At 42.3% G+C, this 138,224-nt stretch overlaps 3 protein-coding genes across 12 annotated transcripts; 2 read left to right on the plus strand and 1 right to left on the minus strand.

Annotated features, from left to right (window-relative positions):
- The first annotated feature begins 1,829 nt into the window (after positions 1–1,829).
- Positions 1,830–23,977, plus strand: MMP9 (matrix metallopeptidase 9). Of its 2 annotated transcripts, none has more exons than XM_072632367.1 (13): positions 1,830–1,998; positions 18,202–18,434; positions 18,739–18,887; positions 19,021–19,149; positions 19,293–19,466; positions 19,665–19,838; positions 19,948–20,121; positions 20,300–20,455; positions 20,660–20,945; positions 21,065–21,204; positions 21,869–22,019; positions 22,111–22,214; positions 23,661–23,977. In XM_072632367.1, the coding sequence occupies exons 1-13, from the start codon at positions 1,963–1,965 to the stop codon at positions 23,777–23,779; spliced, it is 2,025 nt and encodes a 674-aa protein (XP_072488468.1). In that variant the 5' UTR covers positions 1,830–1,962; the 3' UTR covers positions 23,780–23,977. The 2 variants fall into 2 exon arrangements, with proteins under 2 accessions (XP_072488468.1, XP_072488467.1); XM_072632366.1 differs by lacking the exon at positions 1,830–1,998 and adding an exon at positions 17,686–17,875.
- Positions 23,978–24,423: 446 nt separating this feature from the next.
- SLC12A5 (solute carrier family 12 member 5) lies at positions 24,424–65,351 on the plus strand. Its single transcript, XM_072632380.1, has 25 exons — positions 24,424–24,566; positions 40,129–40,223; positions 40,738–40,869; positions 41,171–41,317; positions 42,342–42,396; positions 42,890–43,020; positions 44,802–45,043; positions 46,143–46,354; positions 47,661–47,831; positions 47,965–48,063; positions 48,492–48,549; positions 49,341–49,515; positions 50,367–50,485; positions 51,692–51,790; positions 52,714–52,833; positions 53,296–53,400; positions 54,368–54,536; positions 55,239–55,434; positions 56,467–56,636; positions 57,445–57,576; positions 59,940–60,047; positions 60,656–60,778; positions 60,867–61,060; positions 61,807–61,940; positions 62,279–65,351. Exons 1-25 carry the CDS (start codon positions 24,452–24,454, stop codon positions 62,368–62,370), a joined length of 3,393 nt encoding a protein of 1,130 aa, XP_072488481.1. The 5' UTR covers positions 24,424–24,451; the 3' UTR covers positions 62,371–65,351.
- A 923-nt stretch (positions 65,352–66,274) lies between these two features.
- On the minus strand, positions 66,275–95,555 carry NCOA5 (nuclear receptor coactivator 5). Of its 9 annotated transcripts, none has more exons than XM_072632373.1 (10): positions 95,296–95,555; positions 89,536–89,620; positions 87,830–87,941; positions 85,175–85,241; positions 74,696–75,190; positions 73,784–73,839; positions 73,334–73,460; positions 72,274–72,473; positions 69,154–69,483; positions 66,275–68,299 (listed from the first exon to the last, which is right to left on the minus strand). In XM_072632373.1, exons 2-10 carry the CDS (start codon positions 89,605–89,607, stop codon positions 67,680–67,682), a joined length of 2,079 nt encoding a protein of 692 aa, XP_072488474.1. In that variant the 5' UTR covers positions 89,608–89,620; positions 95,296–95,555; the 3' UTR covers positions 66,275–67,679. The 9 variants fall into 9 exon arrangements, with proteins under 9 accessions (XP_072488474.1, XP_072488473.1, XP_072488472.1 ...); XM_072632372.1 differs by having other exon boundaries at positions 73,802–73,920; XM_072632371.1 differs by having other exon boundaries at positions 73,784–73,920; positions 95,296–95,554.
- Between the last annotated feature and the right edge of the window lie 42,669 nt (positions 95,556–138,224).

The raw sequence follows: 138,224 nt of genomic DNA on the forward strand, positions 1-138,224 counted from the left end.
AAATACAGTGCTTTTTCAACTGTATCATAAATGGGTACGAAATATACTATAAATGTATATCTGGTGCTCTTTTCATGGCAATTATTATTGTTAACATCTGTGAGATCCAGGTACAAAAGAGAATCTAAGATTTTGGGGAATTGAAATGTAAAGGGAAAGACAATTTGATAATTTGTGTATTATACTTTAGACCCCTGCACTGGGTCGAAAGTATAATTGTCAGACCATTGAATGCATTGAAATGTATTAAGCCAGTGGCCCTCTCTTTCCTCTTTGTGCTATTTTTTCTTCCCCAAGTTTTTTCCCCCCTATAGGATAGTATTTTCCTCATGGAAACATATCTGGCATGGCACAGAGATAAGCCCTCAGTTTGAGTGGGTGGGTGGGAGTGAGAGAAAGGGCAGAAGGGGAGTTTCCCCCTCTTCTTTGAAACAATAATTAATTTAATAAACTATTAGGTACCTACAACACATCGTGCATTTGTTAAGCATTGGAGATACAAAGGCAAAAATGAATGTGTTCACCCTAAGGGAAAGATATTACATTCTGCTGGGAAGAAGCAACATGACTCCAGATAATTACATATGAAATGCATAGAAGGTAATCAAAAAACATGGATCTATTGTTACTAATTGTGTGACCAGAGGCAATTCATTTCCTCTTTCAGAACCTCAGTTTTTTCATCTGTAAAATGGGGCTAATATTTGTACCGCCTACTTCATAAGAGTTTTGTTAGCAAAATATTTTTAAATCCTCGTTGTTGTTCAGTCTTTTTCTGTCATGTTTGACTCTTTCTGACCCCTTTTGGGGTTTTCATGGCAAAGATATTGAAGTGGTTTGACATTTCCTTCTCCAGCTCATTTTACAGATGAGGAAACTGAGGCAAACAGGATTAAGTGACTTGCCCATGGTCACATAGCTAGTAAGTATCTGAGGTCAAATTTGAACTCAGGGCTTTCTGATTCTAGGTTGGGCACTCCATCCATTGTGCCACCTAGGAGCCATAAGAATATGAATTACTGCTTTTGTTTCTTCACTTCTTTGCAATGTGGTAGATTAGGGGGCTTGAAGTCAAGAGATGGCTTGTCCATGACCTGGCTCTGCCACTGTACCACTGGCTCACTGTGTGGCCATGGACCTCCAAGGACTAAAAAAAGTTAGAGACTTTCCTTGGAAGACTAGGTAGATCCAGGTGAATGGCTACTCGCTCTCCTCCCCCCATCCCTTACTCCCACCCCAGGCTCTCTGCTATTGTGTCTGCTCTTTCTCTCTCTTTGCCACCCCCAGGGAGGCAGAAGTCTACTACTATTCAGGTGCATCAAACCTCCAAGACGTTAATAGGTTTGAACACATCACGGTAGGTTGTGGGAATACATTAGTTTTGTTTTACCTAACACCCTGGGAGTTAGGGACCTTTGGAATTCATTATGCTAATTTATGCAGATCACATCCAAATAACAGTGCCCCAGGATTAATTGGAAGAAAAAAGAAATCAGAGCAGGCTGAGCCCAGGTCCTGCTATAAGTCTTGTTGCTTATTGATTCTGAAAAGTCAATGCTGCTCCCCGGGGAGTATCTTTTCATTTTCCTTCCTGGTATCTCTCATTTTCTGAGGCTGTCTATGGAGAACCACAGGAAGGGGGAGGGATATTTGGGCAGGAGTGGGGGGTGAGGGAGGGGAGAGTAGCCACCCACACCCCAGTTATGTGGATACAATTATTAGGACATAGAATATAGAATATTAGGACATAGAATATAGAATATTACATATAAGAGTGAGCTCAGAATTGAAACTGTGGGGAGCTGGGAGGAACCTTAGAAATAGAATAACTTTAGAATTAAAATGCTAGAGTATAGAACATAAAGTGTTAGAGCTAGATGGGATATTAATCCCAGATTATTGGGGCTGAAAGAGATCTCAGAGATCCTGTACTCCAAGCACTTCCTGTCATAGAGTAGGAAAATGAAGCTCATAGAGGAGAAAGATCATATTAGAAAGGTTATATTGTGTCAATATATTAGAAAGATCATACTATTGTATTGTAGTAATATATTATAAATATTACAGTAATATATCACATTATGTTACTATATTGTAAGACAAATAGTATATTCTATTATAAAGATTCTTATATTGATTTATCTTATAAATTACATGTTATATGTAAATTATATTATATATTACATTATGTATATAAAGATTGTATTGTCCAAGGTTTATATAGTGGAATAGGAGCAGGCCTGGGCCTAGAATCTATTTCTCTTGGTTCAGGGCTCTGCCTCACTCTGTACAATGATGAATAGTTCAGATGAAATAGCATTTGTAGATTTGGATTATGAGGATCATAGTCATATTATACAGATTTTGATGCCCTGCTTGGTCCCTTAACCCTCTTTACTTTAGTGGGATCTTCAGCTCAAGGTCTATCTTTGACCATGAGAGGATCGTGATGCACTCAAGGTCTTTCCTCTATCCTGCAGATAGATACTTTGCAGGGGTGAACCTCAACAAAAGTATGATATGGGCAACTTTTGTCTTTTTTTTTAATTAATTTATTTAACTTTTAACATTCATTTTCACAAAATTTGGGGTTCCACATTTTCTCCCCTTTTGTCCCCTCCCCCACCCCAAAACACCGAGCGTTCTAATTGCCCCTCTCTGCCAGTCTGCCCTCCCTCCGTCCCCACCCCTTCCCTTTGGAAGGCAAGCAATTCAATGTAGGCCAGATCTGTGTAGTTTTGCAAATGACTTCCATAATAGTAGTGTTGTGTAAGAACTAATTATATTTCCCTCCATCCTATCCTGTCCCCCATTACTTCTGTTCTCTCTTTTGATCCTGTCCCTCCCCATGAGTGTTGACCTCAAATTGCTCCCTCCTCCCTGTGCCCTCCCTTCCATCATCCCCCCCACCCTGCTAATCACCTTATCCCCCACTTTCCTGTATTGTAAGATAGGTTTTCATACCAAAATGACTGTGCATTTTATTCCTTCCTTTAGTGGAATGTGATGAGAGTAAACTTCATGTTTTTCTCTCACCTCCCCTCTTTTTCCCTTCACTAAAAAGTCTTTTGCTTGCCTCTTTTATGAGCGATAATTTGCCCCATTCCATTTCTCCCTTTCTCCTCCCAATATATTTCTCTCTCACTGCTTGATTTCATTTTTTTTTTTTAAGATATGATCCCCTCCTCTTCAGTTCACTCTGTGCACTCTGTCTCTATGTGTGTATGCATGTGCATGTGCATGTGTGTGTGTGTTATCCCACCCTGTACCCAGATGCTGAATAGTTTCAAGAGTTACAAATATTGTCTTTCCATGTAGGAATGTAAACAGTTCAACTTTTGTAAAGTCCCTTATGACTTCTCTTTGCTATTTACTTTTTCATGCTTCTCTTCATTCTTGTGTTTGAAAGTCAAATTTTCTTTTCAGCTCTGGTCTTTTCATCAAGAATGCTTGAAAGTCCTCTATTTCATTGAAAGACCAATTTTTCCCCTGAAGTATTATATTCAGTTTTGCTGGGCAGGTGATTCTTGGTTTTAGTCCTAGTTCCTTTGACTTCTGGAATATCATATTCCATGCCCTTTGATCCCTTAATGTGGAAGCTGCTAGATCTTGTGTTATCCTGATTGTATTTCCACAATACTTGAATTGTTTCTTTCTAGATGCTTGCAATATTTTCTCCTTGACCTGGGAACTCTGGAATGTGGCCACAATGTTCCTAGGAGTTTCTCTTTTTGGATCTCTTTCAGGAGGTGATCTGTAGATTCCTTGAATACTTATTTTGCCCTCTGGTTCTAGAATCTCAGGGCAGTTTTCCTTGATAATTTCATGAAAGATGATGTCTAGGCTCTTTTTTTGATCATGGCTTTCAGGTAGGCCCATAATTTTTAAATTGTCTCTCCTGGATCTATTTTCCAGGTCAGTTGTTTTTCCAATGAGATATTTCACATTATCTTCCATTTTTTCATTCTTTTGGTTTTGCTTTGTGATTTCTTGGTTTCTCATAAAGTCATTAGCCTCCATCTGTTCCATTCTAATTTTGAAAGAATTATTTTCTTCAGTGAGCTTTTGAATCTCCTTTTCCATTTGGCTAATTCTGCTTTTGAAAGCATTCTTCTCCTCCTTGGCTTCTTGAACCTCCTTTGCCAATTGAGTTAGCCTATTTTTTAGGGTGTTATTTTCTTCAGCATTTTTTTGGGTCTCCTTTAGCAGGGTGCTGGTTTGTTGTTCATACTTTGCTTGCAAGTCTTTTATTACTCTTCCCAGCTTTTCCTCCACCTCTCTATCATGATTTTGAAAACTGTTTGGGCTCTTTAAGACCTTTTCCCAGAACTGATCCCATTGAGTGGGCTGGGATGTAGAAGCACTGACTTCCGTGTCTTCCCCTGATGGTGAGCACCGCTCTTCCTCATCAGAAGGGAGGGGAGGAGAAACCTGCTCACCAAGAAAGTAACCCTCAATAGTCTTGGTTTTTTTCCCTTTTCTGGGCATTTTCCCAGCCAGTGACTTGAGCTCTGAATATTCTCCTCACACCCACCTCGCCTCCTGATCCTCCCAGCCAGAGCTTGGGGTCTGAGAATCAAATGCTGCTTCCCAGCCTCAGTGCTTTGGGCGGGGGCAGGGCTGCTATTCAGTGTGAGATTAAGTTTAGGTGCTCAGGTGGGGGCAGGGCCGCCTCTCAGGCTCAGTTCCCTCAGGGGGTTTATGCAGAGACCTTCAACAATGGATCTGGGCTCCTGCCTGCTTGGGGAGCCCCGGTCTGCTCCCCCCTCCACTGTTGCCTCCCGAGGGGGCCTGAGTTATGGGGGCACCCCACTCCTCTCTCTACCCGCCAAAGAGACCCTCTCATCGACCCCTGTCACCTGTGGGTGGAGGGACCCGCGTGGCCGCTGGAGATGCTGTCCCTGAAGCCAGCTCAGATCTTTTCCTCTCAGTGCCGCAGCTGGGGCAGGGCTGTACTCAGCTCCCAGTCCTGGCGCCCAGTCCGCGGCGCGAAGGACCTTTTGCGAGAGGTTTGCAGGTCTCTCTGGAACAGAAATCTCCCTTGCTCCAATGTTCTGTGGCGTCTGGGTGCAGAATTCTCCGTGAGTTACTTTTTTGTAGATGTTCTATGGGTTGTGGGTTCGGAGCTATGTGTATGTGCGTCTTTCTACTCTGCCATCTTGGCTCCGCCTCTGGCAACCTTTGTCTTTCACAGAATCACAGAATTTTAGATGCAAGGGAGGTCACAGGACTTCTGGTTCAACCCATTCAGGAAAGGAATCCCCACTATAGGATACCTGATGAGGGACATCCAGCCTCTGCTTAAAAAACTCTAAGAGGAGGGAACCTACAACCTCTCCAAGCAGCCCATTCCACTTCTGAGCAGGTGGAATTACTTGTTAAGAAGTTTTGCTTTTTTTCCCTTCTGGCATCAAACCTAAATTTGCTTCTTTGCAGCTTCCACCTATTTGTTCCTGGTTCTACCCTCTGGGGTCAAACAGAACAAGCCTAATATAATCCCTCTGCCACATGACAGACCTTCCAAACCTGGAAGACAGTTATCCTGTTTCCCCTGAATCTTCTCTTCTCCAAACTAAACATCTCTAGTTCCTTTAACAGACCCTCCTATGCTATGGAATCAGGAATTTCACCATCCTGACTGCTCTCCTTTGGACACTCTCCAGATTATTAATATCTTTCTTAAACTGTAGTTCCGAGAATTGAACAAACTGTTTCAGACAAGACCTTCTGAGGATGGGGCACAAATGAGCTATCATCTCCCTGATTCCTGAAACTAGAATTTTTAATGTAGTCCAAGATCTTGCTGACTTTTTTGGTTGATGCATCACCCTCACGTGACTTCTGTAGAGCTTGTAGTCCTCTAATCCTCCCTCCCCCCCAGATCTTTTTCAGAACAGCTGCTATCTAACCATACCTCCACCATCTTGTACCTGTGAAGCTGATTATTTGTGCTTATAGGCAAAACTTTCCATATTGAATTTCATCTTATAGATTTAGTCCAGTACTCTGGATCCTGAGCCTGTCATCTGAAGTGTTAGCTAAGCCTCCCAACTTTGTGCCATCTACAAACATTTATGAGCTTACCATCTATGTCTTCATCCCAGTCATTGATTAAAAAAAATAAACTGCAAACAGAATCAAACTCAGATCCGTGGGATACTCCTCTGGACACTTGACTTTGACCATTAATAACTACTCTGAGTTCTACCACATGATCAATTCTGAAGCCATCTAATTATATTTTCATCTCATCTACATTTCTCTGTCTTCTCCTTTATTGTCCAAGCCTCTCTTTAAAAATCATAATTATAGCTAACATTTATATAGCATCTACTATATTCCAGGCACTGTGCTAAATGCTTTACATTTACTATCTTATTTGATCCTCACAATAGCTCTGAGAAGTAGATCTATTATTATCATCTCCATTTTACATATGAGGAAGCTGAGGCAAAAAGAGGTTCAGTGACTTGCTCAGGGTCACACAATTAAGTGTCTAGTTAAGTGTCTGAGGCCAGTTTTGGACCCTGCTCTTCTTAAATCAAGTCCTGGCATTCTATCCATTGTTCCCTCTAAGCCTTTCTGAACCTTTTGGAAACTCTTTTCCCAGCTGATAGAATTCTGTATCTTTCATGCTTTTTCTCATTACATCTATCAAACTCTACTAACAGGAAAGGATCTGATATATTTTTTTGTACTCATTCACTCATGAATTTATTCAGCAAATACTTATAGGGTACAGGGTTCTGTGATGGAGATTAAAGAAGATATATAGTTAAGTAAGACAAAGACCATTCCTTCAAGAAGCTCCCAATCTAGTAAGGGGTATAAGACAAGGAAATATATGATTAATCAGAAGGCAGAATTTGGTAAAGCCCTTTTGAGAAATGAAATGTCCTTTTGGGGATGTTAGAAGACTGAGGAGAGATGAAATCCAACTTCGAGATACTAAAGAATGATGTAACAGTGAAGCTGGGTCTTAAATGATGAGAAAGATTTTTGACAGGTGTCATTGTGGGATGGGAAGAGAGGGTTCATTCAAGACACTGAGAATCATATGAAGCCTTAACTGATTCCTCAGTTGAAGGTGGTCTCTCTACTGATCTCATAGTACTTTGTGTTTCTTGTATGCATGTTTCACATTCAGATGTGTCCTATATTTATCTGGGAACCCCCTACTGGACCATAAGATTAAGGAAATGAGCCATGTCTTTTTCTAAAATTCAGCTGTCCCATCACTGCCAGATGGGCTAAACCAGGTTGAGGCTAAACCAGCCCTTTTCAGGGCTGCTCATCTACCTTTGGTGTCTAATGGTCACCTGTGGCTCCAAGAAACACATGGAGTGGCCATACCCTGGTAAACCATCTTGGCAGACAAGCTAAACCAGGTTGAGGGGAATTGACAGGCCTCAAACCCATTGGTAAGTTAGGGAGATGTCTACCCCAAACATCTGAAGACTTCCCCTGGCAAAATGGGCTGATGAGAACAATTTGATCCAGTGGCCATGAAAGTGGCTGAAGGAGGCACTGAGTAGCTCTTGCAGCTTGTTCAGGCATTGAAGATAGCAAGGTCATCTACTGCATGCCGGACCATGGCCAGTGGTCTTGACTTTTGTCTTGTTAGTAGGCTTCAGTGACTCTGGTTGATGATTTTGTGCAACTCTGCTTCACTTAAATCCAATTCAACTACAATTCAAGATTCACCTACAAGACAAGCAACAATCATGCCTTGCAAAGAGTATCTATTTAATAAATGTTTGTTGGATAGTCATTAAATAACAACTGTCATTTAACTGTATAGATGGATAGGCAGGTAGGATTATTGTCCTTCTTTTACAGATATAGAAAATGAGTCTCCAAAAAGTAGAGTGGTCTTCAGTGAAGTACCTCTGGAATCTACCTGTCCTTGAACTAGTGCCATTCAAGATTTTGATCAATGATGTGGATGAAGCACCTGGCAGCTTATCAAACCTGCAGTTTTCTCAAAGCTGAATGGAATAGTGAATATACTGGACAGCAGAATCCAGATCCAGAAAGATCTCCTCAGAGAATATTAGACCAAAGTGAATAAGATTAAATTTTAAAAGGGAAAATATGGTTCTATCCTTGTCTTCAGAAAATAAACCCCAAAAATACAAGATAGATGACATGAATGTAAAAAACAACCTGGGGGTTTCTGGGCACTGCAGGCTCGACATAAGGAAATTTTAAGCCTGTCTCTTCTCTCTTCTCCTCCTACTGGCACTCTAGCTCTGCCCTTGGGTTCTGAAGCTCTCATAAGTGAACTTTCCCCTTATCTTGTCCAGAAAGAGGTCATGATGCCACTTCCCAGCCATTTCCAAACCAGGTTCCAAGGGTATAAACCCACCCTTCCTAGCTTTCCTTTATTTGTTATATTACTCTATTAGCTTGTAAGCTTCTTGGAGGTAGGGACTGTATTCTTTACTTATACTTGTATCTCCCACAGTTTAGCATAATGTCTGGCACTTATTTCATTTATTCAAACTTTCAGAGCAACACAGCAGCCAAAACAGGTAACAATGCATTAAGAGAGGAATGATGTCCAGAGCAAAGTATTTCTCACCTAAACCTCTCCCCTCTTCCTAACTTCTCTATTTTTGTGGAAGGTATTACTATCCTTCCAGTGACCAGGTTTTCAACTATGTCAATCCCCTACTCAAAACATTGTAGTGGCTTTCTTTTGCTTCAAGGATAAAGTGACAAATTCTTCTATTTGGCATTTGAGGCTCTTCACAATCTGGCTTTGGTCTACTTTTCTAGATGTAAGTTGCTCCCATTCATAGCCTCTGTAGTATACCTAGACTGGTCTACTTGCCATCTCTCCTACAGAGGATAGTCTACCACTCATTTATGCCTTTCCACCAGAAGAAGGGAACTTGAATGGGAAAGGGTCTTATGATCATGATGTATGAGAGTTAGTTGAAAGAACTAGGGATGTTTACCCTAGAGATTACTTGATCACTGTATTCAAATACTTGAAGGACTTTAATATGGAAGATTAATTTTTGCTTGATGTAGGGGTGGAGCAGGGAAGAAATTCAATGGCAGAAGTTACAGGGAGGTAGATTTCATCTCAATGAGAGGGAAAACTTTCTAACAATTGGAGCTATCAAAAATTGGAATAGACTGCCTTTAGAGGTAGTGGATTTCCTCCAATTGAGGTGTTCAGATGAAGACTGGATGAAAACCTGAGGATATTATAGAGAGCACATTCAATCAGTTATGGTTTAGATTAGTGATCTTTATAATTCCTTCAATCTCTGAGATCTTGTGAGAAGTTTGTATAACGTGGCAGGTGAGAGATGAAATGACTGAGGAAACAAAGATTCCAGCTTTTGAGCATATTGATTTATTAAGTGATTCATGCCAATTGCCCAAGAAATCAGGACCAGGCCTCCTCAACTTGGCACTAGACCCTGAATACAGGGGGAGACAGATTTTTATGCATTAAAAACAATTAATCAAATAAGACCAATTAATTAAACAAAAACAATTAACCAGGATACAAAATTAGGTAATCTGATTTCTACTTGGAGGAAAGATAAGGGCTTTCTGAGTTGGGAGGCAGAGAGTGAACAAGAATGACTCCCTGAAATCCGAAAAAGAGATGTTCTCTCCCTCCCCACAAGTGTCTACTCAATCAAAGGAACATGGAAACAATAACTGATTGATCAGTACAGGGCCAGTTTTCAAATATTGTCTTTCCATGTAGGAATGTAAACAGTTCAACTTTAGTAAGTCCTTTATGACTTCTCTTTGCTGTTCACCTTTTCATGCTTCTCTTCATTCTTGTGTTTGAAAGTCAAATTTTCTTTTCAGCTCTGGTCTTTTCATCAAGAATGCTTGAAAGTCCTCTATTTCATTGAAAGACCATTTTTTCCCCTGAAGTACTATACTCAGTTTTGCTGGGTAGGTGATTCTTGGTTTTAGTCCTAGTTCCTTTGACTTCTGGAATATCCTATTCCATGCCCTTCGATCCCTTAATGTAGAAGCTGCTAGATCTTGTGTTATCCTGATTGTATTTCCATAATACTTGAATTGTTTCTTTCCAGCTGCTTGCAATATTTTCTCCTTGACCTGGGAACTCTGGAATGTGGCCACAATGTTCCTAGGAGTTTCTCTTTTTGGATCTCTTTCAGGTGGTGTTCTGTGGATTCCTTGAATATTTATTTTGCCCTCTGGTTCTAGAATCTCAGGGCAGTTTTCCTTGATAATTTCATGAAAGATGATGTCTAGGCTCTTTTTTTGATCATGGCTTTCAGGTAGGCCCATAATTTTTAAATTGTCTCTCCTGGATCTATTTTCCAGGTCAGTTGTTTTTCCAATGAGATATTTCACATTATCTCCCATTTTTTCATTCTTTTGGTTTTGTTTTGTGATTTCTTGGTTTCTCATAAAGTCATTAGCCTCCATTTGTTCCATTCTAATTTTGAAAGAATTATTTTCTTCAGTGAGCTTTTGAATCTCCTTTTCCATTTGGCTAATTCTGCTTTTGAAAGCATTCTTCTCCTCATTGGCTTTTTGAACCTTTTGCCAATTGAGTTAGCCTATTTTTCAAGATGTTATTTTCTTCAGCATTTTTTTGGGTCTCCTTTAGCAGGGTGCTGACCTGCTGTTCATGCTTTGACTGCATATCTCTCATTTCTCTTCCCAGCTTTTCCTCCACTTCTCTAAGTTGATTTTCAAAATCCTTTTTGAGCTCTTCCATGGCCTGAGCCCACAGAATATTTAGTCTGGATGTTTGGGATATAGAGGCCTTGACTTCTATGTCTTTGCCTGATGGTAAGCATTGTTCTTCCTCATCAGAAGGGAAGGGAGGAGATGCCTGTTCACCAAGAAAGTAACCCTCAATAGTCTTGGTTTTTTTCCCTTTTCTGGGCATTTTCCCAGCCAGTGACTTGAGCTCTGAATATCCTCCTCACACCCACCTCGCCTCCTGATCCTCCCAGCCAGAGCTTGGGGTCTGAGATTCAAATGCTGCTTCCCAGCCTCATGGTTTCTGCAGGGGCGGGGCTGCTATTCAGTGTGAGATTAAGTTTAGGTGCTCAGGTGGGGGCAGGGCCGCCTCTCGGGCTCAGTTCCCTCAGGGGGTTTATGCAGAGACCTTCAACAATGGATCCAGGCTCCTGCCTGCTTGGGGAGCCCTGGTCTGCTGCTGCCTCTCAGCTTCTGCCTCCCGAGGGGGCCTGAGTATGGGGGCACCCCACTCCCCTCTCGACCTGCCAAGAAGACCCTCTCACTGACCCCCATCACCTGTGGGTGGAGGGACCCACGCAGCTGCTGGAGATGCCGTCCCTGAAGCCCACTCAGATCTGCTTCTCTCTGTGCCGCGGCCGCGGCAGGGCTAGGCTGGGCTCCGCGTCCATAGCGCGACGGACCTTTTGCGAGAGGTTTGCAGGTCCCTCTGGAACAGAAATCTCCTTTGCTCCACTGTGCTGTGACCTTTACTACTCCAGAATTCACCGTGAGTTCCTTTTTACCAATGTTCTATGGGTTGTGGGTTCGGAGCTATGTGTATATGCGTCTTTCTACTCCGCCATCTTGGCTCTGCCCCCCACAGGGCCAGTTTTCACGTAAGACATATGGATTGTTTGAGAAGTATAATTGTGAAAAAATTCCTTGCATCAATCTTCTGGTCAGTATAACCCATGTCCTGAGTTAAGGGTCTCTAAGCAGCGGGTAGAGGTGGTCAAGCTTCCCAGTCTCGAAGGGCTAGGTTCAAACAATGCAATCAAGTTTTCTCACAATCTCCATAACTGAACAAAGTTTTCTTACAAGACAGAGATTAGATTAGATCCACAATTAAATAGAAAGGGAACTGAGCTAGATCCCAAATGGAGTCATAAGACAGAGTCAGTGTGGTTCGCTTAATTCGCACCATTCCCTCTACAAGGTCACATAGGAAACCAGGGCGTGATGCAGCCTGCTCATCTTAGCTACTAAGAGCTGATTGTTGAATTTTCAGTGTGAGCATTTATACCAGAGATATTGGCAAATGCTACAATTAGGACCTGATTTGTGGTTGTATTGATTGCCTAGGCTTAAGAAAGTGAAAGAAAAATGTTAATAAAGGAGATTAAACTTAAAAGTGCCTGTGTGCATTTTCCCAACTGAAGAGCTGGTTGTTAAACATTTACCAGTACATCCCTGTGATATGGCTAATTAGTTCTGGAGACAGGACTTAAACCTGTATCTTCTCAATCTAAGTTCAGGATTTTTCCTTTTCTATCCATTATTTCATAACGACAGTAGCCTATCTTTTTGATAAAGACTCATAGATTCTTAGAATATTGTAGCTAGAAGGAAGCTTCTTTCATGTTACCTCATATCACTCAGAACAGCCCCAGGTAGATAGTAAATGAGAATTTCCTCTCTGGATCCAACAAAGAGGAACTCTACCTCTGTGTCTTTGTTTACACCATTCTCCCCTTTTCAAATATTCTCTCTCTACCTATTGATAATCAACCAAAAAGAATGTATAAAAATGTGCAAGGCACTTGTGATGTAAAGATAAAAATGAAACAGCTACCGATCCCAAGATGATAAACAGGAGAGAAAATACGTACTCATATAATTGTACACAAAATATATATAACATAAGTCTAAAGCAGGTATAAGGCAGCATGAGAGGGTACCAGCAGTGGGGAGAATCAAGATTAAGGTCTTAGGTAGGAGGCAATGTTTGAGTGGTATTTTGAAGAAAGATCAGAATTCTAAAAGGTAGAGGTGAGGGGGTAGTGCATTCCAGGGATCAGGGTCAGCCTGTGCAAAAGCAAGGTGATAGCCAGAGATGGAATGTCATGTGTAAGAAGCAGCTTAAAGATCAGCTTAGCTGGACCGTAGATTGTAGGAAGAGGAATAAAATCCTTTAAATCCCAAGTCATGTGCTACTTCTTCCAGGATGTCTTTTATGATATCTCGCTTCCCAGTCAGTAATGACCAGAATTCCCTACCTCCAAGGTTGTGCTGGAGCTAATGTTAACAAGTTCACAAGAGATGATTGTTAAATTTCAGTGTGAGCATTTACACTGGAAAAATTGGCAAATACCTCAAATCAGGGCTTGATTTCTTGTTTTGTTAATCGTCCAGACTTAACAAAGGGATGGAGAAAATGTTAACAAGGGAGATCACACTTGAAAGTGTGAACATTTTTCTAGGGAGCTGGTAGTTAAATATTTCCCAGCAGAACACTGCCTACTTGCTACCCTCCTGACCTCACAAAGTACTTTCTCCAAACTTCTTTTGCATGCTCACCATGTATCATTTCTGTTTATCATGACTTTCTGTGTATATCTCCCTTGTACACTAAAAGTTTCATGAAAGTAGAGGTCAAATCTTATCTAAATCTCTTATCTCCCTCAGTACCAAGCATAATGCCTTACACACAGTAGGCATTTAATAAATGTTGAATTGAGATTCATACATTCTTAGAATGTTATAGATGAAAGAGATCTAGCTATGTGATTTTATGCTCTGTAAACAAACCTTAGTTTCCCTGTCTGAAAAGTGAAGAGATTGGATAAGATACCCTCTCCCCAATTTGTCAGATTCTAAACTCCAACTAATACTAAATAATTTGATACTAAGTAATCTGACCTTCTTTTGTGTTACCCCATATAACCTAGAGCCAGACTTAGATTAAGAATAAAACAAATATTTAGAAGTGTGAATGTGTGTGTTGGAGGGGAGAGTGGTGATGAAGGGGAAGGGAGAGAAGGAATGGACAGGGTGTAACCTGTTTTTTCCCTCCTTGGCTGTGTGGTTCATATGTATATACGTATGTGTATATACATACACAATGTGTGTATATACATGCACATGCATACATATTGGCACATTTTATATACATACATATTATCTATACACATATGTATGTATTGTGGTATATGTATATAGCTCATGTATATGAATATATGTATGGTTTTAAGACTTGAAAAGTGTTTTACATACATTGTACTTTGATCCTCATAACGATCCTGTGAGGTAGACACCATAGGTAATATCTTAATTTACAGATAAGAAAATCAAGCTCAAAGAAATTGAATGATTTGCTCATAATCACACAGCATATTAGGCCTGGGACTCAAACCCAAGCCTCTCCTGACTCAAGGTTCAACACTCTTTCTGTTACACCACAGTAAGGATAGACAAATTCCCCTGGTTCCAGAATTTCCAGGAACTCAAGTCACTTCTCTCCCTTCCAAATATAGAAAGGGTTGGTTAGCTCTTAGGTTGGACAAGATGGAGACTGATAACCCTTGCCTTGGGCTTCATTTTCCCCTCTGGGGCATTCTGACTGACTAGGTGCTGAAGGCTAATGGAGACTAAAGTGATTTGGCATGGGTTGATGTTAAATATACATCATACCAATGATATTCAAGGGATATAAAGGCAGAGGAATATTTTTTTGTAATAGGCTAACAGCCCTGTTGATATTCATCCTTTCCAAGGACTCTGCCCAGTTCCCCCTGAAGCCAGAGAAATTTGTAATGTCATTTCCAAAGAAGTCTTTGCTCTGGGGTCATAAGAACGTGGATCTGTGTTCTAACTCTGACATTTACTGGTCCTGTGACCTTGGCCAGGTTACTTCCCCTCTCTTTGTTTCCTCTTCTGTAAAATGAGGATAGTAACACACTCCCTTCCTGATAAGATTGTTGCCCAGGGAAGAGCTTTATAAATCTTAAAGTGTTGTAGAAATGGAATTCTTATTAACATTCTCCCCAGACACAGGTGTCTCCTCCACTTCCTGGCCCAAGCCCCAGGGCATCAAAGAGGCAGCTGCCCTGCCCCTCCCCTGAGCCTGATGCCAGAGTTAGTGATGGAGACTTAGGGCTCATCACTATGCCCTAGGGGGAAGAGATCCCCATGTGGAATCCACCTCGTGAGGCTGATCTTGTCCTAGTGACTGGGGCATTGGTTGTTTGTGGGAGTAGGGGAAGGGTGTTAAAGTTATTAATAACTCTCTGGCAGGCTGTGTCATCCCACCTCTTGGGTGAGGATGCTGACTCAGAATCCCAGGGCTCCAACCAGTTCAGATCCAGGAAGCCCCAAGACAAAGGACTCATAGCATTTCCCTGCCCCCTTTGATGCAGTCCCAGGCCCCCAGGGTGCCTGCTCACTGACCTGGCCTCAGCTGGAGCCTCAAACCAAGACCTTAACCCTGGGTTGAGAGAGGGGGAGTGTAGGACTAATGGGTGTATCCTGTTTCTTGTTTGCCTTGACCCAAGATACCAGATAGACTCTTTGGTGTGGGTTTGGGTAAAGGAAGCAGGGTGGGAGGAAGTGGAGAGGGGGGGGTGGGTGGGATGTGGTAACTAGAACCACTTCCTCTCAGTGTTGAAAGCAGAACTCTCCCCAGGTTCTCCTAAATTCTGCCTCACTTCCCCCACCCCAACCTGGGATGCAGGCCTGGGGAACTAGAAAGTGGCCTTATAGTTATGTATTTCATTCCTGGGAAGGTGGATTGAGAGAAGATGCAGGATGAAAACTTTGATACTTCCATGCAGATAACCAATTCATGCCTTCCCATCCTCCATGATCTTTGTTCAAGTCTTCCCTTACTATTGGGGTCCACCAAACATGCTCAGGACCTTGACAATGGAGCATAAAAGATACTGTTAAAAGACAGTGTTATCACTGTATGACAGACCCATCTCCTTATCCAGTCATCCATCTCTCTAATAATAATTTTTACACTACTTCTCCTTTACATTTCTTTGTTGGTAATATGCTGTAGTCTACTTGCCCCCACATTGCCTTTTGGGTGACCTACAACTTTTATTCTTTGGAGACTGTCATATTCCATGCTTTGCAGTCATGAGGAATATATAGAATATGAATGTTAAAATATGAGACTGATTCAGGGAGAAACTTGGGGTCATTAAAAAGTACTTCAGACTTTCTCCCAAAGCAATCCAGCTTGATCTCCACATGGGTATGCGATAGAGGATGGGCACTGGAGAAATATAGGTCAGTGTATGGTGTGTGTGCTGGGGAGGCTGAACATGAATTTATCCCATTCTGGTTCTAGGTCACTACATATCCTCAGTCTGATGGACCAGTTCTATGTACTACTCATCCAAACACATATCATAATGTAAACAATTATATTCTTAATAACATCTTCCACTTACAAGGAACTTGAGAGTTTATAAAGCCCCTTCATGTCCATGATCTCACCTGTCAGGTAAATAGCACAATTACTATTATCCTTATTTTACAAATGAGGAAACTAAAGCTCAGACGGAAATCTTGGCATAATAGAAAGAGCATAGCACTTTGAGTCAAAAGATGTACAATTGTAACCTAATTCTAACATTTATTAGCTGAATGACTTCAAAGAAATCATTCTCCTCTGAGCCTCCATTTTCTCCATCAAATGGTAATGACAATAAATGTGCTTTCTTGCAGAAAGTCACAAATCTGTAAAATGGGAATAATCCTGATGTTACCACCAGGCAGGTTTATGAGTAGTGATGTCTCACATTTATGTATCTCCTAAAACATTTTCCTGGAACAGGAACATTTGGTGTAGTGAACCCTTCACAACCTCCTCCCTTCTCAGGCCCCACCTAACCCTTAACTGACTCTACTAACCAGGGTAGAAATTCCCCTTTTGTAGGAAGGTAAGAGTAGCTAGCAGACAGTCATTCCTCTATAGGTCTGGGAGGGACTCTCACTTTACTGATAGAGAAAATTGAGGCCCAGAGATGACTTGCCCAAGATGAACCAGCAAGTTTGTGTCATAGCAGTCACTAGAGTCTTGATCTTTTTTTTTTTTTCTGAATCTCAGCCAAGGCCTTTTTCATTGTACCCCATTGCTCCTCCAGAAGAAGGAGGCATATGTTATATCATAAACATGTGAGGAAGACAAAGAAGAGAGTATCAATTCAATTCAATGTAATAAGTATTTATTAAGGACCTACTATTTGCCAAGTACTGCACTCAGTGCTGGGGATACAAAAAGAGGCAAAAGAATGTCCTGGCCCTCATGGAGCTTATAATCTCAAATGGGCATAACATTGTAAAGTGAGACAACACATCTGTTATCTCACTTGATGAAGCATAGGAACTTAGTGAGGTAGGTTGAGCAAGCAGGGGAGTGAAGCCTAATCAGGGGAATTAACTTGTTCATTTTACTCAGTAAATAGCAGAGGATTCTAACCCAAATGTTTTTAACTATAAAATTTAACTCTAAATACAGCATACCAACCTGTTTCTCTCAAATAGAGGACATTCCCAGGAGACCATAAGACATGCTGAGTTTCCTTAGATTGACCCACTGGTTTCATCCTCTCTATCCTGTTCCCACAAACGTTGCAACTTGGAAAACCTCAGCCTATCCTGTTGCACTCAAACTCCTTCAGCTTGGCTTTGGTTTCCTGCATCTGGGGTCCTGACTCGACAAATCAAACTCAGTTGTTAAAAGGGGGTGGTAAGGAGAGGAGGGGCATGGTTATAGGGGCTGGAGTCTGGCGAAGACGGGGTGGGGGTGGGGGAGGAATGTGAGCCTCAATCGAAGAGAAATCCCCCATATAGATACGGACTTATGAATCTCCTGAGTCACTATTGGCAGACCTGAAAAGGAGGGTAAGGGGGGGCGGGGTTCCTGCCCCTCCTTCCTTTCTGCCTGCCCCCTGACTCATCCACTGTTCTATAAAGTCCCTTCTGCATCTTTGGGCCGCAATCTGCCACAGAGCTCATCATGTCACTGCTTTGGTTTTTCCTCGAGCTAATGGTTTTAGTGCTGGGCTGCTGCTCAGCTGCCCCCCGAGGGCGCCCCTCTGCCGGGCCAGTCCTGATCCATTTCCCTGGGGAGAAAATGAACACTCTTACTAACCAGCAATTCGCTGAGGTAGGCAACTGGCCCGACTAAGGGCTTTGAAGGAGAGGAGAGGAGAAAAGGGGATGAAGAGAATGGGCAGGAGATAGGTTACAGGTGTGCCCAGGATATTAAGGAGTGAACTAGGGTCTAAACAGGGAGTGTGGTATGCACTAGAAGATAGATGTTGGGATGTATGAGGGGTGGCTGACATAGGGGAGAATATGCCCAGGGTTGGGCACAGTGACCAGAAAGGGCAAGAGTTGAACCCGACTGGCTGAAGGGGCCAGTGAGGATGGGAGAGGATGAGAGAGGATGGGATAGTTGAGGGTGCTCAACTATCAATTACTTCCCACTAGGAATACCTGAATCGTTACGGCTACACCCCGGCAGGGTTGCTGGACCAAGACCACTCTTCTCTGAAGCATGCGCTAAAGAAACTCCAGCGTCAGCTGGCACTGCCAGTGACAGGAGAGCTGGACAGCGCCACCATTGAAGCAATGCGCGCTCCGCGCTGCGGAGTACCCGACGTGGGCGGATTCCAAACTTTCGAGGGCGAGCTCAAGTGGAAACACCAGAACATCACCTATCGGTTGGCAGGAAGAGGAAGGGTGGGGTGAAGGGTGGGGAACGAGGAAGCATTTCTATTGCAGAAACTCCTGTGGACAGAGAGGCAATCTGGTGTGGTGAAAAGAGCACAAGACTGGAAAATTAGGAGAGTTGGGTTCCAGTCCCGCTCTGGCACTAACTCGTTGTGTAACCTTTAAAATTTCCCTCTTTGGGCTTCAGTTTTCTCATTTGAAAATAGGAAAATAGGAGTCGTAGTGGACGAGATGATCTCTAAGGTTTCTTCCAGGTGTGTGTACATGTGCTCTGATTTCCTCACCTCCCTGCAGGGTCCTGAATTACTCCCCAGACCTGCCTCCTGAGGTGACAGATGATGCTTTCGACCGAGCCTTCGCTCTTTGGAGTAGCGTGACCCCACTTACCTTCACCCGTCTCAGCAGTGGGGACCCAGACATCCTTATCCGGTTTGGAACCAAAGGTGAGGGGATAGCAAACTGAGCGGATAAGAAGTGCTGTAGTGGAGCCGAGTGTGCGAGGAAAAGGCCCCAGTAGCTGCGTTCTTGTAGCCTCAGACTGACTCGGCCCCTTCCTCTTTTCTTTTCCTTTGCCAGAACATGGTGATGGATACCCTTTCGACGGGAAAGATGGCCTCTTGGCTCACGCTTTCCCCCCTGGCCCAGGAATCCAGGGAGATGCCCATTTTGACGACGATGAGTTCTGGACCCTGGGCAAAGGCGCAGGTGAGACTTCGTATCACCATTCCCGCTCGCCTCCTCCCCAATCCATCCCCAGTGAATTTTGCATCTCTTCCTCTCGCAGGCAAGGTTCTCCCTTGAGCAGGCCCAGTCCGACCTAACTCTTTACTCCCCTTCTCCTCTCACAGTGGTCCAAACGCGGTTCGGGAATGCAGAGGGGGCCCCCTGCCACTTTCCCTTCATCTTCGAGGACCGCTCCTACTCTTCCTGCACCGCCGACGGCCGCTCTGACGGGCTGCACTGGTGCAGCACTACAGCTAACTACGACACTGACCGCCTCTACGGTTTCTGCCCCAGCGAACGTGAGCTGCTGGCCAAGATGTGTCGGGGGCGGGAGTGGAAAGAAAGCAAGGGAAGAGTGAGAAAAGCGGCGGCGGGAGGGTGAGGGTGGGGGAGGCAGCGGCCCCTACCTTCGCCTCCTCAGGTCTCAAGAGATAGAATTCTAGCTAGTGAACGAAAGGGAGGGTGAACCTAAACTCAGCACTGCCTCTTGACTCTAGTGCTCTATACCTTGAACGGTAACGCCAATGGAGATCCCTGCGTGTTTCCCTTCACCTTCGAGGGTCGTTCTTACACAGCTTGCACCACTGACGGACGCTCTGACGGCTACCGCTGGTGCTCCACCACAGCCAATTACGATCAGGACAAGCTTTATGGCTTTTGCCCCAACCGAGGTACCGATTCTGCCTTTCAGGGCACCTCTTCCCACCTTCTCTGCCTAGAGGAGAATGCCATCCTTCCCTCCCTTCTCCCCCTCACTGCGGGACTCGGCTTCTTCTACAGATACCGCGGTAACCGGAGGTAACTCCCAAGGGGAACCCTGTGTCTTTCCCTTCACTTTCCTGAATCGAGAATACTCCGCTTGCACCAGTGAAGGCCGCACTGACGGTCACCTCTGGTGTGCGACCACCGATGACTTCGACCGTGACCGCAAGTGGGGGTTCTGTCAGGATCGAGGTAAGATGGGTAGGATAAACGTCTCATGAAAAGAACCTGAGCTGAGACAGCATTGCACGAAGGGTGGTAGATGGGAGAGAGATGTCAAAGACTGGGAAGGGATGCGGTGTGGATAGGAGGGGGAGAGAACAGAGAGTGAGAATCTGGACCCCTTCTTCATTCCCGGTTCCTCGTTCAGGGTACAGCTTATTCCTTGTGGCTGCACACGAGTTTGGACACGCACTGGGCTTGGATCACTCCTCTGTGCGGGAAGCACTGATGTTCCCAATGTACAGTTTTACCGAGGGACCTCCGTTGCATCCGGATGATGTGGAGGGAATCCAACATCTGTATGGTGAGGATGGTGGTACACTATCTGGTTATGCGGTGAGAGGGGCCAGGAAACCAACATCCAAATGGTTAGAGAGGATGCTGATTCCAACATCTATATAGGTGGTGATAGAAGAGGTACCAGCTTACCCATGGAGCTGGGCAATGGGGACTGAGAGGGGGATAAAGAGAAAAAAGTCTTATTCCGTTCTTGTGTTCCCATCTTTAGGTGCTAGGACTGAGCCTGATCCCAAACCTCCGACCTCTGCTCCTTTAGAGCCAGATTCCACCACCCAGTCCAATGCTTGCCCGACTCTGCCCCCCAGAGCCGAACCTACTGGCCCTCCTACAGCCGGCCCACCAGCACCCCCCACTGCTGGCCCTACTGGTCCTCCCACAGCCAGCCCCTCTGTGCTCCCCACTGGGCCCTTAGACCCTGCTGATGACGTTTGTGGCGTCCAGATATTCGATGCCATCGCTGAGATCCAGGGCCAGCTTCACTTCTTTAAAGACGGGTGAGCATCAGGCTCTGGACCACTGAGAAGGGATTTGGACAGGGTTCTGGACAGGGTTCTGGGAGGGGATGGCCTGAGCTGTGACTGAGCGCCCCCTGCTGTCCTCCTTTCTCCTTCAGGCGATACTGGCGAGTTCAGCAGGGCTCTGAGGGGAGGGCTCAAGGTCCCTTCTTCATTGCCAACACCTGGTCTGCATTGCCCCGAAAACTGGACACCGCTTTCGAAGATCCACTGACTAAGAAACTCTTCTTCTTCTCAGGTAAAGGTGTAGGCAGCCCCTCCCCAACAAATCCTCCACGAGCTCTCCCCATCAGATAGGTCCTTAAAGGATATGAGTACCTGTATGATTTATAGAATGCTATCTAGAGAATGGATCAGAATAATGGTTCTGTAACCCAGATAAAACACAGGTTCATAACCTGTGAAGACGGAAGGGACTCCAGAGACCATCTAGTTTAAACCTCTCATTTTACAGATGATGTGATTTTCCCAAGGTTAATAAGAATTGACTCCCGATTCAGTGCTCCTTCCACTATACCTCACTGCCTCTCCTTTTCCCTGTAAGTGGAAAGTACAAAGGTACGGAGTACCTTTAGAACAGAACTCCTTTTACATCCATCAATAATAAATAGTTTACATTTCCATAGCACTTTAAGATTTATAAAGTATTTTCTTCATTATAGTCTTGTGAAGTAGTCAAAATGTGACTCTCCTTCCCTCCACCCCTTCATTTTATAGATAAGGAAACAGAAGCTCAGAGAGGATACATGATTTTCTCATGATCACATAGCTAAAAAAGTGTCAGAGCTGAGATTCAAATCTAGGTCTTGATTCCAAATCCAGCACTCTTTCTATTATATTATCCTACCCTTCCAAAATTTCTCTTGGATGTGGGTCCCTAGTTTCTTTCTTACTTTCTGCAGGTCAACAGGTGTGGGTATATACAGGCCAGTCAGTTCTGGGCCCCCGTCGACTGGAGAAACTGGGTCTGGATCCCAAAGTGCACAGCATAACAGGTGCCATTCAACACAATAGGGGCAAGGTGCTATTGTTCAGCCGGGATCAATTTTGGAGGTGAGAGAGGGTCTGAACAGAGTAAAATGATTAGGGGGTGGGAAGGAAGCTTAGGGTAGGATGGGACAGAAATCCAACACTTTCTTTCAAGGTTGGATGTGAAGAAGCAAACTGTAGACCAAAGTAAACCTTACCCTGTGGAGAGCATGTTCCCTGGAGTACCACAGGACACTCATGATGTTTTCCTATATCAAGGTAAGGAATTTCATCCCTCTTTTATAACTTATTACTTTCTGCCTATCTCTGTATTCCCTGTCCACCTTCCTCATGACCCTTATGAAGTCAAAAAGTATCTGTGAGCCAGAAAGGGAGAAGGTAGAACTGGCCTGAAAGTATTAATAGTTGATGGTGAGAAAATAAAAATAAAGTACAGATCAATCAGTTTGTAAATATTGAAAACCTTCTAGAACAGGGGTTTTTAATGTTTGGGTCCAATAGGCTCCAAATGATCTATTGATAGAATTCAGGGGATCATGAACTTAGATGGGAAAAAATACACCTTTATTCCAGTAGAATTAGTTCCTTTTTAATCTTATGCATTTTATTTTATTAATTTAAAAACACAATTCTGAGAAATGGTGTATAAACTTCACCAGACTGCCAAAGGAGGCCATGACATAAAGAAGGTAAAGAACTCCTTTTCTAGAAGGCATTATAAATATAGTTTGTAAACAATTTAGAACAAGAGAAGCAGTGATCAACAGGAGCCAATCAAGGTTCATTAAGAACAAGCTCTATTAGACTAACTTAATTTCCTTTTTTGACCCATTGATTAGAAGAATGTTTATCAGATTTGAAGATACAAAAATTGGAAAAAGAAGTTAATATGTTGGATATCAGAACAGCAATACAAGAAAAAATCTACAGACTAGGACTACTGGGCTTAATCTAATAAGATTAACTTTAATGAGGATAAATATAAAGTTCTACACTCAGATTCTAAAAATCATTAGTACAATTATATGGAGGAGAATGTGATCAGTCAATAGTCAGTGATAAAAGTAGGGTTTAGTTGGCCACAAGCTCCATATGAGTCATTTCTGTCATGTGGTGGCTAACCAAATTGGCTAACCAAATCTCACTCTCCATGATTCAAAATCTAGCATCCAGTTGACTGTCCCACTGCTTTTTGACCTGTTCAAATGCCATCAAGAATTTTGGAAACCTCATTTTAGGAAGAACATTGAGAAGCTGTGGCCTTTTCAAAGGCTACTCATGTCATAGAAAGATTGGTTGAAGAAATTGGGGGATGTTTATATAGGAGAAGAGATTTAGGGAAAGGATGGTTGTTGAATATCTGAAGAGCTATCATTAAAAAGAGAGTTATAAGAAAAAAGTCTTAGGCTTAGGCAAGGAAGGGGAATTTGCAGGAAGGCAAATTTCAGCTCAATAAAATGGAAGCATTTCCAAAATTTTCAGGCACTTTTTGGAGGGGGGGTAAAGCAGTGAGCTCCTCACCATCGGAGATATTCAAATAGAGGCTAAGTGACCCTTATCAAGAATGCAATTGAGGGCATTCATCCCAGTGGGTGGAAGTTTAAGACATTCCCTCCCCGGATGGGGAGATTATTGGTGACTTCTGAGATCCCTTTCCAGATCTGAGATACTATCTTCACATACCTTCCCCAATTCCACCCCTAGGAAAGGCGTACTTCTGCCAGGACCATTTCTTCTGGCGAGTGAGCCTTCATGACCAGGTGAACAAGGTAGACCAGGTGGGCTACGTGACCTACGACCTCCTGCACTGCCCAGAGGACTAACTTCTCAGTTCCCCTGGGCGCTGCCAGAGCCACGGGTATGGGAACTAAGGAATGAGAGGACGAAGTTTTGCTGTGCAAATGGGGTTAGATCTGAAAGGAGAGGAAGGTGCGGGCCGGCCCGCAACGGGAGGCAGGGCAGGGCAGGGCCCGTTACTTCCTCCTCGTTCGGAATGTTTCTAATAAACTCGGATTTTCGAAGCCTGGCTCAATCGGATTTCCTTTGTCCTCTGGGGCCCAAGATCAGAAGAGGGTTGAGGGGGAGGGGTCTGTGTGTAGTAGAGGTGGAGGAGGTGTTTTAAGATTTAACGGGACTGCAAGGAGACTCTTTTTGACTGGAAAAAGGAGCCAGACCAGAACAGGGAGCGAGTACCCGGCTGGGTTAAATAGCCAATCCCACCTATTCCCCCTCACCCACAGTCAAATACACCCGCACCTCTTCCTATTCTGGGGGCCGTCCTCGCGGAGAGGCCAAGCAAGGGCGTAGAGGGCGCTAGGACCCTGCGAGGCGAGTAGCGGTAGCCGGGCGGGGGGGCGGGGGGGTGTTGGAGAGGGGAGAACAGCTCAGTCTCCCTCTAGGAGACCCGGCTGCCGCTACTTAAGAGATCTCAGCCTAAAGCTGAGCACTCAGTACCTGGACCCCACCCCCTCCCGAACCCCCACCCCGCACGCACCATGAGTCGGAGGTTCACAGTCACCTCTCTGTCCCCTGTGGCACACCAGGGGCCCTCCAGCCCGGGTTCCCACTTGGAACCCGACCCGCATGGTTGCCGGGGAGAAGACGCCAAAGGTAGCCGAGGCTGGGAAGGTAGCAGCCAGGGACCTAAAGGAAAGGAGGCGGGGCTGAGTTGCCCGGGGGAGAAAGGGCGGGGCCAGAGTCAAGGGGTGGGGACTAACCTGATGAATGGCCTGGTAAAGAAGGGGTGGGGCCAACTTTCGATGGGCAGGGCCTTTGGAAAGGGCGGGGTCCTCTGGGAGATAGTTACCTAGTAGTAACCAAGAAGAGATAGATAGCGAGGATCTGGCTGAGGGAAGTTGTAGTCTAAAAGGGAAGGATTTGAGTAGGGAACGGGCGGGAAATAGCTGGGGTTTAGGATGGGATGAGAGTCTGGGCCTAGGATGGGTTGGGGCCTCTAGGAAGAAAATTAGTATTCCAGGTTGGAGGAAGGACTACTGATTTTTGGAGCCACAGAGAGACCTGACCCCATGAAGGCAGGTGGAACGCCTGCCCTTCTCTGATGCCAGCCAGTCAGTTGTCCTCGAGAGTCAGAAGACATCCGGTACTGGACAGGGCCTCAGGATTCCTGTTTTCTCTCCTGGTCTTTCCTCTGCAAATTGTCCTGTGCGTCAGTCTGTATGGGAGAGGAGGAATGATCCTTGGCCTTGGAATCTCTAAATTCTGAGGTTCATCCTGTAGGACAGGACTGGGGAAATTAGAGGAACTGAAAGGGAAGGGAAATGTTTTCAGAGTTCTCAGAAGCTCCAGGGGTCTGAGGAACCAGTGTGGGGAGGACAGGGCAGGTCTGAGGATGGTTGCTAACAAAGAACTGCTTTTCCTACTCAGTTCCTCTGCTTGCATGATACTACTTTCCCCTTATCTGCCTCCCTACTTCTGTTGGACTAACTGGCTTGGGTATGACTCGAGGACAAATCCTTTTCTTCTCTGGACCTCAGTTCACCCACCAGCAAAACAGAAGGATGTGGACTCAATAATGTCTAAGGTCTCTTCCAGTTTTGACCCTCTCTGAGACTGTGACAGACTGGGATAGGGTAGTGAGACCCTAGAACAATTACTGCCCAGTACACTTTGTAGAAAAAGCATCTTCCCCTAACCACTAGGGGCTGCTGCTGAAGTGCTAGGGTTACCTATCCCTGGATGTGATCTTCAGGATGGCTTGGCACACATCTTTCTTTTGTCGCTCTAACTGGGAGTCCGAAAGAGTATTATTCTACCATGCTCCGCCCCCCCCCAATGCCTCACCTGTCTACTCAGCATGTCTCTGTCCAGCTGTCATTTGGGATGGGTCAGTCCCCTTTTCATTCTCTGGTTTTGTGCTAGTTTTCCTCATCTACCACATCTTAATGCTCATCTTCATTTCCTCTTTCTCCTTCCTCCTCACCTGACTGAATTGCCAGTTTTATATACCTGAGGCTAAACCCCTTTCTGTGCTGTAGCAATGTTACAATCAAGCCTTCCCTCCTTTTTCTTGTCCTAGTGCCCCTTCCCTCTGGAAATTTTACTCACTCTGTGAGTGCTATGCAAATGTCTGTATAAACCACAGTGTATATGTGGAATGGTGTGTAAGCTTGTTGTTCATGTATGCTTTTGTGTGTGTATATGGGAGGCTGGGTTCAGACTGCAGGTATACAGGAATGTATTCGTCTCAGACCTATTCTGACTCTTCCTGCTCAAGGGCTGGCCCATTTGTGTATGTGTGTATAGCCTGTATATTTGAGGGGGAGGGAAGTATAAGATGTTTGTGCCCTGGAGCTATATAAATTGTGTATGGAATATTGTGTTTGGGAAGGATGCCCTAAGCACATCCTAGTACATGTAGGAGATATGGCTATGCTATCCTTTTATATGTGGAATAGCTTGTGTGGCCTGTGTGTACAAATTTACCTCTCTCTTGGTCTTTTCTGTACAGTCTGTATATCTAATGATGGTAGATTCCTGGAGGTGGGAATGGTATGGTATGAGTGTCCATACCTGCAGGTTTATATGGATGAAAGGGGTATTTTTGATGTCCCATTAAATCTTAGAACATTACCACCCACTACCAACCACTATATACAGACCTTTCCCCCTAAGCCCATTCCCTGACTGTGGGCCCCAGGAGGGCAAATGCAATCTGATTGAGCAAGGAAGCCCTAACTCTTAGGGATGGTGAGTCAATGCTTGTATGTACTTATGTTTATTTGTGTAGCTATTGCGTCTCTGCCTGTGGCCATGTCTCATATCTAAAGATTAACTCTATGAGGTGAATTAGATAACTGTTTAATCCCCCCCCCCCAAAAAAAAAACTGGAAGCAGATTCAACTATCTAACTTCCCATAGGCTACTTACATGGGAAGTGTAGAGGTGATTGCTTAAAGGGATGTAACATCTGTCTGACTCTGCTCCAGCTCTTTCTGTCCCACTCCTACTTTAAGTGGAGGGAAGCTCTCTCTATTCCTCTCCATTTGGGGAAGAGGAGTGGGTCCCTTGGGGGAGTGAAGTTAAAGGATGCATAGAAAGAAGAGGAAGTAGGTAGTCTTTTGGAGAGGATTGTATGGTAAACCTTAGCATTGACTTTCATGCTGGAATAAAGATTAGTTTTGCAGACTGCAGACTTCTGCTCTAAACATAGCTTGAATTCTAAGGGAAAACTTGTACTATCCACAGAAGAGTTAGGTGGAGAGTGGTATATGAGCCTTGGACTATACCTCAATCCTCAATTCTATTGTTAACAATTTCCTTTGAACCAAGGAAGTTCTTTATGGCTTGTTTTCCTCATATATTTTATTTTGGACTGGAGTTATGCTTTATTAGCATAAGGACCTCCCAGTGTCTGCCAATGCAGATATATACTTGCTTTGCAATCGGCCCTGAAAGGTTAAGTGAGTTGCCCAGGGTCACAGAGTCAGTATGTGTCAAAGGAAATTGAACACAGATCTTCTTGATTCCAAGGAAGGTTATTAGTAAGCCATGCTACCTCTCTTCTCCATCTGTACTATGGCAAGAATGATGGGAATAGGCAATGAATGAGCACATTCTATTCCTGTTTACCTACTCTGCTTCTATTTCTTTGTGGAGAGAATGTCACTGATGTGGCAAAAAGGGAACTAATGAATTACCCCCACCTCAGTTTCCCTATCTGTGCCATGGGGAGAATGTTATTAGTCCAGAAAGTAGGAATACCCTTGAGCAGATGGCCTATTCTCACAACTCCATTCCATACACACCCAACTCCTATCCTAGTACATAGGATCCAAGAATGGTCAGGTCATTCAGTCACACCTCACATACAAGGTGAGCTGCCTGGAAATCTCCATGGCAACAAACTGGTTCCAAAGAAGGCTGCTGTTACCACAGCAACAAACTCCCCCCTCCCCCCCTTTCCTCCCTCTCAATGAATGAGGGATCTGAGTCCTAGGAGTCTGAGGTTGAGGGTGGATGCTCATGCCTCTCTAACACCAGACCTGGGCCTCAGTGTGGGAACTGGGGAGATGGGACAAGACCAAATCTTAGGGACTCTGTGGCTGTTGGGGTTCTGTAGTCAAGGAGATGGAGCTGCAGCCTGTTAATTAAGCCATTGGTTGCCACGGAGATAGTGGTGGTGGTTGACTTGCTCTGCAATGAGGGGGTGGGGGACTCTGCTGGACTCATCCTTTACAACCTTGTGTTGTGTTTGTCTTTCATTGCTGAAGAAGACCATGCCATCAGAGAAATGATGACATGACTTGCACTTGACTTTGTTTTGAGTGAAGGAGCTCTGTGCAGGTCACCAGCTTCACTTCTCCTCCAGAGCCATCTGAATCCAGTGATCTGATATTCCTCAGGATGACTGGAGATGGCCATCCTGGGCCATCTCCAGTCATTTACAACCTAGAGCTTAAGGGGGAAGATTTTGGAGGAGGATATCAGTGAGCCTAAAGGCATCTTTGTTGTGGAAATGGGGTGGGAGTGAAGGTAACAGGATATGGAGGCTGAGAGGTAAGGTAAGATCCAAAGTGAAAGGAATATTTTCCCTTCTGGGACTGGGGTTGGAGGGCCTGGGAGATTCTTCCTCCATCCCAACCTGGCATGTACTAGTAACCAATAGGCTCTGCCTTTCTGAAAGCAGAGATGGTATTAACTTGCCTTGAGCTAAACATTTCTTTAGTAACATCAAGGTGGAAGCACAGGTTTTTTTCACTTGCAAAGTAGTGAAGTTGAACCAGGTTATTGCTAAAGTCCCATCATAATCTGATATTCTATATTCTGAGGTCTTCCAGCTCTGACATTCTGTGTGTGTGTGTGTGTGTGTGTGTGTATTTTGTTCTAAGTTTCCTTCAATTTTTAACATTCTGTGAATTGAGCAGGAGAACCTGATAGGAGTGGGGCAAAGGGTGAATATGTGTTTACTGAGAGCTCCTGAAATCCAGAAATCCATAGATAACTCTTGGGAGATGGAAATTTGATATCCAAGATGGATAAGCCTTCCTAGGTATCCAAGTATTGGAATCAAGTGGGAATGTGGGCAGACAAATTAGAAGTCTTGGGGTCTCTTGGGACAGAAGAAGTTTTTTCCCTCATCCTCAAGCTAAAATTTCCCAGCTCTCGCCACAGAGACCCTGGATCTGATTGAGAACATGACTGCAGATATGGCTTAGAGAATTGTGAAATAACCAAATAATGCTTTTCAATATGCCTCTGAAGGTCCAATTCTGCGCTCTGAAATGGCCTCTTCCTGAGAGAAGTGAGGAGTGTTTATCATGAGGCTAGATTTTCATAATTAGGTTACCTTTATGTTGTGACAGACAGGGGTTCTAAGCAGTACAGAGCTAGGTTCTCTGTTTGGAGGGAAAGGTAGCTCTTCTGGCCAGAAGATGGTGCTCTGGAGGTGGCTGTGTGTCCAGAATCATGGCCTTTCCTACAGTTCTTGAACATTCCCCTTAATGACTTTCCAGTGCTCATCCCAGGTTCTTGACCTCAGCCTCCCTTCTGCTTCCAAAATACAACTCGTGGTTGGACTAAAGTAGGACATTGTTCCCAGAATTAGAAAAGCTAAAAATCATGAGTATCAGAGATGGAAAGGACCTCTGGAATTATCTAGCCCAACCTCTACATTATTCCCAACAAGTGGTCATACAGTTTTTGCTCAAACACCTCCAGCTTGTTCTTCATGGATCATAGAGAAAGACAGTGAGTGGTCCACTTGTGATCCATACCCTACCTTTCAGGGCAGAGATGGATGTAACAGAGGCAAGGGAGTTTCTACAGGGTAGGAGATACCTAGAAATTCTTATGCTAGTATTGAAAATCTTCCATAGTCAATCTATCAACTACTTCTGCAGAATGAGGTACCAAATAAACCTGGGGATCTAGTCCATAGGCAAGCTCATATTTACAATAACTTATTTTTTTTAATTGTATTGATTTTTCACATCACTGTCACTTACCGATACAACTTCCTGCTTCCCTCCACCCTCATGGAATCCTCCCTTATGACAAATAATTAAAGTCCAGCAAAACAAACAAAACATTAGCCATATCTGAAAATAAATGCCTTTCCCTATGGCTATAGTTCACTAACTCTCTGCTGAGAGATAAGAGGCATGATTCACTATCAGTCCTCTGTAGTTACAATTGATCACTCTTCTCATACCCTTCCTGGGGATCTAGTTAGGAGACTGAAAAACACTTCCTCTCATCTCCATCCTCATCCTCAAGGAGAAGTTCCAATCTCTGAAGGGTCCCCTGAAAATCTAAGTCAGTTGGCCACTGTGATCAGTAGTTTATTTCCCTCATGACCAGCCCATACAGGATAGGCCAGCTGCTTAGGGACTCCACATGCTTGACCAAGTGTAAGGTCTATGACAGGTCCAAGAAAAACAATCTGGACACTTGGCCCCTGTCCATGGTACTGAAGAAGTCAGTGGCTCATAACTGTGTGTATTACCAATTACTCCAACGATCATTTATTAAGCTCATATCATGTATAGAATTGAGGGAAGAGAAAAATTTAGATAAGACACACCTCTTGCCCTCATGAAACTCAGAGTTTAGTAGTGATTTTAGCTCAAATTTCTAAAGCAATTTAAGATGTACAGAGTTCTACTCTGTTTCTTTGTCCTTTCCTGGAGTAGTTAGGGATGTAGGAAGGATAATAGGATTTAAAGCTGGAAGAGGTATTAGAGACCATCTAGTGCAATCTCCACATTTTAAAGATGAGTAAACTGAGGTTCAGAGAAGCTAAGTGATTTGCATATGGTCATAAAGCCAAGAAATGTCAGAAATGGTATTTTTAGTTAGATCTCTTCATTCTGGGTCCAGCACATTAACACCAAGTCCTGAGACTGGGTCTTGTCTATCTAGCTTTCCTATGCCTCAGAAGTCTTCCATAGCCATTCCAGAAAAGGATTCTGGAGCTTTGGGGTTTTCATTCCAGAGTCCATGAGTCTAATTTATAGACCAGGAATTGGGTGGTAGTTGTATTATGTAGACATTGGTGACTACTTTGGGAGGACATGTTGTTTAATGGGGGTGGAGAAAGGGGAGGAAAAGAGCTGAGTATATGAGCTAGATTTCAATTATCTGTCAAATCTTAGTGATTTAGGAGGAGCTGGGGGAGGGCAAGGAAGAAGACCTATACTTGGAGCCAGAGAGAATGACTGAAGTTCAGGTCACTGTGACTAGAGCCGTTTTGAATGTGATTTCTTCCTTCACCACCTCCTTTCTTCCCATATTAGGCCATTTTAGAGCCTCATATGTTCCCTTCCCCTTTCATGGCCTCCCTTTCTTTTCCTTTTTTCTTTCCTATCACAAGTTGCTGCCTAGGACTTCACCTCCGCCTACACTTTCCTGCTTGTGACTGGTGGCCCAAGGCTAGATGTCAGAGGCAGAGAGGGGCTCTGGGTAGCAAAATGGTGGAACAGAAAGGAGGAAAAGAGGGAGGGAGGAATATAGGGAGAATGTTGGTACTGGCAGCTCCTGATCAAAATCCTCGGATTAGTGGATTAGTAACTGGAGGACTAGCACACTAAGGCAGAAAAGCCTGTCCCTAACCAGCAGGTGGCCACCTTCCCCCGAAGCCCCCCTCCCCCATTCCCAAGACCATGGCCTTACCTCTCACATTTCTGTCCAGGCTCAAACATCAGTTTTCCACAATCTCAGATACCCAGATCCCGACCAGGCAGGAGCTAGCTCAGAAACCTTAGTGTTCTCTCCTTGTCCCAAACCCCCAACGCTTCCCAGGGAGGAAGATTATGTTGACATCTAATAGCGCTCTTTCTAGCGGGCTGGATTACTGGGGCCTGAATTCAGGTGGTTTTTTACTTGTGAGAATGAGAAAGCTCACCACGTCTCCTCCCCAGAAGGACTGAGCTCCTGGGGGGTATCTGCTCTGCCACTCAACTGGGGCCTCCCTCCCCCTTCTCTTCTTCACTAGGATATGGGGGAGGGGCGGTGGAGAGAAGGGGGAGTCTTTCCCCGGCAAAGAGATGGCATTGGCTTGGAGTTTCTACCGGACTATCTCACCGCCCCCCGACACCCTCACCCCAGTCTGGGTCAAAGCAGACGCTGCCGGGCCGGCTCCCGACGGCCACGACCCAGTTCCCCGTGTTATTTTTAGGGCGCTGGATGGCACCTGTCCACGTGCCACAGCCCCGCCCGCACAGAGAGAGGGGCGCGCTGCGTCTGCTCAGGGGAGCTGCACCCCTCCCCTCCCTTCACCATCCTCACGGCCCGGAGACACGCAAGCCACGGGTCCCCGCTCGCTTCAATCTCCCCCCACCCTGCGCCCTCTATTCCCTAGCTTTTCTTCTCCCCCCTCCCTAAAACCCCGCCAGCGGCTCACGCCTCCTGCATACGAGATGAGCTGAGCAGCTTGGCCGCTGAGAGGGGGCGCGCGCGGGTGTGAGAGCGTGTGTGTATGTGTGTGTGTCTGGGTCTGTGTCCGGGTGTGTGCGCGGGAGAGGGAGTGTGTGTGGGAGCCCGGCGGCTCTGCACTGCAGCCTCCCCCTGCGCCGAGGGGAGATCTGGGCGAAAGGGAGAGCGAAGAGAGTGCTCCACGGTAGTAGGGAGGGGAGTGGGAAGGAAGCTCTCCAGCCCAGGCCGGGCAGACGCCTCGCAGCTGCAAGCTCCAGCCCCCGGGGCGCAGCGCGGCGGCCACCATGCTCAACAACCTGACGGACTGCGAGGATGGCGACGGGGGAGCCAACCCGGGTAAGCCGGGGGCCTACGAGGCAGGGGAGGCAGGAGGATCGAGATAGGGACTGCCACTTTTGGGGGCCAGGGCTATCTGCTCGGTGGCGGTCAAGTGTTGCAGAGTAGAAGGGAGGAGGCACTGAGGAGGCTGTTCCCAGGAGAAATAGACAACCTTGGGGGACCAGAGGAAGGCTCTGAGTTGCCCCCTGGGGCAGCTGCTGTTGCTTGGAGGCGTGGGCGCTGCTCTGGTGGAATGCGCTCTGCGCTGTCCGAGGTTCTGGAATGCACCCGACGCAGCGCTGGGGGGTTGCTTGGGGCAGTGGCTTTGGGGCTCTGGGATGTAAGCACTTGAAGTGGTACAATTTCTGCTATGGTCTAAACAGCCCAAAGGGCCGGTCAGGACTAGTGTATTGGAGAAGGGGTTTCAGGGTTGGGTTTCTAGGACCAGATCTGGGTTCTTTTGCTCCCAGAGAGGGGACCTCGGAGTCGGTGCCCCTTCCCTAGCGCAGTGTTACTGCCTGGCTACACTCTGGGCAAAAACCACTGCAGTTCCTCCCCCGACTCCGCCGCACGGAGCTCACCAGTGAAGAGGGAATACTGGAGGTGGGAATGGAGAGTGGGGGAATAGGGGGTGGGAGTCATGTGACGACCTCCTCTCCTGGCCAGGGCTGCAGAGTCCTCTGTCGGTGCTGACATTGGGAGGTAGGGAAAAGTGGGGAAGGGGACAGGAGAGGGATTGTATGATCTGAGCCCTTTTATCCTAGTCTACCCTGGAGGACGTGATTAGGTTAAACTTCAGACTTAACCCTTCCTTTGGTATTTGATCCTAAATAGGGTACGATCGATCCCCATTTCCCCCTTCAGTCCACTTGACTATGTTTAGAGATGAAGCCAAGTCATCTCCCCCATCACTAGGGAGCATAGTATCTTCCTTCATTCTGGGGTTGGTGGGGAACCTTCCAGTTCTTTGGGCCCCGCAGTTCTCCAATTGCGGGGCTTCTCTGGAACTGATCACTGGGGTCCTCGCAGCAGTGATCATTGCACTGCGGACTGCTCTGCGGCGGTTGAGAAACCTTGCCAATGGCTCGACGTTCAGGCTTAGTCTTCTGTCGGTTGAACACCCGCTCCCTGTATCCCTAACCTAGCCCTCCCTAAGAATCTCCAGGGACAGCCTCCCCCTTCGGCTCCCGGTCGCCCCTAGTCAGTCAGTCCATCAAGCCTGCCAAGCCCCCCTCCCTTTTGCTGCCGCCCCCCGAGACACAGCGCCCCCTGCGCACTGACTCGGCTCCCAGTTGGGCTGTCTGAGCTCAGCGGCTGTAAACGTTCCCCAGGGCCTCGTTGATGGACAGGGCCCAAGCTACTGGCAGCCGCCTCTATGAGATGGCCGGAGGAGCTAAACCTGAGACCATGGCCTATGGAGCTGGGATAGCTGGAGAGAAGGGGCTGCAGAGACTGTGAGAGACTCTGGGACGTTATAACCTAGTGGAGGCTTTTCTGTCCTTCACTGTTTACCTCTGGAAATCTTAGGAAATTGAGGCCAAATTATGAGTTAGGATTCTCTCTCTCTCTCTCTCTCTCTCTCTCTCTCTCTCTCTCTCTGTCTCTCTGTCTCTCTGTCTCTCTCTCTCTGTCTCTCTCCCTCTCTCCCTCTCCCTTCTTCTCCCCCTCTCCCCGTGTAATATGGGCATGGAGATGAGAAGGAAGAAGGTGAGCCTTTGTACGGCCATTTCCAATTCTGTCCAATTCTCTGCCACAGAGAACCAAGCCCTCTCAGTCCCTAACCTCAGGAGGCTAAGGAACGACCCCTCAAGGGCTAGAGCTAAGAGACTCCATCAGAAACACTCCCCACCATGACCCTGGAGTCACCTGGTTCTCAGTTCTCCTCCCTCCCTCCCTCCACTCCAATACCTGGCTCAGGCTGCGGTGTTGGGGGTGGGGGGGAGAAAGGGGACGAGCTTTGGAAGCCTGGCAGAATCTCACTTGCTGCAGCGCCCAGGGCATCCTGATTGGGGGTGGGGGGGGGGAAGGAGGAGTGAAAGAAGGGAAGGTGTGAGGAGAAGGTGGACTTGGACCTTTGCTATAGGGTCTTCTTTCTCTACCTTCCAGTTTTCTCGAGGTGTAGCCTCAATCAAGGGAGAACCTCTCTTAGTTCTGACCAGAAGCCCATGGAGGGAGCTTTCTGACCTAGTACCATTGTTTCCTCCAATTTGCTCCAATACTCCAGGTGTATTCGAGATTTACTGTGGGACACCCCCCAGGTTTGGGAAGGTCTTCTGAAAAGGGCAGATTAGAAGTCCAACCTCTCCCCCAAAGCTTTGAACTCCTAGAGTTTGGTTCCCAGTTTACACAGTTCTCTCTCTCTCTCTCTCTCTCTCTCTCTCTCTCTCTCTCTTCTGTCTCTCTGTCTCTCTCTTCCCCTTCCTCTCTCCCCACCTCCAAGAAAAAGAGAGGCCAGAATCTATGTGGGAAGACCAGACTAAGCTAAAGGAGTCAGAAACAGAATCTGTTGAGATTGAGGGGTGAAAACTGGGAAGGAGTCAGTCAGCACAGGGCCCAGAGAGATTTATGGACATCTGAGATCGAGAGAGCCCCTTGTAGTGGAAAGAATACTAAACTGAAGTCAAAAGATTAGGTTCTGGTCCTGTCACTGACTCATTTGATGACCTTGGGCAAATTGCTTCCCTTCTTTGGGGCTCAGTTTCCCCATTTGTAAAATATGGGGGCTGAATTATATACTCTTGAAGGATGCTTCCATCTTTGACATTCCCGCTCTAGGTTGAGAAATGACGAAGGGCTTTATCTGGGCCTTTGCCCTTACAGGCCTTGGAGAGTAGGGGAACACCGAGGAGCCTCGAACGGGGATTCCAGTCCCCAGGCCCCGGGGGGAGGATCCGCTGTCCGTGCGGAGATGTTGTTTTTGCCCCGGGAGCTCTGGCCGCTGCAGCTAATTGAAAGCCGATTCGAGCTGAGTGCTCCCTGGGGCCTCAGAGAGGCGGAGGGGGAGGGGAGGAGGGTTCCAATCTCGATCCCTCCTCTGCCCCGCCCCCACTCCGGCCACGCCCCTCTCCGTCTTCCCTCTTCCCCCCGCCCCCAGCCTCCTGTGCTCCATTTAACATGTCTCCTCCAAGCCCCCCCTCCCTCTGGGAGCCCGAACTAGAAGGTGGGCGGGATTTGGAACCCCAATGTTGCCTAGACCTTCTGGGGTCCCTAGGGGCCGATTCCCCCTTTCTCCTGACCAGGGAGTTCTCTGGTTCGCTTTATGTGGAGGGGTTATTGACTCCCATCTACAGGGAAGGTCGGGGCTATCAGGTGCAATGAACTTGAGGAAGGATGCGGAGGAGGGAATACAGGTGCCCATTCCCGTCCTCTTCTCCCTCCTTTCTTTTTCTCCCTCTTTTTCCCCTCTCACCCCTCCCACCTTTCTCCGCGCCGCGTGCCGCGTTACATAAGCGACTGCGGGCGCGCGGCCCCTGCGCTTCAGCCCCGCGCGGTTGCCATGGAGACGCAGCTCGGAGGTCTCTGCGGCTGAGACCCCCATAGCGGGGGTTGGGCAGGGAGCTCGGACTGCGTCACTCATACACCCACCCCCCCTGCGCCACTGGACCTGTCCTAAGAAAAGGAGGAGGTGTAAGGGAGACACCTCCCACCTTCTTTTGGCCCACTGGTCCCATCCTTAGAGGACTTGAAGGAGAAAGACCCTACCCCATATGTCACTTGGCCCTGTCCTGAGGGGGAGGGAAGACGAGGGAGTGAGGTTGCATTTCCCCACGTTCCGCTGGCCAGGACCTAAGGAAGTATGAAAGAATGAGACATTTCTCCACTCTCCTCCTGGAATAAAAATTGGGCCACTTGTCCTGTCCTTAGAAAGGGGGGGGGGGGGAGGGGAGAGAGAGAGGGAGAGAGAGAGAGAGAGAGAGAGAGAGAGAGAGAGAGAGAGAGAGAGAGAGAGAGAGAGAGAGAGAGAGAGAGTGTTCGTTCTTCCTCTTTCTACTGCTCTTGGTCTGAGAGGGGGAAAAATGTAGGCTCTGTTCCATGCACTACTGCCTTCCTTGAGGGATCAGAGTACCTGCCTCTCTCTCCTGCTGGAACTTCATTCCGCCTGAGTCAATGGTTGGTCACTGGAAGGAAGGGATACCACATGGGAATGAGGGTGCTCCAGACCCTCTTCAGGGTTGGACTTATGAAAGATAGAGCTATAAGGGCCCAGAATTTGGAAACCCTGGGAAGGGCTAGGAGGAAGTTCCATTTGGGTCAGGATGAGGATGGGGGAAGTGTATGGGGATTTGAAGACATGTTAAGACTGCCAGAAGTTGCTTTCTCTAACTTTCTGTTCCTTCTTCATCTCAGACTCCTTCATTGGGAGATATGTAGGGGAGTTTGCAAAGTGGAAAGAGCATCTGATTGAGAGTCTGGTCATCTACCACTAACCAGTTGTGCACTTAGGCAAATCACATCACACATCAAGACCTCAAGGGATGAATGAATGATCTCTAAGGCTCCATTCATTCCAAACTCCATGGGTGAGGGAAACGGGGAAAAAAATATCTTGCTTCAACCTCACACCCACAGCAACGGACCCTTTCATTACCTCACTTTCCTGTGGTGCAGGATTTGCATATTTAGCTGAGGTTCAAAGAGCATTTAACTTTAGGAGCCAGAAGATCTGTGTTTTAGTCATGGTTCTGCCATTAATTAGCTATTTGACACTGGATAAGTCACTTCCCCTCTCAGGGTTTCAGTTTTCCCACTTGCAAAATACAGGGGATTGGGTTAGATGATTTCTCATTCCAACTCTAAGAGCCTATTTTCTAACTTTTCAAGCCCTTTCAGGCTCTAATGTATGTTAAAGAGTTCTTTCTGGCTCTAATATTCTATGCTCTATGACCTCTCCCCACAAGGAAGGCCCTTGGTATATATGCTAGAATTAAGAGGGGAAAAAAAGTTTTTGTTGACTTGAAAAGTGGCCAGATAAACAAAGAAGATCTTTTAAAAATAGGACTGAGATTCAACCCCAGAGACCCTACATCCTTAAGTCCCATACTGAAAACAAAAAAGAAGTCGAGAAATGGAAGGCAGCCAAAGATTTTTTTTCTAAGAGAGGGGCTCTGTCTTATAGAGGGGAGTCCCAGACTTCAGACTTATTTGTACCAAAGTGGTTGCCTGGGATAGGAGGGGACAAGATAAGATGACCTACCAAAATAAGCTAAATCTCTAAGACTCCAAGTGATAGAGCAGAATGTCCAGGTCACAACTGTTTCCTTACTCTCTCAAATTTAGAAGAGTATATATGACCCTCCCCCAATTCATACCTATGGGTAATTGGAACTCCCAAGCAGGGAGGGGACGAGTCAGAACCAACATCACCTGGAGTTTTCCTTTCTCTGTCTCTTGATACTTCTATAAAGTCGTAGAACAGGGTTTCTTAAACTTTTTCCACTTATTATCCCTTCAGCACTTCTTAAATTGGGGACCCATATGGGGTGTTGACTCACAGTTTAAGAATCAGTGGATAGTGGATAGAGTGCTGGCTGCATTTTGGAGCTAGGAAGTTGTTGTTAAGTCCTTTCAGTCATGCCCAACTCTTCATGACCTCATTTGGGCTTTTCTTGACAAGATACTGGAGTGGTTTGCTATTATCTTCTCCAGTTCATTTTACAAATGAGGAAACTGAGGCAAGCAGTGTTAAATGACTTGCCCAGGGTCACACAGCTAGTAGGTGTCTGAGGCCAGATCTGAACTCAGGTATTCCTGATTCCAGGCTCAGTGTTCTATCCACTGAGCCACCTGGCTACTCTAACGAGGAAGAACTGGGTTCAAATTCCATCTCAGATACTTGCTGCCTGTGTGACTCTAGCAAGGCACTTGACATCTCTGGGTCCCAGCAATCTGATCTGCAAAATGAAGGTATTAGAGTTGATGACATTTAAGGTCCTTTCCAGCTCCAGTTCTTTGATCCCATAATCCTACTGCAATGCCTCATCATGGTGTGGAGGTGACCCTGGGTTCTTGAAGGCTTTGCCAGCACAGTATAAAATCTAGCAAGTTCTACCATGTTGGAAAAAGTTTGATCCCAGCAGCACACTATCTGCTTTCCTAGGACTGACTACAGAGAAGCTATTGCTAGTCTGTTGGCGAACTGTGTTGAATTATTTGGCGATGGTAGTCCATGAAACAAAGAAAAATACAAATAGCCCTCAGTCTTTTATGGTTCTCTTCCACTTCTGTGGTGAACTGAAGGGAAATAATAACAATAATTGGTAGTAGTAATAACAACAATTTACATCTATATAACTCTTTAAAATTTGTAAAGCATCTTACAAATATCATCTCCTTTTATCCCCACAACAACCCTGGGAGGTAAATGCTATTATTATCCTTATTTGTAGATGAGGAAACTGAGGCAGACAGAAATTAAATGACTTTCTTGTTCAGGGTCACAAGCTAGAAAATATCTAGTAAGAAGATAAATGTTCAAGCTGAAGCCTAATGATTATTTGTTAAAGATTCATGTTTGACTAGATAATCTTAGAGGTCTCTTTTAGGTTTGAGGTTTTGGGAGTCCAAGATTCTATGAAGGGGGTAGGCAGGCATAATCTGGCCGCAGTGGGAGAAAGATATAGAAGGAGTAGCATTCCACCAGCTTTGTGGGCTGGCCAGGAAAGTTGGAGAAAGTGGAAGCATGTAATAAAAGGAGAGCTCCAGGTGGAATTAGCTGCATTTAAGTGACATAGAAGCTAGAACACTGGACGTAGAGTCAGAAAACCTACCTTAGCTGTGTGACCTTGGATGAAACACTTAACCTCAATTTTGTCATCTGAAAAATGGGAATAATGACACATACCTCACATCAAATGAGATAGCATGTTAAAAACCTCAAATAACTATAAACTATGAGTTGTTGTAGTTATATCTGCTGGTTTCCTCACATTACCCTACCCTCCTTACTATTATACACTACAGATTACTGGAAAAAAGTTCTTTCCTTTGACCTTGGAAAATTCCTTCCTCCCTCAGTTTCCTCATTTGCAAAGTTGATGTGATAATTCAATAATCTTTGCACTTTCCAGGACTATTTTTATGAGGAAAATTCATTGTAAAATTAGAGATGTAAATATGTCGTGACTATTAGGAAACAAGAACATGATGCTCTACTGCTTTGATCCTTTAGGACTTTTTGTGTATCATGAATCACTTTGGCAGTCTGGTAAAGCCTACTGACTCCTTGGAATGATGGTTTTAAGTGGATAAAATACAGCAAATTACAAGTGGAACCAATTGTATTGAAATGTGGTTACCAAAACACATTTTTTAAAAGTTCATGAAAAATAGGTTAAGAGCTCCTGCTCTAGAACAAGGTTCAGAAGAGCTCTGGAGGGGTCCGGATGGGCCAGGCATAGCAGTGAGTGGAGGTGTGGGTACTGTGCCATGTCAGGGCTATGACTCTTCTATGTCCTTACCTCAGGTGATGGCAACCCCAAGGAAAGCAGTCCCTTCATCAACAGCACTGACTCTGAAAAGGGCAAGGAATATGATGGCAAGAACATGGCTCTGTTTGAGGTAGGTGAGGGACAACTAGGGTAAGGGGGGTATCTCTTACAGGTCCTGGAATAGGCAGGATTGCCTGACCTTGGCACTGGCTAAAGAAAAGCTGCCATTCCATTGTTCACCCACTTTCTCTCTTTCTCTGGAAGGTTGTCCTGTTATCTTTGTCTTTGTCCCTCTCTTCTTGGTCCATTTATGGCCACCTCCCCTTATAACATGCTCTTTGTCCCTTGTCACCTTTATCTCTATGACTTCTTTGACTCTCATCTCTTGCAACTGCCATAGTGATCTCTTCCCCATATCCTATCCCCCTTTCTAGTCCATCTTCCCCATCCTTTCCCATTCCATCCTCATCTCCAGGTTCATCTCCTTCTCTGGTGCCCTCTGCCAGGTTCCTTCTCTGATACCTTCCTCCCATCTCATCTCTGTCTTGTACCCTTTCCCTGGTTCATTTTGCAGGTTTTATTCTCTGTTACCCTCTCTACCTCTCTGAGGTCTATTCCCTCTATAACCCTTATTTCTCCCACAGGAGGAGATGGACACCAGTCCCATGGTGTCATCCCTGCTTAGTGGTCTGGCCAACTATACCAACTTGCCACAAGGCAGCCGGGAACATGAGGAGGCTGAAAACAATGAGGGTGGCAAAAAGAAACCTGTGCAGGTGGGAGCAGGTGTAGTGGACTGGGGTCAGGCTAGGAGAGGGAAGGGACTGGAAATGGAGGAAGGGATGTGAGATGGGAGGAGGGCTGACAGATGGGAGATGGGAGGGAGACTCAAATTCAATTTGGGTCTAATTTGGAGAGAGGAGGAATTACAATGGCATATAATGGGGGTGGTGGTGTCTGTAATGGAGTGCTGAAACATGACTTGGAGAAAAGGGCTAGCTAGGGAAACCAGAGGCTAAAGCTGGGTGGGTTGGAAAGATATGGGAAGAAGTTACGGTGACCAATATCTCTCTGCAGGCCCCTCGGATGGGCACCTTCATGGGTGTGTACCTGCCTTGCCTGCAAAATATCTTTGGTGTCATCCTTTTTCTGAGGCTTACTTGGGTAGTGGGCATTGCAGGCATCATGGAATCTTTCTGCATGGTTTTTATCTGCTGCTCATGTGTAAGTATCCCTTCCCAACCCCTCCACTTCCCTGACCCCTAGTTCTCACTTAGAAGGCAGTGCAGGGACAAAGAGAACTGAAAAGGGGGCCCAAAGAAGGAATTCAGGGCTAGAAACAGAGCCCTACAATTTGCCACCTGCTCCTGTAATGACTGATGCCTGGGAGGTATTAGGTGGGGGAGAAGGAAGCCCTTTTCCAGCTGGTACTAAAAAATATCTGAGTCTCATATATATGCCATCAGCTTGTGAACTCCCCCATAGTTACCAAGGCAAAATGAGTGGGCCTGCTCCTCCCCAATCCCTCCCCCTTCCCTGTCCCCTAACTTAGGCTGCCCTGCTGGAACTTCTCCCTATTCAAGGCTGCCTGGATATTCGCTTAATCTGTTTGCATTGATACACAAGTGGGGCTGAGAGGGAATTGTGGTAGAACATGATGTCAGTTGCATCTAGGCTGTACCCTCTTCCCACCAAGAGATGGGCACTGTGAGGGCATTTGTGGGGTTCTGAAAGGCACCTGGGAGGCCTGAGACAGCTGGCATGTGGTGAAAGATCACTGTATCCTACCTCCTAAGACCAGAGTGCAAACTCCACCTCTGCTGATGATTAACTGTGACTTAGCCAAGTCACTTCTGCTTTCTATGCTTCAGTTTTCTTGTAAGTGAAGTGGAGGTAACAGTACTGGCACTATTTCCATTACAGGTTTGTTATGAAATTCATAATGTATGCAAGATGCTTTTATCCACTGAAGTGCTGCATTGCTAATATTGTTATCATGATTATTATTTGTTGAGGAATGGGGCTTGTTAGCTGGGCAAAGGGGTACTTTTTGGGTGAAAGAGATCTACTGGGGGCGGACAGGGGGCAGTGAGAACAGGGCCAAGGAAGAGTTAGAATCAAGAGCCATTAGGGCAGAAATAAGGGAGAGCTGATAATGGTAATATGAACTATTGTTTTTCTTTCTCTTTCTACCTTCCCCAGCCTTACAATATTTCCCCAAATTCTGATGTTCTTTGTGTCCACACAGACCATGCTGACCGCCATCTCCATGAGTGCCATTGCTACCAATGGTGTTGTGCCAGGTGTGGGAATGGGGACTTCTTATGTGTGTATAGGGGTTTTTTGGGGGAATAAATGGAGAGGGAGTTCCTTGGTTATTTTTGGTTCTTTTTGGGTGGTGAAATAATGGGTACCCTGGGGATCTGAAATGCAGGTACCTTTGGGATAGGTGGGGGCAGTCACAATGCTCTTGGGAAGAGTAGGGAGTTAATCTATATTGGTTGGTATTGTTGATGATGAATGGGCCATAACTGAGTCAGGAATCCTCCTGCAATCTTCCTCTCTCATTCCTGTTTGAGCTATGACCTTATTTTGGGGATAATTAGACATCTGCTGATTAATGCTGCTAATCTAGGCACAGAGTCATTCCTTGGGGTACCTTGGGGTCTTTCTTCTAGGGATCTATAGGGAGTGTAGATGTAATCCCTCCAAATGATCACCCCTGCATGCTGCTCTTAGCCTAATCTCTCCCTATCCAGCCTTTTTCCATCCCGTGATGGCCTTCTCTTTCCACAGCTGGTGGTTCCTACTATATGATCTCCCGGTCACTGGGCCCTGAGTTCGGGGGAGCTGTAGGCCTTTGCTTCTACCTTGGCACCACCTTTGCAGGAGCCATGTACATTCTGGGCACCATTGAGATCCTGCTGGTGAGAGGAGGATTGGAATTCTGGAGGGCTGTGATCAGTCAATCAACAAACCCTTATTGAGAGCATGTAAAAAGGAGACATTGAGGTGTAGTGGGAAGAGAAGTAAAAGACTGAAGACCTGGGAGGTGACCATTATTGACAGAGCACAGAAAACCAACCCATATGAGGAACTGAGGGTGTTTAGGGTACAAAAGAGAAGGTTAAGGTGGGGCCATTGCAATCCATTTGAAAGACTGCCCATGTAGAAGACTGTGTGAAGCAGTGGAAGGAAACTATAGAGAAGGAGATTTTGGGATTTGTTCTAAGTATAAAATGCCCTCCCATTTAGAGCTGTCCCAAAGCAGAATGAGCACCCCCCCCCCCCACTAAAAGTCTTCAAACAAATTCTGGGTGGTCATTTGTCTGGGAGATCAAGAGGATTCCTTTCCAGATAGGGCTTGGACTATTCATTTCAGGTCCTGCCCAACTCTGGGATTTTGAGTTTTTATCCCAGCCTTAGATAAATTTCTTCACCTTGGCTTCAGGTAAATTTCTTTATCTCCTTGACCCTCAGTTTTCTCAGCTGTGAAGTGGAATTAATAATTATATTACCTACTTCATAGGTTCTGAGGAAAGCCTTTTGCTAAGTGTAAAGCACTATTCAAATGTGAGCTATTATTATTAGTAGTGAGAAGTCTATAAAGATAGAAGCAAGGTCCCTACCTGCCCTCAAAGAGCTCACAGTCCAGTTAAGGAGATAAGATATGAAAAGAGAATCAAAACATAACAATACAAACTATTAAGCTATTGTAGGAGAAGGTGACAATCAGTGCTTCAGGTGGTCAGGAGAGGTAAAGAACACTCCCACATAGGGAGTAAGGGAAGAGTTAATTGAGAAGGTATGATTTAATCTGGGCCTTGAAGGTAGGTGAGATCAGGTACAGAGGAACTGGATAGAATATGTCAAGAAGAAGAAAAGTATGGACCAAGTTTTCCAGGGAAATTGAGGACCACTCCAAATGAGCAAAGAGTTCAGATGGGAAAATGGTGGGAGGTAAGCCTACAAAAGAATCTTGGTGCAAGATTGTGGAAGGTGTTAAATGCCAAGCTAAGGAACTTGGATTTTATTGGGGAGTAGTTGAAGGTTTTTGAAGCTGGAGAGGGAGACAGTCAGATTTGTGAATTAGAAAAAGATGATTCTGGGCATGGTGTGAAATATGGATTGGATTAAGAGAAACTGAAGGCTGAGAGACGAGTTAGGAAGCTGTTAGGATGGTTGCTTTGAGAAGTGAAACAAGGTGTTAGCAGTTGGAATAGAGAGAAAGAGTAAGACACAAGAGGGATTGAGGAGGATGAATTAGTGGGACTTGGTGACTGAATCTGGGAAGGAGGGTAAGGGGTTTTCCCAAAGGAACTCAGTTAAAGACTTAGATGACTGAGAAGGTAACACAGAGGAGAAGACTGAAAGCAGAATGGCTCTTTCCCTCAGATAGGCCAGATACATCCCTCATAGGCAAACCACTGCAGCAAAGTTGTAGGGCTTAGGCTTCAGTTGGGAACAAAAAAGAAAAGCACAAAGCATATTTCAGGATGCTGGATAGCGGCTTAACAGCCTTCTGGAAATAGTCCAATCATGACTGAACAGGATGGAGGCTGAAGGAGGTGCCCAGGAATAAGAGTAGCTGAGGTGGTAGTTGGAACCTGAAGGGAGTCATGGGATGGTTTGAGGGTTTAAGATCCCATGAGAGATAGAGGCCAAGGAAGGAAGGGGACCTCCTTTGCTTCTCTCTCTGTCCCTCCAGGCATACATATTCCCAGCCATGGCCATCTTCAAGGCTGAGGATGCGAGTGGAGAGGCTGCTGCTCTGCTGAACAACATGCGTGTGTATGGCACCTGTGTGCTCACATGCATGGCTACAGTCGTCTTTGTGGGTGTCAAATACGTCAACAAGTTTGCACTTGTCTTCTTGGGCTGTGTCATTCTCTCAATCCTTGCCATCTATGCAGGGGTCATCAAGTCTGCCTTTGACCCACCTAACTTCCCGTGAGTTGTTACAGTATGGGCTATGGGTTGTAAGAAAAGGCCAAAGATTGGGTGTTGGGAGGCCAGTGTTCTAGTCCCAATGTGTCACCTGGGACAAATCATTGGGGCTTTTGAGGCCTCAGCTAGGAGCCCTGCCAGTTCTCCAACCCTAATCCTTCATTTCTAAGCTCTAGACACTAGGAAACCACCCCTTTCTGGACTGTATCCCCCAGCCATTTCCCTGCCTCCTACTTTTCCTCTCCTGTAGCCCCTCTGTGGTATTGGTGCAGGATGAATTAACCTCCTCTAAGAAGAGAACAAGCCAATAGGAAGTATGGGTGTCATAGAAGACCACTGGTTTAGGAGCCAGAAGACCTATCCTGGCTCTGTGATTTACCAGTTGTGTGATTGTAGATAAGCCCCTTCCTCTATTTAAGCCACAGTTTTCTTGTCTATAAGATGGGGGTAATAATACGTATGCCACCTGCCTAATGTTGTGAGGAATCAAATGTGATAACTACATAAAATAGATTATGATGATAATGTGTTATGTATTGTGTTGATGCAAATATAGGCTGCACTTTTCTCCCAAATGTGACTATTCTATGTCGTATTACCAGTATTATTTTCAGCATAAATCTAGATTTTTTTTTTTTGCTTTCAAAGAGATAGACTTGTATGAATATGGTCTTTATTTGGGGGCAGACTCTATTAAGACCAATAAGACAAATGTGAGCTATTATGGCAGAGACAGGACGGGATAGTGAAAATATCCCTAGATTTATAGCCAAAAACTTTCATTTTAGAAGATCTAACACTTGCTGTGAGAAAGGTGTGTCTTTTCTCTGGCCCTCAGTTTCATCATCCATAAAAATGGAGACTATAGTACTTGCACCAGCTATCTCATGGAGCTGTTGTGAGAAAAGTGCTTTGAAAATATTCAGTCTATAAAGAAATGTGAGTTATAATTATCATCCTGGGAAGACTGCTCACTAGGCAGAGTACAGGGGATTCAGGCTTTGGCTGTAAAAGGGTCCATAGGGAAGAATCCTTTCTTCCCAGTTTCCAGGTTAGGATCCAACTGTCCCTGCCCTATTAAGTCTCTACCCCCTCTCATTAGAATCTGCCTTTTGGGGAACCGCACCCTCTCACGACACGGCTTTGACATCTGTGCCAAGCTAGCCTGGGAGGGCAATGAGACGGTGACCACCAGGCTTTGGGGGCTATTTTGCTCCTCCCGGTTCCTCAATGCCACCTGTGATGAATACTTCACTCTTAACAATGTCACCGAGATCCAAGGCATCCCTGGTGCAGCCAGCGGCCTGATCAAAGGTATGGAAACAAGGGGGTCAGACTCAAAGGGAAAATTGATGAGCTGGGTCAAGCTTTCCCTGGGGATGATGGACTAGAGAGGATAGGGAATTGTGGAGGCAGGAAGTTTTAAGGCAGCTGTGGTACAGAGAAAAAAGCCCTGGAGGCTTTCTGCCTGAATTCATTCCGGGCTACACTGCTTACTCCCTTGGGTGTTATCAAGCAGGGAAGGAGAGAGAGGAGAAGGCAAGTCATTCGAGCCTCCCTTTCTCACCTGTGAAATGGTCACAACAGTACTTCTACTAATGTTAGAAACATCCAGGTACAGTGGAAAGAGTAGTGGACTCAGGTCAGTAGTGGACCCACAGATGTGGGTTCCAAAGTTTTTGGCAGCTCCTAATCCCTCTCTGAGACTCAGTTTTTTCATTTGTAAAATGAAGAATACTAATCCTCTTTCCTTAGCCATAAAATATGGAGAATATCACTTGTTCCACCTATCTCATAATACTGTTAAGAAATAGTTTTATGAATTGTTGGTGCTTAAGAAATGTGAAGTATTATTATGAGTTTAATATTATAGAATCAGGGTTCAGCCCCTGTTTCATTCTTGTAAAGCTCTGAAACCTTAGGAGAGGCACTCTGGAGACAAAGGGGATTGATTGAGAGATGGATAGAGTGCTGGGCCTGGAGGACCTGAATTCAAATCTGGCCTCTGATATTTACTAGCCATGTGACCCTGGGCAAGTCACTTAACCCCCATCTACCTCAATTTCCTCATCTGTAAAATGGGGGATAGTAAAAGCACCCTCTTCCAAGGGTGGCTGTAAGGACCAAATGGGATAATTTTAAAGTGTTTACTTCAGTGCCCAGCATGTAGTAGGTGCTGTATAAATGGTTGTTTCCCCCCATTCTATCATCAAACATTTATTAAACAAGTATCTACTGTGTGCAAAATGCTGTGCTCCCTGTTGGGAAAGATGTAAAGATAATAAGACATGGTCCCTGACCTCAAAGAATTTATAATGCAGTAGAAAGGATAAAACTTATTTTATACAGATAGCTACAATCTGAATTGGAGTATAAGTAAGCATGTAGAACAAGAATAAAGTGGCTATGAGATAGGTGGAGAGATTGTTTCCTTCTCCTTGATAGGGTTGTGATCAAGAAACATTTTGTTGAGCTGAATGTATAAGAATGAATTTCCTGAAGGAAAAGATTCTATATTAGAAAACTATGAATCCCTGCCCCCCAAAGAGACTCTGACCTTTGATCTTGTATCTTGAATGTCCTGACCATAGTCTCCACCAGAATACCTTTCTCTCCACAGAAAACCTTTGGAGCAGTTATCTGACCAAAGGTGTGATTGTAGAGAAGCAAGGCATGCCTTCCATACCCCTGCCTGAGGCGACTCCTCTCAACATGGATCAGCCCTATGTCTTCAGCGACATGACCTCCTATTTCACCCTCCTGGTCGGCATCTATTTCCCTTCAGTCACAGGTGAAAGGGAAGAGGGAGAGGCAGGAACTTGGGATGAGGGAGATGATGTGCTTGTGCCCATGTCCTACTCTCTGGATTGTCCCTTATGCTCCTGCTCCTGGCCCTGGCTCCAGCTATATTGCTCTGTCCACAGGGATAATGGCTGGTTCCAATCGCTCAGGGGACCTTCGTGATGCCCAGAAGTCCATCCCTACTGGTACCATCTTGGCTATCGCTACCACTTCTGCTGTCTGTATCCTTAGACTCATAAAACGTCAGAGCTGAAAGAGACTTTACACCATAGAATGCTAGATCAAGATCTTAGAGATTGTCTAGTAGTTCAGTCTCTTAATTTTATATAGGAAGAAAATGAGACCCATAAAGGAAAGTAACTTGTTTAGCATCACACAAATTAGTGGTATTTCCAGGACTAAAATGTCTTTCCTGACTACCAGCCCTTGCCTAGTTAGGGGCAGCTCTGATTTGTTGAGTACTCCAAAGTCACAAGCTGAGTTAGGTGAAGTGGTTGAGTTGAGGATGTGTGTGTGTGTGTGTGTGTGTGTGTGTGTGTGTGTGTGTGCACATGTGATCCAGGTCACAGGTAGGGGCTCCCATTTCTATGGATAGAATGGTATCTTTTTGTCATCCTGGATTCATTCTCCTTCACTTTGCAATCCAAAGACATCAGTTCTGTAGTCTTGTTTGGAGCCTGCATTGAGGGAGTCGTCCTGAGGGACAAGTAAGCAGGGTGATGGGGATTTCAGGGAAACCAAACACTCAGAAAGGATGAGGAAGGAAGGACTGAAGGGAGAGGGTGGGGTTGCTATATGTGCATGTGCCACCAGACCAAGACTGAAAATATCACTTTGCTGATCAGAAACCTACAAAGATTATTGTTTTTAGGACAAAATCCAAACTCTTAACCTGGTATTCTAAGCCCTTTCACAATCTGCTCCAAACTCTTTTCCAATGCCTTTTCAACATGAGTCTTCTGTTCCAACCAGGCTCACCTCCTCACAATTTCCTGCCTTAGACGTTGCCACCCATAGCTTTGCTTCTCTGCCAGTACCATCTCCTCAATTATCCAAACTTTACCCACCGTGAAATTCTCTCCTCCTTAAAGAAGTCTCCCTTGACTGCTCACAATGATACCTTGCTCTTCTGAGCCCTTATAATGCACATTCACTCTGTCCTCAGTTCTTACTCATATATGTCATATTGGGTCTCCAGCTGTTTCACAGGTGTGCCTCTTTGCTCCACAAATAGACTATGAACTCCCCAAAGACAGGGACCATGTGTTAGGATTCTCTCTGATTCCCCATAGCATCAAGTCTAGGGCTGGGTACATAGGTTTCCCCCATAGGTTCCTAACATCATAGAACTTAGAGTTATAAGGGACCCGAAAGATCCTTGAAAGATAAGTACCTGTTATCTTGGACTTGAGAGGGTCAAGTAGAGGGTGTGAGCAGAGTTGAGTGGGTTCCACTCATGTCAGTGGAGCCCCTGCCTAAGAGAGATGCCTTTCCCCAGGTTTGGTGAAGCAGTGAATGGGAACCTGGTGGTGGGTACTCTGGCTTGGCCCTCTCCGTGGGTCATCGTCATTGGTTCCTTCTTCTCCACCTGCGGTGCTGGGCTGCAGAGTCTCACAGGAGCCCCTCGCCTCCTTCAGGCCATCTCCCGGGATGGCATTGTGCCCTTCTTGAGGGTCAGTGGCAAGTGATTTAGGGGGGAGGTTAGGGGTGTGTGTGTGTGTGTATAGGAAATAAAGGAGTGGTGTGTCACATGGGTGATGTCATCTTTTGGGGAGCAGGGTCATTTCTAGGGCAAATTGAGGTGATTCTGGGCTCCATGATTTGGAGGCTTCTCTGCTCTGAAGCCTGCCCATATCTGCTAGATGAAACCGTACAGCTAACGAGGGACTGAGGTGGGGGAAAAGGTGGTAGCTCCCCAGCTCATGTTGGTATGTAAACCTAAGGCTTATACACATATAGATCTTGTCTCTACAGACCTTGTTCTCTGTAGGTCTCAATAGACCTTGTTATGGTCCCTAGACAGTGACAGTGTAGTCTACCTCACATCCCCTACTGGCTGCCCCAGGCCACACTCCCCTAAAATCCCCAAGTCCCACCCTCCCTAGGGGCTACCCTATGTTCCATATGCTAGGTCCTTTCCTATTCCTTGGGAATAACTTTGGGGGTTCCCCCCTGCCCATAAGCTGGATATCTCATGCTCCCTGGAGATGGCTTCAGGCCTTCTCAGACCGCAAATCACACATATCCCATAACCTTCTCAGTATGCACTGGGTCAATTATTCTTCCTAGGGATGAGCCAGGCCTATCATATGTACACCTTAGGTACCATCCTGTAGCTGGAAAGGATTTGGTGCCCAGGGGCATATCAGGGAAGGGAAGGATGGGGATAATATCCAAGTTGCCTTCCCAATCCATTTCCATGCCAGAGTCTCTGCTTTCCTGGATTTTAGGGTTAAGGGAGAGGGATGGGAAGACCCTTTTTTTCTCTGTCCTGATTTTAACATGATTGTTGTTCTGCCTTCAGGTCTTTGGCCATGGCAAAGCCAATGGGGAGCCAACATGGGCCCTACTCCTGACTGCCTGCATCTGCGAGATTGGCATCCTCATTGCCTCCCTAGATGAGGTTGCCCCCATTCTCTCTATGTGAGTCTCCTTTCTTCTCCCTCATTGTCTCAATGTGGGTGCCCTGTCACTCTCTTATTTATCTCCATGTAATTCCCTTTCTCCTATTCCTGTTGAAATGGGTTCTCCTTCCATTTTTTCCTGTGAGGCCCTTTACTCTCTCATCCTTTTTTTCTGTTTTTAAATGTTTTTGATGATACTTTTTTCAATATTTTTAATATCAATATCATTCTCAATTACTCCTTTCTTGAATAGACTCTTCTTTTGTAACAAAAAAATATAATCAAGCAAAGGACATTATCCCTTCCTCCATACTTTTTATGTGGGCTCCTCTCTCCTTAATATTTCCACGTTGATCTTTCTTCTGTTCATGTGGAGTCTTTCCTTCATCTTCCTCTGTGAATACTGATGCAACAGTCAGCATGTCCTCATAGCCCTTTCAATATATCTAAAGGTCACTCTCCTTCACAACAAATTCTAAGAGGGCTTCCATATTATTCCATTCTACTGCAATTTTGTTGTATTGCTCAAAAAGAGTCAGAACTTGAGTCCATAATCCCCTCTTGGGCCCTGAACCATGGTTTTCACCCACCTACCCTGGATAATGCCTATCCATTTTCTGAGTTTCAGTTTCCATGTCTTTCTTAGGTCTCTATGTCTCTGTCCCATTTTTGTGTTTTTGTCCTCTTTGTTCATTTCACCATAAAATTACAGAATGTTAAAGCTAGGATGGATTTTAGAATTCACCTAGTCCAACCCCCTTCCTTTTAGAAAGGAGGAAACTGAGGCTGAGAGAGGGAAAATGACATGCCCAAGGTCACACAGAGAGCTGGTGGCATGTCTGGGGCTAAAATCCGTGTCTCTTGATTGCCAGGCAGGACTATCTCCTTTGCACCAAAATGCCTCAAAGGTACAGTCTCTGTTTCTGTCTCTGTCCCTATCACAGAAATTAAGAATTGGAAGGGACATCAGAGACCATTCCTGAACAGTCCAATCCATACTTGAACAAGAATCCATTCCACAAATCCAGTCTTTTATAGACTCCACCAATGAGGGGGAAACCACTATCTTCCATCCCATTTTGGGATGGCTCTAATTGTTAGGAGGTCTTTCCTTAAATGAGTTGAAATCTGCCTGGCTGCAATTTTTTGCCTTGCTGCTGGTTCTGCCCTCTGAGAACAAGGCTGTCTCTGTCTCTACGTCTTTCATGTCCTTTCTCTGCTCCAGGTTCTTTCTGATGTGCTACATGTTTGTGAACTTGGCCTGTGCAGTGCAGACGCTACTGAGGACACCCAACTGGAGGCCCCGTTTCCGCTACTATCACTGGTGTGCACTCAGGGCCTGGACCCTCAAATCCCCATTTCCCACGCAGAGGTCTCCCCATCCTTGCCTGCTAGCTCTAGAACTCTCCAACAAGGGAAAGAAAGGTTCTGATGAAGGACTCTCTGAGCAGGGGAGGGGTGTCTTTCTATTTGTTCTTATCTATTGACTCTTCCCTAGCCTGATTTCTTGTCAATTCTTCTGGTCAGTTTTTAAGAAGCTGCCTCACTGCTTCCTAACACCTGGGGTATATGGGAGACCCCCTTCCTTAATTCCTTAATTCCTCCTGTCTTTGTGCATCCTCCATCCTAGTTGCCTTCTTCATTTGCAGAATTAGAGGGGCTGGATCTTTTAGTTGGCCCCTGCCCTAACTCAAATAAACCTGTCATAGGCTGTGCGTGAGGGCTCTGGGCAAAACTCTTCTTAAGTTACACAAGAGATCCCAGCACCAGCCTTGAAACCAGGCAATAGGTTAGAGGTGGGGAAGAGAAGAATCTGTTTCTTTCCCAGTGATGAAAATGCCAAAATGAAACTAGGTCTTAAAGTGGTAAAGCAGATAGGCTGAGTTCTACCCTTCCACAAAATCCTATCAGATGACTTGAGTTGCCACTATAACATTATTTTACCAAGATATATGTATGGCAAAGGGACATATAGATTTTTCCCAGGAAAAAGTCTTGAGAGACTTCCATAGGGTCCCTCTTATCCACTAGAGAAGGTTCAGGATTCTTGTCCCAGAGCTATCCCTAAGCTCTCCCTTCCTGCCCCATAGCATCCAGGAATGGCCTTGGAACCTTGACTATATTATATCCTCTGGGGACATTTCAGACCCTTCCCAGTCCTTAGGTATAGCCCCTGCTCAGGGAATTAGTAAGTTGGAGGGGGCAAAATTGGTGCTTACTCCCTGGCGTTGTCTTATGTTCTTTCAGGACCCTCTCCTTTCTGGGTATGAGCCTCTGTTTGGCTCTCATGTTCATATGCTCTTGGTACTATGCCCTGGTTGCCATGCTCATTGCTGGTCTCATCTACAAATACATTGAATACCGAGGGTGAGTGACAACTGAAGTTTGGGGGGGATAAGGAGAAGGAATTAGAAGATGTTGGAGGTGATAGAGAGAACTGGGATGGCACTGGAGCAAAGGAAGAAACTGGATGAAATTGGAGATATGGGAAATGAGGAGTGTTGGGGGAGAGGGTATTGGGTGAGGGAAATGGTAGAGAGAATGGATAGTTTGGGTTGGAAAAGTAAAGGAAAAATGAAATGATACCTTCTTACCTCCCTCCCTCCCTCCCTCCTTCCTTCCTTCCTTCCTTCCTTCCTTCCTTCCTTCCTTCCTTCCTTCCTTCCTTCCTTCCTTCCTTCCTTCTTTCCCTCCCTCCCTCAATTCCCTGAGGAGAATGTGAGGTTAAGAATCTCAGCCCCTATAACCTCTCTAAGTCCTGAATTCAGAGAATGATGGCTCTACTAGGTCCCTTTGATTCCTGCCTTTCTGTACCTCCTTTGACCTTAGGGCAGAGAAGGAGTGGGGTGATGGGATTAGAGGACTCTCCCTCAGTGCTGCCCGATATGCCCTGTTGCGACTGGAGGAAGGCCCTCCGCACACCAAAAACTGGAGGTGAGTAGCAGGGGTGTGAGAGGAGGGAGAACGTTCCTGGAAACTGAGCCCTTCAGCTTGCTTTCTTATTCCGACATCTAGGCCACTCCATTCCTATTCAATAAATTCTCCTCAAAGAATTTCCCATGCTTGGAGAACTGACTCTGTACCCGATTTCTACCTTTTCCCCATTCCCCAAACCCCCAACAGAAAATACCATGTACTGGATTATCATTGACTCTTTGAATGTTAGGGATGAAAGGGAGCTTAGAACACAGAATACCTGACATGGGAAGGACCGTAGAAACCATCTTCAGTGCTTTCATTTTACACATGAGAAAAATGAAGCTGAGATGAGAAGTCAGTCACTGAGTTAACTAGCATTAATTAAGGGCCTACTATGAGATAGGCACAGTACTAAGTGCTGAGGATTCAAAGAAAGGTAAAAAACACTTTACTCTTAAGGAGCTCACAGTCTGATGGTGGAGACAACATGTGAACAACTATGTACAAACAAGTTATATACAGAACAAACTGAGGGTTTGTTCTCAGAGAGAAAGCACTAAGGGCTGGGAAAGGCTTCTGGCAGAAGGTGGGACTTTAGATGAGACCTGAAGAAAGCCATGAATGACACAAGCTAGAGATGAGGAGGGAGAGCATTGCAGGCATGGGAGACAGCCAGAGAGAATGCTCATTCAGGAGATGTAACATTGTGTGGAACAGAGTAAGAGACGGGTAAGGTGGTAAGATGGGAAATGACTTCTCCAACGTTATACAGCAAGTTAGGAAGAGAACTTGGAGTAGAACCTAGTTCTCTTAGCTCCCTCCATGCCCATGGTTCTTGAAGATCCATCTCCCCTTGGTCAAGACCCAGCGCTGTGTCTCATGCCTAATACTCTGCAGGTTCTCTCTTGCTGTTTTTTCCCTGATGACCTTGAATCTGTTTCTTATCATATCATTCTCCCCTCAACCCTGCCTCTCAATCCAGGCCCCAGCTGCTTGTACTTGTTCGAGTGGACCAGGACCAGAATGTGGTGCATCCACAGCTACTCTCACTGACCTCCCAACTCAAGGCTGGGAAGGGCCTGACCATTGTGGGTTCTGTGCTGGAGGGCACCTTCTTGGACAACCACCCCCAGGCCCAGAGGGCAGAAGAGGTATCAAAATATCATAGGATTGAGAGTTTGAAGGCCTTGAAAGATTAGCTTTAACTATTCCCACCCAGAGATTATTATCATGTGAAAGCTGGAAGGAATCTTAGAGATCAGAGATAATCTAATCCTCCTAATTTTGCACAGGAGAAAACTGAAGTCTAGACTGAGGGAAGAGACTAGCTCAAAATGGCAAATTGATGATAGAATCAGAAATTGAATCTGGATCCTCTGACTAAAAACCCAGTCCTCTTTCTACTTCCATAGTCCACTTTTTCATAGGGTGTTAAAGTTAGGAGGAACCTTAGAGATAATTCAGTCCAGCTTCTTGATACTAGAACCTAAGGCTCACATGATTTGTTCAAGGTCATAGAGTTAGAGGAGGAGATGGGACTCATATTTAGACCTACTGATTGCTAGTCTGGGGCTTCTCCCATTGTACCAGTGTGTTCACAAGTTTAGACTTCCCCTAGGGCTGAGAGGTCCTACCATTCTTAGGGATAAGGCTAGGATTGGTGAAGATGAATTGTAGAGGGAAGGATGGAGGCCATGTGCAATTGGGTCCCTGGTTCCTTATGTAGCTTAATAGCATCAGCTGTTGCTCCACTAGGCTTTTGGCATTCATCTGCCTGAGAGAGCTAGAGCTAAAGGCTTCAGCTGCTTCTGATTCTATTTTTTGTACATTGTGTCCCCTCTCATCCACCCAAGTCTATTCGACGACTGATGGAGGCTGAAAAGGTGAAGGGTTTCTGCCAGGTGGTGATCTCTTCCAACCTTCGGGATGGGGTATCACACCTCATCCAGTCAGGGGGACTTGGGGGTCTACAGCATAACACTGTGCTAGTTGGTTGGCCCCGGAACTGGCGCCAGAAGGAGGATCATCAGACCTGGAGGAACTTCATTGGTAAGGGGGTCTTTTGGAAGGGGCACTTGGAGTGGGTCCCATGTCAGGGAGGGACACAAAGCATGTTCTTTTTTGGGACCAGCTCTATTTCTGTCTGTCATCATCTCTGTTTCTCTCTCTAAGATTGTCTCTTGATCTTTTGGTTACCATTCAAATCTTCTCTTTCTGCCCATTTCTATCTGTCTCCATCTCTATTCCTAATTTCCCCTGACCCCAGTTTCCTCTGACTACGTTTGTTTGTTTGTCCTCTGTCCCCACGCTGTCTCTGCTTCTGTTTTTCTCTGTTTGCTTCCTTCTGTCTCCCTGCTTCTACTGCTGTGTCTCTTTGAGACAGTGTGGTATAGAAGATAAGGTGCTGAATTTGAGGTGTAGGAGACTTGGGTTCAGATCTAATGCTCACATTAACTTTGTGACAATTGGTGAGCTTCAATTTCTTTGTATCTAAAGTGAGAATAAGGACGCCTGTAGTGCCAATCTCACAGAACAATTGTGAGGTTCTAATGGGATAATGTATGCTTTTCAAACTTCGAAGAGCAACATAAATGTCAGTTATGATTCCTCTTCCTTCTGCCTTTCTATCTTTGTCTCTGTGCCTCAGGGGATGATTTACAAGGCACAGTGGACACAGGATATGCTAGGCTGGAGGCAAATATAGTTTACAGATGCAGAATAATCCTGTTTATCATACTTTGCAAAGAGCTTTCATATGTCTCTCATTTTAGCCTCACAACAAGCCTTTGGGGAAGGACTGTTATTCCCATTTTGTATAAGGAGAAACTGAGCTACAGAGGAGTTAAATGTTCTGTTCAAGGCCATAGAGTAGATAAATCATGGACTTGGAACTGGAACTCCAGGCATCTGACCTCTGGTTTAGTGCTCAGGTTGAGTAGCTGGCTGCAGGCTCCAAGGGAGCAGCCAATCAATATAGTCATATTTGGAGGGGAAGCTAGCCATCCATGGGATTCAGAGGGAGGAAGGTACACAGCCTTCAGAGCCCCAGGCCCAAGGTTCACGTTGATATTGTCATCTCAGAGCTGGTTCGGGAGACCACAGCTGGACACTTGGCATTGCTTGTCACCAAGAACGTATCTATGTTCCCTGGGAATCCTGAGCGCTTTTCTGAGGGCAGCATTGATGTCTGGTGGATTGTACATGATGGTGGCATGCTCATGCTACTGCCTTTCCTGTTGAAGCACCACAAGGTTTGTGTTTATGGTGGAGAGGTGGGGAGTGCTGGGGTATAGAAGAAGGAATGATGTGTGGGGGCTGGAAACTGGGCTAGGTAGTAAAGCAGGGCATTTGGAAACTGGAAAAAAAAACATTTCAAAGGAGGGGAACATGAGATGTATCTCCTTTCAGTCATGTTTCCACTCCTCCTTTCTTCCCTTTTAGTATCTCTTCACTCTTCCAGGTGCCCAGAGATCTGCTAAGGACTCCTTTTAGGAAAGTAGCTGATAAATACATAGATAGCTATAGAAATTTGGATTTGGAAGGGACCTTAGATTATAAAATGCCCAAACTAGAAGGGACTATTGAATGGAATATCAGTGTTAGAAAGGTCCCTTGAAGAATCTCTAGTCTAGACCAAATATCTCTTTTAACAGAAAGCTGAGGTCCAGCAATGGCAATTTACTTGCTCAAATTAAAGCAATTATCAAGATAATTGCAATAGGGTGTGTCTGATTAAAGTGTGTAGCAGAACCAGGACTAGAAGTCTCTTCACCTCTAGTCCTTTACTCTTTTTACTAATACAAAGTGCCTCTTCAAAGGATCCTGGAGAGAATGCTGAAAGTAAAGGAGCTATGAGGGGGGAGCCTTAGGCATTAATCGGAGAGATCTTTTTCATTAGGTGGGATCAAGACAGGGATTCCTTTTGCACTGAATTTTATCCATAACTCCCTTTTCTGCCCAGTGGTGTGGGAGCCTAGGCATCTCTTCCAATGTCTCTCTCTAGGAGCTATCTCACTGTCTTTGAATTATGTCTCCTCACTCCCCATTCCCCACCCTTAGGTCTGGCGCAAGTGCAAGATGCGCATCTTCACTGTGGCACAGATGGATGACAATAGCATCCAGATGAAGAAGGACCTGACAACTTTTCTTTACCACCTTCGAATTACAGCAGAGGTGGAGGTGGTAGAGATGGTGAGGGAGAGTCCTCCTTGTTTGACCCCTTCACTCAGATGACTCATTGGGAAGTCCTTTCTTCCACTAGCCTGTGGCTCTCTGGCCTTTCCCCTATATATCATCCAATCCATGTCTATACACCTTTATTCCTTTCTGTTTCATTCATCCTTTGATCTGTTCCTCCATTCATCTACTTATTTATTTCAGTTCACTCATTTACCCACTCATATTCATTCATTAATTCATTAATTCATCCACTCATCTATCCACCTACTCATTCAATTGTCTATTCATTCATTCATTTTTTCATTCATAGCCATTTCCTCATTCACACATTTGTTTACTTACATTAATTCACCAAGTGCCTACCATGTGCCCAGCATTGTTTCAGGTTCTGGGAATGGTGGGGATTTGCATTTTTGTCTAGACTAGGAATCAGCAACCTTTTAAGGGAGCAAAGACATTTTCATAATATTAGAATATAACTTTTTGAAGAATTTCGGGTATATATGTATGTTCTTTATAATCAATCAACAAGCAGTTAGCAAATGTTTGCTAGGTGATGGGCACTGTGATAAGTCTTTGGGATTATAAAGAACAAGGAAAAACATTCCTTACCCTCAAGGAATTTATATTCTAACGGAGGAGAAAACATATGTTAATACATATAAGATAAATACCAAGTAGATGGAAAGTAGCCTTAGAGAGGAAGGCATTAGCAACTGTACAGTCTTGTGGAAGATGGCTATTGAGCTGAGTCCTAAGAAAATCTGGGTATTATAAAAGTCTGAGGTGAGGAAGGAGATCATTTCAGGCATTGAGGATAGCTGGGACAAAAGTACAGAGACAGGAGATGGAAAGTTGTGTGTGAAGAACAAGTAGGCAAGTACATTTGGATTGTTGAGTGCATGGAGGGAAGTAATGTTTTAAAATATTATAAAGACAGGACAGGAGCTGGTTATGAAAAGCTTTAAATGTCAAACAGAAGAGTTTATATTTGATCTTAGAGGTAACAGTAAACCTTTGGAGTTTATTGAGGAGTGTGTGTGTGTGTGTGTGTGTGTGTGTGTGTGTGTGTGTGTGTAACATGGTGTGACCTTTGCTTTGGTAAAAATTATTTTGGCAGCTATAAGGTCCAATTAAAGGCATGAGTCCAAATTAGAAGGCTGTTGCAATATTCCAGGTGAAAGGTGATAAGAGCTATAAAGCTATCTTAAATAATCAATATATATTGCACATATAATATTGTTGCCAGATTGTGACACTAATCCAATTTGTATTTTGTTCATCTGTTTTTCTTATTTTTATTTAATTTATACAAGTTAATATAATATGATAGAAAGACTAAATAATAATTTCTCCAGAAGTTACCTTTTTAGAATGACATTTTGTGTGGCTTAGGAATTGGAGTGAGGGCCCTGGGGAGTTCCTATAACCTTTCCATTAGCATATTAGTACACTGGGTTTATTAGATTAATGAATTTTCACCTTGCAAGGCTAGGAAAGCCTGGTTTTGAGGAGCTTCGGTTCAGAGCAAGAGAAAATGGGTCATGCATGATGGTGACATGGATGGGAGATGGGGGTGGTGGTGGGAGTTGGAGCCCTATAATGGGTGGGAGCACCTAATTCAGTCAACAACTCAGGAGAGGAGTTCCCAGTGGGAGTTGTCTTTGTGCTTTGGGAAGCAAGTATGTTTGTGGGGGGGGGGGAGGGTAGAGAGGCAGGGTGAATCATGAGAGTTTTGGGGCTTTCCCTCTCTCCTCAAATACTGGTAATGATCTATTGTTGTTGGTGCTGAGGTTCATTAATGAAACCAGTCAGAGTACAGGTATGAGCAGACTCATTCCTTATCTGACTGAAAGGGCCTCTTATGGAACTAACAGGGTTATTTGTTACTCGGGAGCCTCCACTACAGATAACTGTAACTGGGGATTCATGAAAGGGGAATCCTTAATCTAGGAAAGAGGACAACCCAGGAGGGAAGGAAATGCTGAATTCAAAGGAAAGAAATTTTAATGGGATAACTTTAGTCATATGTTGCAGATATATTTTAGGGTAAAGTGGAAGCAGGGCTTCCTTGTGTCCTGAAATCATGCCCTACAGGGGTCTCTTTTGCCTAGGAACAGGTGTTCTACTAAAAGTAGAACAAAGTAGCAAAGACACAATCTCTTCCATCAAGGACTCTCCCATCCTCACCTAAACAAATTAAAAATTCTTCTAGTACACTGTAAGTGTGTGTATGTTGGGGCACATTGACCTGTTAATTTTTTTGTGAGGAGGGGAGCAGCAGGGACCCAAGCCACCCCTCAATATGCTCTACCAAAGAACCTACTTCTCATTTTCATCTCCATCTTCATCCTTCCTTTTGTATTGTCTGGCAGCATGAGAGTGACATCTCTGCCTACACCTATGAGAAGACACTGGTGATGGAACAACGCTCACAGATACTCAAGCAAATGCATCTGACCAAGAATGAGAGAGAGCGAGAGGTGAGGAAGCAGGGCCTGGTTCATAAGTATCATCAGAACCATTCTGAGAGAGGCACTTGGGCCTCTAATGCTCCCTTTTCCTACTGCTGCCCATTGGGTATCATCAACATTTTGTATGGGTTTTCCCAGCCTCTAGACCATAAATTTCTCTAGACTTCTCTACTATTCAAGTATTCCCAATCATTTTGATGCAGCTTTCACCCCTGGGCATGCATAAACAGTATACAAAGTTTGCCTGGACAACTAAAAGGGGTCTAGACTGGCTTGGATTCTAAGTAGCCTTGGAACATAGGATGTTGGATAGCAGGGTTTCCCAAAGTGTGAGATATGAGATATTGGTATTTGGTTCTCTTCTAATGGGATAACTGGATCCTTTTGGAATGCGAGTGTAGGGTCTTACTAGAGTGGCTGATATATGGGCATTGGATCCCTGAGGGCTGCCAGTGATGAGTTTTGTGTAATTTATCTCTAAGGGTATGGATTTAGAGTAATCTAATTGAATGTGAGTAATGGGTTGGATGAGGAATGATAGGGAATTGGAGCTGGGTATCCTTGGACTTTGAGGACTAGACCCTTAGCACATAAAGCATATCCTGGCTAATTACCAGATCCAAAGCATCACAGATGAGTCCCGGGGCTCAATTCGGAGGAAGAACCCAGCTAACACTCGACTTCGACTCAACGTCCCTGAGGAGTCTGCAGGGGACAGTGAAGAGAAGCCAGAAGAGGAGGTAAGGGGGGGAGAAGTGGCAGGAGGCAGGCCTTATAAGTTGTGCTAGAAAGAACTCAGGGGTTATCTATCTCGATATCTTCAACTAGGTGCAGCTGATCCATGACCAAAGTGCACCTAGCTTCCCTAGCAGCTCTCCATCCCCTGGGGAGGAGCCTGAAGGAGAGGCTGCTCCTGAGAAGGTGCATCTCACTTGGACTAAAGACAAGGTGGTGGCTGAGAAAAACAAAGGCCCCAGCCCAGTCTCATCCGAGGGAATCAAGGATTTCTTCAGCATGAAGCCGTATGGACAAGTTTGAAAATCTGGGTTGGGGAAACAAGGTTCAGGGAGTGGGAGGAGGGTGGCCTCACCCTTCTGAAGGTTCAAGCTACGGTACTTATGAAAGATCACTGGTTTCGGAGTCAGGAGACCTGAGTTCAAAGCTTGGTTTACTAGCTGTGTGACCATGGAAAAGTCACAACCTTTCTGAGATTCAATTTCCTCACTTTTAAAAAGGAGTTGTTGTGAGGAAAGGAGTTTGTAAAATTTGAAGTGCTGTAAAGATCTGAGTTCTTAAGGAGTCAGTCAAGCCAAAGTGTTGTTCAACACAGGAAGTCTAGTGTTAGGGGGTACATTTTTTTCATCTAGGAAGCTTAAACCTATATTCTTCTCAGGGCTGGGACTGGTGGATTCATAAACATCTTGTCCTCTCCCTGTCCCTGCTCTGACAACCTTTCCTTTCCTTCTTTCCCTCTTCCTGCTTGTTGTTGTTTCTTTTGTGCTGCCTGAAGTGAGTGGGAGAATTTGTAAGTTCTGAGAGCCCTTTTCTCTTTCTTTTTTGGGTTGGTCAGGGTCCTTGTTCCTCTAACCATTCTAACACCCAAAGTACCCAACTAGGCCTCTCCTGGAGGCCTTCTCTGCCTAGGGTACCCACCATGTGTTACTGGGCCCTAGACCCTCTTACCCTAACTGTGGGAGATCCTGACTGGGGGTTGGGTGGGTTCTTCCTGTTTCTTCTTGTGCTCATATATGTTCCTGGCTGCCCTCAGGAACCAGTCCAACGTGAGACGCATGCACACAGCTGTGAGGCTGAATGAGGCCATCGTCAAGAAGTCGCAGGATGCGAAGCTGGTGCTTCTCAATATGCCTGGACCACCACGTAACCGCAAGGGCGACGAGAACTGTATCCTGGTGGCCAAATAGGGCCAGGGCCCTGGGTTGGGGGCTAGGCTAGGGATTCAGGGATAGACAAGGGATTGGATTTGGGTCTTGGGGGTCTATCCCCAGGGCTGCTCTTTGCAGTTCCCTTCCGTCCACGACAGGGCATTAGGGTTCAGCACCACGGACAGAGATATGGGTGCTCTGGAGCAGCCTTGGCGACCCCTGCTGGGCAGTGACGATCCCTTTTCACCCCATCGTTGTGAGAAAGCTGGTAGAGATCGAAGGGACTGAGGTGGGAGTGGGAACTCCGCTGTCTCAGTGGTTATCGTCGATATTTCTCCATGACAAACTTGCCCACAGACATGGAGTTCCTCGAGGTCCTCACAGAACACCTGGACCGGGTGATGCTAGTGCGTGGTGGTGGCCGTGAGGTTATCACCATCTACTCCTGAGAGCGGGAACGCCCTCCCGGGCTCTTGGGCCCAGCTGCCCTGGATCACTGGATCTCCGTCTGCGCCGTCCCTGCCGCCACCGCCGTTTACATAGACTCCCTTTCCTTGCCCAGGTCCCAAACTCCCTCTCGCTGCCCAGTCCCAGGACGCAGGACTCTGAACCCAGGAGCCTTGGCTCTCCCTGAAGGAGGACTCGACTTGCTTCCAGCTTCCCCTTATCTGGGGCTGGGCCCCGAGAGACAGATTGAGCCGGCCCCGCTCCGCGTTTTTATATCTCTGACCCTGCCCAGACAAGGAGATGCTGAAGCTCTGGGGACAAGAAGAAATCGACTGTGCTGCTTAGACTGGGTGGAGGCTACTTCTTCCTTTGCACTGGGAGCTGGGAGTGTCGGGGCAGGTCTTGGCACACCCTCGACGGCGCAAGCTAGTCCCTGGGCCAGGAATCCCTGTCCCTGAGTCTCAGCTTTACCCCTCCTCCTTCACCCGGAGAAATCTTTGGAGCGAACCAACGGCCAGCCAGAGCTGTGACCTCTCCGATCCCCTCACGGCCTTCTTGAGAACCTCCAGAACCCATAGGACAGAGAGTGCCGGGGGTCTGGAGCGGGGCTGGGGCCGAGTCCGGCCCCTGTACATAGTGTACAGGAGATAGTCCGTGTATTTTTAACGTGACCATATTTATGTGATTAGAAGCGCAATGAACTTAACTCCTCCACGCCAGCACTGAGCTTGCCTACAGGAGAGGCTGCGCTCCAGCTCGGGAGCAAGGCGAGGAGGCAGAGGACGGGAAGTAATCTGGCACCAGGAGGTTGGGTTTATATAGATCTCCACGTGCTTAAACCCAAATGGTCGAGGAAGTAGCTCCGATTTCTTAGCTATTAGGTATTAGTGGATCTCCCAGGCGACCCCGTCCCTTCATCTTCTCTCTTTTCGCTCTTTCCTCTCACTTCCCTGCGCCACTCGGCTTTTAAAATGTAATCAGGGAAGAGAAGTCTCCAGCTTTTCTGGATTCATCTCACTGCGGATTTAAGCTTCCACTACGGCTGCAGTTGCTGAGATGTGCGCTTACTGTCCTCTCCCTCCTCGCCCTGGGGTCGGGGCCTCTTAGGGGTTAGAGTGCTTCCTCCTAGTGGAGGACCCCATGAACTTGGGCAAGAGCTGTAGTTTCCCCTTTCCCGCCCCGGTGCCTTGACCTGGAGAGCCGTAGCCCGGGCAGTCCCGCTGGTTCCTTGCTTGTCCCGTCTCCAGCCTCTACTTTCTGGGCTCCTAGCCAAAGACTTGCCCGCGCCTGGCTAGCACCGCCCCCATGTCCCTCCTCAGCGTTCCTCTTCCTAATCCTCCCATCCTCAGACACTGCTACTCCTCCCCTCACTCTTCAGTTCCTTTCCGGTCAGGTTTTCAGAATAAATGTCGGCGGACCTGCCCCAAGCAGATTCAGGGATGAGGGATTGCTTCCTTCTTGGAAAATTGATGGGGGCAGGGGCATCAGATTCCCGCTGGAGGGAGAGGCCGTGCATCCAGTCCTCTCTAGCTTCCAGATTTGGTCCTTGTACCCGCTTCCATTCCTCAAGTGGTCGTCAGGGGGAATACGAACCTGTTCGAGCGCTGCTATAGCTAGTCTGGGCAGCAGACCTCGGGGCCAAGTGCTTTCTCCTCCTGCATGACTTTCACCGGGAGGAAGAAGGTAGGAGGCCTGAATGTGTTCTTTGCTCTGAAATTTCACTTGTTTCTTGCCCAGACATACAAAATTATTCTCCTCTTGGCGCTTGTGCCTCATCCACATTCCTAATCACTCCTTCACAGCCCTGTCCTCACCTGTTAACAGAGATGGAGCTGTGGTTCTGTGAGACCTGACCCTGCTAGCCACCCTTCCTCATACCTCCACCCGAGAGAGCCCGTTTGAACAGAAGGCACTGCATGTTTGTCTGGTTCTGCTCCTGCACGCTGACTTCTGTGACTGCAGTGCCTCCCCATCCCAGGAGCACCCCCAAGCTAATCCCTCCTCCCTTTATGAGAGTACTTTTCTCCTTTGCTTGTTTGGGAGCCAGCAGGGTCTTGGAACCTAGTAAGATCATCTGAACACTACCTTTGTCTTGTTTGACCTCCCTTTCTCCTCCCTTCCCCCCTTGCCAGCCTGAGGTAACAGAGTTTAGTAGGACACCAAGAGAAATGTATGGAGGGTAGGGGAGATGGTTTGATCAGTAATGGAGATGGATTAGGGCTCCCAGGTCATATTTTACAAAATGACCAGGGCATAGGAGCGCCACACAGCTTGAAAAATATTAAGTCCTGGTCATTCTGGTCAAAAGCAGTCCTACAAACTGTTTGACCTTTGCCCAAGGATGGTTGGAGGAAAAGGCAGCCTCAAACATCAGGGCACTAAGCTGCATTGTCTAGTCCCAGACTCCCCAGCTGGCAAGACCCAAGATCCCAGGTGTAAGCAGCAGCCCCATGGGTTGAGTTTCTGTGGATGACAAAAAACTCTGACCCCTAAAAAAATTCCCCTCCCTTTTATGTGCTCCATGTGCAATATATTTGTTATGAATGTTCCCACAAGTCATTCATTAAATTACCTTTATAATCACTGTAGCTTGATGTTTTATGTCCATTCAAGTGACTTTTACTCTGAGTGCAATATTTCAATAGCCTTGTAGTGATTAGTATGCTTTTGTGTTTAGAGATCTCTGTGCAGGGCAACACAAAGAAGTTTAAAGACCTTGTAAATAGGACAGGTTGCAAACCAAAACCAGAGTATTTATTATTCTTATTCTTGGGCTTGCCTTTAATTTTCTGTGCAAGTGTTTGAGTATTCAGCATTCCTTCTCAGTATTTATCTTTGTGTTTTTTGTGCCAATATTATAAGGGAGGGGTTGGTTCTCTCTTCAATTGTTGAATGCTCCTGTTTAATGCTTTATAGCTTTTACTGTATTAATTTTTTAGACTCTTGTCTGCACAAAATGCAATAAAATGAATTTTATTACACCCTTCATGGCCTGTGGTGTCTCAAGTTGGTATTGGAAAGAAAAGGGAACAAAGCAGAGGTATTCAGGGAAACACTGTTTTCTTTAAGGGTGCACACTTTTCATAGGATCTGAAAGGCCTAGGCCTAATTCCCTTTCCCAGAGTTAGGCTGTCTTTCTTTTCTGGATACTCTACCTTCTTGCCAGTCTATATCCCATTGGACAACGAACAAAAGCAGCAAAGAAATGTGATATAGTGGAAAGAGCACTTGACTGGAAGCTGGGAGATCTGGGTTGGAATTTCCATTCTGAACTAGTTGTGCAGACTTCAGCAAGTCCCTTCTGTCCCCCCATTTGAGCCTCAGTTTCCTCCTTCATAAGATGAAGAGGCTGTACAACATCGTCTCTAAAGCACATTTCAGCTTAAGATTCTATTAATTGCTTTTTGAGTGGTCAGGATGAAATGGTGAAGTTATTCAGGCAGGTGAGGAACTGGGCACTGGAAACTCCTTCCCTTAATCATTACAAAGAACAGAGAATCAAAGTCCAAAATTCTTTCCCTAGCACAAAAGAGCAAGAGTAGAGGCTGTATGGAATTGTGTAGAAAAAACTATAGTTGAAACAAGTGTTTTAAGTACAAAATATAATTATCTAGCAGGCATTTACTACAGGTAGTTATAAAGTGTTCATCACTAGGTGAGCTGCATCAGAAGTTAAAAAAATTTTCTGGTTTATTCCCCTGCCAAGGACAGCAGCTGACCCTGGAAGGATGCGAAGACTGGTTGATTGGGTGGCAGAAAGGTGGCATTTAGGGTTAAGGATACTACGAAATGCAACACTCAAAGTCATTTAATCAGTGATACCATTATTTGATTCCATGGTGGGATGTTCCAGAGAGGTCCACTTCAGATATTCAGACTGAAAACCATCCAATAGGACAGACACAGTTTTCACATTTTTCTTCTTTAATTAAAAAGTAATATTTTTATCTTATTAACAACGCAAGAGTTTCAAAGAGGAAAAAAAAAACACTATGTAACACAAACAGGTTGGAACATAAAAAGCTGCCACCTAAAGGACCTTGAGTTTTCTAAACCATGTTCAAACAGCTGCAAGCCCCGGCACAGCTAGAGGCCCAACCTTCTGGCCCCACCCAAGCCCCAGAGTCTTTGGCTCAGAAGGGTGGAATGAGCATTTTCCCCAAGGAAAGAGCAGTTTCCTTTGGTGCCAACAGAGAGCAGAAGCCAGATGCTCTCCTACCAACAATTTCATTCAGGCTCAAAACTTGGGAATGGAAGGTTAGGTGTACATACCAAGATGTACTGCAGCTGCTAGAACATCTGCCCTCAAATTATCCCTTGCCCCCAACTCCTCTCCTCAAAAAACCAAACAAGTGGGTTGAGATGAACAGTCTGTTTCTCCAAGCTAATTGCTCAAAAAAAAAAAAACCCAAAAAACAAAAAAACCCCAAAACCCCAAAAAACTGAGAAAATGGAATTCTAGGGCCAGGTTCTAGAATTGCATTTGCTTATGTTATAAGGCTCCTTACCATCCTCCACCTGATAACCACCTGTGGGAAAGCTACTAGGCCAGTCACAGGACAGGGACCTGGGGAATGGGCATACAATCAGGGCTAAATTGTTAGTGAGTGTAACTATTTGGTCTGTGGGGATGGCTAAGTTAAATGCAAAAACCCTGAACAGGCTGAAATGGCCATGGAGACACTGTGGCCAATTCCTTCCCCAAACCTTGGGGGAAGATTTTATTAAATCCCAAACTGGCCTCTCCTAGCTTTTGCCTCTTTTTTTGGAAGGAGGGTGACACTGTGTCTACTCAAACCCAGTTTACCAATTGCTTTTTTGATTCCCCCGAGTAGGTTTTGCAGAATATAGATTTATGTTGTGTTAAACTGGCAAGCTTTCTTTTCAATGCTGCCTTGTTCTAAGAAGGCTGGTGGCTCTTTGAATGAGCAGAGGCAATGGCTCTGGACCACGATAAACAAAATGACATTCCAAACTAAGTGGGGCACAAACTTATTTCTGTTGGCCCAAGGAAGGGCCAAACCCAGGCTTCAGTTTCTTCGTCCCATAAGACCAAGGAATGCCTGACTGCCAACTCGGTTCAGACATCTATGCTTCTGCTCCATAAATTTTGGAGCCCATCAAACTCTGCCCATAGAGGGAGGTCAACAAAGCTGGGTGTGGGAAGAAAAGGTGGTGATACAGGTTCATGACACTCAGTAAGGATGTGGTCAGGTGGACGGAGCACCCTTGGAAAAACTATAAAAATGTGGTAAGTGGTTGGAGGAGAGAGGAGTAGGGATTAAGGGAGGGTGAGATTGACAGATTAGCATCAGTAATGCCTCTGGTAGGATCCCAGGGGCGCTTGGGATCGTCCCACCTGTGCTGTGGTTTGACTCACCAGGTGAGAGAGGGCAGGGCCACTCTGGATCAGGGTGTCCAGGGCTTTCTGTACACTTGGATTATCAAAGTTGATATATGTGGAGGACACTGGCCTTTGGCCAGCAACATTGCTTGCAGGTGCCAGGCGACTGGAGGACTGGCCGAAGAGCCCTTGAGATGGAGCCCCGGGCCTGGGGCCTACGTTGCAGGCAGAGCCTCCCTGTCCCAAGATACTTGGAGGCTGGTTGCCTGAGGCCTGTGATCTCTGCTGAGATTGGTTGTTAGCCATGGTGGCAAAATTCTGGTTCTGTGTGCCTGCTGGGGGAGCTGTGGCAGGGGTAGGACTGCTGTTGGCCACAACGGCTGCTGCAGCAGCAGTGGCGGCACCACTATTAAAGAGGCTGAGGATTTTGGCCTGAAGCTCCTGCTGTGGGGTAGGGGCTGATGCTGAAGCTGGTGTAGCCGGAGGGAGTGCCTGACTGCTCTGGAGAGGCTGGGGGCTAGGCAGGCTGGACTGGGATTTCAGTGAAGTGCCCGAAGTTGCCCCAAGGGGTTGGCCGGAAATAGTAGCTGAAAAGACAGAAAACAAAGGGCTCTAGCTCAAGTCCCAGGCAAGGGCAGGGTGTTCAAGAGGCACAGAGAGAAGAAAGTGTGGAGTATACTTAACATTTATATTATTCATATCTACAGAGGTTATGGCTTAGGCTTCCCTGACTGGCCCACTTTGTGGCTTTTAGAAAGCATCCCAGTTCCCACAGAAAATTACTGAAGTGGGCCCAAGAAATTTACAGCCTCAGCCCCATCCTCTATCATAGGATCATAGGATTTAGAGTTGGCAGGGACCTTAGAGATCATCTAAGTTCAACCTGCTCTTTTTACAGATGAAGAAAACTGAGGTCCAGAGAAGTTAAGTGACTTGTATGAGGTCACAAAGGGAGTAAATAGAAAAATGAGATTCCAAATCCAGTATTCTTTCCACTACACCACATTGTCTCTTTCAAAACATTAACTGAAGGATCAGAATTGGTATTTATATACCAAAGCAAACTTCTTTTCAATCAGGAATATATGTAGTAAGGAGGGTAAGGAGAGCAGGGTTGGCAGGAGAACCACTGACACTAAAACCACAGTAATATAAAGGAAAACAACCTTAAAAGACTTTAGATCTCTGATCAATGTGGTGACCAATCATGACATCAGAAAAACAATGGTGAAGTATGTCTCTACTTCTTGGCAAAGACAGTGGATCAGAGGTGTGAAATGAGGCACACATTTTCAGACATAGCCAATGTGTTTTGTTTTGCTTAACTATACAGAATGACCCATTCCCCCCAGAATATGGGTCAGTGCCACCCTTCCCATCTGAGTCTGGAGATTAGCAATGCAGAATCAGAATGTCACCTTGGCCCTGCTGCACAGCTCACCTGGCAGAAGGTCTGTGCTGCTCCTTATAAGCCGTTCCTTCCGCTCACGTAAATAGGTAATGATCTTGTCTGTTTCTTCAGCGGTGAGGTACCTGTTATCAGCCAGTAGATTGAGGAGGCTCTGGATGGCAGGTGGGTGGCCTCCTCGTACCCCTTCCTCCATGGGGGTTGCTGCTGCTCGCTCCCTTTCCTGCATAATTGCCTCATCTGCCATCTTGGCTGCCTGCCTGGCAATTTCCTCTCGTTCCTTCTCCCGAGATTCAGTCTTGTAGCGTTCGTAGTTCCTTGCTACCAGCACCATGGCATCTGCTTGGGGCATATTACGATGCTCTGCGAGAAAGAACGACACACGCACTTGAGCTATTTCCTCCTAATGACAGTTCTGAGTAGTTTCAGGGCTGGTATCCACCTTGTCTTTCCTGACCCTAAACCAACAAGAAAATCATTATAGTGATGGGATAGACAAATAGCAAAGAGAGACCAGGACATGGTGAATGATAACTTTGGTTGAGAATAAGTAACTTTGCAAGGAACTAGGTTTCAGAATCTTTTAGCTCAGGGTTAATGGAAAAAGTCAAAGTTACATAAATGCTTCCTTTTCTATACTCCACTAATTTCAAATAGATACACAGTTGCACTATCAATGAAAGCAAGTAGAAAGCAGGTAGGAGGCCTTTCTAGGGGCCAACGCATCTGTAGGGGAGTAGAAGCAGAATGTTCTGTCCCCATACTCTTTGAAATACCTTTTCTTCCTTCCTGCTCAGACGTCAGCTCCCTCCTGCCACTAGCCCATGAGTTGAGTCAAATGTCTGACTTCTTCCATTAGGACTAACTGCACTCAAGATTAAAATGTCAACCTAACCCACTCATTCCCCGTAATGTGGCTTTGTGGGACCTACACTATTCTTCAGAAGGCAGGCAGAAAGGCTGCACTATTCCAATGCAACAAAAATGAATATAGCTAATTTTTTTCTTTTAGCCTCTAAGGAAAGCTGGGCAGGGATTCACAGCCAAAAAAATTTTTATTAAGCACCTTCTATGTGAGAAGCAATGTACTAAGTACTGCAGATAGACAAATGCAACAAAGACCCTGCTTCCAAAGAGACATACATTTTTGGACATGGTAAATATGGGAATTTGCTTTGCATGATCATGCATATTTGTTAGAAGTTTGTTTTATTTTTTTTCGGGGGGGAGGAAAAAATAGTGCTTGATAATTGGGGAAAAATATCTAACAGAATTTATCTAAAAAAACATTCTGCTCTCAAGAGGCTTCTGATCTACTGGAGGACAAATACAAAACTCATACAAGGTAGAATGAGAAAATTCAGACAATGTCATAAGAGGAAAGACATGTAAATCCTGCCTCCCTTATCATCATGCTCTTACTCATTCTTCTTGAAATATCCTCTTCATTCTTTCCATTTATCAAAATTCCATCTTTCCTTAAGACCCAGCTCTAGCTCCTACTAAGTCTTTTCCTGCTATTCCAATTAACATTTTTTGCTCCTGAACTCTCTTTTTCCTGAACCTACTGCTGAAAGAGCAAACGATATTAAATACTAAAGCACTGTGGGTGGGTAGGAATGGGAGTGAGGGAGCAGAGTTTAAGATGGTCCCTACCCTCATGGAACTTACAGTTTGGTAGAAAATAGCAATACAGATACTAGACAATATTACATAATACAAGCATTAGAGAGTTTTACAACAAAATTCTACGTGTGTTCTGATGGGGAAGGTGTGTGTTCGTCCTTCGTTGCCGAAGAAGACCATGCTATCAGAGAAATAATGACATGACTTGCACTCGACTTTGTTTTGGGAGGGAGGGCTGTGCAGGTCATCAGCCTCACTTCTCCTCCAGAGCCATCTGTTTCCAGTAACCAGATATTCATCAGGATGACTGGAGATGGCCCAGGATGAGGCAATTGGGGTTAAGTGACTTGTCCAAGGTCACACTGCTAGTGAATGTCAAGTGTCTAACTCCTGCACTGGTGCTCTATCCACTGCACCACCTAGCTGCCCTGAGGGGGCAGGTCATTAGCAACCGGTAGAATCAAGGAAGGCTGAGACCAAAGAGTTAAACGTCTGGGTTAGTAATCACACAGCTAATGTTGGAGCTGGGATTCCAATTCAGTGCTCTTCTCACTATACCATGTTGTTGTTCAATTGCTTCAAGTGTGTCCAACTCTTTGTGTCCCCATCTGGGGTTTTTTTGGCAAAGATACTGGAGGGGTTTGCCATTTCCTTCTCCAGTTCATTTTATAGATGAGGAAACTGAGGCAAACAGAGTTAAGTGAGTTGCCCACACACAGTTGGTAAGTTACTGATTCAGTATTTGAACTTGGGTCTTCCTGACTCCAGGCCTGGCAGTCTATCCACTGCACCATCTAGCTGACCACTACACCACGCTGCCTCTTAAATATATTCCTGTATATTATGAGGACTATTCAATCAAGATATAAAATATCTAATCAGCTGGGACAGACTCCTGTGAATTACTGGCATAAATGAAGATGTTCTGTAGGGAAGGAGAAAAGCTTTGAGTAGTGCACCATAAAATGTCTGATTTAAAACAAAGAACATCAACATACATAAAATGTCAAAGGTATATGGGATGATCCAATGAAACTCTTATTACAGATAAGGAAAAAGTAGGCCAGAGAAGGGGGTGATTTTTCCAGAGTTACATAGTTAAGTGGTAGAGCTGGGTCCAGATTGCCTGACTCCTCTTTCAGGCTCTTTGAATTACTCCTCAATACCATGGAGGGTTGATACAATGAGTCCACACTATAGAAGTAAGGTGCAGCTTATCAAGCTGGCTAAGAGTAGTATTGTTTGCTATATCCTTTCCCCCCTTACCTGTATCATCTAAAAGATGGGAGAACTTATGGTTGCTCTCATCCCAAATACATATGTAATCACCTAGAAAACCATTAAAGCCAGGGTCTTGTTGGCCACATTGTGGAACTGGAAACCATTAATTATCATTGTCTCTAAGTTCCTTTCCCATCTACTTCTGATCCTGATTGCCAATGTCTATGGAGGAATACAGGATGAGGAATAGAGGGATAAAAGAAGTCCTTCTAAGACTGACCTATAACTTCTAACTAGTAACCATACCTTGTGGAGTACCAAACATGATATTGACTGTACAGGAGCGATGAACTTGGTGCTGCTGGGTGATGACAATGGCAAAAGGAGATCCCCCCCTGCCAACATCCTCCAGGGCCTGTGACAGTGACATCTCTGTGTTGAGGAAAATTAGGTCTACCACCATGCCTAGGTCTCGAACTTTCCTCCCCACGGACTCAGCATAGTCTCTGGAAATAACCATGGCCTTGGTTAGTATACACTCATGGCCTACAAATCTAAAGACTTTGTTCTTGAATTGTCTTCAATTCCCACTTTACCCTCTATGCAAACCATATGGTTTTGGTTTTTTTTTTGAGTGGAAAAGGGCTTTGAAGGCCCATCTAGTTGAACATTCTTATTTTACAAAAAGGGAAATGAAAACTGTCACAAAAGAACTAGAGGCAGAGTAGGGACTCAAACTCAAGTCTCTCAGTTACTACTCTGCCTTCCACGACTTGTCATGCATAGTTTTATTTGGTCAAAAGAAAGCTGTCTACGCTTTAAAAAGTGAACATCTTTTCAGAGGGCAGCATGGAGTCTGCCTGCTGCTCAGTGTCTCTACTACCTCCTTCTCTTTATCACTGATTTGGAATAGGCTGTTTAATCTCAAACTATAAGGCATTATAAAGAAGCCATTCTCTAGGCACTTCATGAAAAATAACATGGCAATGACCATATCTATATCCCACCATACTCCTTCCTTTCAGCCCCATAGCAGACACTTGGCCTTTTGATGAGCAGAATGTTAAACAGAGGTGAGCACAGCACAGCAGTAAACTTTCTTGCTTTGGTAACACTGAAAGACTGGCAGCTTTGCAAGGTCATGGCCCTTTGCAAAGAAGTCTTTGTTCTCTGCTGAGCTCAGTGATGGATGCTCAGTGAGCACAGGATGTACTGCTTGAGCAGTGTGGCGGAATGTGTAGGGGAGCTCAGGAATGGCACACCATCACCAGCACCTATATAGCCCATGCCCCTTATGGCACAAATGGTTTCCTAACATTCAAATAACTGGTCCATACTTAGGAGAAGGCTCCAAAGGGTCTCTTACTTTGTCTGCTTGTTGACCACAATCACAGAGCAATCTACAGGTCTTTCAGCATCAAAGCGCCTTTGGATTTCCTCAAAATATTGACGATACAGCTCTTCTCTACGTCGCTCTTCACGTTTCAGACGCTCTGTAAGGACAGAGTCAAAGAAAAGCTGAAGAATGACCACTAAAGAGCCAGTTACGTTCAAATTTTTAAAAAGCATTTAAAAAGCATTTCTGCTCTCAACTTCACAAAGGTCTTAAATAATAGACTAAGTTACTTTTGGTCAGACACAGACATCTTTGTACTATGTGTGCCACATACCTAGAAACACACTGATATCCTTCCCCTCTTTCCCCCTGTCCCCAACAAATAGTTATTAAATTTGTCATGCTATCATCTTTTCATCCTACTCCATCTACCTAACATAGGATAGGAATGATTTTTATTAAAGAAAACTGGCACTCAACCTTTAGCACGGGACTGACTTTCTGGGCCTGGTGGAGCTCGTCCATCAAAGTGGTCTCTGTAACGATCAAAATAAGTGTCATCCTTCCTTCTGTAATACTCTTCCATGCGCAGATAACGGTCATATGATTCTTCTCTTCTGCAAAGTAAATAAATATGTACTGAGAATTAAGTAAACAAACATGAGTAGTAGGGACACTGCTGGATTTTTAAAAGCAGTCTCCCCATTTGATCATACATAGGTCAGAATTCTGACAGAGTAAAGAAAGAACAGAACGCCCATGAGAAGGGAAGTAAGACTCCAATAAGAGAGATAGTTAGAAGGTGCAAGAGAGAGCAAAGTGGACCTGGAGTTGGGAAGACCTGACTTCAAATCTAGACTCAGATACGAACTAGCTGTATGACCTTGGGCAAGTCACTTAACCTGTCTCAGTTTCCTCATCCATAAAATGGGGACAATGATACCATCTAAATCCCAGGTTGTTGTGAGGATCAAATGAGCTATCTGTAATGTTTCTGGCAAACCTTAAAGCGCTATTATTATTTGTGCCACAGTCCTCTCCAACAAAAAGCAACACTATAGATGTTACTCCTCTTATTTTCTCCAAACTACCTATGTTCCACAATATAAATCAACACCCTGTGCTTTTTCTATACATAAACATGAATATGCTTCATTTCAGCCACAATGAATGTATCCTCATTAATTTACTAAGAAATTGTTTACTGAGTGCCCACCACAAGGGACAGTTCCTGCTTCCATAGTGGCTACAACAAGCACATTATGTAGGAACAAACATCTTTATCTTCATCTTATTCCTGGTTCCTACAATACAAATAGATGTGCATATTGCCCTTCTTACAATTTATATAGAGAGTGGATCTTACCAGTATCATACAAAATTGCCACATACCTATTATAGACAGGATCTCGTGAATCCCTCACATCTTGGTATCTGTCATACATAGGGTCTCGTGGGGCATCCCGAATATTACGCAGATCTCTCATATCCCTGGGATCTCTCAGCTCTCGAGGATCTCCAAGGTCCCTGAGATCTCTTATATCTCGTGGATCCCGCATGTCTCTGGCATCTCTGGGATCCCTCATATCCCTGGGATCCCGCATGTCTCTGGGATCTCTTGGGTCCCGCATGTCTCTGGGATCTCTTGGGTCCCGCATGTCTCTAGAATCCCTGGGGTCCCACATGTCTCTAGAATCCCTGGGGTCCCGTATGTCTCTAGAATCCCTGGGGTCCCGCATGTCTCTGGCATCCCTGGGGTCCCGCATGTCTCTGGAGTCTCGGGCATCTCGGCCATTCCTGCCATCCCTGGGTTCTCTCCTTGGGCTGCCTCGAACTGGGGACCGATCCCGTCTTGCATCCCGACCATCTCCAAAACCATATGGATCCCTGTGGGGAAGGGAGCAGGAAAGTACTGTGATGAAAAAGACAGCAATGGCCCTTCAACTCTTAAATACCTGGTATAGCCAAACTGACACCACCCAATAAAGTCTACTCTTCAAATCAGAGCAAACAGACAAGAGTAGCTAGGACACTGCTGGATTTTTAAAGACAGTCTCCCCATTTGATCACATATAGTCCAAAGAGTTCTGACAGTACAAAGAAAAAACAAAATGCCCATAAGAAGGACTATATAACTATCCAGTAAAAGCCTCACAAGGGAAAGAGAGATGGGATAAGCTGATAAAAGAAGTCACACATGACCAAATAATGAGTTTTTAAGAAAGAATATTATGCCCTTCAGGCAGATCATGAAAAACAAATTTTGTGAGTGATGGCTGTCTTCAGCTTTTAGAAAATTATGGTTAAAATGTCTGCCTGTATAATCAAACTAAACTTAAAGGAAATGGACAGCAAGGTACAATAGATCAACAAAAACAGATTCTCCAGATTACTGTAAGGTGACAAACAAAAATTATGTACTGACTTAACGTAGATTAATTTGTGCAGCTTTCAGGTAAAAATTTATATGGTGCACTAATCTCTATGCATTGACTAACGACATTTATCATACTACAAAGATCATTTGGTGATTCCAAATGGATTTTCTTCAGAAGATACTTCTCCCTAGATAAGCCACCATCTTAAGTGTAACATGGCTAAAACTGAATTCATTATCTCAAACCGACTCCCTTTTAGCCTTTTCCATTTCACTGCATTTGTCTCTCATTCAACAAGGCTCAAATTTTTCTTGTGTCCTGTTTATTTATCTTTTCCACTCCACACTCAGTTACCCAATCTGACAGATCATTTTTCTATGATTCCTTTCTCATCTATTCTTTCCCTTTATCTTTCCACTGTCATCAACTTAGTTAAGGCTCTTATCTTTTCATGCCTATACTACTGCAACTTCTTAACTACCTGAATCAGTTTTCATTCTCCACTTGACTCCACACATGAGACCAGATTAATCTTCTTGAAATATTCTGCTTCCATATATAACCCTCTATTCTAAAAATCCCAAATTCCTTACCTTGTTAAGGACTTTTGCATTCTGGTCTCTACCTTTCTAATTTTATGAACCACTTGAATTCTTAGATACAGCCAGACAGTTCTATTCATTGTTCAAACATATATGCATATTCCTGCCTCTGCCTTTTTGCTCAGGTCATTTCCCGTCTGGGATAATCTCTACCCCTTTCCCCTCAATGCCAGTCTCTATTTGTCTAATTCCTATTTTTCCTTTCAAGGCCCAGATCAAAGCTCACCTTCCTCTACAATATCTTACCCAACTCAAGTCATTAGTAATTTCACCCTCTTCTGAATTCCTATAGTAAGATGGTGGTACTTAATCTCCACACCAGTTATGGAACAACTTAATATGAGTTCTTGTATTATCTTTTTATATATGAGTTCTATCTTATTTAGTGGTAAGCCTCTCAAAAGGCAAGAATGCCACATTTCTTTCTATCCTTGACACAGAGCTTGCCAGATACTTAAAAATGTTTGCTAATAACAATAGCTTGGCAAGTAATTTGGATTTCATTCCACTGACAGACTACAGGTCAAAACTAATTTAAAATACTAAAGGAGATTCTAAGATAAGCACTGGTCATCCATGAATTTTGAGATTTGTTAGTATTTCTATATTACCTGTTAATGCAAAAAATAAAATGTAATATTAGAGTATTTAAAAGAGGAAAAATAAACAAATTTTTTTTTTTTTGCAGATCTGTCTATCCATCCACCTATCTATTATCTATATATCTGTCTGTCTGTCTGTCTACCTACCTATCTAAAGTTTCTACTCTCTATCAGTCCAGGCAGCTCTCACATTATGTAGTGTTGTACTGATGAAGAACAAAATGTGGGCAAATACTCAGAGCCCAGTGGGAAGAAGCAATTGCAGAGTATTTTGAAGCCATTGTGGATTGGAGGATAAACCCACCCTGGGGAGTGTTTGCAAGCAGTCATTAGAGTTGGCAACAGCTTTTAGTGTTTTCGGCTGGCTCCCAGGACTCAGAGAGATCAGTAACCTGACAGACCACAGACCACAGACACACACACACTCCCAACACATACAGAGCCAGTCAGTCAGCCAAACAACCAGTTTTAAGGCTCAGAAAGGCCTGGGGGAGGGGGAAAGGTAAAAATTTCATATTCTCACAGTACAATTGCAAATAACTAGGAAAAGGAAGAAAACTTCATGTTAAATTTTCTTTATCTTGATTCAAATGAAATACCTTACTTACCTGTTAGGTGTCCTTTTCTGGAGGCTGATTTTTAGCCTAGATTCCCAAATAATGGGTACAGGCTTGCCGTTTATGACAGATAAGACCTCCCCTTAGCACAAGAGTTTTTAAAGTCCATCTGAAACAACCCTCTAAAGCTTCCCTCAATTATATGCTGAGTAAAAAGGTAGAGAAGTTAACAGTCACAGCAGAAAGACAGGAAAGAGGAAAAGGAGTAGTGGGGGGTAATGGAAGGGAAGATATTACTCTAAAATGAAAAGGCAAGTAATTTTCTTTCCTTTGGAAGATGAACAGCATGCAAGATTGCTCTTCGTACAGGGACAAAAAAGCTTTAGGTCTACTTCAAAACCCAAATGGGGGAAAAAAACCCCCAGCCCCAGAACAAAATAGCCCCTGCTGACACCCCCTACATCTTACTCAAAACAAGAACACTGATAACAATAAGAAAACTACAATGTGTAGGATTCAAAGTGTCACTAGAATAAAATCTTCTGTGTGAGAGATTTGACCTTAGATAACAAGTGGTTCAAAAGCAGGTTTCTTAAGCATAATAAGGTTCACAACACCATCCCATGATACTAGAGGTGTTTCAGTAAAAGAAACAAATGTATCACCTCTTCAGGTACCAGGTTATTATGGGCTAAAGAGAGACCAGTGATTATAGACTTTCAGGGTTGAAAACTATAAATCAGATATAGGCAGGTTAAAAAAAAAATCACTTCCAAAATTATGTCCCAAATTCCCTACTACTCAAAAGAAAACAAACACTTTTTACCCAAGGAGGGGCTGTCCATTACAGAGGACTGGGACAGATATGAGAAACCCAGGCCGTCAGTCTAAGCTGTTCCTTTTTGAAGTGGTAGGTATTTTTCATTCAATTTTGCATTGTCCATTCAGGTGCCATAGGCCCAGAATATAAAGAGAAGCACTAATTGATGAATCTCAGGATGCTATTTGCATCTTCTTTCTATTGAGAAATGAACTGATGCCTTAGAAATAGGATACTGCAACATGGCTTTGGGTGTCATATCCAGAATGGTTTCTGGTTCTTCATCCTCTTGGAAGGAGCTGGACCCAATGTCTTCTTTATTGCTTCTTACTGCTTATCATCTTATATCATGTGTTCCTTTGCCTTGGAAAACTAGTTTTTCTTTCCCTGCTTTACTCCCCAAGAGAATTCTCCATCACTCATTCAAACTTCTGCTTTGTCAAATAAATACAACTGTGTGAGAGCTTGGTTATTTGTCGCAAGGTTGCATGATTCCATTGGAAACCAGGAATGTAGAGATGTACGTGATTCGGGGAAAGAGAACATATTAAATCTTTTAAGTTCCCTCATATGTTGCAAATCAAGTCACAAATATGCTGGTTCTCTCTCTGGGGAGAAAGATGGTCTTGCTCCATGCATTAATTTAAAATCTCTTGTTGTCTCAGCTGGATTCATCATTCCAGGTATAGATGGCATTCACTGAGGACTGAATGCTCAGTCAAAGTACTACAGGACAGAGGAAGAGATACCAGAAGTAAAGAACCATGAAGACTACCTATAGATATGGCTGCCTCACATCAAAGAGTTAATAGTAATGAAACACAAGAGTTTCATCAGTCCAAATAAACTGGTGCTCTGTTGAAAGCTCCTTTAAGATCCATGATTCTTGATGGATAGATTTGACATGTTTTCCAAAATTAAAGATGAAGTGGTAGAGAGAAAATAATCCAAACATGATATTAAAGATAATTCTGTTGTTTCTTCTTCAGGTCATATGGAAATGCCTGGGAAATATGGAGTGTACCTGGTATCATTACAGTCCTTGTCTTTGCCTGGCATTTTCAGGGAGTTAATGCTTAATTCCTTTGAGTTTAGCATTACTATTTGACATCTTATCACTCATGATAAGATGTGCTAAATCCCAATTGGGAATCAAATGGCCTAGATCTATAAGAGACCAATGATTCAGTGTTGACTGGGCTCTGATTCGAATTTTTTCCAAAGGAGAAACCCTCATGTAGAGTCATCTGAAGGTGTAGCTTCCCAGTCAAGATGATTAGAACACACTTTAACAGAGGGTAATATGTACCTATGATTCACTTAGGAGATATTACTTAACAGAAAGATGAGCTGGCAGATGCCCAGCCCACCTTAAGACATTTTAAGCGGCGACAATCCTGTGTAAGCTTTTATAATTACTGGAATTTGTTTCACCATTTTCAAGAAAACAAGGTAACTTTACAAAACAAAGATGCTCTGGCACTTAGACACCATTTTCTTATGAAAAATGAGGAAGAATGAAGTCCCAACCTAAACATATGCTCTTATTCAGAAGAGGTAGTAAATGGCACACCATTTTTATTATGGTAGAAAGTAGCAATCAAGGAGAAAGGCACATAAAATTTAGGTAAGCACCAACTACGTGAGCGGCCAACATTTCAGCGTCTTCAGTGATAACTGCGGGCTTTCATCGGAAAAAGGCATGTGAAGCAAGGAGGGTACTTGATACCTCCAAGAGAAGTGACAAAATTCTTTGTGAGACCAACCACACACTAGAAATATTACTATAAAGTTCTATCTGTCCAGAACTCTTATCGTAGAGATAATGAAGAGAAGTGACAACATCCTTTGTGAGACTAACCACACACTAGAAATATTACTACAAAGTTCTATCTGTCCAGAACTTTTATCTTAGAGATAATGACAAAAATACTGACCCATTGATTTAGAAGTTCTGTTTTGAATAAATTCTTTTATTTGCTTAGCTTTACAGTATTAAAGGAGCTTTATTTTTTGATATTAGCATTCACTTTTCTTTTTAGATATTATATTCAGAAAGGATTTTGGTGAATAAACACATTCCTTTTTTTCCCCCCAGCAAATCAGCATGGCTATTTAAAAATGCATCATGTTATGACAGCCTGCTGGGGAACCCAGTGAGCAACATATTACCAAGAGGAAAACTGATTCTTAATGGAATCTGAATTAGCCCAGTTGTCCCCACTGTTTACTGTAATAAAACAGCAAGCCACTTCCTACTGTTACCTCACTCCCCAAATCTCATCTAAAACTCATTTCTTAGGAAGGTGACATTAAGAGAAATACAGTGGTGATCTACATGGGTACACATTCACATTTGGTAAGGGCACTAGAGTTCATTTTAAAAGGTAGCGTCTAAGTAACATTGCTTATATTTTTGGTTATTTAAAAAAAAAACAAACAACCCAACACTATTTTCCCTCTATGGATGGTGGTACATTTAAGGCTAGGAAATGTGTCTTCATTAATATTTTGGTGAATGGATTTTGACCTGTGTAGTTAGTTATTTCCCTGACACAGCCAATGATTGTGGACTATTTACCATCAATGGGAAATGACAGAAGCATTTAGTTAAACATTCATTAATAAATTTAATACCTAGCATCCCACTCAAACCATATTAACAGGAGGCACATTATCTTCTGTCATCTCTCTTATTGCTCTGCCTTGTAGGTGACACACACAGATACCACTACAGTGACTGTAAGTATCTCTTGGAGAGGAAAGGAATGGAATCATACCTCCCTGTGACACAGTGTGAATACTCTCTGCAGTGTAATCAGGAATATTAGAAGGGAGAACAGTGCATTTCCTCCGTGAGCGATTCAGGTCAAGGAACATAAGTGGTACCAATTGGAGTTTCTTCAAAAATGGATACACAACACATCCACTTTCAATTTATTTGGCAACCACAGTCAGTTTCCACTTGAACTGTTTAGTTTTACCATACACAGATAGGATATACTCTATATCCACCTGTATACCAGAAAAAAACAAGAAACACAGGCCTAATTTACATGTTTACTTGAGGGGTTGTGGAGTTCAGCAGGAAGAAAACAGATGTGTCCACTTAACATCTGAGAAGGAGAGCAGACATAAACTGGGTTTACTGAAGTTCAGCTGAGGTTTTGCACGTGTCTCAGAATGCCTAAAAATTTACTTGAGCTCTCTTAAGATACACAGAAAAGATATACAATATACCTTTCATTCATTCATTGACAAGCATTTATTAAGTGCCTACTATGTGGTAGATACTATGTTATGCACTGGAAATATAAAGACAAAAACAAAAGAATTTCTGTTTTCAAAGAGCTTACATTCAGTGGGCAGGGAGAAACTTATAGACACAGAACAATAAAAATACATACAAAGTGATTTCTGGGGGAGGACGCTAGCAACTTGGGGCAGGGGGTAATCAGGACTAACTTCTTAAAGAAGTGGAATCTGAGTTGAGTTTTGAAGGAAGCTAGAAATTCAACAAGGTAAAGTTGAGAAAGGAGTTCATTCTTGACATACAGAACTGTCTTTGCAAAGGCATGGAGACAGGTACAGGCTGTGTATAAAGGACACCAAGTAGGTTAAATTGGCTAGAAGACAGGAATGTATGAAAGAGAGTAATGGGCAATAAGTCTGAGAAGCTGAAGCCATGCTATGAAAGACTTTCAAAGTTAAATAATGGAATTTTTTTTATCTTAGAAGGATGTTGGAGCCATTAAGAGTTTCTTGAACAGGATAATGATATGAACAGACTTGTGCTTTAGGAATATCACTTTGGTAGCAGAGAGTAGATTGGAAAGGGGAGGGACTGAAGGCTGGGAGACCAATTAAAAGATTATTCCAGTAGTTCAAGGGAGAGGGATCTGAACTAGATTGGTAGCTTCATACATGGAGAGAAATGAGAAAGAATAGGATGGTTTATGGATATAGAATCTACAAGAAATGGCAACACTGTGGCTGTGAGGTAAAGTAAATAGGTAACAATAAGTCTCAGGTTTTGAACCTGGGTGATTGAAACACAATAGCATTGTCAATAGACATAGAGAAGCTAGGAAGAGTGAAGGGTGCATGGGAAAAGTTCTGTTTTAGACAGGCAGTTGGAGACGCCTTTGGGATATCTAGCTGGAGATATCAAAAAAAAGTTGGTACAGGAGCAAAGTTCAGAAGAGATAGTGGGGTTGTATATGTAGATATGGGAGTTATCTACATAGAGGTTATAACTGAACCCATGAGAGCTGATGAGATTAAGAAGAGAGTGAGTATGGAGAGAGAAAGGGGCCCAGGAAAGTGCCCTGGGGTACAGAGAAGCACAGACTATAGGACAAAGATAAAATAATGATTCATCAAAGAGACTGAGAACAAGCAATCAAACAGACAGGAGAACCAGGACAGGGCATTGTCATAAAATCCACAGAGAAGTAAATGTGGGTAGTTTGATGATGAAGAGAGGTTAAGAAGGACAAGAACTGAAAGCCATTAGATTAGGCAATTAAAAGATGATTGGTAACTTCAAGGGAAAAGTTTCCACTGAGTGATGAGGTCAGAAGCTAGATTACAAGTTGAGAGGTATAAGTTAAGAAAATGGAGACAATAAATATAGAACAGGTGTTTGGTTTTTTTTAAAATAGAAGTTTGACTATAAAAAGGAGAGATAAAGGATGATAGTTTGAGGAGATGGATAAGAAGAAATTGAAGATTAGGAAGACAAAAAGGAATGACAGAAGGGGCAAACTCCTAGAAGAGGAAGGGGATGGAATCCAAAGGTAGAAATAGAGGGGTTGGCATTTGCTAGGGGAAAAAAAAGACTATTTCCTTTAAGATGGAATTAGAAAAGAAGAGAACAGAAAAAGATATTGAGGTGATCTGGAGTTCAGCATTGGGGTGAGATAAAAGCCTACAACAGATGTATTTCATTTTTTTGGTTAAGTATTTGTCAAAAACCTATGTTGAGGAGAGGGATCTTTTTTGTTTTTGTTTTTCTTTGGGGAGGATTATGTAGGTAGTTTAAGGAGAGAAGAGAAAGTTTGGACAGACTATATGAGGAGTAGGATGCAGTCAACTAGGAAAGAGTAAGAGGACCAGTGGGTATGGCAAGGGTTCAGTTGAGCCTGGATAACACGTTTATAGTGGACCCATTCAGCACAGTTCTATGATTTTGTCATTGTTCAGCAACAAGTATTTGTGAGAGAAGGTTTATGATGGGAGTAATCTTGAGTTGGGGTTAAAAAAGGGACTAGTAGAAGGATAAGGAGGAAGAGACTTAAGGGTAAAGGACAGTATCAAAATGAATTAGTTAATTATAGGGAAAAGATTTTTAAACAAGGAAAGGCCAAAGTAGGGGTGAGAGCCAAGGAAAAATGGGGTGGAGTGACTAGCAGGTTTAAGACAGGTAAGACACAGGACGAGATGGAAAGAAAGGCAATAATAACCCAATGGAAGAACACTAGTGTTAGACAGAGGCACTGGAACACTTTTGAGTGGTGACAAGATCAAAGGTAGGATCACTTCCTGTGTGTGGCTAAAGTGTAGTGAAGGTGTCTGAACAAGCAGGACTAAGCATTCCAATGTATCTTTCCAGATCTGCAGCATAACCAGAATACTTGTTAACACTCTGTATTCAACTCACAAGGGTGCACAGATCTATGTGACAGTAGCAGTGTGGTTGTATTTACAGTGTCATTTTATTTTGCAGCACAATCAACATGGAAAAAGACCTAAACTCGGAAGCATAACCATGCACCCAAAGCATGGCTTGAAATGTGCAGCAAGGGGACATATAGAATCTATCGATATACTCCACACCTTACATGAGCATAAACACATGCAAAACCACACAGCAATCATTCCATCTGTGAAGTGAAGCTGACAATATATAGAACCTTCTACCCACAAATGGTATGTTCAATGTAATTGTTCAATTAAGCTAGGGCACACAAAGTAGTGATCCATGTTGTTAACTGTACAGACAAGGACACACTGTATCCATTTCTATGTTGAAGTAATAGTGGTATTCAGTTTACCATAGTAAAAGTGTATTTTAGCTTAAGTCCAAAGCCAACAATCCATATTGAGTATTCATTTGACTCCTTTAGAGTCATCATGCATGAATATATCTGCAATCCACAACAAAACTGAAAATACAGCCTGCAATTGTGAACTGTAGAGGCAGAGAGGATACAATATATCCTCCTCTGGTGGAAGGGATAACAAAATTAAAGTTTCTCCTTTTGACAAAGATAGGAACATAGGCTTATGTCCTGAAGAGTCACATCAAGACCATCTCTTTTGTACATAACCAGAGAGAAACTGAGTGGGGAAAAGGCTCTGCATTTCCAAAAGAGGTTTTGACAGGGCTGGTGGATTTCATTTCCAAGTCGGTAACCCAAATGTGAATGAAAAAAAAATAAGGATGTGTGACACAGGGACAGCACCCTCTTAAGCTGCGCTTTTCATAAAACCAGTGTGTACTGTGGCAGCCTTTAAGAATGAAGAGATGAAACAGTGATAACTGTGCTGTAGGGCAGCATGGAACACACTGAAGACCTCAAGCAATCCTTACAGATGCAGAGGTTTTCCAGGGATACATGAGCCAGAGACAAACAGTAGTTTGTCCTCTTCAAATCCCGCGCAACATCTGTTGCACGCTGAACTTCGCTGCTGGGTTTGGTACCGGACACACAAAGCTTCCTCTGCATCTCCTGATGTTTAAAAAAAGCAGCAAGGCCCTTCACACATGGTTCATGTTCTTATCGTTCACTTGTGCGCCTCTGATTTGTTGGGGGGAAGGGGAAGAAGAGACACTTGGTGGATGAAGTTTGGCTTAAATCCCCAAAGCCCGACTTTCCCAGGGTAATTCGCTGCTTCAGGGTACTTTACCTTCGTGCTGGGCTGGGTCTTGCTGGAGCCGTATTCATATTTCTTCTTTCCGCTGCCTTATTAATATCTGAAAAGAATAATCAACCCATCTGTTCAATGCTACGGAATAAAAACAAGATCATCAGCACATTTCAAATGAGAGTAACAACAAAAAAAAAATACAATTGCCAAACAGATGGTGCAAGAAACATCCATTCAGCAAAGAAACATTGTCACTTGGGCAATTTTTATTAAGGCAGCACAATGTTATGACTTGATAAGGAATGGCCCTTAGATTTACAATGAATACAAATCTTGGGCAAAACTGATTCTTTAATGACTAACACTGTGGCAACTCTTGAAGCCACAATTCCTGAAGGGCTGAATTTAAACCTCTTCATCAGCCCTCAGATGGACTGGCTTTAAGGGCCTTTGAAGTTTTTAATAAGGTAAAAAAGAACAAAGGGCTAAGCATTGTTTCTGTCACTACGAAATGATGATTTACCAGAATTAGCTCAAAACTTGCAATATTTTAGAAGGCAAGCAGTCCAGCTTATCAGACAATTCTCATAAGTTTTATGCTTCCTTACCATTAAATAGAAATTCCCACAATGAGATGGCAGAAATATAGTTGAGTGTCCTAACTGCCAAATGGAATACTACTATTCTAAAATTCAACACCCTTTCGAGTCAAGAATGAACTTTCAAGGGCCCAGATGTAGGACTTGCTTCCAATTCAAGTGCATCTGGTCTACCAGATCCAAGTAATGTAATAAATACTACAAACTATAATAGTGAAATTGGCAACTTCACCAAAAATGCTCCTTTCAAGTTTCCATCAGAAGAATCTGGCACACACAGTACATAAAGTACAAAAGGGAGACTAACATAGAATCATGAAGTTACAGACATACTAACATGGTCAGTCAAAAACTGTTTGGCAACATATGGATAATGAAAACACTGGAGAAGCTGAGAAGTGGTGAGGTACCAGAAGACATGTATCCAATGAAACAATAATGGAATTCACAGTTTACTTATATCCACTCATTTAGAAATGTCAATCATGTGAGAAAGTTTTGTTTTCTTTAATCCAAATGGGAACAATTAAAGGTATATTATCAAATATTATTAAGTATTCACAAAGTTAGGATACTTAAAAGTGATTATAGATTTAAAAAAAATTCCTGTCCAAATTCATTTGGACAACTAAGGGGAAATTTAGTGTTATAACTTAGAGTCACAAGATCCCATAAAGAAAGTAGCTAACTTTGTGTTGTACTCTCCAGGTCAATTCAATATACATTGTTTTAACTGGATCTTTAAATGAGAATACTTTATTTTCATTTTAAAATCAGGAAGTTTCCTCCACTAAGTCTAAGAAAAAAGGTTAATAGATCTTTGATTAAAAAAAAACAACTGAGGACAATAGAAAAACTTAATAGAAGTATATTTCACCAAACTAGAAGGCAAGTTTTTAATTTAGCATGGTCTGGGTTGTAATTATTATTATTTTTTTTAAATATAGGATACATTTTTCTCAGTAGTTCTGAGGCAATGATACTCTGGACCATGCCTCTAAAAACTAACATCTGCAGCTCTTCAAGCCCTTTTATTTCTAGATTTGAATATTCTTATATTCTTTAGGGAAAATGTGCCACTAAAACCATTTAGCTGTTAGGAACAATGGTCTAAAGATGGGAAGGCCTTTTTGTTCAATCATTTTGTACAATATAGCAATGGTGTTGGATCCATATAGGAATCTAATCATCTTCCTCATCATTTTACCAGTTTTAAAAGTATTTCTGCAACTGTGAGAGCACTTACAAAACATCTACAAAAGCAGGGTTATATTCTGTTGAAGGCAGCTAAAATTCTGGATTAGATGAATATTTAGGTACCAGATTAATAAAAATAGTGCTAACATGTGCATTCCATTAAACTACAGTTACTTCTATTGATTATAGAATGCCCCCTATTGATACCAACTTTAGAATAATAAAGAATCATAGAATCTGAGTTAGAAGGGATTTTTAGAGTTATTTGATCCAAAACCCTTGCCTGCCATAGAACTACTGAGAAAATGTATCCTACATAGGAATCCCTTCTCTAATATCCTTGACAAGTAGCTATCCAGCCTCTGAACATTTCCAGTAGCTTCATCCCTGCTAGATCCCTCCACCCTCCATCTCTGGCCCATTAGGACAGCTGCCCACCACTCACCTATCCCTACCTTATATTTGGAAAGCAACTTTCTTTTCCTGTGTGGCTCCTGAGGTTCCTAGGATCTTCTGCACCAGTAGGTTGTTTGTGCAGAGCACCTAAAGGGTGCAATACCACTGTTGAGAGGTAGGGCCAGGGGAGAGGGATGAAAACTGCTGTTCACAGAAGGTGTTAATAGAGCTCAAGCTTGGGAGTCAGAAGACCTGTGTTCTGGCTGCCTCTCCTACCAATCAGCTGTATGGAACATTGCACTGTGTAATTTTGCCCATTGCCCACTGTTATTGGGTGGAAAAAAATGCAAAGAAGTGTGTTTTACGTCCTAAACGCAAAGTATTTCTAGTGAGAATGAAATATTTTGAGGGATGCTAACATTTCAAGAAACTATTTCTAAAGTCAAATATTTAAGTGTTTTACAATGTTTTGTAACTTTAAAGCACTTGAACAAAAATTTACCTTTGGGTATGAGTATCAATTTTAAAACATTTTCTTTTACATGAAAAGGCAATATACCAGGCAGTAAACAAGTGACAAGCCAGTTTCCTTCCTTGGGCCTCAGTTTCCTAATCTGCAAAACAAAGGGATTAGACTACAGATGATTTTAAAGTTCCCTTTCAGCTCTAAGATAACTATGATTTAGCCCTAAATTTAGGAAATATATTTGGGTGGTCTGGTTTAATTCATGTTTCTTCTATAAAACCTCTAAAACAACTTTCCATATTTCATTGTAGGAATCACAGATAAGCAACCTTTTAAAAGTAGCACACTAATAAGTCTTAATTTAGACACCCGAATTTAAGACTTCCTGTGCTTTGAATAGTTCATTCTTTACTGAAGTCTTGGTAGACTGGGAAGCTTTATCAAGAGCAGAAAGCTATGCTAATTTTTTGTCTGGAAACGACAAGACTTGGACAAATCAAACAGGCCTTTCTACCCAACTGGACTGATGTCCATTTTTTGTTTTTGAGGGGGTGTTAAGAGAGCAGTAGGTATCTGCAATTAGGATTAAAAAAAAAAAAACCACTGAATTTTTAGATAATCTGCAGGTTTTTAAGTGGAAGAAGGATGAGTAAGCCATGAAAAACAAAATCAGTTTTAAGAGAACCAACTCCAAAATGACATGATTCAGGAGCAAGGAAGATCTACCTTCCATTCCTCTCCCAAATATCTCTCCTACACTGGCTTTATAATTCCACTAAAGGTTCACTAAAAAGGTTTTCTTTTAAAATGTAAAAATTTTGGGGATTAAAGAGTTTTGATGTAGATTCCTTTAATCAAATACGTTTAATTTCAACATCTATCTAGGCCAGGATGGTCTATATTGAAAAAGTTTAATGTAGGGGAGAAGGGACAAATAAGCAAGAAAGGAGTTGCTATTTTGAAGTACTTCCAGGAAGAGCACACCTTAGTGGGTGTGTCAAAGATTAACATGAAGACTTGGGCAAACTGTGTCTAGGAAGAAGATGGAAAACTCCATCTTCTTCCTCTACCTTTACCCTGTCCCCAGAACATATAAACTGCCATTCTCTTGCTAACAAATTCAAATGTCTATTTTTATAACTTGTTAAGTGGTCTAACAATATTATTGTTGTTTAATTTATGTCTGACGACTCCATTTGAGGTTTTTTTTGGCAAAGATACTGGAGTGGCCTGCCATTTCCTTCTCCAGCTCATTTTACAGATGAGAAAACTAAGGCAAGCAGGATTAAGTGACTTGCCTGGGGTCACACAGCTAGGAAGTGTCTGAGGCCAGATATGAAGTTCTGAAGATGAGCTTTCCTTATTCCAGATCTGGCATACTGTGCCACCTACTGCCACTGTAAACCATTATATTTGAAGGCACAGTCTTGGATTAAATATGTATCTATTTTCAAGTGACTTTTTGAAAACTGAAGTAAAGTGTTTTTTAAAAAAGAGAAAACATACCAACTCAAGGAATGTTGCATAGAAATACAGAATGCAAAATAATATGAAAGATCAACTGAACAGAAAGGAGCTGAATGCTTGCAGTCCACAAAAGGGTGAAAACTCCCAAATAAAGATTATTAACATAGTTTTCTTTTTGACTAATATGTTAGATAAATTTCACACAATGGTCTCTAGATAAATCTGTATGTGAAAAATACATATTGCATGAAGTAGTAAGTATGAGAGCTGCTTACCTTACCTATCCCAGTTGCCTTTAACAAAGGCCAACAGTTCTTCCCCTCCAAAATCTGGACCTCTTCATCCATACGGCATGAATCCCTAAGCAATGGAACATACTGAGGGCTGAATTATTAGTAGCACTGTGAGCCTAGGAATCAATACCCAGGGACAGCACCACCACCTAGCCATTGCAACATTCCAAGGGATGACATAAATAGCACAATTACAAACTACCCCAAAAGACTTATTAGAAAAGAATGAAATCTTAGTAATCAGAAATTATTTAACTCAGATAAGGTGATGAGAAAGACACCACTATATAGCACTTTAAAAAGAAAAATATGTTGTCAAGAAAGTGAATGTCACAGTCCTGTTTCATTCTATAATTAGATATGTCTATTCTATAATCTCATCAACCAAATCTTCCTTCCCTTTGTAAACCAGTTATTTATGCTTAGCACAGTGCCTGGCATATACTAAGCACTATATAAATGTTAGCTGTCCCTACCACTACTGCTACTACTACCACCACCACCACCTGTTTGTGTTGACTTATACTCAGAAAACTCCAGTACCAAGGATTCATTCATTCTGTTTGCCTTTTCTCCTACAAAAGAATATACCTACTTGCAATTGGACAAAAAGTAACATCATTCCTGGAAAGAGGAATGAAGAAAAGTACTCTTTACCATTCCTGAGAGGTCCTAGGGAATGCTGATTATACAATAACTAGTTCCAACATCTATATCCATAGAGATCCCTCTGTCAAAATAGGGCAGAATCCATATAATTTAGCTACATCTACAATCTCTATTGACTTATTGTACAATCTCTCTGTCTCTTTCTTTGTTATTGATATTTTATTAACCTAAACAATCCCAACAAAAACCTTTATTAACATTCTATTACTACACGGGTCTTGCTTTCCTAATGAAAATAATGCTGGGCTGAAAATGAGGACATTTAGTATCTAGACAGTTGTATGATGTTGATTAAGTTATTGTCACTGCACCTTGCTTTTTCAATCAGAAAAATATGGATAATACTATCTGTCCCACCTCACAGCATGAATGATTGAATAAAAACAGAGTGATATGGTAAGCTTTCAGTACTTTGAAAAAATAAAAGCAGGCCAATCTAAATGAGTAAAATGCCTAACAGTTAAAAAAAAAAAAAAAGGAAAATACAGCTTAACTAAAACATTCACTAGCTCAACTGGGACAACAAATTATGGACTGGTAAAGTATAGGTCCTTGGCGGAACTATGTAGAATAATTTATAATTAACATATCAGTGGTAATAAGGTACTACTGAAGAGCACCGAATTTGCAGGAAGAGGACCTGAGTTTCAGCTATGCCACTTAATAAATGTGCAATCTCAGGCAAATAATTTTAGCACTATGGGACTCAGCTTCCTCATCTATGAGGAAGCTAGACTAGAGGACCTCTACAGTCCCTTCTAGTTCTAAATTTATAATGCCATAGCGTACACACACGCCCCCAAAATGGTAGAAAAGCTTATTCTCTTAAGAGGCAAACTATACCCCACATCCCAGTTTCTTTATCCTATTTTCTCTGTAAGCTTTTCTCAGAGTTTCACATGGTCCCTATATAAATATACATTCAGAATTAATGAGTCTAAATTGATGAGATTTTGTAATATGTATTACTGTACGCTTTAAGTAGGAACACTTCTAATTAAAGAATTATTATTGTCCTTGATGGAACATTAGTTCATATAGGAAGGAAGAGAGGGACAGGTCTGGTGGGTACAGGGCATAAGAGAGTTCTCTGTCTCTAATGGAGTTCAGAGGTTTTCCCTCAAAGATATCAAGTGGTTGAAAGTAATTCATCTATGATATCAGACTATTTAAAAAAAACCCAATACTTAATTTTACTGATAGTTTTCATTCTATGGGCAGCTAGGTGGTGAAATGGATAGAGGGGTGGGCCTGAAGACAAGGAAGACCCACCTTCCCGAGTTCAAATCGGGCTTCAGATAGTTACTAGCTCTGTGACTCTGGGTAATTCACTCAACTTAGTCTGACTCAGTTTCCTTATCTGTAAAATGAGCTGGAGAAGGAAATGGCAAACCACTTTACTATCTTTGCCAAGAAAATCCCAAATGGGGTCATGAGGAGTCAGATACAATTGAAAAAATGACACAACTGTTTCATTCTCTATATCTCTCTATACCCCTGACTCTATGTAGTAAGCTGACTTCCCCCTGAAAGTTCCTATTTTAGGAGAAATTATCTTCCCCTCTCTTCACAGTCTATTACAGTAATTACAGATGTCATTACAGTGGCTTTCATTAAAAATGAAAGCACTTAGTATAGACAGTAGAGCTCACTGTAATCTCCAAAGATAATGCAAGCACTAAATATCCAGGGTGAAAGAAGTGAACTCAAGTTACAGAGGTCTAATCGTGCTCTAAAAAGGTTTGTTACTAATAATTCTGTAGAATAACATCTGATGGATTTTAAAAGTATTCTTCAGATATGCATTAAAATTTTAAGTTTCCTTTTCTGACTTCCCAGTCATAAAATAAAATACTAACTACTGATCTGGCCACATTTTGATAATATGCCTTCCAAGTTTTTGTAGCTCTTTGTGAGGCAAACGGACAACTAAAGCTCTCTAAATTTCACGAATCAGAGTTGTCAGAAGTTTTGTTCATTAAGTTAGATCTCTTCTTGCTCCTTTTTGAGACATTTTGCTTTCAGAACCAAATGTAACTCTTCACAAAAATATGTACCAGTCCATATTCACACCACTAGAAGCAAAATGGGAACAAGACTACAGCTAATAAGCCTGGAGGTCTTTTTTTAATCTAAGAAAGTGAAAGGAGCTAAATGCTGTTAGCTGACTTAAATTATCTAAAGCTAGAAGGTGAAACATAGTTAATTTTAAGGATGGAGTAAGATGTCTAAAAAGGAGATTTCAATTATAATGGAGAAACTACTTCTAATTGTATAGCTCCTATTATTTTGAAAGCTACTTAATATGAACAAGCCTCTTATTTTGTCCCTTTTTAAAGGTAAATGGATTTCAAGATACTTCTAACTACTACAAAACTATTAAAGAACAACAAAAAATTCTGTAGTTTTTTTTTAACTCAGTGTGAACTTTCCCTGAGTACACACAAGAAACTATAAAGGAACACACTAATGTGATGTCAAGGCAACGTACGCATACTATTTTAGGAGTCTTGAGTCTATTCCTACCTGTCGCAGGGAAAAACACAAATGGAATTTATATCAGGACCAAAAGGCATCCTTTATTATTTGGATTAAAAAACCATGAGTACTAGCAACAAGAGTTATTATAGATAGTTGATAATTATAATTAATTATAAATTTCTCTTACAAAACCTACATTCTCTCTTAAAACTTTTTTTGTAAAGTGACACAATTTTCTTAACATAAGTAATTTTAAAGAATAAATTTCCTGTGTCAATTCTACTTTTAACATTTATCTTTACTCTTTCCTTGATAAGAGATAGTTTCCTTTACAGTTTTTAAAAACTTGCATTGCACTGGCCTAGGTCGGAAGGCATTAATTAAACTTTATAGAAAGCAATGCTTTAAAAGGCAGGTTAAGAGAAATATCTTTAGAGTTTAGTAGAATTTTGAGTGGGGGACAATTATTTCTTTAATGTAAATAAACATAGTTAACCTATTCAATTTCTCTACTTAGCAAAGGAGGGAAAAAATGACAATATGAAAGCATTTATTTCTGGTGGTAATAGAAGTATCTGAAAAACAGCAGGCATGCTGGCATTATGTATTCTGCTGTCATTCTGTTTTGTGCTGCCCTATTTGTTACTTTTTCAGAAAATGCTTTGATCTCTTCATAGATACTAATAATGGACCTAAAGACTTCTTTTGGGAGGGAGAGAAAAGGAGGTCATTATTGTTTTAAAAGTCAATAGTTCACTTAAATTTCATTCCAAAGATTTTAGGTACAGTTACACTTATTTCACAGGACAAACTTTTTACTCACACTTGTGTGATACTGTCACTTAAAACCAGTGAGAAGGTAAAAATTCTCTTCATGAATGAATCACGTGAATTTTATATTTTGGGATGGTTATTTCACTTTTTCACACTAAACCTCAAACACAAGTAGGCAACATTAAGTAGAAGGAAACAAATATTAAACATTCTCTCCCAAGACTTCCTTTTCTTAAAAGTAAAATTTTATTCAAATAATCTTATTTACTAGATGGGTCTCAGAAATGCACTGCCACCTGCAGGTCAATAATGTAGAGGTAATAGTGATGATTTTTTTGAAAACGGAAAACTCAACCATCCAATCTTTCTCGGTGGGAAAGGTAAATCATAATTCTCAAATCCCAGCCCAAAAATGACTCCTGCCACAAAGTTCTGAAACTGACTCTTGAATGAGATCTGAGTCTGATCTCCCCGCACATGAGGAAGGTGTTTGAGAAACTTGGACTCATACAGTTTCTCTATATCAAAACCATATCATTACCTCAAAAGAATACCGAATAAAAGAAATCCCTAGAATAACCCAAGGGTTGACTACATCCACAATTCCCCTTTAAATAACTTAAACAGTGCCAGTCAAAAATACATAGGAAAATGAACAGATTTTAGATGACCTCTGACATCCCTTTAAGTTCTAACAACAGTCTATGGCCTATGAAAAAGCTAGACATATTAAAACAGCTTCGACAAGTAGGTTTTTAAAAGCATGCAACACTGAACATCGTTTCTGGGAGGGTCGTTTCCATGAGAAGTAACAAACTCGGCTTTGGACTTCACATTTAAGAACGTGGCAAACTTCAAAGAAAATCTCAAGGACGAGAGAAAGAGAGGGAAAGGGGCGATGCCGAAGCTAGGCTTGGGGAAGGAGCCATCCTGTCGCCACGCGCGATGTTTCATCCGAGTAGAGCGAGGACTGAGCGCCGGGGGTTTCCGCGCGTCAGGCTTCACGCCACGGGCTGACCGAGGCACCAAGTGTCATCCAAGAGCTCTTCCCGTCAGCCGTCGTACGAGGGTCTGTTTGTCTTTTAAAAACCCAGCAGGCTGCTCTCGAAGGAACAGAGCAAACACCTGAAGGGCACGCTCCGGAGACGGTCCTTCGGCCACAAGAGTGGTGGCTAACGAGCCGCTTAACGACAACGCTGCACGCACGAGAAATCGTGGGGCGCTAGGCACCGGGCGCTGCGCCCCGGGGCAGACTACGGCACGCGGCACGCGGCGAGACCAAAGGCAACCGCTTCGGGCCGAGCCGGAGCCAGAGGCGGGGCGGCGGGGAAGGGGTAATCAATCCTCCAACTCCAGGGAAGCTCTGCGTCTCCGAAGCTGGGAGGCGCCCCATCGTTCTCCGGCATACAGTCCCGCCCAGGGACGAATCGGGGACGGCCAAAAGGCCAGAGGGAGGACGGCTCGCGGAGGAGCGCGCAGGCGGCGGAGGGACACCTCAGGCCTCGGCCCGGCGCAGCGCGCGCCACGCCGCCGGGGGGCGGGGGAGGGGTGGGAGACGAGCCTGGAGGGGCGCGCGAGGCGACGCGAAGGGAAGAAGAGGACAGCGCGCGGGCGCGCACGAGGCCAATGAGCACCGAGGACCGAAGACCGAAGGGGGGGGGCCGGGTTTGGAGCGAGCGGGGGAGGGGAGGCGCGCGCCGAACGGGCTCCTTTCTCCCTTCACCTCACCCTCCCCTCCCAGCCATGCCATCCGATTAGCCGGTACCGCGTAGACCCCAGCTGACAGCACCTGGTTTCCGCCCCATCCCCGTCACTCACCGCTACCAGAGCCGCGGGCCTTCCCCGGCCGTTTTTTTTCCTCAAGGGGCAGCCACCGCCACCACTGCTGCCGTCACACACGCCTAGGCCGCTGGGGCCTCCTCCTTCGTTCTCGTAGCCGTCCGTCGTAGGACAAAGGCGCCACCAACCGACCGGCGCGGGCACGAGAGAATGGCGGCCCGGGCGGAAAGTGGGGTGGGAGGCGGACGGGCAGGGGGAGGGGGACGAAGGCCCGGGGGCCGCGCACGTAACGGATGCGCGGCAGTGTCGCGAGAGAACGCCGGTTTACGGCAGGTCGAGTCGGAAGCACCGACGGCTGCCGACCCCGCCCCCTCCCTGTCTATAAATGGGGTGGGGGGGTGGCACCGGTCAGTTGGGCGGTTGAGAGTAGCAGTTGCCAGTTCTGGAACGTCCCTGGGTGACAGTTTCTTGGGGCATTAGGGAATTGAGTTAGCACGCTCCCTTAGCTTAGAGACGCCACGTCGCTTCTCACGTTTCCCAGCCGGTTCCCTCTACCGAGCACCAATGTCAGACTCTTCTTTTTTGCATTTGGTCCTGGGTTCAAACCCTAGCTTCGATTTACTACTCCCCGTGTGACCTTGTGAAATTCACTGCCCCTCGCTTGGCTCAGTTTATTCCGAAGTGAGGTTGTTGAATGTTCCCAGTCTTTACTAATACTGTTCCATGAGGAAAACCTCAAAGACTAGGATAGGATCCGAGATTGATAGCGAAGGATGGGGGGATAGAACAAAAACTAGCTTAAACCCCGAGGTCATACTGGGTGCCCCCAGAACCAAGGTCCATTAGGTTACACATCCAGTTCTTTTCTGCTGCATACAGTGTCTACACTGTTTGCTGGTCTTCAGGTGTCAGGACATCTGAGTTACAATCCTGACTTGCTAAATCCCTGTGTGATCTAGGAAAGTCACTTATCTTCTCTGAAACTCCATTTCTCTATATGTAAAATAAGTGGGGTTGGATTAGGTGCTTTCTAAAGTCCCTTGAAGCTCTAAATCTACTTTCTTCTCTCCAATCATCTGCTCCATTAGAGCTAATAGGACTTGAGAAGTCATCTAGTGTAACACTACAGGAACAGGTTCTTCTTCCTGATCCTACTCCATAACATGCTGACCCTGTCCACAAAATACAGTTTCTGAGTCAGCTCTGCTGTTTTACCACTTACTCCTTGCATAAGAAAAAGCATTAGATTTGTTATCAGATTTGAAACTAACTGCCACTAATATGTATAACCTTGAATAAATCACTTCTCCCCAGCCTCCATTTCCTCTTTTGTGTGGAGATGTTGAGGTTAGGGTGCTGTACCCCAAAATACCAACAGGCTGGGTCCTGCTGGAATCAATTCAACACAAGCCTTCTTAAAGCCGAAGAAAAACAAAGTTTATTAAAGATTCGCCATACTGGGTTGACTCTTAAAGAGCCTAAACATTTGTAATACTTGTATTCACAAGTGGGCCAGATAGAATCTCAGCTAGACAGAGTCTGAGCTGGATTGAATCTGAATGCCTTCATGGAGGTGAGATGGAACTTAAATATAGAAAAAGACTGAGGGAAGAATCCAGGTACTGCCAACTAGTCTGGGGCCCCTGGAATGGTCTTGATGGGGCAGTATAGGAATGACCAGTACCCTGGGGTGAATACAGATAGACTGTAGGGAGGATCTTGATGGAAGTGGCTGGCAATGGGATCAAAGGGAGGAATATTAAAAGAATGCTAAATAGAAGATAGGAAGTATCTGGCCTGGGAGAAATGGAAGGTGAATCCAAGGAGGCCCCCCCCCCCAACCCCCAAGGCCAGTCTTTCCAGGGCCCTTCAGATAAATGTGATAAAAGCCCTCCCGATCCAAAGGGAAAAGGTCTTGGCTTGGGCTTCTATTCCATCATTCCCCCCCTTAAACAGATTAGACCCAAATTCTTTTGTGGTAAGGGGCGAAGGTCTCAGCTTTTAAAACTGCTTCCTGCTGGCAAGGGGCGTAAAGCTGTCCCTGCCTCTCTGGGTCCTGTTCAAGGGGTCAGACTTCAGAACCTGGGCATGCCAGGTCCAGCGGGCTGGAGACCTTTGATTCAGTCGGAGGTTGGTATATAGCCTGGGCTGTCATCTGGAAGTTGATGGCTTGTACTCTGGAAAAGACAGATCTGGCAAGGAATTTAAGAAAAGAGTAAGAATAGGGGCAAGTATAGAAAGAAGCCAGGATTCTCGTGAAGAAGATGATTTGGGGGCACTAAGTTATTATAGTCTGAGTTTGGGTGCCCCAAGGATCAGAATAGTTCCACATTAACCTCCCAGTTGAGAGGGGATCTTTAAGAGATCAATAAGAGTATTGTAACAAAAGGAGCTGTGGCACTGTGCCTTAAACCTACTACGAGAGTAGGGGAAGGATGCAGTCAAAGGTGCAAGTAGGAAATGTTCCCTTGGAACAGCTGGTACAGGGGCCAATGTAAAGTTCTGGATACACGTGTAAGCAAGGTGTTGAGATGGAAAGAGTAGCACATAAAGGGGTGGCCAACATACAGGGTGGCATAGACTTCTGAGGAAGTTGTATTGGGGAGGGGAACTTTTGCAAAAGTTGACCTCCCCCCTGCCTAATGAGTTTCCCAGTTTGACCAAGGAGTTATCCTTCCACTTTCAGAGGCCAAGTGTATGTCAAATGTCAGGGAGGAGGAGAAAAAGGGTTAACATTATCATTGCCAATTCAAAAGGAAACAGTTTCACAAGAGAGAAAGAAGCAAAAAGAAAAAAATATTTTCCCTGGAGGGTATTAAAGAAGTCTATGGCAAGGCCAAAACATAGAAGGGCATGTTTGATAGGGGAGTTTTTTTTCTGTCAGATATCCCCTTTCTTTCCAGATTGCTCCATGGGCATATAGAACAAGGAAAACATAATTTGAGTACATAAAAACATCAACTGGCCTAGGGTCAGGTACTAAGGAATGGGTTAAGACTCCCAAAGCCTGTCCTCATCAACATACAAAGTGAAAGGTTTTTCTAGATTGGGTAGGGCTAGTGCTGGGGTGATGGTAATGTGGATAGAAACAGTGCCCTAAGAGTTAAAATAATACTGATTGACTTTGTGAAGCCCTTGGTGCCCTAAATTCTCCCCTTACCACAACTTCCCCTTATCCTGGACCATATAATTCCTCGTCTCTACCCCTCATCCTAGGGGGAACATATAATTCCTTGTCCCCACCCCTCATCCTGGGGAATGGGATTTCCTTATCTTGTGTCATTCATAGTCCTCACCCTGTGCCTTTATCTTGTAAGACTTACCCTAGATCTCTAACCCCCATTAGGAAACCCTAAAATCATCCTGTATAAGCCTGGTCCTTTTCCTATGTCATTGCCTTTGTTTAACACCTTGTTAAATCTCAGGCCTGCTGCTTTTGCATTAATAAAGCTCCCAGTGGCTACAGAGAAGGTCTAAGTGAATTCATTCACGTTTTGAACCAGCTCTCTCATCTCTCTGTCTCTTCAACAGTGGGCTTGTACCCCATTAGAGAAAGGTAAGGTTGGAGTAGATGAACTGTAAATTCTGTGATCCTGTAAGACATCCTGAATGCAAAGGAAATGAATTCCAACCTAAACATCATTTGTTTACATTCTTTGAGTGAGGTAGGAAGGAGAAGGTGTTTGGGAACGCCTTCTTTTGGATCTTGAAATACCTTTAGAGATTTTCTAGTCTAATTGTCTTATTTGACAGATGATGAAGCTGAGGCCCAGAGAGGTCTGCAAGTAACCCGAAGAAATGAGATTTGACTCCAAATATTCTCCACCAAAAATCACAATCCCTCTCTATGACAAAACTGGAAGAGATTAATACATACATTCGCAGAATGCCAGGGTTGGAAGGAACTGTAGAACACAGGGCACAGAATGTTAGAATTGGATGGAGAATTTAGAGGTCATTTAGTATAAGCCCATCTAGTCTTTGCTTTTGCTCAAGCGTATCACCTATAACTGTAATGTACTTCCTCATATTGGACTCTCTTAGCTCATTTCAAAGCTATTGTCTACCTCTTGAAATTACTTTGTGTTACTTGGTATATACTTTGTATTTACTTATATAGGTACATGTTATATTCCCCAGGAGGATGTAAGTTCTTTGAGAAAAGGCATCACATATTTAACTTTGTATCCCAAGTGTCCTCAATGTCCAGCAGTTGGTGGTTTTTGGTTTTTTTTGGCATGTAACAGGACTTAATTAAATTGAACTCTCTCTTTGCACAGATGATGAAATTGATGTACTTTAAGATTAATGTGAGTTGTGCATGGTCATGCAGCCTTATATATATTATTGTATTATGAGTTCCTCTGTATTGTCTGCTTTAAGTGTGATCCTTCTTATAGAAAGATTTCTGGCCTTTGTGTTTTGAATAGCACCCAGCAAATTAAAAGATGAGATGGGTTCTCTGATACTCTCTGGAAAAGCTGTGGGCCATAACAAAATCATACCGATGGGACTTGAAGGAGTGCAGTAGCCTGCCTGGGGCAGAAGAGGAAGACTTGTGGAATTTATCTTAGAAAAAGAAAGAAGGACATAAGGTTGAAGAAGACTGCTCTCTAGAGCTGGGTTTGCCTGAGGGGTCAGAATGAAAGATCTAAGATTGCTTTCTACTGATCTCCTGCTGCTCATTTTGACTTCTCCTAAAGATAGACCAGAAGGTCTGGGACTACAGAATATAAATTTTTAAAAAATCATTTGGGACACATCTAACACCATGGATGATTAAAAATCGAAGAGGTCAAATGCTAGAGATAAGTGCTTGCAGAAGGCTGTTTGATCTTGAGCCCTGGATAAATGTAGTCTGAAGGATTCCTATGATAACTGGAAATGTTCTATACTGACCAAAAGTGCCCCCCAAAAGTCTAGTGAGTTCACATACAGTAAAATCCAGACTATGAAACTCTTCCAGATGTCTGGAAATGTAGAAGAGAGCACATGAAAATAAGTGCTATTGAAAGAAAAGAAAAAATAGGAGGTAATAGAAGAATAGAATATCAGGAAAAGTTTCTTCATCTGGAGCAGTGATGTCAAGCTCAAGTAGAAATAGGAGCCACTAAATTGTATATAATGATCTCTGCCAACAGCTTATTAACTTAGAAAATTGCATATTAATGTTAATTTATTTATTGTATTTTTATTTTAAAAGTATTTCCCAATTACTTTTTAATCTGGTTCTCATTCAGAAGTGTTGTGGGCCACATGCACCAGGAGGGCTGTGTGTTTGACACTTCTGATATAGACATCAGGTTTTGTGCTGAACTTTGAAGGAAATAGGTGGAATGGGCTAACTGGAGAGGAAGAAGGCTATCCCTCACTGAGTCTTCAGAGTATGCTGTGGGTGTACAATGATGACTAAAACAGTCACCACCCTTTAATTTATAATCTAGTAGGAGAGATAATATGGGTACACATTTATAATGTAGATTTAATTATAAATTCATTTAAAAAGTCATTGAGCATACGCTGTATGTAAGGCACCATCCTTTACTATGAACATTTCCTTTGAAAATCCATAGCATTTGGTACCTCTGCTACTCTTTTAATTTCTACTTTGTATTATGGTTATATCTATATAGTCTAGTGGCAAGGGTGCTAGGTTTAGAGTCAGTTGGTTTGAATTTTACTTACCTGTGTAACTTTGGGCATAGTCAAACAAAACAAATTCACATAGCAGCCACATCCAAAAATATATGTCTTTGTACCTTGAATCCATCACTTCTCTGTCAGGATGTGAGCAATGTTCTTCATCACAGGTCCTCTGAAGATGCGGCTGATCATTGCTTGGATTAGAGTTCTTATGGCTTTCAAAGTTGTTTTCCTTTACAGTGTCAGTCAGTACATATTTATATAGTGCCAACCATGCGCCAGGCACTGTGCTAAACATGGGGATGCAAAGAAAGGCAAAAGGGAGCTCCTATTCTTAAGGAATTCACAATCTAATGGGGAGATAGCATGAAAACAACTATATACAAACAATATGTAAGGATAAATTGGAAATAATCAACAGAAGGAAGGTATTAGAATTATGGGAGGATTGGAAAAGACTTCCTGTAAAAGGTAGGATTTTAATCAGGACTTGAAGAAAGCTAGTGAAGCCAGGAGATGGAGATGAGAAGGGATTCCATGTATAGGGGATAACCCACAAAAATAGGAACTGGAATGTCTTATTCAAGAAACAGCAAGGAAACCAGTGTCACTAGATCAAAGATCATGTGGGAGGAATGTAAAGTATGAGTAGCCTAAACAGTGGAAGAGGACAGGTTACAAAAGACTTTGAATGCCAGAGAATTTTATATTTGATCCTCGAGGTGACAGGGAATGACTGGAGTTTATTGAGCAGGGTGGGGTGGTGACATGGTCAGATATATACATTTAAGAAGATTACCTTGACAGCCAAGTGGAGGATGGATTGAAATGGAGACAGACTTGTGGCAGGGAGACCAACTAGTAGGGTAGTCAAGGTGTGAGAAAATGAAGACTTATACCAGCTTGGTGGCAATGTCAGAAGAGAAAAGGAGGATGATGGTTTCCTCAATAGTAATAGGGAAGTTAGGAAGAGGGGAAGATAATGAGTTCAGAACTGGACATGTTGAATTTAAGATATCTATGAGTTATCAAGTTTGATATTTCCAATTAGTAATTCTAGATGTAATTCTGGAGGTCAGAACAAAGGTTGGAGTTGAATAAGTAGATTTTAGAATTATCAGCATAGAAATGATAACTGAATCCACAGGAGCTGAAGAAATCAAGTGAAACAGTATAGACCCAGGATGGAACCTTGTGGGATACCCACAGTTAATCAGGTGACTTAGCTGAAGATCCAGCAAAGGAGACTGAGACTGAGAGGGCAGACAGGTAGGAGAAAAACCAGATGAGAACACTTTTGAAAACCTAGGGAGAAGAGAATATCAAGGAGAAGAAGGTGATTGACAGTGTCAAAGGCTGCAGAGAGGTCTAGAAAGTTGAGGATTCAGAAAAGGCCACTAGTTAGACTTGGCAATTAAGAGATCACTAATAACTTTGGAGAGGACAGTTTCAGTTGACCAATAGGTCAGAAGGCAACAAATTTTAGAGAATTAAGGCAATGAGAGGAAAGGAAGTGGAGGCACCTATTGTAGATGGCCTTCTCAAAATGTTTCTAAGCCATAAAGAAAGAAGAAATGTGGGAAGGTAGCAGGGATGGGTGGATTGAGTGAGGGTTTGGGTTTTTTTTTTTTTTTTTTACAGTGAAGGAGACTTGGGCATGATTGTGGGCAGTAGGGAAGTAGCCAGTAGAGCAAGAGATTGATATCTGAGAAAGTGGGGATATTAGAGGTGAGGGTGGGGGCCTGGAGGTGGGTAGTGGGGTGGGGAATCTGCTGGAGAAGATGGGATAGAATGTAATGGGAACATATGTGCATGTAAAAAAGTTTTCATTGGCAAGGCTAAAGGCTAATATATATGAGACAGGGATGAAGGAGAAGATAGTGGCAAAAGGCATTTGGGTGATGTGAAACAAGGAGGGAACTCAATAAATGACCTCATATTTTTCAGTAAAACATAAGATGAGGTTCTCAGTTTTAACCCCTGTACTGATTTCCAGTGTTGCATCTCCAACAGCTATTTTAACATCTCAAACTGTATGTCTCATCTTAAACTCAACATATCCAAAGGTGGGATTCAGCAAGGGTGGGAACTATGGGAGGTTTGAGCTACTTTGCTGAGTGGGATAGCGAGGTAATTAAGGAGGTATAAAAGGGTTGCCTAGTATCAATAAGTGCCCAGTTGAGATTATGTCATTTAAGTTTGTAGTGGACCCAGTTGGCACAGTTTCATAATTTTTTCCATCTTCATTTATCAGCACATGTGTAGGAGCAAAAGTGAGAGTAATTTGAGACCGAGACTTGAATGGGAAAGGTCATTGATAAGGAGACAAGGTTCTCAAGACTAGACTTGAGCTGGTTCACCAAGGGGTTGAGATGGGAAAGGAACGAGTGGAACTCGTGTAGAGGTGATGGCCCAGTAAAGAACTGAGGGGTAGAGCTATTGGAGGTCATAGTGTGAATGAAGAAGAGTCTAGGGTTGCAAGACACAGAGAGAGGTGAAATAACAATAGATTATGATCAGATAAGGGAATTTTAGAGTTCATGAAAATGGAAGTGGCACATTTGTAGGTAATAGCAAGATCTAGGGTGTGGCCATCTTTGCCTGTGGCTGAAGTGGACTGGAGAAGTAGGTAATGGGAAATGAGTAAGTTTACGAACTGATACATTAAGATATTTGAGGGAGTAGCAATATGCATGTTGAAGTCCTTAAGTATGAGGGCAGGAATTGAGGAAACACTGTGAACTAGACCTTGAATTCATTGAGGAAAGATCGGGATTATCCTCGTCAGTGGATAATATCTACCAGACTTTTGCCTGTGTGATAGATGTGGATTGTGCAAACCTTAAAGGAAGAGAGATTACTGAATGATAATGATAGATGTAGAAATGCAGAGCAACACTCTCACCTCTACCAATGAGTTTGACAGAATGAATGAAGGTACAGTCAGCACTGGAAAGAGGAGTTGGGCAGTGGAGGACAGTGAGTGGGGTTTGAATGATAATAGTCTGCTGGTTCAGAATTACTTGAATTAAGAGGTTATGACCAGAGAGGAGTTGTTAATCATTAAGGAATGAGTTCAGGTAGCTTTTCCTTATCCATAGGGATTTGGTCTCAGGGTTTGGTTTGGTTCACATCAGGGTCACAGACAGTTCAGGTGAGAGGACAAATGCTGGGAGCTGCATGACTTCTGTTTTCCCTTTCCCCAAAGCAGTAGACTAGGCTGGAGATTTGATGGAATGGCTTTTCTCCTCTTTTCTTGGAAAGAGGGAGTGTGATACTTGATGGAATGGTGTTTCTTCTATTGCTGAAAAAGGCTGTATACCAGGCAGGAGCACTGGGGTGATGAAATGTTGTATAAATTGTTTTCCGGGTTCTGTTCACTTTGTTCTTTATCAGTTTGTTCAAATCTTCCCCATCTTTCTCTGAAATTTTCTCTATCTTAATTTCTTATCACACAATAGTATTTTTTTTAGTTTATTCATCTCTCCAGTCTTGATGGGGTTCAGACTCTGGGAGCCTCTTTGAACTCCCCTTGAGTCTTCCCACTTAATCTGACCTTTCTTACTCAAATCTAATCTACCCATTTGTTCTGGCAGTTTCAGGAAGCCCATGGGCTTTTTGTTATCACTGTGCTCAAGTCTCTGTTGCAACCCTTACCCTTGATCCCATCAAAACTCCATTCCCCAGGCTGCTGACCATTCCCATCAAGATCCTCCCTAGAGTCTATCTGTATTCACCCCAGGGTACTGGTCATTCCCATACTGCCCCATCAAGACCATTCCAGAGGCCCCAGGCTAGTTGGCAGTACCTGGATTCTTCCCTCAGTCTTTTTCTGTATTTAAGTTCCATCTTGCCTCCAAGAAGGCGCTCAAATTCAATCTAGCTCAGACTGTCCAGCTGAGATTCTACCTGGTCTGCTTGTGAGTACAAGTGTTACAAATGCTTAGGCTCCTTAAGAGTCAACCCAATATGGCGAATCTTTAATAAAGTTTGTTTTCTTTGGCTTTAAGAAGGCTTGAGTAGAATTCATTCAAGCAAGACCCAGCATGTCAGTATTTTGGGGTCCCCAGCACCCCTAAACCTTGTCAGTCTTAGTTCATGACCTAGGGTTTTATGTCAAAGCCAGGCTCTGCCCTCTGCTTTGCTTGTTTTGCCTATAGTTACCTGGGTTACTGTGCTGATCTTCACCTCCTGAGCATAGTCCCCACTTGATCTTTGAGGTTTAGAGAGAGAAATCTTCAGGACCCGCCATAGAATCTCTAAAACATAGTGCTAGGGATCTCAGAGCCAGGGTAGAAAGTGAGAGTTGTCCTGAGCTGAGTGCTACACTCTCACCAGCCATAATGCTAGAGAAAGCCTTGATGCTTTCCAAGGTCTCTGCTATAGACTTCCAATCACCTTAAGGCTTTCTGGCAGAGCCTTCCTCTGTTGGTAATTCTATATGTCCTTTAATTCCTGTTTAAACCTTGATGACAATCCTGTCCCCTAAAAAACTATTTCATGGACTCTGCCAAAAAAACATACATGAGCTGTGTGGAAGAAACTCGGGCTACAGAGTCTGTTCCACTCTCCAAATCTTTGCAAACGATGTTGAGAAAGAACCAAAGTTAAGAAAAGAAGACAAAGTCTTGTAACGTCTGTTTAACTTATCTGTCCTACTGACCCATTTCCTGCTTTTTTAATGTGTATTAGCTTGCAATAGCAACAGTGACAGAACCTCGGTTTCATTCAGTATTCTAGTCAACACAAAGACTCAGTGTCTCCCTGCAAAATTATGTGAAAAAAGTCATGAAGTTGTCATACTCTTTAATCCAGTGATCTCACCACTGGACATATACCTCTCAAGTAGGAGGAAAGAAAAAAAGAAAGAAAAACAGGGAAAGAGGGAGAGAGGAAGGAAAAAAGGAATGAAGAATCCCACATATACCAAAATACTCATAGTAGTACCCTCTGTGATAGCAAAACATTGGAAAAGTGAATTTCCATGGATTGGAGCATTCACTTGGGAGAGGAATACATTGAATTTAAATGTAATTGAATATTTTTGTACCATAAGAAATAAGAAATGTGAACAATTCAGAAAAAATAGGAAGAATAATATGAACTGATATATAGTGAAGCGAGTATAACCAGGAAAACAAAATAAATAACATGAACAACAATAGAATCTACAAAAATGTGGCATCCTAATACATATTAATTGTAATAGCCAGTCCTTGTCCCAGAGAACACAGTTCTCTCATCAGTAGAGAGACAGAAGGCTATGGTGTAGAGTGTTCATATCCACTGTTAGACAAGGCGATTTTGTTGGTTAGTTTTGTATAATATTTTCTTGTTGTAATTAAATTTACTTTTCTTTAATTAACAATCTAATTTCTCTCCCTCCATCTTCTCCTCTTCCATTAAAAAAAGAAAAACAAAACCCTAGTAACAAATATATTCATTTATGTATTAGAAAGTGATTTTGTCTTTCCGTTCTGGAAAGTACATATATTAACACTTTTTCCTTTTATATTTTCATCATAAAAAGCAGATTTATTTTTAGAGTCACAGATAATTTTTTCTTCCTGGTTATATCCTAATTTTTATTTTTTATTGTTTTCTGGAAGTAAAACAAGATTATTAAAGCTGTTTTGACTTCATCCTACTGTTATACAGTTGCTGAATTTATTGATATGCTGTCTTTCTTTAAAGTATATTATTAATTGCTATATATTGCTCCAGGAAAAAATCAATGGTACTGTTTTCAAGATTTGAATTAGTGTCTTTTGTTGTACTATTATGTATTACTTCAGCAAAGGATAGCTATAGGCCTGTAATACTTCATATTTATTATTATCATTATATATTACATTCACACGTTGCTGCTGTAATTCACATTTATTAATTGTACTAATTGTGTTGTTCAGTCATTTAAGTCATGTCTGACTCTGTGACCCCATTTAGGGTTTTCTTGGTAGAGATATCAGAGTGTTTTGTCATTTCCTTGGTCAGTTCATTTTATAGATGAGGAAATTAAGGTAAACAGGCTTAAGTGACTTGCCCAGGGTCATACCGCTAGCAAGTGTCTGAGGCTGGATTTGTACTTAGGTCTTCCTGACTCCAGGCCTGGCTCTCTATCCAATCTCTATCTCTATCTCTTTCTGTCTAAACCACCTACCTGCCCTAATTGCATTTCTATTTGTATATTAATGTGGGCACATATGGAATAATCTTTGGAAAACATGGAAGCTAAGGTAATTGAGAGATTCAGTCTTGCTTTTGCAATTAAAAAGCACAAAGGTTTCCTAATATTAGGAGTAGATCTAGACCTTAAGAATGAGGACATTTAAAGAATATTAGGAAGAAAAGTGAAAGAATTGGAAGAATGTAAGGCCACTGATGTTAAGGCAGATGAGGCAATTCAGGAAGTTTTTCTAACACTGCCTGATAATTTTGACCACAGAGATATACATACCTGAGGAGTCATTCCTGGGAATTCTAGACTTGTCCACCTTCTAAGAATGAGAAATTATGTAGAGATAGGATCCCTTATAATCAGAGGAAGCACTCCTACAGAGAGAATGAATTTCACAATTAAATCATTCACTTCATCTGTGAGTAAGGCTGAAGCCATATCCCCTCTAGTACAGAGACACTATAGGTCCTAAATTAGTATTTTCTCTGGACCTGAACCATGTCCCTCAGGAGAACAATTCTGGAAGACTTGTGTTAGACAGGCAAGATTGTACTTGGGACGTTAGAAATTTCCCTGGGTCAAACAAAAGGATGAGGCTGAGAGCGTAAGGGGTATAGGAGAAGTGACAGTGAATAACTTCATAGAGGTGAGGCCAGATGTTACTTGGCATGAATGTATCAACTTTAGCTGAAATGTTTGAAGAGGGTATATTAGAAGATTCCTATGATCATTTTGTCTCCACTACTGCATGGTGCAAAGAAGAAAAGCCTGACGAGTTTTTCTTCAGGGTGGATCAAGAAGTACAAAGACTGGAACAATTAGGTACCGTGGATCCCGAGAATGTGGGAAAATTGAACTGCAAACACTGAGCCAGGACCTGATACGTGACCCTCATCATAGCTATACAGACATAGAAACCATTGCCAGCAGTGTCTGAGGAGAGACAGTACTCCTGTGCTTCAAAGGTCAAGATGATCCACGGGTCTCAGCCTCAACAGACTCCAGGCTTTCTTAAGTGTGGGCCACAGAAGCAAAGACAACCAGCACCAAAAGGGCTGTTACAGTCATAGAACCCTAGACAGGTGAGGTATGGAGCAGTGCACAATCCTCTTCTCCTTGGAAAGTTAGAGGTCAAAGGGAGTAGAGGGCATGAAGGCCTGACATAGGAACACCTTCATCAGGTAATCATCGGAGTACTGGCTTCACATTTTGTTAAATTATGGATTCAATAACCACATTTATGTTGGATATATTAGTAAAGGGAATGCAGCATTGGTCACAAAGGAATTAATATCTTCTGATCCAGCTTCAGGGAACCAGAGCAGAACCAGGTAAGGAGGATATACTGGTCCCTGAGGAGTGTCAGCACTAATTAGAACTAGTCTTTTCAAAATTCCAGCAGGATACTGCAAGCTGGAAGCCCAATGCCTGTACACTTTGACTATCCATGCAGATTGTGCAGAGGCTGACAATTGCTGTAATATATAGGCCTATTGATAGTGTTTTGTTGCAGCTAGCTAGTTTTGCTTTGTTTACTTTGCTTGCTTTTGATTAATTGCTATGTACTATGGATATGAATGTACTTTCAAAATATATGTATGTCCCATATGTGTTATATACATGTTGTCACTGCAATATCCTCCCACATGATGCTCTGGAAAGAGCCATTTATACAGCATGTACTGTTGATGAGCATTTGTTTGATTTCAGTTTCTATAGTACCAAAAGCAAGTTACCTTGGATGCTGGGATAGCCACTCTTGTTTTATTCACTTCCTGAACTTCTTTCTTGTTTATTTTTGGTTGGATTTATCTAGCTCTTAGAGGGGACAGTTGAGTTCCCCACCACTATAGTTTTGCTGTCTATTTCCTCCTGTAACTCACTTAACTTCTCCTTTAAGAATTTGAATGTTATAACTACACATGTATGAAATTGCTTGTCTTATCAATCAGAAGTAGGGAGGGAGGGAAGAAGGGAGAGATTGTGGAACTCATGATTTTAAAGACAAATATTGAAAATTATTTTTGTATGCAACTGGGAAATAAGATATACAGGAAATGGGGTGTAGATATCTATCTTCCCATATAGGAAAATAGAAGGGAAAGGGACAAGAGAAGGAGGGTGATAGAAAGGAGGGCAGATTCGAGGAAGAGGTCATCAGAATGTATGCCGTTTTGGGGTGGGGGTAGGGGAAATATGGGGAGAATATTTGAAACTCAAAATCTTGTGGAAGTTAATATTGAAAACTAAAAATAAATTAATAAAAAAGAATTTGAATGCTAGATGAAAGCATACTATTTACACTTTTTTTTGTTTTTTTCCTTTCTCGTGGTTTTCCCCTTTTGTTCTGATTCTTCTTCCACAACAAGACTAATGTGGAAATGTATTTAACATGATTGTACATGTATAACCTATATCAGATTGCTTGCTGTTTTGGGGAGGCAGAAGGGGAAATGAAGGAAAGGAAGGAGGGAAAGACAAAAATTGAAACTCAGAATCTCACAAAAATGAATATTGAAAACTATCTTTACATGTAATTAGAAAAAAATAACATACTATTAAGTGCAAGAAAAATGAATTCACATGTTATACTACTTGGTGCAGATATGTTTACTATTATTATTACTTCATTGTCTATGGTGCTTTTTAGCAAGATGTAGTTTCCTTCCTTATCTATTTTAATTAAATCTATTTTTGCTTTTGCTTTGTCTGAGATCATGATCGCTACTTCTGCTTTTTTTTAATTTAGGAGAGTTCATCCCATTCACATTCACAGTTATGATTACTTAACTGTATTTCCCTCTTTCCTATTTTTTCTCCTATTTGCCCTTCTTTTTCTCCTTTCATCCTTTCCTTTCTCACCAGTTTTGCTTCTGACCATCCCAGTCTATCTTCCCTTACTACTCCCCCTACCTTACTTAACCCTTTCCCTCTTCCACTTCCCTGTAGGGTAAGATAGATTTCTATACTCAACTGATTGTGTATGTTATTCCCTCTTTGAGCCAATTCCAATGAGAGTAAGGTTCAAGTGATGCCCACCGTTCACCTTCCCATCTTCCCATCCACTGTCATAGGTCTTATGCACCTCTTCATGTGAGATAATTCACCCCATTCTATGTCTCACTTCCTTTTGCTCCCAAAGTAATCCTCTTTCTCACCTCTTATTTAATATTTTCATGTCATCCCCTCAAATTCACCTTATGCCCATACCCTCCTTCTATGTATACTCCTTCTAACTACACTATAACACACACACACACACACACACACACACACACACACACACACTTCTTAAGAATTACAAGTATCATCTTCCCATGTAGGGATATAAAAAGTTTATCCCTATCAAATCCATATTGTCTTTTTGATTTTTACCTTTTTATGCTCTTGAGTGTTGATATTAAAAATCTTTTTTTTTGTTCAGCTCTTGTCTTTTCTTCAGGAAAGCTTAAAAGCCTTCTATTTCATTGAATGATCATTTTTTCCCTTGAAGGATTATGTTCAAATTGGCCAGGTAGGTGAATATTGGCTACAGTCCTAGTTCCTTTGCCTTCTGGAATAGCATGTTGCATGTCCTCCAATCCTTTAATGTTGTAGCTGCTGAGTTCTGTATAACCCTAACTGTGCTTTCCCAGTATTTGGACTGTTTCTTTCTGGCTGCTTGCAACATTTTTTCCTTGACCTGGGAGTTTTGGAATTTGACTGCAATGTTACTGGGAGTTTTCTTTTTGGGATCTTTTCAGAGGTTTTGGTGGATTCTTTCAACATCTATTTTACCTTCTGGTTCTAGGATATCTTCTGGGGAGTTTTCTTTGATAATTTCTTGAAGTAAAATATCCAAGTTCTCCTTTTGATTATGGCTTTCACATAGTCCAATGATTCTCAAATTATCTCTCCTGGATCTATTGTCAGTGCCCATTCACTGGGCAGGATGCTGAATCACATGGCGGGGAGTCCCTGCACTGAAATCTGCTTGTTTGCTGGGTCCTATACTGAGGCATGTTGGGGGTCCCAGTGTTGCCATTTGCTTGCTTGCTTGGTGCTGCCCTGGGGCTCTGGGTCTCCTGCTGTCTTGCTGGGATGCTTCCTGTCCTGAACTGTATTCCTTTTTTTACTCAAATGAGACAAAACTTTCCTGCTAACCTTCCAAGTTTTGTTGGTTCTGCCATTCCAAAGTTCACTTGGAGGCACTATTTTATAGTTGTCTGGAGCTGAATATGGGAGAGTTTAGGTGATTTCCTGCTTACTCTGCCATCTTGGCTCCCAGAAGTCCTCCATTCTTGGGTTTAAAAAAATTTTTTAATATATAATTTATTCATTTTTCAGTTTTCAACATTCATTTCCACAAGAATTTGAATTCCAAATTTTCTCCCCATCTCTTCCCACCTCCCACCTCAGGAGAGAGTGCACCCCATCCACCCCTTCCTTCAGTCTGTCCTCCCTTCTATCACACCCCCCTTCTTCCCCTCACTTTCCCCTCTATTTTCCTGTAGGGCAAAGTAGATTTCTATATCCCATTGCCTATACATCTTATTTCCCCATTGCATGCAAAAATAATTTTTAACATTCATTTTTAAAGTTTTGAGTTAATTATTCTCTTCCTTCCTCCCCCCCCCCCACTGAGAAAGCAAGCAATTCAATATAGGTCATACATGTGTAGTCATACAAAACACTTCCATAACAGTTATATTGCAAAAGACTAATGACATTTCCCTTTGTCCTGTCCTGCTCTCCATTCCCTCTCTTGACTTGTCCCCCCACAGTAGTGCTTGCTTCTGATTATCCCTTGCCTCAATTTTCTCTCCCTTCTATTATCTTTCCTCTCTTATCCCCTTCCCCCCTGCCTTCCTGCAGGGTAAAATAGATTTCCATACCCAATAGAGTGTGTGTTATTCTTTCCTTAAGCCAAATCCAATGAGGGTAAGGTCTACTTATTTCCTTTCATCTCCCCCTCTCTTCCCCTCCATTGTAAAAGCTCTTTCTTACCTCTTTTATGTGAGATGATTTCCTACATTCTACCTCTTTCTTTTTCTTATTCCTAGTACATTCCACTCAACAGTAAATTTTATTTTTTAGGTATTCTTCCTTCATATTCAGCTCACCCTGTGCCGTGTGTGTGTGTGTGTGTGTGTGTGTGTGTGTGTATACACACACACACACACACACACACACACCCATACATCCATATACATACACATATATAATATATACACATATATATGTATATATTCCCTCTAACTACCCTAATACTGAAAAAGGTCTCATGTTATCTTTCCATGTAGGAATGTAAACAGTTCAACTTTAATGAGTTTCTTATAGTTTCTCCTTCCTGTTTACCTTTTTATGTTTCTCTTGATTCTTGTATTTGAAAGTCAAAATTTCTATTCAGCTCTGGTCTTTTCAACAAGAATGCTTGGAAGTCCTCTATTTCATTGAAATTCCATTTTTTTTCCTGAAGCATTATACTCAGTTTTGCTGGGAAGGTGAATCTTGGTTTTAATCCTACCTCCTCTGAACTCTGCAATATCATATTCCAAGCCTTTTGATCCCTTAGTGTAGAAGCTGTTAAATCCTCTGTTATCTTGATTGTATTTCCATAGTAATTGAATTGTTTCTTTTTGTCTGCTTGTAATATTTTCTCCTTGACCTAGGAATTCTGGAATTTGGCTACAATATTCCTAAAAGTTTTCCTTTTGGGGTCTCTTTCAGGAAGTGAGTGGTGAATTCTTTCCATTTCTATTTCATCCTCTGGTTCTAGAATGTCAGGGCAGTTTTTCTTGATAATTTCTTGGAAGATGATGTCTAGGCTCTTTTCTTGATCATGGGTTTCAGGTAGACCATTCATTTTAAAATTATCTCTCCTGGATCGATTTTCCAAGTCAGTTGTTTTCTCAATGAGATATTTCACATTGTCTTCTATTTTTCATTCTTTTGGTTTTTGTTTTATAATTTCTTAATATCTCATAAAGTTATTAGGTTCTATTTTCTCCATTCTAATTTTTTATTTTATTTTTTAAAAATTTATTTTAGGTTTTTAACATTCATTTCCACAACATTTTGAGTTCCAAATTTTCTCCCTATCTCTCTCCCCCCACCCCCAAACACCAGGCATTCTGATTACCCCTTCCACCAACCTGCCCTCCCTTCTAACACCCCTCCCTTCCCTTATCCCCATCTTCTCTCTTGTCCTGTAGGGCAAGATAAATTTCTATACCCCATTACCTGTATTTCTTATTTCCCAGTTGTATCAAAAGCAATTCTCAACATTTGTTCCTAAAACTTTGAGTTCCAACTTCTTTTCCTTCCTTCCTCCTCACCCATCCCCACTGAGAAGGCAAATAATTCAATATAGGCTATATATGTGTAGTTTTGCAAAGGATTTTCCATAATAGTCATGTTGAGTAAGACTAACTATATTTCCCTCCATCCTATCCTGCTCCTCATTTCTTCTGTTCTCTCTTTTGACCTTATCCCTCCCCAAGAGTGTTTACTTCTAATTGTTCCCTACTCCCATTTGCCCTCCCTTCCATCATCCCCCCCCCTCCCCCCCCGCTTATCCCCTTCTCCCCTGCTTTCCTGTAGTGTAAGATAGGTTTTCATACCAAATTGAGTGTGCCTGTTATTTCTTCCTTGGGTCAGATGTGATGAGAGTAAGCTTCACTTTTTCCCTCTCACCTCCCCCCTTTTCCCCTCCATTGAAAAAGCTTTTTCTTGCCTCTTTTATGAGAGACAATTAGCCCCATTCCATTTCTCCCTTTCTCCTCCCAATATATTCCTCTCTCACCCCTTAATTTTATTTTTTTAGATATGATCCCTTCCTATTCAACTCACCCTGTGCTCTCTGTTTCTCTGTCTCTCTGTCTCTGTCTCTGTCTCTGTCTCTCTGTCTCTCTCTCTCTCTCTCTCTCTCTCTCTCTCTCTCTCTCTCTCTATATATATATATATATATATATATATATATATATATATAAAACATATGTGTATGTGTGTGTGTGTGTGTGTGTGTGTGTGTGTGTGTGTATAATCCCTCCAACGACCCAGATACTGAGAAAAGCTTCAAGAGTTACAAATATTATCTTTCCATGTAGGAATTTAAGCAGTTCAACTTCAGTAAGTCCCTTGTGATTTCTCTTTCCTATTTGCCTTTTCATGTTTCTCTTGATTCTTGTGTTTGAAAGTCAAACTTTCTATTCAGCTCTGGTTTTTTCATCAAGAATGCTTGAATATCCTCGATTTCATTGAATGACCATTTTTCCCCTGAAGCATTTTACTCATTTTTGTTTGGTAGGTGATTCTTGATTTTAATTCTAGTTTCTTTTACTTATGGAATATTATATTCCATACTTTTTGATCCCTTAATGTAGAAGATGTTAGATCTTGTGTTATGCTGATTGTATTTCTACAATACTTGAATTGTTTCTTTATAGCTGCTTGCAATATTTACTTCTTGACCTGGGAACTCTGGAATTTGGCTATAATGTTCCTAGGAATTTCTCTTTTTGGATCTCTTTCAGGAGGTGATTGGTGAATTCCTTCAATATTTATTTTGCCCTCTGGTTCTAGACTATCAGGGCAGTTTTCCTTGATAATTTCATGAAAGATGATGTCTAGGTTCTTTTTTGATCATGGCTTTCAGGTAGTTCCATAATTTTTAAATTGTCTCTCCTAGATCTATTTTCTAGGTCAGTTGTTTTTCCAGTGAGATATTTCACATTATCTTCTGTTTCTTCATTCTTTTGGTTTTGTTTTTTAATTTCTTGGTTTCTTATAAGGTCATTAGTTTCCATCTGTTCCATTCTAATTTTTAAAGAACTATTTTCTTTTGAACTTCCTTTTCCATTTGGCTAATTCTGCTTTTTAAAACATTCTTCTCCTCATTGGCTTTTTGGACCTCTTTTGCCATTTTAGTTAGTCTATTAAGGGTGTTATTTTCTTTAGCATGTTTTTGGGTCTCCTTTAGCAAGCTGTTGGCTCACTTTTCATGATTTTCTTGCATTGCTCTCATTTCTCTTCCCACCTCCACCTCTCTTACTTGATTTTCAAAATCCTTTTTGAGCTCTTCCATGACCTGAGACCATTGCATATTTATTTTGGATGTTTGGAATGCAGAAACCTTGACTTTTGTGTCTTCCTCTGATGGTAAGCATTGTTCTTCCTCATCCAAAAGGATGGGAGAAAATACCTGTTCACCAAGAAAAAAAACCTTCAATAGTCTTATTTTTTTTCCCCCTTTTTTGGACATTTTCCCAATCAGTTACTTGACTTTTAGGTCCTTTGTCAAGAGTAGAGTGTACTTTGGGGACCTGTAAGATCTCAGTTCCTTCAAGGTGGCACAGTCGAAAGAGAGGAGTTTACTCCTCAACAGCCTCCAGCTCTACCAAGCCAGCACTCCTCCTTACCCCAGGACCATGCTCAGGGCTGAGATTCACATCAGCTGCTCAATTCCCCCAGGGGCTTTAAGTTGAAGGCTCTAACAGCAGACACTGGCTGCTGCCTGCCATGGTCACTGCCACTGTAGCTGCTGCCTCCACTGCCACTGCAGCCCCCACCATTTGTTGCTGCTACCTCCCTGTTGCCTGGGACCAGGGCTAGGAGAGGATGCTGCTCCCTTCTTGTTCAGTTGGAAAAGCCCTCTCACTGACCTTTGAAGTGTCTTTGTCGCCTGTGGGTTGAGAGATCTGTGAACTGCCCTGCTGCTGTGGATTCTGTCCCTGAGGCCTGCTCCATTCCTGCTCCTCCCAGTGCCACATGGCCAAGGCTGGCTGTGCTCTGTTTTGCATCCAGTGTGACAGACTTTTCCCCTTGGCCTTCCAGGTTACCCTCCTCCACTCCATTGTTCTGTGGCTTCTGCTGCTGTAGAATTTGTTGAGAGTCATTCTTTACAGATATTTTATGGGCTGTGGGGAAGAGCTAGAGTACATGCATCTTTCTACTTCACCATCTTGGCTTCCCCCCCCCCCCCATTCTAATTTTTAAAGAACTATTTTCTTCAGTGAGCTTTTGGACCTCTTTTTCTATTTGGCCAATTCCACTGTTTAAAGCATTTTTCTTTTCATTGGTTTTTTGGACCTCTTTTGCCATTTAGGTTAGTCTATTTTTAGAGGTGTTATTTTCTTCAGCTTTTTTTGTGGTCTCCTTTAGCAAGCTTTTGGCTTGTTTTTCATGATTTTCTTGCATTGCTCTCATTTCTCTTTCCAGTCTTTTCTCCACCTCTCTTACTTGATTTTCGAAATCCTTTTTGAACTCTTTCGTGGCCTGAAACCACTTCATATTTTTTTTGGTAGCTTTGGATGTAGGAACCTTGACCTTGCTATCTTCCTCCAGTAGTATGCTTTGCTCTTTCTCATCCAAAAGGATGGAAGAAAGTACCTTTTCACCAAGAAAGTAACCTTCTATAGTTTTATTCCCCCCTCCTTGGATATTTTCCCAGCCAGTTACTTGACTTTAGAGCCCTTTGTCAAGTGGAGGGGATATAACCTCAGGCTTCAGAAGTTTTATGTAACTGTTCTCCAGGATATCTCTAGGGACCTGTAAGTTCTCAGTTCCTCCAAAGTGGCATGATCAAGGGAGAGGTATTTACTCCTCTGGCCTGTGCTCTCTGTGAGCAACCACAAACTCTTTTCTGTCCTGGAACTATGAGTAGGATTCCTTCTCCACAGCAGGCACCAACTCCACCACACCAGAGTACCTTCTCACCCTGGGACCACCACTCACAGTTGAGACCCATATCAGTTGCTAACTTCCTCAACCATCTGTAGGTGAAGAGCTCCAGAAGTGGCTGCTGCTGCCCTGGGGCTGGGACTGGGACTGTACCAAGCTTCCCTCTCACCCAGGTGAAAGAGCTGTCTCACTAACCTTTGAAGCTGTCTTTGGTATTTGAGAAATCTGGAAACAGCAACAGTTGCCCATTATTCAATGCCCTGAAGCCTGCTCCTGTCCCATCTGTGCTGACATAAGCTGCGCTGCGCTTCAAGCCTGGTGCGATAGACCCTTCGTGTTGGCTTTCCAGGCTGTCTTGGACTGGAAATCTGTTTCACTGTCATTTTGTGGCTTCTGCTGCTCTAGAATTTGCTTAGAATCATTTTTACAGGTATTTAAGGGCTTTGGGGGGAGACCTCAAGCAGGTCCATGCTTCTACTCTGTCATCTTGACTCTACCCCCTCCACTCTTGTTTTTAAAGCACTTATATTTGTGTTTATACTGTGTAGTTACTGGTTTTGAATTTGTCCCAGCTTATCTTTGCAAAGAATTGTAAAGAGTGTTGGCCCAGGGGAAGAATGTGAACCTAGCTCAACGGGCCAATTGTGTGGGACTCTTTCCTCCTTGGTAGACATTGATTGCTTAGTGCCCTGGAGGCAAGCCAAATTGGTAAGAATAGGTTAAAAGAGAGATCTGATCTCCTCATTGCCTTTGGGGTTTCTTTTGGCTTCATGTATTGAGAGAGAAAATGCGTAGGATTCCAAGGTCTCTTCAGGACCCTGAAGGGAAAAAGACTTTGGGCAGTTCTACATGTAGAACTTTGATCATGTCTGTATTCCCAACTTGCTATGCTAGGGATTTTAGTCCCTCTTTGGGTGAGATCTGGGACTCTATCCCTTGACTGAGATGAGTTACCTCACAAGGTAAGAGATCATACAATCCTTATTGTCTGATATACATCCACCCACATATATGTAGATGTGCATACATGTACACAGACATGATGCACACATGCACACACATGCACATGTGTTTATATGTGTACAATGCATGTTTGTGCATGTATATATACATATATTATCTTTGATTTCTGTTTTGCTGTCAACTTAGATAAATGAGCTTTGTATTCATTGTGGAACAGACATTTGGTAGGTAGGGGATCAAGGCTTGGATATGAAACTTGGGGTCCTCATTTTTCCCATTAAGAGATAGTGATCAGCAGGTTAGCTTGAATCTAAGGATTATATCCCCTAGACTAATAATATTTCAGGGAACCAATACACATAATCCTAGTCTGGTGTCACAAAATAAATGTTTGTGGAATGAACAAATAAATATTAAATAACTACCCAGCACCTCAAAGGTGCTGGTATAGATACAGGCACAGGCTCTGCCCAGTGACCTTAATTTATTTTTATAAATGAACTGCCTGACCTATAATTCAACATCTTATTTTACTTCACTGAGGTTCAGTTTCCTCCTTTTTGAAATGGATATTCCATTCAGAGCATATATAGACCTTACAATACCTATGGATATCCATAAGATCTGAACCTGTAATTTCATTGATTATAAGGAACACACAGAAAGGGAACACCTGGAGAAGAAGCTCCCTTTGCCAATAAAGGTCAGTAAATTCTCTGTAACTTATATTTCTAGAGTTGCCTAGAGCACTAAGAAGTTAAGTGACTTCACAGGGTTACACAGCCATCCTGTGTCAGAGGCGTGGCTTGAACCCAGGTCTTATTGGCTTCAAGGTCAGTTCTCTTCATTAATTTTAAAAAACCTTTGTTTTAGAGAAATTCAGGGCATCATAGGAAGAGTTCATATTTGGATTTAGTTATGAATAGGTATGGAATAGAAAGGCACCATCTAAAAGTAATCAAACATCCCAAGAGGCATTAATTAGGCCTTAGAAATCTTTAGATGTGTCTGAGTAGCTACTGTACCATAGTTATTATGCTCTCCTCCATTTCTCAGAACTCACATTTAATTACAAAATCATAGCATCTCAGAGTCTGAAGGGACGTTAGAAGCATCTGAGAATAGTAGGGAAAAAACTCTCTGAATTTCGAGTCAGAGGACCTGGGGTCAAATTCTGACTTTTCATCCTATGTGATTTTAGGTAAGTAATTTGTAGAACCCCTTTCTGTGACTACTTCCCTAGTTCCACTCACATTCAAGAGTTGAGTTCCCTAAGTGTGGCTGCCACTAATTTTAAGGTTGTAGGGGGTAATTCTGAGAACTTATTTTTCTTGTACTGGTGCTCACAAGCTACCACTTGGGTTTGCTTCTCATTGATGGACAGATTTATGTAACCTTTCAAAAGGGTATTTACTAAGTGTAGTAAGAACAATTAGTATTAAACATTACTCCTTGTTCTGGGGCACAATCTCCAACAAATACACACAGTATCCATAGGGAGAGTGGACACACACAAAGTACAGATAAACAGGTACCCATGTAGAGAACATGTGTCAAAAGATTAATTTATAACTCATAATTCCTGGGACTCCTTTTCTCCCTTTGTAGAGTCCTCATGAAATTTCCTTTAGGTGTGGCTCTTTTCTGGGTTCTGAAGAGTCCATAGCCAAGACTTCTTTCTTCCATTAAGGGTCACATTCTCTGAAACTGTCTTTTCGTGGATGACTGTTACATTGAGTAGATTGGTTCTTCCTTTACAGCCTATTCTTTTAGATTCCAGGAAGCACCTTGCCTTTGTTCAGTCATTCTTTAGCTGTGTCCATCCAACTCTTCATGTCGCCTTTTGGAGTTTTCTTGGCAGAGATACTTGAGTGGTTTGCTGTTAAGGTAAGTTCAGTTCTCATGTGAACGGTCTTGGGTCAGGTACGAGGCCCCCCAGAGAACAGCTGGGAATTGAGGAGTGAGACACGAGTTATCTTGTTTTCCACCTCTTCTCAGTGGAAACTTGCTGGGGAGAGCATCCCACCCTTGAGATTGGTCTGTGGTCTGAGCACACCTTTTGTTAATTAGCTAAGGGACTGAGAGCATGCACGGTGTCCACGAGTGAACTAACAGGGGGAGAGCTTAAATGGGGACAGGAAAGCCTGAGATGGGGTTGGTTGTTGTTCTTCCTTGCTCCTTGGGAGGAAGAAATGGGGCTCCCACGGAGAGTACTAGCCCTGCATGCTGACATGTAGCTTGTATCCAGAATAAAGCCTACACCCTCTGTTTGACTCTGGAGGTCTCTTCTCTCATATGTTTATCTGGCTGGCCACCAAAGACCTGAGATAGGTAAGAGGACCCGGGCAGCCCACGGCAGTTAGGCCGGGCAGTTTGCCATTTCCCTCTCCAGCTAATTTTCCAGGTAAACAACTGAGGCAAACAGGTTAAGTGATTTACTCAGGATCACACAGCTAGTAAGTGTCTGAGGCTAGATTTGAACTCCCCGAGATGAGTCTTCTTGACTCTAGGCTGAGCACTCTATCCACTGTGCTACTTAACTGCCCATTGTGCTTCACTAATATATTTTTCAAGTATCTAGGTCAGGATCCATGCCATACTGAGTCGTGACTTACACATGAAACATGGTTTAACAAAACATCATCAAACTAGCAATGAAAAAGTTTAATAAATTTCAACTTACTAAAAGTGCCTTTAAAATGATATCATCAAAGAAATGCATGACTAGAAAGGGAGATGAGCCTTGGTCAGCCCCAGTACTTCATTGGATTCATGAAATATTAAAATAAAGACAGGAAAGCCTCCAGTATGTCAATAATATCTTCTAGGAAGAATTTATAGAAAATTTGTACAAGAATAGCATACAATCTCGAAGTTGTAGAGAGCTCATGATATACACCAGTAGAAGGAATACCTGAACGAATGAGATAATAGAGCCCTTTAAGCATTAGTGTTATTATTATATAACTTTATGTTTTGTGGGTTGTTTTTGTTTTGTTTTGTTTTGTTTTACCATTTGTCCATGTTGACCATAGGTTGTCCCTGGAAATGATGAAACCTTTTATTAGTTTTCTACCATTCTATGTTCATTCATATGAAATGTTTATAAAGTTCTTTGCAAATCTTTAGTCATGGTTTCAATGTAAGCTATTCATTAATTCAACAAGTATTTATTAAGTATCTTCTATGTTCAAGACACTGGACTAGGCACTGGGGTTATAAAGACAAGATGAAAAACATCAGCCTTCAAGAAGCTACTGGGCTGGGACTGGGGGTTGGCTAAGCTACATAGTATTTCATGGTGGTAAATAATTGCTATTAATAATAACAGGCATTTATACAGTGTTCTATGATTTGCAAGTATTTTACATATATTATCTCATGTGGTCCTCAGAAATATCATACTGAGGTTGGTAGTACCAATAACTAATAGTACTTTAGGGTTAGCAAAGAACTTTTCTCACAACTGTGAGGTAGGTAACACATATTATTTTCTCCATTTTAGAGATGAAATAACAAGCTCAGGCAGGCCGGTAATTTATTCATATTGATAAGTAAGTGGCAGAGCTCAGACTCCCCAAAATTTCAGATTCAAGTGATCCTCTCATTATATCACAGCCTCCTGACTCAACCTCCACCCAACAGAGTCCAAGCTCTTGCTCCCTAGGATTTTTGACATCTAGTAATGGTATTGAGCTTTCATTTTGCTCTAGGTCCTGCTCCACCAGACAAGTGGTCAACATCCAGAGCAAAGTTTCTATCACCTTTGTGGAACAGAATGAGATTCTGCTTGTTAGGTGGCCAAAAGTCTCAGAGAAACTCAACTGGGGATAGCTTGGTCACATCATTGTGTTCCTCAGCCTTTTTGGGCAGGAACAGCCACTTTTGTTCATAGTCTCTGTGTTATAACCATTCACCTTAGTACTGGACAGTCTAACTCAGGAGATTTTAACCTTTCATTTTTCTGTGTCATAGATATCTTTGGCAGTCTGATGAAGCCAATGAACCCACTTCTCAGAATGTTTTTAAATACATAAAACAAAATCCTATAAATTACAAAGGTAATCAATTATAGTGAACTACAGTTAACAGGGGATTAAAAACAATAATAAGAAGAAGCTCACAGATGCCAGGCTGATCCCCATCAAGAGCTCATTAAGGGAATTCATTATGGAGATATTTATTGGGAAGATTTCCAAAGTACAAATGTCTTCAAAGTCATGTAACTGGTGGCAATCAGAGCAGATTGAATTTTAAGTCAACCATTCAGAGATGCAAAGCCTGACCAGCTCATTTTAAAGTGACCATAGAAATATTGGACAGCAGAGAGGTCATCATATATGTTGATGGATTTATGACAATACCAGACAGATCTATTCTGTATCCGCTTTCAGGATCAGATTGTTGAGGAAAGAAGAGATTAACTGTGACAGTGACAGAATCTATTGCCTCATTACCATTCATCCAGGCTATTGCAATACCCTCCTAGCAGGCCTGCTTCTACTCTTCCATCCCTGCTAATCTGATATTCATATCACTACTAGACTGATTTTCCCTTTTGCAAAAATCTAATCATGTCACTTCTCTGTTTAAAACTATTGGACTACCTGTTATCTATTGAGTAAAGCTTAAATTTTTTTGCCTGGCATTAATAGCTCTCCATGATCTGGCACCACCTTACCTTTCTAACCTCATCTCATATTACTCCTAGACTTTAGAGCTAGAAGGGACCTCAGGGATTATTTGGTCACAGAAACACAAACTTTCATTTGGAAGGGCAGCTAGCTGATCTAACTCGTTCCTGACAAAGGACATAGGAATAGTCATTATAACACACCAGACAAGATGTCATTCAGCCTTTGTCTGAAGACCTGCAATGAGGGGGAACCCAACACTTCACAAAGCAGACTTTGAAATGACTCTCAGATTTAGGAAGTTTTTTCCTTATATCAAACCTAGATTTACCTCTTTGCAATTTCCACTGCTCCTGGCTCTGCTTTCTGGGGTCAGACAGAACACATCTCCTCTCTCCTTCATGTGACAACTTTTTTAAGTACTTGAAGTCAACTGTCATCTCTCTAAAAAGATGTTTCTTCTTCAAGGTAAACATCCTCAATTCCCTCAACCAGTCCTCCTATGGTATGGTCTCAAGACCCTTCACTTGTTTTGGTTGCCTTCCTCTGGATATCCTCCATCTTATCAATGTCTTTCCTAAAACGTGGTGCTCAGAACCAAACACAGTATTGTTCCTGGAATCTCTACTTTTTTAATGAAGTCCAAGGTAGCATTAGACTTTTAGGCTGCCATGTTACACTGTCAGTCATGTTAAAGTTGAATTTGTACAATCAACTTTTATCATCCTTTCACAGAAGAGAAAACTGAGGTCCCAAGGATCAAAGTGCTTAATACAAAGTTTGATGGGTAGTAAGTAGCAGAGACTGGTAGCATTCAGGTTTAGTTGCTTTAACTCAACACTCTTTCCACTCTACAGTTCCATCTCAATGAACTTTATGTACAAGTCCCATCAAACATACCTTGTGCTCTCCAACTTTCATGCTATTCCTTTAGTCTAGAATGTCCTCCTTACTCCCTGAAGCTGGCTTGAAGTCAAGAGTGCATGACCCGTCTTGCTCCTTTCTCTGTTGTGTCCATTCTGTCTTGCTTCTAGGTAAAGAAGATTGGGGAGGTGGCTATGATCTTATGAACTTTGAAAGGTCATAAGAGTGAGTCCCCAGAATCTGGTAGCTAGAGTAAATTCCAGGATTTTCCAAAAGCTAGATGATGTGGCACAGTGCCCTGAGTGACCCTTCTATCCCAGTTCAGCAGTAGTAGAGATGGAGACTGAACCATCCATTGACTATGTCCCATTTGGATGTGAATATTGTAAGACAAACGTTATGTAGAGACTGATTTAAGTTTGAGCCTATTCTCCTAAGGGAGAGTTTCCTCCCAGGTAGAGAGTGGATATTTATATTTTTGATCTTGCTACATCTTTGAAGTAAATATCTCTTTGTAAAACCTGTGTAGTTATTGATCAGTTATGTCCAACTCTTCATGACCCCATGGGGTTTACTTGGCAAAGATATTGGAGTGGTTTGCCATTTCCTTCTCCAGGTCATTTTCCAGATGAGAGAAGTGAGGTAAACAGGGTTAAGTGACTTGCCCAAGGTCCCATAGTTAGTAAGTATTTGAGGCTGGATTTGAACTTATGAGGATGAGTCATCCTGATTCCAAGTCCAGTTCTCTATCCACTGTGCCACTTAGACACCGAGAAGAAATGCAGCTGATCCAGTTCTGGAAGAGAGTCCAGCATCAACTGATAATCATATGTTAACTTTTTATATAATCAAAATTGCCTATTTTATCTTTTATATTTCTAATCCATGTTTGGTTAAAAACTTCTCCCCCTAGCCATAGACATTATAGGTGTTTTCTTCTGTTCTTCTCTAAGTTTTTAATGAAAGAGATTCATAGATGTTAAGTAACTTGCCCAAGGTCATAAGGTAGTAAGTACTAGAGCTAGGATTCTCCCACACTTCTCTGCCTACAGCACATATTTAATGTTTCTTAAATTGAATTGAAAATATGAATTGCTATTTGTAAAACTCTGGCAGTTATGCCAGATATAAATGTCTGAAATAATTGTTAAAAGGAAGATACACAAGTAGAAATTCTGTATAGGGGCATAATGGTGATCTGAAAAAATGATTCACTTGAAACTGTTAATGATGAACTTGGTAAATATCAAACTAGTCTTATGACCTATGAATTTAGTGCAGTGAGAATGAGGTAATGATGTGTTTTATAATCACTGAAGAGCTGTGAAGTTGAAAATGATCTCCACATGAATGTCACAGTGTAAAGAGTAATAATAGAAAAAAGAATCCTTTTATATAACTATGTACTCAGTATTCCTCTTTACTCATAGTAAGTGAATTCTTCATGGTATGATTTCAGAGTCACAGGGAGATAGGCCCCCAAATTCCAACATCTCCCCTTGTGCTTGTCATGGTTCCTTAAATTTCATCACGAGTGATTAATTTTTTTTCAGCCTTAAAGCTGTACAGAGTTCAACATGGTCTAGTAAAATGCACATTAGATTTGGTATCAGTTGTTATTATTCAGTCTTTCAGTCATGTCCAACTCTCTGTGACCCCATGGAGTGGTTTGCTATCCCTTTCTCCAGTGTGTCTCCATTTTACAGATGAGAAATTGAGGCAAATAGGAGTTAAGTAACTGGCCCAGGGTCGCACAACTAGTACATGTCTGAGGTAGGATTTGTATTTAAGTCTCCCTGACTCCAGGTCTATTTCTCAATCGAGGACTCCATCTAGCTGTCAAGAGAACAAGGTTCAAATGTCAATTCTGACACTTATTAACTCTGTGACTTTGGGCATATCACTTCCCCTTTTTGAGCAGTCCTTAATTTTGGGCTAATAATATTTCTGTGACATAAATTATGCAGATGAATTCACTTCATCTGTTTAGAATGACTAGGGACCTTAGAAATCATTCTAGCTCAACCAAATCATTTTAGAGGGGAGGAAACCCAATGACTAGAGGGATGAGAGCTCACACACATAGTAAGAAGAAGAGTAGGTATGCTTACAGGGTTATGGTAAAATTTTATAAATCATATAGCACTATATAATTGGGAGCTTTATCATTATTTGGAATGAGGACACTTTGATGCAAATCAAAGCTCTGTAATCTGTGTATAACCTTGGGTAAGTCCCTTATCCTCTCTAGACCTCTGTGACCTCATCTATATTTGTAAAGTGAGGGTATTGAACATGATCATCTCTGAGGTCCTTTCTAGTTCTAAATCCTATGCTCTACTAAAATTCAAATTTCACTGGGAAGAAAAAAAGTGTTTAGTTGTCATCAGCTAACATTTTAAGAGGAAGAAGAAACCAGAAGCATGAGAGAGGAGACAAAGTTACAATTTATATGTTTCAGAGTTTTGCTTGGTTCCCCTCTATACTACACAACCCCCTTGATGAGCTCCAATCTTCCTAGTTGTAAGTAAATTTTTTAGTCCTCTGAACTCTGTTACCATTTTGCTTGTACCTCTTGTACATATTTGTGCCCCTTTTAGACTTCACCAAAGTAGAAGTTCTTAAAGAGCAAAGACAGAGATAATGAAATGTAAGAGTGAGGCCCATTTAGATATAAATGCAGCATTCCATAACTTTAGAGGTTTGAGGCTTTAAATGATCTGATTGCATATGAAAAAATCAGCGTAGACAATTTACTTGCTACAGGGAATATACATTGTCTCAGTATCTTTGTCCTTTGCCACATATTTTGCATAAGACCCTATAGTAATTTGAGAAACATACCTAGGTTTCACTGTAATCCAGGATGGGATTTCTCACCAAGGAAATCCAAGTCTGAGCCAAGAATAATTCTCAGATAAAAGAGGCTATATCTCTCCTATTCTCTGCTTGGGATGTAACAAACCTCACTTTTTTTTTTGTTCCTTTTATCATTAAATTAAAAAAAATTCATTTTGAACTTAAATACGAAAAGACCAAAAAATAAAATTTCCATGTGCACAGAACAACATAAAGAGGATTCAATATAAAACCATGAATTTCCATTTCATGCTGGTTAATTAAAAAAACTATATAATAAATACTAATTGTTTTCAAAGTTACCCAGCTTTTCTGTGCTTCCTTCTACATTTTATTTTCTCCTTTGCTGTGCACTTCCCATCACCTCCCTCCCTGACCTACAGAAGGCCACCACTAGACATAAATATGTGTGTATATATATATATATATATATATATACGTATATATATATATACATACATATATATATATAATACTACACTATATTATAATACCATGCTATATATACTTCTATTTATTAGTTCTCTCTCTGGAGGTAGATAAATTCTTCCTTATAGGTCCTTTGTAGCCGATTTGAGTATTTATAATACTCAACATGACTTAGTCATTCAAAGTTGTCCTTGCAACAATATTGCTATTAGTGTGTACAACATTCTCTTAGTTCTGCTCATTTTATTCTTCATTACTTATTTTTTTAAATTTATTTTTTCCAATTATATATAAAAATTCTTGACATCTGCTTTTTAAAATTTTGAGTTCCAAACTCTTTTCCTCCCTTCCTCATTGAGAAAGCAAGCTATTTGACATAGGTTACACATGTGTAGTTATACAAAACATTTATATATTAGTCATGTTATGAAAAAAACAGACAAAAATAAATTTTGAAAAGTATGTTTCTTTTTTATTTTAAATTTATTTATTTATTTTTAGCGTTCAACATTCACTCCCACAAGATTTTGAGTTCCACATTTTCTCCTCATCTCTCCCCTGCACCTACCCCAAAACATCATGAATTCGGATTACCACTTCCCCCAGTCTGCCCTCCCTTCTATCACACCCCTCCCTTCTCTTATCCCCATGCCCTCTATTTTCTTATAGGGCAAGATAGATTTCTGTACCCCATTGCCTATATGTCTTATTTCCCAGTTGCATGGAAAAACAATTTTTAACATTCATAAAAAAGTATGTTTCAATCTTCATTCAGACTCCATCAGTTCTTTCTCTGGAAGTGGATCGCATTTTTCGTCACGAGTCTTTGGAATTGTCTTAGAGCATTTTATTGTTGAGAAGAGCTAAGTTGATCATCGTACGATATTGCTGTTACGATGTACAATGTTCTCTGGTTCTGCTCAATTCACTTTGCATCAGTTCATGTAAGACTTTCCAGGTCTTTTCATCCTGCTCATCATATTTTTATAGCACAGTAGGATTCCATTACAATCATATGCCACACCTGATGAGCATCCCCTCAGTTTCCAGTTCTTTGCCACCATGAAAAGAGCTGCTGTAAATATTTTTGTACATACAGATCCTTTTCCTTTTTTAAAACTCTCTTTGGGATATAGACCTAGTAGTGGTATTGCTGGGTCAAGCAGTATGCACAGTTTTGCAGCCCTTTGGGCATAGTTCCAAATTACTCTCCAGAATGGATAGATTGATTCACAACTCCACCCACAGTGCATTAGTGTTCCAACTTCCCCACATCCCTTCCAATATTTGTCATTTTCCTTTTCTATCAGTTTAACCAATTTGACAGGTGTAAGGTGGTATCTCAGGGTTGTTTTAATTTGCATTTCTCTAATGCAAAGAGTCTTTTTTATGTAACTATAGATCATTTTGATTTCTTCATCTGACAACTGCCTGTTTATATCCTTTGACCATTTATTAATTAAGAAATGACTTATATTTTTATAAATTTGACTCAGTTCTCTATATATTTGAGAAATGAGGTCTTTATCAGAAGAATTGTAAAATGGTTGTAAAATTTTCCACTAGTTTTCTGCTTTTCTTCTAATCTGGTTTTGTTTGTGAAAATCCTTTTAATTTAATGTAATCAAAATTAGCCATTTTACACCCTGTAATATTCTCTCTCTCTTGTTTGGTCATAAATTCTTCCCTTATCTAGAGATCTTACAGGTAAACTATTCCATGCTCCTCTAGTTTGCTTGTGGTATCACCCTTTATACCTCAACTGTGGACCCATTTTGACTTTATCTTGGTATACAGTGTAAGATGGTCTATATCTAGTTTCTGCCAAACTGCAGATTTCTTCAAGTGGTGAGTTCTTGTCCCAAAAGCTTGGATCTTTGGGTTTTCCAAACACTAGATCATTTATGATAATTATTATGATCATTTACTATGGTGTATTATATACCTAATCTATTTCACAAACCTCACTTCTATTAAGATGACAATAAAAAGAGAACAGTAATTGTTGGATGGGGTTGTAGAAAAGCAGGTATATGAGTACGTTATTGGTGGAGTTGTAAATTGATCCAACTATTCTGAAAATCAATTTGTAACTATTTCCCCAAAGTCACTAAACTGTATATGTCCTTTGACCCAGCAATACCACCAGACCTAAACTTCAGAGAGCTGAGAGAGGAAAAGTGTCCATATGTACAAGAATGTTTCCAGAAGCTCACTTATAATAACAAAGGATTGGAAAGTAAGGGGTGCTCATGAACTGGAAAATGGCTGAACAAATTTATAAATGTGATGTGTGATAAAAAAATCTGTACTCTGCATTTTACACGTAAGACTGATTCAAAAAATCTTTACTAATTCAGATTATTCTAAAGCATTCCTGCTTAGAGAAAGAAGGGACCAAAAATGGGCAGTTTCCTTGTGGTTCTGAAAGTCTCTTTAACACAAGGAATTTTTGAATTACTGTTTTTGATGTTTTCAAACAGACAAAATTCCACCATAAAACATAGTTCCAGAGCTCAAGATAAAATTTAGTTAATAAACTTCAACAAATAGAACTATATCTGCTTAACCTTCAGTATACTCTTTGAGAGTCATTTTCCTAAAATCATCTGATTTCCCTTTGACCACTCCCTTTAAGGAGTCAAAGGTAAGCTCAAGAGATATTTTCATTAATGAAGTAATAAAATTTACTTTTTTCAGATTAGTGAAAAGGTTTCACACTAGGATAATTTTTAAATGCTTTGTTTTTTAAATTTATTTTTTATTTTCAGTTCTAAGTTTTCTTCATCCCTCCATCCCCTCCCCAGCCATTGAGAAGGCAAAAATATGATACCCGTCATACCTATGAAGTCATGCAAATCATATTTCCACATTACCCATGTTTTAGAAAACAACAACAATAAGGAAAATAAAGGAAATAAAAATGTATTTGAATCTGTACTCTGAGGCCATTAGTTCTCTATTTGGAGATATTTTACATTTTGCATCAAGAATCCTTTGGAGCTATGATAGATCGCTGTGTTGAGCAAAGTTATCAAGTCTTTCATAATCTTTACACTACTGCTATTACTGCATAGATTATTCTTCTAGTTTTGCTTACTTCACTATGGTCATATAGGTCTTCACAGGTTTTTCTGAAACCATATCTTTCATCACATATTCTGTCATATTCATATACTATGACTTTTTCAGCTATTTCCCAATTGATGAGTATCCTTTCAGTTTCCAATTCTTTGCCACCACAAAAAGCTGCTATATATTTTTATACATATAAATCCCTTTGACTTTTCTTTGATGTCCTTGGGGTATAGGCCTAATAGAGTGGATATAAGGGTATACAGATTTATAGTTTTTTGAGCATAGTTCCATATTGTTCTCCAGAATGGTTGGACTAGTTCACAGCTTTACTAATAGTGCATTAGTGTGCCTATTTTTCCATATCCATTCTAGTAATTGTCATTTTCTTTTTCTCTCAGCTTAGTCAATCTGATGGGTGTGAGGTGATACCTCAGAGTTATTTTAATTAGCCTTTCTCTAATTATTTGCAATTTAGAGAATTTTTCCACATGATTATTGATAACTTTGATTTCTTCCTCTGAAAACTGTTGTTTATATCCTTTGACCATATCAATGAGGGAATGGTTTCTTTTTATTTTTTATTTTTTATAAATTTAACTCAGTTCTCTAAATATTTGAGAAATGAGACCTTTATCAGAGAAACTTGCTACAAAATTTTCACCATTTTCCTGCTTTTCTTCCAATTTTGGCTGCATTGGTTTTGTTTGTGTAAAACTTTTCAAATTGTATATAATAAAAATTATTTATTGTACTTCCTGTGAATCTCTCTGTGTCTTGTTTGGTTATGAACTCTTCCCTTATCCATATATCTGACAGATAAATTCTTCCATTTTTCCCTACTTTTGATATCACCCTTTATGTCTAAATCATGTACCCATTTTGAGTTTATTTTGGTATATGATATGATATGTTGGTCCATACCTAGCTTCTGCCAGACTGCTTTACAGTTTTCCAAGCAGTTTTTGTCGAATAGTGACCTCTTGCCCCAATAACTGGGATCTTTGGGTTTATGAAACACTGGACTACTGTACTCTTTTGCTTCAATATATTGTGTATCTAATCTATTCCATTGTTCAACCACTCTATTTCTCATCCAGTACAAATTGTTATGATGATTACCACTTTGTAATACAGTTTGAGGTCTGGTACTGCTAGGCCCCCTTACTTCATATTTTTTATTGATTCTCTTGATAGTCTTAACTTTTTATTCCTCCAGATGACTTTTAAAATTATTTTTTCCAGCCTTATAAAGTAATTTTTTGGTAGATTTATTGGTATGTCACTGAATAAGTAAATTAATTTAGGTAGTATTGTCATTTTTACTTTATTACCTTGACTTGCCCATGAGCAATTAATCTTTCTCCAATTATTTAGATGTCTTTATTTGCATGAAGAGTATATTGTAATTGTGTCCATATAGTTTCTATAAATGTCTTGGCATGTACACTCCCAAGTATTTTATAATATCTGTAGTTATTTTAAGTGGAATTTCTCTTTCTATCTCTTCCTGCTGAGTTTTGTTGTTAATATATAGAAATACTGATGATTTGTTTGGGGTTATTTTATATTCTACAACTTTGCTGAAGTTGAAAATTGTTTTGACTAGTTTTTTAGTTGACTCTCTAGAGTTCTCCAAGTTTACCATCATATCATCTTCAAAAAAAATGATAGTTTTTGGCTTTTTTTTTTTTTGCTACCTGTGCTTATTCCTTTGATTTCTTTTTTCTTATTCTATTTCTACAGCTAACATTTCTAGTATAATACTGAATAATATTGGTCGTGATAGTCATCATTGTTTCATATCTGATCATACTGAAAAGGCTTCTAGTTTTCCCCCATTACAGATAAGGTTAGCTCTTGGTCTTAGATACTATTTATCATTTCAAGAAAAATTCTATTTTTATATTTTCTAGTGTAGGTGTTGTATTTTGTAAAAACAACAACAAAACTTTCTCTACCTCTATTGATATAATCATATGATTTTTGTTGTTTTTAATTGATACGGTCGATTCTATTTATAGTTTTCATAATTGAACTGAACCACACCTGCCTGCATTCCTGGTATAAATCCAGTCAGGTCATAGTGTATGACATTTTGCTGCAATCTCCTTGCTAATATTTCATTAAAAATTTTTTCATCAATATTCATTAAGGAAATTGTTCGATAGCTTTTGTTTTCTGTTTTTGTTCTCCCTGGTTTAAGTATCAAAACTGTATTTGTGCCATTGAAGGAATTTGGTATGACTCTTTCTTTACTTATTTTTCTTTTTCTTTTGGAGAGGGGAAGGCAAAGCAATTGGAGTTAAGTGACTTGCCCAAGATCACACAGCTAGTAAGTATCAAGTGTCAGAGGAGAACCTGAACTCAGGTTCTCCTGACTCACTGGCCAGTGCTCTATTCACTGTGCTACCTAGCTGCCCCTATTTACTTATTTTTCAAACAGTTTTTAAAATACTAGAATTAATTGTTCTCTAAATATTTGGTAGAGTTTGCTCATATCTGATCCTGTGCATTTTTTTCCTTAGGGAGCTAATTTATGACTTGTTAAATTTTTTTTAAAAATAGAGTCATTTAAGTACTTTATTTCTTCTTCTGTTAATCTGGGCAATTTATATTTTGGTAAATATTCATCCAGTTCATTTATATCATCAAGCGTATTGACATATATTTAGGCAAAATAAGTCCTAATAATTACTTTAATTTCATCTTCATTGGTTGCACATTTACCCTTTTCATTTTTTATACTGAGGATTTACTTCTAAATGCTTTCTCAATATTTCTAAAATAAAGAGCAAGGGAGGGTTGATTTGCTTCCAGAAAAATGGAATATTATTGCAATGTTAGAAATGATAAAAGGGAAGGCTACAGAGAAACTCAGGAAGACTTGTAAAAACTGTTGCAGAATGAAGTAAACACAACCAGAAGAACAATTTATAAAACAACAACATTGTGAAGAAAAACAACTTTGAAAGACTTAAGAACTATATTCAATACAATGACTAATCATGATTCCAGAGAACTGATGATGAAGCAAGCTATTCACCTAATGAAAGAGAGGTGATGGACTCAAGATATACAATGAGACTTTTTGGCGGGGGCAGGGTAGGAATTTATCTTGCTTAACTATGCAGATTTTTTTCCAGGACTTTCTTTTTTCTTTAATGTTTATAGGGAGTTGGGAGGGACTACCGATAGGGTTTCCAGAAAAAAAAGAAAGACAGAAAAAAAGACCATTAAACCATTTTTAATGTACAGAAAAGAACAGAAAGAGACAGACAAGTAGTACACTTTTGAAAGTTAGAGGCTAAATTTACTATATACTTGTTGTGTTTGTCCTTCGTTGTCAAAGAGGACCATGACTTGCAATTAACTTTGTTTTGAGTGAGGGAGAGCTGTGCAAGGTCACCAACCTCACTTTCTTCTCCTGAGCCATCTGGGTCCAGTGGCCTGATATTCATCAGGATGGCTGGAGATGGCCCAGGATGCAATGTGAGATCCTGGCCATTTTTAGGCTAAGGTCTTATCAGATTCTCATTTTGAGTGAGATATACCCATTCAAATGAATAGGCCTCTTTAAGCACTTGCTCAAGGGAAGGCTCAGGTTGTGTTTATATGCTTAAAAGGAAAAGCAAGTTGCATATAGAAGAGAGTTATCTTTTCACATACAATCTTCTTTTTCTGTCCTACTTTGTGTTTGGAAATATTCCTTTTATTTCATGTTTGTTAAGTTCATAACAAAAAATTAATATAAATAAATGCCAGCTATATATAAGTCTCTCTTCTAAGTGTTGAGGAATAGTATGGTACAAAGGAAAGAGCACCAGACAGATATGACATCAGGGTCTTTTTGTTGTTCAGTCATTAAGTCATTTCTGACTTTGTGACCCCATGAACCACAACACACCAGGCCCTTCTATCCTCCATTATCTCTCAAAGTTTGAACAAGTTCACATTCATTGTTTCCATGACATTATCTATCCATCTCATCCTCTGTCATCCCTTTTCCTTTTGCCTTCAATCTTTCTCAGCATCAGGATTTTTCCCAATGAGTCATATCTTCTGATTATGTGGCTGAAGTATTGAAGCTTCAGCTTCAGTATGTAACCTTCCTGTGAATAATTTGGATTAATTTCTTTAAGTTTTGATTGATTTGACCCCCTTTCTGTCCAAAGGACTCTCAAAAATCTTCCCCAGCACCACAATTCTTAAGTGTTGATTCTGCGGTGCTAACTTTTCCTTATAGTCTTACTCTCAGAGCCATACATCGCTGCTGGAAAAATCAAAGCTTTGACTATATGGACCTTTGTCGCCAAGGTGACATCTCTGCTTTTTAGTATTCTGTCCAGATTTTCCATAGCTTTCCATCCAAGGAGCAAGTGTCTTTTAATTTCATGGTTTCATTCACTGTCTATAGAGATCTTTGACCCTAAGATTATAAAATCTGACACTGCTTCCATTTCTTCTCCCTCTGTTTGACATCAGGGTGCTTCCCTTTAAATCTCTGCTCTGTTATTTGCTACTCATGTGACACTTGGTAATTTGCATAACTTCTTTAGGTTTTAGATACCTGCTTTGTAAAATGAGGAAATTGGACTTGGTGACCTTTAAGGCCTGTTCTAATTCTAAATTCTAAATTCGCTTCCATTTGAACTGTCTTAGGAAGATTCTGAGGATCACCTAGCATGATAAGGTACCAGACACTGAAGTCCTTGCTTGAGCTGAACTGCCAAGTATTCAAAGCATGCTTTAGAGAGAGGGACTCTGATGGGCTGGCCACATTCTTCGAATACAAAATGTATGCTTGCCAAAAAGACTATTTTATGGAGAACTTGCGTGAGGCAGGTGATCACATGCTGGCCAGAAGAAATGATACAAGGACACTCTCAAGGTCTCTCTCAAGAACTGTGGATTTGATTATGCAACATAGGAGACACTGACACAGGACCATTCAGCATGGCATGCTCACATAAGAAAAGGTGCTGTGCTCTTTGAGTAAAACAGAATTGAGACAGCACAAAGTAAACAGAGGATGCACAAATTTGGGATATCCACCCAAAATATTCAAACAGACTATCTGTGCCCAACCTGTGGTAGAGCATTCCAAGCTCATATTGGTCTGATCAGCTACAGTCGGACACACTGAAATTTCACTTTACAGTGGTGATGTCATTTTGGTCCTCTTTGAAGATGAAGGACAACAACCAACCAATTCTAAATTCTACTAACAAGAATAAAATAAAGCACAGTACCTACCAGAGCCATGACTAGGAATTCTTTCACCTGTGGCAAAAATAAATTGATGGTGCTGGTGGTGGTGGGTGGGAGTGCCGGGGAGAAAAAAGACACTGGCAGTAGCTCAGAAAAAAAAGCTTTATCATAAGAGAGAGTGGTACAACACCTGGAACTCCACTCCTCATATGCACAGAATATAAGGGGATGTCTGACCATGGGAGAAAGGCATTACAGCAATGGGACCATAGAGGGATGGGGGCTTAAGAGGACATATCACACAGCAGCACAGGTCAGTAGGGGATTATAAGGCAAGACAGAGGGAAGGTAGTAAACTAGGAGCAAGTGAGTGTGACCTCCTTCTAGCAGTAGGTACTCTGGAGCAGAGGTGTCAAATACTCAGCTGGCAATACACCCAAGTATGATCTGAACCAGATTAAAATGAAATTGAGAAATATTTAACAAAATAAATAAAAATATAGTAAAACATAATGTTAACACCTGGTTTTCTAAGTCAATATGCTTCCTTAGGTACCATTTAGTGGGATCATTTCTATTTGAGTTTGCCACTACTGCTCTGGAGCTAAGCCCTGTGAATCTTCAGTTGGTTATTGCTCTGGTCCTACAATCCAGAGTAGGGAAGGATTTCATCTGGCAGAGATGGGTGTTCCCCTGCTTATGTACCCTCTGTATAAGTGTACAAAAATAACTTTTATTTCTTTTATCTGGTCTTTTCCCCATGGGGCAACCCTAAGGCTACTATTTATTTTATAATGTGTTAATTTAAGCTGCTTTAATTGCTATTCTAGGTTTTAGATAATATAATTAGTGTTTTAATTCTGTGTACTAGCTTTCCAAGGCAATTTTGCAAAGGCCACAATTTTGAAATCAAACAAATAAAGAATAAATAATAGCTGAGGTTATTGTAGCTACACCCTCTTCCAGCAGAATTAAAACTGCATATTTCACAGTGGTTTGAAAAAGGAAAATGATTCACCATTATTCCTCTGATTTAGGTCACCCTGTGATTGATGCAAAGAAGAGGTAAGAAGGCAGCACATGTAGTTCAAAGGGCATTGAACAAGAAGTCAAGAAACTCCATTTTAAACTTAATTATAAAATTTCTGAGTTGGAAGAGAACTTGGAGTCATCTAGTCAACCCCAAAACACACACACACACTGAACAGGAATCCCACTACAGAATTGTTGAAAGAGCTTTGATTTGAAGTCTGAGGTCCTGGGTTCAAATCTACCATTTACCACCTGTTTGACCTAGAATGAGTCATTTCATTTCTCTTGGTCTCAGTTTCTTCACATGTAAAATGAAGAGGTTGGATTAGAGGATCTCTAAGGTCCCTTACAGTTCTAAATCTATGTGTCAATGATCCTCAGTAAGTGGTCGCCCAGCCTCAAGCTGAAGACTCCTGGGGATAGAAAGCCTACTACCTAAAAAAATAGGCTTTTTTTGGGCAAATCTCTTTTTGTCACAGGGCCTTAGACTCTTCATCTCTCAAATGGGTGGACTATACTAAAAATGTTAAAGATTCCTTGTAAACTCTATGACACCATGATGTAAGTTCTTAACTTTCTGCTTCAGAGAAGGTGTTTTTTCTCATTGCTCTTTCCTGTCTTAGTACTGCTGCTCTCTTTGCTATTGAAGAGATGCCAAAGCACTCTAAGAGGCATGCACCAGGTGAATTCAGACTGTTGTATGCCAACTGCAGAATCAATTCAGCCTGTTTACATGTTGTTGTTGTTCAGTTGTTTAAGTTGTATCAGACTCTTCTTGACCCCGTATGGGGTTTTCTTGGTAAAGGAATGGAGTGGTTTGCTATTTCCTTCTTCAGCTCATTTTACAGATGAGGAAACTGAGGCAAATGGGATTAAGTGACTTGCCCAGGGTCACATAGCTAGGAAGTATCTGAGATCAGATTTGTATTTAGGTCTTCCAGACTCCAGGCTCAGCTCTCTGCACCACCTAACTGCTCACATGTACATTGTGTCAGACTCAAGCACCCCGAAACCTAGAAACTCACCTTTTAGTTAGAAGAACCATAAAATATCAGAGATGGAAGGGGTCTTAGAAAATTGAAATGTTACCCATGGCTTAGAGCCAAAACTCTGGGTTTACAGAGATCCGGTTTAATCTTGGGGATGTTACTCTAAAGTCTCTCTCATTGGCTCTTGACCCACAGTCAGGGCTTCCCCCAAAGGAAGCATTGTTTGTTCTAGGTATAGGTAGAAAAAGTAAAAGAGCCCTCAGCAACCAAAAAAGTACCACGATGAAGAATACATCGGACACTGAATGGATTTCATTTCACCAACAAAAAAAGGTAAAACACAAAACAACTTTTAAACCCACAAAGAGTCAAGATAATGCTCCTCATTATTGATAAAAGAAAAGGTCCATACACATCAAAGTATTTCTAGATTTGGGAGCTTGGACTCAGGAAGACTTAGGTGTGACCCTGGGCAAGTCACTTAACCCTGTTTACCTCAGTTTTCTCCTCTGTAAAGTGAGCTGGAGAAGAAAATCACAAAGCATTCCAGTATCTACGCCAAAAAAACTCCAGATGGGGTCACAAAGAATTGGACATAACTAAAATGACTGAATAACAAACATTTATAGAAGTATTATTTTCAGTAGTAAAGAATTGGAAATCAATAGATGCCCAATGACTGAGAGATGACTAAACAAATTTTGGTACATGAATATACTGGAATATTACTTTGCTCTAGGATAACTGTGAGTAGAGAGAAGGGGACAAATGTCAGAAATATTATGGAAATAGAACTGACAGGATTTGGCAACTGACAAATATGATGAATATAGAAAAGCAGGGAAAGATTTTCATAAACTGATGCAAAGTCAAGTAAGCAGAATCAGGAAAGTAATATATACAATAATGAAAACAAGATAAACAGAAAAAAACCCACAACCACAAAATTCAATCTTGACCCAAGAAAGGGATATGAGAAGACATCTCTCCTTACTTCTTTACAGAGTTAGGGAGTCCACAATCCTGGAACTTATTCACTTGGTTCAAAAATTCATTATTGTTGAAGAACATACCCTTTTCTTTCTAAGTGGGTTATTTCAGGAATTCGGGTTGTCCAGGAACTCACAATCTTTTCTCTAGGAAGCTTGGTCCTCAAATTTCTCTGCCTGCCCAGGAACTCTGTCACTGCTTATTCACTACCATCTCTGTGATCCTATGGCTCCTATGAGGGGCCTTGTAGATGTCTGGACTTCCCTTCCAGGGGCTTGAGTCCAATCTCTACAACCTTTCTTCTTTTTTTCTCTCCCTTAGCTTTAGGTCTTTTTGTATGTGTCCCTCATTTTAAAGCCCAAATCTAAGGGTATAGTTCAAGATATATGAATTAGTCTTTAGTTGATCAATAATTTTTAATATAGCATCAGGAGACCAACA

This window comes from Notamacropus eugenii, chromosome 1, assembly GCF_028372415.1.
Source record: "Notamacropus eugenii isolate mMacEug1 chromosome 1, mMacEug1.pri_v2, whole genome shotgun sequence".
NCBI lineage: Eukaryota > Metazoa > Chordata > Mammalia > Diprotodontia > Macropodidae > Notamacropus > Notamacropus eugenii.

Coding starts and splice junctions, on each gene's coding strand:
- NCOA5 (XM_072632371.1), bottom strand. CDS start 89,607: ATGGATGAAGAGGTCCAGATTTTGGAGGGGAAGAACTGTTGGCCTTTG. Junction 73,461..73,783: donor AAGTCAGTCCCGTGCTAAAG/GTTGAGTGCCAG, acceptor CTGTCCTTACAG/AGCGTCTGAAACGTGAAGAG. Junction 68,300..69,153: donor CAGCACAGACCTTCTGCCAG/GTGAGCTGTGCA, acceptor CTGTCTTTTCAG/CTACTATTTCCGGCCAACCC.
- SLC12A5 (XM_072632380.1), top strand. CDS start 24,452: ATGAGTCGGAGGTTCACAGTCACCTCTCTGTCCCCTGTGGCACACCAG. Junction 43,021..44,801: donor GCACCATTGAGATCCTGCTG/GTGAGAGGAGGA, acceptor CTGTCCCTCCAG/GCATACATATTCCCAGCCAT. Junction 45,044..46,142: donor TTTGACCCACCTAACTTCCC/GTGAGTTGTTAC, acceptor CCCTCTCATTAG/AATCTGCCTTTTGGGGAACC.
- MMP9 (XM_072632366.1), top strand. CDS start 17,726: ATGTCACTGCTTTGGTTTTTCCTCGAGCTAATGGTTTTAGTGCTGGGC. Junction 18,888..19,020: donor TATCCGGTTTGGAACCAAAG/GTGAGGGGATAG, acceptor TTCCTTTGCCAG/AACATGGTGATGGATACCCT. Junction 22,215..23,660: donor TGATGTTTTCCTATATCAAG/GTAAGGAATTTC, acceptor TTCCACCCCTAG/GAAAGGCGTACTTCTGCCAG.